This window comes from Nerophis lumbriciformis, linkage group LG12, assembly GCF_033978685.3.
Source record: "Nerophis lumbriciformis linkage group LG12, RoL_Nlum_v2.1, whole genome shotgun sequence".
NCBI classification, from domain to species: domain Eukaryota; kingdom Metazoa; phylum Chordata; class Actinopteri; order Syngnathiformes; family Syngnathidae; genus Nerophis; species Nerophis lumbriciformis.
Window position 1 is genome coordinate 40,451,364 of NC_084559.2, and position 144,179 is coordinate 40,595,542.

Below are 144,179 nucleotides of genomic sequence, written 5' to 3' on the forward strand. Positions count from 1 at the left end.
AATACATTAGATATCTATATATTTTAGGGACACAGTGTGTCTCTGTTGCTGCGGCAGCAGAGAGTTTGTTCTGTCTTGACACTTTGTATTGATATTTTGTATTACATTCTTCCCTTAAATGATAATGTTTACATCAGTGGTTCTTAACCTGGGTTCGATCGAAACCCTAGGGGTTCGGTGAGTCGGCCTCAGGGGTTCGGCGAAGCCTGCGCCACGGAGGTCAAGACACACCCAACTCATCGTGTAAATAAAAACTTCTATCGGCGTATTATGGATACCCCCAAACAACGTTACGTCTAATTTGATGTGTAATTTGTTGTGAGTTCATGTGTTGGTTTTGTTCTTTGAATGTTCATGCACGGTTCATTTTGTGCACCAGTAAAAAAAACATATAACTTTGTCTTGAATTAGAATTTTTTATTTACAAACCCCGTTTCCATATGAGTTGGGAAATTGTGTTAGATGTAAATACAAACGTAATACAATGATTTGCAAATCCTTTTCAACCCATATTAAATTGAATGCACTACAAAGACAAGATATTTAATGTTCAAACTCATAAACTTTTTTTTTTTTTTGCAAATAATAGTTAACTTAGAATTTCATGGCTGCAACACGTGCCAAAGTAGTTGGGAAAGAGCATGTTCACCACTGTGTTACATGGCCTTTCCTTTTAACAACACTCAGTAAACGTTTGGGAACTGAGGAGACACATTTTTTAAGCTTCTCAGGTGGAATTCTTTCCCATTCTTGCTTGATGTACAGCTTAAGTTGTTCAACAGTCCGGGGGTCTCCGTTGTGGTATTTTAGGCTCCATAATGCGCCACACATTTTCAATGGGAGACAGGTCTGGCCAGTCTAGTGCCCGCACTCTTTTACTATGAAGCCACGTTGATGTAACACGTGGCTTGGCATTGTCTTACTGAAATAAGCATTGTAACGTTGCTTGGATGGCAACATATGTTGTGTTATGGTTTGCAGGGGAGGTGACGGCAACAGACACTAGATGGCAGTAATGTTCAATGATTTATTATATATATATATATATATATATATATATATATATATATAGTAATATATATATAATAATAAACAACACTAAATATACGAACTAAGGAAATGGAGTGTGGCAAAATCCAAGAGTGTGTATGGTGTAAGACTATGTGTAGTATTTAACTGAGGTGTGCGTTACCAAATGTTGTCAAGAGACAAGGAAGTCCAGGGGAAGAGGGGAATCCGTGTCCAATGCGAGGGAAGTCAAGGATCGAGGGAGGCAGTCAGAGTCCAGAGGGAGATCCGGGGAAAAGTGAGACGCACAGCTCACTTTCAAGACGACGGAGGGTATGTACAGGAGACTATATTCCGGCCGCGGCATGCCAGGTTGTCCAAGCTTATGAAGGCAGCTACTTCATTAACGACAGGTGTGCTGATAGATGATTGCCGCCAGCTGTGGAGGTGTGTGGCCGCGGTCTGCGCGGTGCGTGTGGGGGCGTGTCCTGCGGTGCTTGCAGCGCGCAAGGATGAGGACGCATTCCAATGCGCCCTGGCCGTGACAGTATTCCCCTCCTTATGGACAGCTCCCAGATGTCCTCTAGCTGGAACCACAAGAAACATGGGAACAAAAGTCAAGGGAGGCCGGAGGGGCGAACTGGAGGTGGGTCGCCAGCCCAAGTATCCCCGAATCCACCGGGGACGAGTCTGGTGGCGGCGGCGAGTAGAACGCCGCTGAGGCCGGCGAGGTGGGTGACCAAGGAATGGCCACCATCTTGGCCGTCGGGAAGGCGGACGCGAGTGGCGCCATGGTGCGTCTCGCCGGAAACGAGGAGGTGACATCGGAGGCAAAGAGGATGAGGTCATCGGCGGCGTGGAAGCGGCGGACGTCATCGGCGGCGTGGAAGTGGCGGACGTCATTGGCGGCGTGGAAGCGGCGGACGTCATCAGAGCCGAGGAGGGCAGCTGAGGAGCCGGCCGAGGGGCAGGGGTCGGCGCTGCCAGCCGAGGGCCAGAGGTCGGCGCTGCCGGCCAAGGTGCAGAGGTCGGTGCTGCCGGCCGAGGTGCAGAGGTTGGCGCTTCCGGCCGAGGTGGAGACACGGGGGCCAGCCTGGGAGCTGGTGGAGGCGAGAGGGCCAGCCTGGGGACTGGTGCTAGCTCAGGGGCTAGCCGGGGGACTGACGCTAGCTCGGACACTAGCAGAGGGACTGGCGCTAGCTCGGACGCTAGCCGGGGGGCTGGCGCTAGCTCGGACGCTAGCCGGGGGATCGGCGCTAGCTCGGACGCTAGCCGGGGGGCTGGCGCTAGCTCGGACGCTAGCCGGGGGGCTGGCGCTAGCTCGGACGCGCGCCGGGGGGCTGGCGCTAGCTCGGACGCTAGCCGGGGGGTGGCGCTAGCTCGGAGGCTAGCCGGGTGGCTGGTGCTAGCTCGGAGGCTAGCCAGGGGACTGGTCGCTGTGGCTGGGAAAAGCAGAAGACAGGGGGTATTTGTCTGGCAGGTGGTAGCCTGTCTGGGTGCAGCTGTGTTACCACATCAGCACAGCCACCAGTGCTAAAATGGAAGAGACTAGTACTACCCCCCCCCCCTCCGAACGCGGATGCCAGATGCTACCAGCTGACTGAGGGACAGTCACTAAGGGTGGGAGGTGGGTGGCCAGGCAGCAGGTAAATTCTTCCATCCCTACAGCACTGCTAAACAGTTCAAGATTTTACTGAAGTGGGCTAGAAAAATTGTCCAGGGTGGATTGAAAAGAAAAAGAAATATACATAGTGAGAGGGGCAAAAAGAAAAGAAAATTGAGAAAGAAAAAAAAAGTCACTGGGACGGGGCTAAAGTCACTGGGGGCGGGGCTAAGGAACTGTGTCAGGTCCCTAATCAATTGACCGGAATATACTGTTATAGTTGGACTAAGGGGAGGTGACGGCAACAGACACTAGATGGCAGTAATGTTCAATGATTTATTATATATATATATATATATATATATATATATATATATATATATATATATATATATATATACACACAGTGTTGGGTTAGTTACTGAAAACCAGTAACTAGTTACAGTTACTAGTTACTTTATTTCAAAAGTAACTCAGTTACTAACTCAGTTACTTAAACCAAAAAGTAATGCGTTACTGTGAAAAGTAACTATTTAGTTACTTATATATATTTATTTTTTATTTTTTTAAGGCCCCATTTAATACCCTTTTAGCCTTCATTTCAGTACTGTTATTGCACTGGAGAATAATACAATCTGTTGATCAACTTGACATGCATTTGCATCACTGAACTCTGCTAAGCAATGTGCTCTACATACAACACACAAAGACAAAGATATGTTTTAAAGGGCCAATTTGTTTCAGACCAGAACAAATTGACAAAACTATTTTAAATAGCTGCAACTTAACATACATAAGAAACAAACAGCATAATAACAACATAGCTGTAAAACAAGAAAGGCACACACTACATACATAAAGCCTAACCAGGCGTTTTCTCAAGGAATTCTGAAATAAAATCATGTCTGAAGCCCAGAACACTCTACACATTTCCCCACTTAGTTTAGAGAAAAGGAAATATTAGCCTGGCCCACTAGTATCCCTCTTTAGGTTTGTGAACTTTATAGTCTAAACATTTAGAGTGATGTGATAATCAAACACTCTAAAAGTTTAAAATGAAAGAGTATATAAGAGAATTGACAGAGTGTGTGTACCTTCAGTGTGCAGTGCCTCATTAAAATCCAGCCGCTGTTGGAGGTGGAGGTGAGTGTGTGTCTCTTTACTAGCTTCGTCGAAGCATGTTGTTTTTGTCGCTGTTTCAGCATATTTGAAACTTACATTCAGCTAAAATGTTCTTTTCTTTGTGGTCGATAAAAGAAACGTACTGAAAATATCTCCATTTTAAGAAACTCGGCTTCGGGGTTCGCCATGACGTCTTGATAGTAGACACAGACACGCCCCCTCCCACACACACACACACACGTACACACAGACAGCGTGCGGCGCGCCTCTTTTTTGTCGCCTCTTCAGCAGCGCTGCAACACTCAGATCTTCTCAGTTTCTAGCCGATACTACCGTATTTTCCGCACTATTAGCCGCACCTAAAAACCACAAATTTACTCAAAAGCTGACAGTGCGGCTTTTAACCCGGTGCGCTTTATATATGGATTAATATTAAGATTCATTTTCATAAAGTTTCGGTCTCGCAACTACGGTAAACAGCCGCCATCTTTTTTCCCCGTAGAAGAGGAAGTGCTTCTTCTTCTACGCAAGCAACCGCCAAGGTAAGCACCCGCCCCCATAGAACAGGAAGCGCTTCTTCTTCTACTGTAAGCAACCACCCGCCCGCGTAGAAGAAGAAAAAGCGCGCGGATATTACCGTACGTTTCATTTCCTTTGTGTGTTTACATCTGTAAAGACCACAAAATGGCTCTTACTAAGCGACAGGGATCCGGTTCATGAAAAGACGCAATCTCTCCATCCGCACACGGATTACTATTTCACAGCAACTGCCTAAAGACTTTCAAGAAAAGCTGGCTACTTTCCGTACATATTGTAAAAACAAGATAGCTGAAAAAAAGATCCGGCCAGAGAACATTATCAACATGGACGAGGTTCCACTGACTTTTGATATTCCTGTGAACCGCACTGTGGATACAACGGGAGCACGTACGGTGAATATTCGCACCACAGGGAATGAGAAGTCATCCTTCACTGTGGTTCTAGCTTGCCATGCTAATGGCCAGAAACTTCCACCCATGGTGATATTCAAAAGGAAGACCTTGCCAAAAGAGACCTTTCCAGCCGGCGTCATCATAAAAGCTAACTCGAAGGGATGGATGAAGAAAAGATGAGCGAGTGGTTAAGGTAAGTTTAAGTTTACGCGAAGAGGCCGGGTGGCTTTTTTCACGCAGCTCCGTCCATGTTGATATACGATTCCATGCGCGCCCACATCACGCTGGTTTTAATATATTATTAAAGTTTGACTGACCTATTTGACTGTTTTTTTGACATTCCTTTAGCGCAGTTAGATGCGGCTTACAACACGGGGCGGCTTATAGGTGGACAAAGTTTTGAAATATGCCGTTCATTGAAGGCGCGGCTTATAACCCAGGGCGCCTTATGGTGCGGAAAATACGGTACATAAAAAATAACGCAAAATAACGCAGTAACGCATCATGTAGTAACGGTAACGGAGTTACTGAATATAAAAAATAACGCGTTAGATTACTAGTTACCGCCGATAGTAACGGCGTTACAGTAACGCGTTACTTTGTAACGCGTTAGTCCCAACACTGTATATATATATATATATATATATATATATATATATATATATATATATATATATATATATATATATATATATATATATATATATATATAGTAATATATATAATAATAATAAACAACACTAAATATACGAACTAAGGAAATGGAGTGTGGCAAAATCCAAGAGTGTGTATGGTGTAAGACTATGTGTAGTATTTAACTGAGGTGTGCGTTACCAAATGTTGTCAAGAGACGAGGAAGTCCAGGGGAAGAGGGGAATCCGTGTCCAATGCGAGGGAAGTCAAGGATCGAGGGAGGCAGTCAGAGTCCAGAGGGAGATCCGGGGAAAAGTGAGACACACAGCTCACTTTCAAGACGACGGAGGGTATGTACAGGAGACTATAATCCGGCCGCGGCATGCCAGGTTGTCCAAGCTTATGAAGGCAGCTACTTCATTAACAGCAGGTGTGCTGATAGATGATTGCCGCCAGCTGTGGAGGTGCGTGGCCACGGTCTGCGCGGTGCGTGTGGGGGCGTGTCCTGCGGTGCTTGCAGCGCGCAAGGATGAGGACGCATTCCAATGCGCCCTGGCTGTGACATGTTGCTCCAAAACCTGTATGTACCTTTCAGCATTAATGGCGCCTTCACATATGTGTAAGTTACCCATGTCTTGGGCACTAATACACCCCCATACCATCACAGATGCTGGCTTTTCAACTTTGCACCTATAACAATCCGGATGGTTCTTTTCCTCTTTGGTCCGCAGGACACGACGTCCACAGTTTCCGAAAACAGAACACTTTTCCACTTTGTATCAGTCCATCTTAGATGAGCTCAGGCCCAGCGAAGCCGACTGCGTTTTTGGGTGTTGTTGATAAACGGTTTTCGCCTTGCATAGGAGAGTTTTAACTTGCACTTACAGATGTAGCGACCAACTGTAGTTACTGACAGTGGGTTTCTGAAGTGTTCCTGAGCCCATGTGGTAATATCCTTTACACACTGATGTCGCTTGTTGATGCAGTACAGCCTGAGGGATCGAAGGTCACAGGCTTAGCTGCTTACGTGCAGTGATTTCTCCAGATTGTCTGAACCCTTTGATGATATTACGGACCGTAGATGGTGAAATCCCTAAATTCCTTGCAATAGCTGGTTGAGAAAGGGTTTTCTTAAACTGTTCAACAATTTGCTCACGCATTTGTTGACAAAGTGGTGACCCTCGCCCCATCCTTGTTTGTGAATGACTGAGCATTTTATGGAAGCTGCTTTTGTACCCAATCATGGCACCCACCTGTTCCCAATTTGCCTGATCACCTGTGGGATGTTCCAAATAAGTGTTTGATGAGTATTCCTAAACTTTATCAGTATTTATTGCCACCTTTCCCAACTTCTTTGTCACGTGTTGCTGGCATCAGATTTTAAAGTTAATGATTATTTGCAAAAAAAAAATGCCCCGTTTCCATATGAGTTGGGAAATTGTGTTAGATGTAAATATAAACGGAATACAATGATTTGCAAATAATTTTCAACCCATGTTCAGTTGAATATGCTACAAAGACAACATATTTGATGTTCAAACTGATAAACTTTTTTTTTTTGCAAATAATCATTAACTTTAGAATTTGATGCCAGCAACACGTGACAAAGAAGTTGGGAAAGGTGGCAATAAATACTGATAAAGTTGAGGAATGCTCATCAAACACTTATTTGGAACATCCCACAGGTGTGCAGGCTAATTGGGAACAGGTGGGTGCCATGATTGGGTTCAAAAACAGCTTCCCAAAAAATGCTCAGTCTTTCACAAGAAAGGATGGGGCGAGGTACACAACTTTGTCCACAACTGCGTGAGCAAATAGTCAAACAGTTTAAGAACAACGTTTCTCAAAGTGCAATTGCAAGAAATTTAAGGATTTCAACATCTACGGTCTATAATATCATCAAAAGGTTCAGAGAATCTGGAGAAATCACTCCACATAAGCGGCATGGCCGGAAACCAACATTGAATGACCGTGACCTTCGATCCCTCACTGTATCAAAAACCGACATCAATCTCTAAAGGATATCACCACATGGGCTCAGGAACACTTCAGAAAACCACTGTCACTAAATACAGTTGGTCGCTACATCTGGGCCCGAGATCATCTAAGATGGACTCATGCAAAGTGAAAAAGTGTTCTGTGGTCTGACGAGTCCACATTTCAAATTGTTTTTGGAAATATTTGACATCGTGTCATCCGGACCAAAGGGGAAGCGAACCATCCAGACTGTTATCGACGCAAAGTTCAAAAGCCAGCATCTGTGATGGTATGGGGGTGCATTAGTGCCCAAGGCATGGGTAACTTACACATCTGTGAAGGCATCATTAATGCTGAAAGGTACATACAGGTTTTGGAACAACATATGCTGCCATCTAAGCGCCGTCTTTTTCATGGACGCCCCTGCTTATTTCAGCAAGACAATGCCAAGCCACATTCAGCACGTGTTACAACAGCGTGGCTTCGTAAAAAAAAGAGTGCGGGTACTTTCCTGGCCCACCTGCAGTCCAGACCTGTCTCCCATCGAAAATGTGTGGCACATTATGAAGCGTAAAATACGACAGCGGAGACCCCGGACTGTTGAACGACTGAAGCGCTACATAAAACAAGAATGGGAAAGAATTCCACTTTCAAAGCTTCATTAATTAGTTTCCTCAGTTCCCAATCGTGTTGTTAAAAGAAAAGGTGATGTAACACAGTGGTGAACATGCCCTTTCCCAACTACTTTGGCACGTGTTGCAGCCATGAAATTCTAATTTAATTATTATTTGCAAAAAAAAAAATAAAGTTTATGAGTTTGAACATCAAATATCTTGTCTTTGTAGTGCATTCAATTGAATATGGGTTGAAAAGGATTTGCAAATCATTGTATTCTGTTTATATTTACATCTAACACAATTTCCCAATTCATATGAAAATGGGGTTTGTATATACACTTAATATATATGTATGAATGAATACATCCTGAAAAAAGTTATGTAAAAAAACATTAAAAATGTAAATTGAAAGACTGAGCAATAAGGCGCTTTTGGTAGCCATCCACAAGCTTCTGCTTGAATTTTTGACCACTCCTCTTGACAAAATTGGTGCAGTTCAGCTAAATGTGTTGGTTTTCTGACATGGACTTGTTTCTTTAGCAAAACCTTAATTCTAGCCTGATTTAGCCATTCTTTAACCACTTTGTCCTGTTGGAACACCCAACTGCGCCCAAGACCCAACCTCCGGGCTGATGATTTTAGGTTGTCCTGAAGAATTTGGAAGTAATCCTCCTTTTTCATTCTCCCATTTACTCTCTGAAAAGCACCAGTTCTATTGGCAGCAAAAGAGGCCCAGAGCATAATACTACCACCACCATGCTTGACGGAGGGAATGGTGTTCCTGGGATTAAAAGCCTCACCTTTTCTCCGCCAAACATATTGCTGGGTATTGTGGCCAAACAGATAATTTTTTGTTTCATCTGACCACAGAACTTCCCTCCAGAAGGTCTTATCTTTGTCCATGTGATGACAGATGAAACAAAAATTGAGCTGTTTGGCCACAACTTGTTAACTATAAATTTCAATAACGATACAATTTTACAATTTTTTTTAACGGGCGATTAACACGAACACTTCCTTTTTGACCCTCGAGCCGTACCGTAGTGGGGGAACTTGGCTGCAGTTCACTTGTTATTCATGAGCCACAAGCGAGCAGAAATGGACGAAGGAAAGTCAATCTTATGGAAATGTCAGGTACAAACCTACCAACAAGAAAGGACGATTTTCCACCGTGAAAAGAGGCGACATCCCTGCAGCAAACACCTGCTGTGCGCGTCATTCAGCGGTGGGTGGTGCTTCACTTCCGTGTTCAGATTAGGGTTAAGGTGCAGTGATACCATAACATTTAGATTTTTACTGTGACTGATTTTGTAAGTAAGATGAAATAAAACCTCAACAGAAATGAAAGACAGTTGGCAGGGTGTCCAAAGGAGACTTTTTTTCATTGCAAACAGTCGATCCGACATCAAAACATGTCAAGACACTTTCTCAAAACAATCACAAACTTTTCCGGCTTCAAAATAAAAGCGCTCTACTATACATCTTGTTAAACTACATTTAGGGTTTCTCCTTAATTCATATTAGCCACCTCACGTAACAAAATAAAATAATATAATGGTAGCGTCCAGGAGAAAACAAGATGTCTGATGCTCTTTTTAGCTTTTATTGCCAATTTTATGCTAACAATGGGCCCACATCCAACAAGTATTTCCTACGTGCACACACATCTGTCTCCGTGCTTCACTCATAGACACACAACATTTGTTCATTCTCCGCCGACACGGTGTGTTCACAGACCATGGGAAAAATGGCCATCAGAACACACTAACATACACATTAACACCAGCAGGTTGTTACAGTATGAATCTATCGTTTATTATTTGCGCACTATTTGATGCACAAAAAATTTGGCCGGAAAAAGACATAAAATTCTGAAAATAATCTGACAAAAAATGCAAAGTATCGACATTTTTCAAGAAATGTATAAAGAAATTCAATGAATAATGTAATTATGTAAGTTGAAAAACTATTTTTTGATCTCTAAAAAAAACATAATAAATATAAATACCATTGAGAAATACACAATGTAAAAAAGAAAAAACTGGACTAAAATAAAACCTCTAGAAAATATAAAATATTAATTATTGACTCCATTTCACCAATCAAACGCCGCCTCGCAATCGCATGACCACACTCAAACTACACACTGTAAAAAGGCGTCACAATGTATGAAAAATAACATTTATGTCAGTAGAAATGTTGACATTCCAACACTTCCAACTAGAGAAAACATGCTGCAGTAAGTAGAAGATGTTTTTCATCTTTTAGCTGCACTTTTACAACATAAATGACTGTAAAATGTATGTATTATATCTTTCTCACACACACACACACACTCACAGACAGACAGACAGACAGACAGACAGACAGACAGACAGACAGACAGACAGACAGACAGACAGACAGACAGACACACACACACACACCAGTTACAGTAGTATAGTAAGTACAATTAAAGAAATAGTTGTTAATAAACTTACTTAGTACTTGAGCAGTTTTTTCTACTGAATACTTTATTTCCAGTAAATATTTGGATGAGTAAAATTACTTTTTTTTAATTAAATTACCAACAATTGTACTCAAGTAAGAGTACTCTTACTTGAGTACAATTGTTGGCTACTCTACCCACCTGTGTCCCAATACTTTTGTTGGTGTCGTGAAATTCGCTGATGCAATCAAATTTCATCAACAGTTGTTGGGTGTGTGTTTGTTGTGTGGATGTGACATCATTGAAGATTTTTTGGGCGTGTGTGTGTGTGTGTTCCTGCAGGTCTGAGCTGTAAAAGTCATTAAAGACTGATTGACCTTTAATGATTTCACCTTTGACCTGTATGCATTTAATATTCATATCATTGACTTGCAGGGCAACAGATATTAGCATGAAATGTTTGGACAATAGCAAGAAGTATGCCGATCCAATACTGATATTGAGTATTTGCCTGATATTAACAAAAAACAAGTATGGGATTACTGTATATTGGCTTGCATGTAAAATGTCCAAAACAATCAGTCCTCATAAATGTCCTCCAATAAACACACCAAGTTAGTCAAGTTAAACATACTAAGCTATAGGAGCAGCAGCTACTCAGCAGCTAAGCACACAATAGCACACAAGCTAGACGTACACAATAATTCAACATTGCAGTGGAATCATAGTTGCATATTACTTACACATACAAAGTCTCCAAGGCAGAAGTGTATCAGAAAATATCCAGTAACAAACGTGTCAGCATCGTCCAATTTACTGCGTCATGAGCTTAATTTAATTAATTGTTGTGGCCACTAGGTGTCACCAAAGACACAATTACCACTCACTCCACTTCAATTTAAAGACAGCTAAGGATGGTTGAAAAGAACTAGGTTAGTGTTTTTTATACATAGCATTGTTCTCTGTTGGACTCGTTTCACTTGATCAAACACTGCAAAAGAATATAAGATCAACATCGGTATGGGCCAATACTCGATATCAAACAGTTTATGAGGACACGGTGGACAATGAGTACACGAAAAAGTACAATTAGTGGAGTGAAAAGTACAAAATACTCAATGATGTGTAACTTGATCCAGGTTTTTGCTATGGAGGTTTTTATTGTCTCTCTAAAAGATCCAAGTTGTTTCGACTTTCACGTCAACTTTGTCCGAGGCCACCTGAACGCCTCGTGGTGTTTGTGTGAACCCCCAAACCCCCCATCACTCCTGTTGTTTGTCCTGCTGACCAGATCTGTTTCTCTTCCTGTCCCTGCAGTCTGGGTGCTGATGGAGACCCCCCCTCCATTCCCCCCACATCAAAACAAGAGGAGGGAGAGTGGCCCTCTTGGTTTTCAGACAAACATCACTCACTTTCTTTGTTGTCTGAGGGACACGCTCCCCCTCCTCCCTCCCAGCAGCATCAGTCAAAGGTGGTCTGGTGGTGAATCCACCTTCAGAAATAACGTGTGGCAAAAACATTTGTCCTCCATTTTGAGCCTGAAATGACGACGTGGAAACACCTGCACTTCGGACCCCTCCCAGTTAGAGTCGCTGCAGCCATTTTGCAGTCAGGTGACTCCATGACTTCAACATGGCCATCCTAAAGACTCCTGACTTTATTGGACTTACAGTCCTGCTGATGGCGCACATCAGACCGCCATCTTTTACAGACTCTTATCACAACTCAGTGAGGACAGACGGATATGACGCCTTCGCCTTCTTCTTCTTCTTCTTCTTCTTCTTCCTCAAAGTTAACTTGGGGAAAAATAGCCAAACTTGTTTCGTTCATTATCTAAACTGTCCTAATATGACCAACAATATCAGTGATAATAATAATCATTGAGACTCTTTATGATCTACTCAACTGCAGAGAGTATCATGACTGGAGTAGTAGAACACTAAATGATGCTCGTATATTTTTCTTACACGCAAATAACTATTACAGGACATTTGTTAGGAACTTTAAGGTTAATCACTATCACAGAGAAATACAAATATCTAAAAAAAAACAACAACAACAAAATCTATAAAGACAATATTCCAAAATATACAAATGTTATTCTGAAAAAAGTGCCTATAGAAAATAAATGCAAATATATGAATTAAAGACTAGTATAGAGACATTTATTTTTATTATTACAACCATGTGAAAGTAACATTTCTGATGAAAATTTCCTGGAAAAGATAAATGGAAAGTTGAGATTGAAAGACTAGTATAGAGATGTTTAAAATAAACATATATATATATATATATATATATATATGTGTGTGTGTGTGTGTATGTATGGGGATGGCGTGGCGCAGTTGGGAGAGTGAAGTGAAGTGAATTATATTTATATAGCGCTTTTCTCTAGTGACTCAAAGCGCTTTACATAGTGAAATGCAATATCTAAGTTACATTTAAACCAGTGTGGGTGGCACTGGGAGCAGGTGGGTAAAGTGTCTTGCCCAAGGACACAACAGCAGTGACTAGGATGGCGGAAGCGGGGATCGAACCTGCAACCCTCAAGTTGCTGGCACGGCCGCTATACCAACCGAGCTATACCGCCCAAGTGTGGCCGTCCCAGCAACCTGAGGGTTCCTGGTTCGATCCCCAGCTTCTACCAACCTAGTCACATCCGTTGTGTCCTTCAGCAAGACACTTCACCCTTGCTCCTGATGGGTCGTGGTTAGGGCCTTGCATGGCAGCTCCCGCCATCAGTGTGTGAATGGTGCTTTGAGTAGGTACTCAAAGCACCATTCACAAATGAAGGTAGTATAACCCATTTACCATATATATATGTGTATACACACATATAAATATATATATATATATATATATATATATATATATATAAATATATATATATATATATATATATATATATATATATATATATATATATATATATATATATATATTGCCAACAAGCAAACCGTCAACTTCCTTGACGTCACTTTCAACCTGAGAAATAACAGCTACCAACCATTCACGAAACCCAACACAACACTCCAATACGTGCACCATGACAGCAACCACCCACCCACCACCACGAAAAGAATACCTACCGGAATCAATAAAAGGCTATCGATGCTGTCATCTAGCAAAGCTGAATTTGACCAAGCAACCCCCCCGTACCAAAAAGCCCTTGATGAAAGCGGATACAATTTCACCCTCACCTATGAACCCACGCCAGGAAACCAGCCAAAAAAGAACAGAAAACGAAACGACATCATCTGGTACAACCCCCCATACAGCTAAAACGTTTCAACGAACATTGGACACAAATTCCTCAATCTGATTGACAAACACTTTCCCAAAGACAACACCCTAAGAAAAGTATTCAACAAGAACAACATTAAATTGAGCTACAGCTGCATGAACAATATACGACAAATCATCTCAAACCACAACAAAACAATTGCAAATGAGCCGTCGATCCCCAGACAGAGCGACTCCAAAACCAACAAAGGATGTAACTGTCGAAAGAAACCTGATTGCCCTCTCAACGGGGGGTGCTTACAAACATCAGTTGTCTACCAATCTAAGGTAATACGCAAGGACATTAACACATCCGACACATATGTAGGATTAACCGAGGGAGAATTCAAAACCAGATGGAACAATCACAAGGCTTCTTTCAGGAACAAAAACCTGCGAAATACCACAGAACTCAGCAAACACATTTGGGACCTCAAAGACAATAATGTTGAATATTCAATAACATGGCAAATTCTTGCATCCAGCACACCTTACAATAGTGGTAATAAAAGATGCAACCTATGCTTGAAAGAGAAACTGTTTATTATTTACCGTCCAGACCCGTCATCCCTCAACAAGCGCAGCGAAATTGTAACAACATGCCGCCATAGACGGAAACACCTCCTAGGTAACACATGAGCCAATCACCACGCCCCTAGGCCAGCCTGTACCCACCCACTCTGTGCCCTATATAAACCATGGTATGCGAATGCTCCCATTAAAATCTCCTGATGATTGAGGGTACCCCCCCTCATGAAACAGGCCTGTAGAGATGAAATAGTCTTGTGATTTTTTTCCCACACACACATATATATATATATATATATATGTATGTATCTGTATATATACAGTATGTGTATACGCACATATAAATATATATATGTATACACACACATATATATGTATGTATACACACTAGGGTTGTACGGTATACAGGTACTAATAAAGTACCGCAGTACTAATGTATCATAAACGGTACTACACTGCTTTTGAAAAATACCGGTTCATTTTTTTTTTATCACGTCGTGACATTGCTGGTTTTACGAGCAGAGGAGCATGTTCGGCAGCACACAGTGTGTCTGCATGTAAGGGAGAATGGACATGCGTCTAAAAACTAAAGATATAGGTGAAGTTACAACACTGAAACACCCTCAGGAGAGGTGCTTTAAGACAAAATAACTATAAAAATGTAAATTGGAAGAAACATTTTTTAATATATATATATTTAAAAAACTGCAAATAAATGTCTGTTAGAAAAATACAAACAGACATTTTTGAAAAAATATAAAAAAATTTAAATATATAGAAAAAATATTAAATTCTGAAAAAATCTGTAAACATATGTTTAAAAATTTAAATTGAAAGACGTTTGTGTGTGTGTGTATATACTGTATATCACATACTGAAAAAAATCTCAGACCAAAATAAATGTAATATATACATATAATATATACATATATATGTGTATGTATTTACATATATATATATATATATATATATATATACAGTATATACATGTGTGTGTGTTTGTATATATATATATATATATATATATATACTGTATATCACATACTGAAAAAAATCTCAGACAAAAATAAATGTAATATATACATATAATATGTACATATATATGTGTATGTATTTACATATATATATTTATATATGTGTGTGTGTATTGAAAGAGTATTTTAGAGATTTTCTTTATATCTAAAGCATTTTTTAAAAAACTACAATAAAAAATACAAATTGGAATTAAAATCTCTAGAAAACGATTGACACTTTTTTATTTCTAAGGAATTAAAGTATATAAATAATTAAAAAAATATAAAAAACATTTCTAAAAAAAAACGTCAAAATTTTAATGCTATATTACAGACGTTTTACTAAGAATAAAACAAATACAAAATGTGAAAAATTGAATGAAAGAAAGTGACCTATAATAGGAACTTTTAATTTCCATAGAATAAAACAATATAAGATAAAATTAAGTTCAAGCATAATTTATACGTTTTTAAGTATAATTCAATGACTAGAATACTTAAGTTTTTTACAATCTATTGCATCTGTATGCTATATTTTCCAGCATTGATACAACGATGAATATCAGTCAAATATTTCCAATGATGATGTCTCACTACAGAAATATTAGACTTGTGTTAAAACCCCATATTGTAATGAATAGTTATTCATTACAATATGGGGTTTTAACACAAGTCTAATAGACAAGTCTATACGTGTATGAACTAGAAGTTGTAGTTCATACAGCCATTAAAGATGGGGACAGTTTGAGCGTCGGAACAGATGCGTCTCTCTCTAGGTCGTCCTCAGACGAGCCTTCCATCGTTGCTTCCAGTCATTCCGATTCTCCATACATTTGGCCAGTTCCTTGGTACTCTGAGCTCCTGCATCCTTCTTGAGTATGTCCACGTATGTTAGTGTGGGACGTCCTCTTGACCGATACCCATGTGTTGGTTCCCACAGCACCAATTTGCTGGCTGGCAGCTCCGGATGCCTTTGGCAGTGTCCTGCTAGTCTCATTCTCCTTACAGCAATCTTCTCGCTCACCCTTGGTATTCCCCTGTAGAGGATTCTGTTGGTTACGTGCGCACTCTTGTTGATGTTATGCACTGCACGCAGCATCCTGGTGTAGCAACCATCCAGAGACTTCTCCAGGGTTGGCTTCAGGGTCCAGCATTCGCTGCCATAGAGGAGAACGGACTCAACTGTCGTGTAAAAGAAGCTGAGTTTGATTTGGCGGGGGAGGTTGGAGTTCCATACACTGGTCATGCCGTTCAGGGCCCTCTATGCAAGTGCCTTCCTCACTTTTAAATCTTGCTCAGTTGAGTTGACCCATCCGCCCAGGTATTTGAAGTCCTCAACTTCTTTCAGCACAGTGCCTCCTGCTGTTACCAGAGGTTGATGTTCTGGTGGAACGTTGTAGGTCATGACCTCAGTTTTCTTGGCATTTAGCCTAAGGCCAACCTTGGCGCACTCTAGCTCTACCCTGTGTAGGAGTTCTTGTGCTTGTTCCACGTTGTTGGAGAGCAGACTGATGTCATCCGCATAGTCAAGGTTTGTCAGGACCACTGCCGGTTGTCGACTCGACTTCCTTGGTGTCTGCGTGAAGCCAAGTTCCTGCTCTCGCCCATTTATTGCCTTCCTGAGCGCATGATCAAGGACTATGATGAAGAGGAAGGGGGCTAGTGTATCCCCTTGTATAACTCCAGCCAGGATGTCAAACTCCTCGCTGTTGCCATCTGGGGTCACCACCCTGGCCCTTGTTCCTGCGTACATGGACTCTATTGCTTGGAGTAGGTTCGTACTGCTGCTTTAAATCACAGGATGGTGGTGATTGGGACAAAAAGAACATGCCATTATTTCTTGGTGATGCTGGGAGCAGATCACAGTGTCTCTAAACAAGCACGCTGTCTCGTAAATATTAAATTGTTGCCTTTTTTCATGTCTCATTGAATCCAAGCAGGCCGCATGTGCGTCTCCGAAATAGAAATGCCCCCCTCCCCAAAAAGGGGGAATATTGTTAGTGAGGAGAAGAGACACAACACCTGCTTGTCCAGATGCAGAACGCCTCCACTCACGCAGGAAACTGCAAAGTCAGGCTGGCATGAGTCAGCGGCGCTCGCCACGCAAACATGGCGGGAATAAGCCACAAATAGTCTTTGTTGGGGATTAGGGTTAAATATCAAAGGTCAAGGAAGGGACCAGTTTAGTTTGGCTCTGTGATAAATCTGTTGATGGTCAAGGTGTGTTCCAGCTGTTGGTGCACACACACACACACACACACACACACACACACACACACACACACACACACACACACACACACACACACACACACACACACACACACACACACACACACACACACAGTCAAGTTATGTTTTGTTTGTTTGTTTTCTCCCCTAACTTGAAAAGGGTTTGACTTTTTGACCAGGGGTTACACTGGGACTTCACTCTTTGTTTTAATCCAATGATAAGACAAATCTCTGTTTATCCATTTATTTTGGACTTGATTGTCTCTTTTTTTCATTGAATAGTTTTAAGGTGAAAAACCTTTGGAAAAGGTGAACAAATACAAAAGCAATTAGGGACCAAATATAATCAAATTACAATAAACCATTTTTTAACATAAAAGTGTTTCCAAACGTACATATAGTGACCTTTAACAGCTTGGATTTGACATTTAAACATTTTAACAACCACTTGGCAAATAAAATAAATTCAACACATCAAATCAAAACATCCAAATAATATAAGTAATCTCACCGTCAGCCACCCTGGTCTCTTTGAACAGTTGTCTCTATTGTATTTGTCAAAATCTTCTCAAGCAGTGTTTGTTGGCCTGAAGTCTGAGCTGGAGCTGCAGACTTAAAAAAGAGTGGATTTGATTGCTTCAGGTGAGAGCCGTCCTGATTACTGATGGTCTTCAGCTGTTGTAAAATGTTGTCTGTAATTCCAGTGCTGTCCTCTGGGGGGAAATGGGAGTCAAACTGACATTTGGACATGAGGCCCTTCTGCTTGGGTGAAGGCTTTGGCCTTATGTAGAGTTTGCCAAAACACACACACACACACACACACACGCACGCACACACACACATGCACACACACACACAGAGAGAGAGATGTGTAGTGTTGTGTGTGTTTACTGCTCTTCTTAGACCTAAACATCAACACTAGGAACATCCTCCACTTTATTTTGGAGGGCTGTGTGACTCAGGTTATTAGGGAGGCTTCTTGTATGTTGAAATGTTGCACACCTGTTTTTGTTTGAGGCCTACTTAATGTTGCACACCTGTTTGTGTTTGAGGCCCACCTGCACCATTCTATATGTCCCAAAAGGAGGAGAAGGAAGCTGGGCGTATTTCATTTGACTTCCTTCCTTCTTGTTATTCAAGAATAATGCTGGCAATCATCATCTGTCATTAGTAATCATTAGATTATTAATTTAAAAAAAAACAAGATTAATTATCATCTCGTTTTTAATCTCAGCAACAAAAAAAGCCCTCAAGTGGAAGTATTTTCTTTTTTGTTGTGGGACATGAAAAGTTTGATGTTGTGGACAAAAACGTTTTTTTCAAATGTGTCTTTTTCTGCAACCTGACAGAAAATAGATTTGCAGCCCCAAACAATCTTTGCCAACAATAACATGGATATGACATTTCAAAAAAGATATTCCAATTAATCACAGCGTGGCTGTAGATTAATATTGATTAATCAGGATCAAATGTCATTCATTAATCGGTATTAATGATGTGTCATTTTACATAAGCAGAAAGAGTCTTAAAAAAAGGAATACATATTAAGGATCACATCAGAATCACGATTCTCATTCAGAATGATTTTGAATTGATTCAGTATTTTAAGAATCAATTTGAAAAAATAAATTTTTCAAGTCATTTCTGCGTTTATTGGCTGTGTGTACTTCATACTTTTGTAAACCTGTAATTTGTTTTATTATTATTTGTATACCAAATGAAATATTGCCAGAATCAGTTTGAATCCTGAATGGACTCTGAATCAGACATCACCCCAAGAATGGGAATCTAAATGAATCTTAAATTGTTGTAAGATTGACATCAATATTTACAAAGTAGTACGATTATTATTTTTTTTACCCAATTAATCACAGGGCTATGAACTTGAATGAATCACAACTAATTGAAGTATTACTGCTGTCTCATTTTGCAGGAGCAAAAAGAGTCAATTAAAGCAATTCTTCTCAAAAAGTGGGGCGGTGCCATGCCATGCTTTATCAGTATCATGTGCTCATTGTAAATAAATGGTAAATGGGTTATACTTGTATAGTGCTTCTCTACCTTCAAGGTAAACTGATTGCAGCAGCTGCCATGCAAGGCCCTAACCCTTAGGAGCAAGGGTGAAGTGTCTTGCTCAAAGACACAACGGACGTGACGAGGTTGGTAGAAGGTGGGGATTGAACAAGAACCCTCAGGTTGCTGGCACGGCAACTCTCCCAACTGCGCCACGCCGTCCCCATTAATATAGCCATTGTAGCCATTAATGCTCCTCATTTTGATAAAAATAGTCATTTTGTCTTGGGGGGTGAGTGTTTTATATATTGTGATCCTCGGTTAATGTTGCTGATCAACTGGAATTTATTGAAGTTTACTTTTCAGTATCAAGTGGTTTGTCTGTCAAAACAAATGTTTATAGTTTAAAAAAAGAAAAAAAACATATATATATGTATATAACAAGCACACCTGTTAAGTGAACCATTTCAGGTGACTACCTCTTGAAGCTCATCAAGAGGGCATTCTCTCGATGAGCAAAACAGTCATCAGAGCAAAGGGTGGCTATTTTGAAGAAACTAGAATATGAAACATGTTTTCAGGTTTTTCACCTTTTTTTGTTAAGTACATAACTCCACGTGTTCATTCATAGTTTCTACAATGTAAATAAAGTGTGTTCAAACTTTTTGCCTGTACTTAGAACAGAAACTCTTAGAAGACGTTTGGCCTCTTCATCAGATACTTTCTCCTGGTTGTGTTTTCCTGTTTGATCCACAATGTCTTCATTTTTACTTTCTCTTCTCAATTCATACAAAGAATCTACCGCCAGACCACAAGATGGCACAACCAAACTGATAGTTGATACTGTTACCTGATTGGCTGTTAGCGTGTCACTCCCACTGATCAGCGATCACTTCCTGCATTACCAGAGAGCGAGTGTCTTTGTTCATGCAACCAACCTTGCTTTGCAACTTCCTGACGAAGAAGGAAAATAAAAGTTTTATCGAACGTTTTATTTCCCAGCCCTAATATATAAAGCGTATAGAACATATATTTTAATGATTGTAATTGCAGGCGCGTGTGTAGAACCAGTAGAAAGTATCTGAGGCATGCTCCTCAATTTCAGCGTGGTGACCCTTCAAAGAGGCGCGACGTACCACCTCCCCCCCACCGTTGCGTGTTTTGCGGGTCTGGATCGGTGGTGATCTCGGGGTTAGGAAGGTCCTCTCCTGGGACTGAAGGCATCCGCTGCATACCACACCCCACGTTCTGCCATTTATCATCAATGTGTGTGTGTGTGTTGCTTTCCATTCACACACACACACACACACACACACACACACACACACACACACACACACACAAAGCAGTTATCCTTCTAAACGATGCTCTCAGTAGGCAAAGAAGAGTAGTGAGCGCACCGATGAAGTCTAAATGAGTGCTAACGAGGTGAACATCTCCTTAATGACACTCAGTGTCTTCATCCATCACTCCCAAGCGTGAGCGACTCTCGTCCCACGCTGGCCGAGTCTGGAAAAGCGGCGTGTTTGAAGCGGTGCGCAGGCACATGGCATCCCCCAAAGAGTGAGTTGAGGTTTGAAGGAGATGTGAGTTGGCAGAGCAGATGAATGTGGCCTTTCCGCTGCTTGGGTGGCCCCATTGGTCTTTTGCTACTTCATCTTGTGTATGTGAAGCAGGCACTGTGGGAGGGGCCAACTTAGGTTGGGGGGGGGGTCCGCTGAGACACGGCGAGGAGGGGAAGGCCTTTCTGTTTGTTTTGTGCGGAAGAGGAGGACTCTCTCCTCACCTTTGAATGTTTGCGCTGTTAAAATAACGCTTTAATGACCATCATTAATCGGATTAATCCACCTGTAGTGCACTCTTTAAATAGTGTCACTTGTCTATAAAATTGTTATAAGTACACCTATGCATTGTGTTGCTATGCAGAAGTGTACTCATAACAATGCTGTGTCCTTATTAACATTCAAGGAAGAAATATAGATAAAAAAAGAAGAACTTTAACATTGTCTTAGTCTGTTTTTTATACCAATTTATTTTTAACAACAGAATAAATGTTGTTAAAAAAGTCTGCATCATAGCAGTTCATATTTTAAATTTTTAGAGATGCTTTTCTTCATCTTTTTTCTTTAGAAAAATAAAAGTGTTTATATAATTTTACTTTTTCTAGTGATTTTATTTTAGCCACATTTTTCAAACTTTATTTTTCTATGTTAGGTTTTTATTTTTAATGTTGTACATATTTAAAAAAAAAAATCTATTATAGTCCTCCAAAATGTTTTTTGTTTACATATTTCTTTAAAAATGTCTGCACTTACCCTTATTAACGTTGAATAACTTTATTTACATTGTCTGCGATGAGGTGGCGACTTGTCCAGGGTGTACCTCGCCTTCCGCCCGATTGTAGCTGAGATAGGCTCCAGCGCCCCCCGCGACCCCAAAAGGGAATAAGCGGTAGTAAATGGATGGATGGATGGATGGATTTACATTGTTTTTAGTCTGTTATTTTAGGCTTGTTCTTCGTTTATTCTGTAGTTAAAAAGTGTATATCAGCAGTTAATTTGAGGTTTTTATAGATATTTTTCTTTGTTTTATTTTTAATTCTTTAGAAATAAAAGTGTCAATCGTTAATATTTTTTTTAATTTTCTGGATTTTTTGGGGCCCAAATTTTCACATTTTTGTATTTCTCTATTTTTTTTTTTTTTTACAGATTAAAAATAACCTTTATTTCAGTTTTTCATTTGACATGTTTAAATAATTTTTTTCAAAATTTATATTTTTTGTATATATATTTCCTTCAAATTGTCTATACCCATCATTATTAACATTAAAGAAAGAAATGTATAAAACAACTTACAACAAAGAATCACTATTGTTTTTTTAGACTTGTATTTATTTTATTCCGCAGCTAAAAGTCTGCATAATAGCAGTTAATGTTTTAAGTTTTTAGAGATGTTTTTCTCTCCTTTTCAAATTAAATTATTTAGAAGAAAAAAAAGTGTCAATCGTTAATATTTTTACATTTTCTAGACATTTTATTTCTTATTTTTGTATTTCTCTATGGTATTTTTTTTTAACAGATTAAAACCCGCAAGTATAGTCTTTCAATTAACATATTTACATAATTTTAATCCAAAAAATTTTTTTTTTAAACTTTTTTTAATATATTACTTTAAAATGTTATTAACATGAAAGAAAGACAAATTGATCAACTTACAACAAAGAACAACTTTATTAAAATGAGTTTTCAGTCTGTAACCAAAACTATTCAAAGTGCATTAATTTGCCTGAAATCTGTATATATGTGTATGTATGTATATATATATATATATATATATATATATATATATATATATATATATATATATATATATACAGTGGGGCAAAAAAGTATTTAGTCAGCCACCAATTGTGCAAGTTCTCCCACTTAAAGTGATGACAGAGGTCTGTAATTTTCATCACAGGTACACTTCAACTGTGAGAGACAGAATGTGAAAAAAAAATCCAGGAATTCACATTGTAGGATTTTTAAAGAATTTATTTGTAAATTATGGTGGAAAATAAGTATTTGGTCAATAACAAAAATTCAACTCAATACTTTGTAATATAACCTTTGTTGGCAATAACAGAGGTCAAACGATTACTATAGGTCTTTACCAGGTTTGCACACACAGTAGCTGGTATTTTGGCCCATTCCTCCATGCAGATCTTCTCGAGAGCAGTGATGTTTTGGGGCTGTCGCCGAGCAACACGGACTTTCAACTCCCTCCACAGATTTTCTATGGGATTGAGGTCTGGAGACTGGCTAGGCCACTCCAGGACTTTCAAATGCTTCTTACGGAGCCACTCCTTCGTTGCCCGGGCGGTGTGTTTGGGATCATTGTCATGCTGGAAGACCCAGCCACGTTTCATCTTCAAAGCTCTCACTGATGGAAGGAGGTTTTGGCTCAAAATCTCACAATACATGGCCCCATTCATTCTTTCCTTAACATGGATCAGTCGGCCTGTCCCCTGAGCAGAAAAACAGCCCCAAAGCATGATGTTTCCACCCCCATGCTTCACAGTAGGTATGGTGTTCTTGGGATGCAACTCAGTATTCTTCTTCCTCCAAACCGCCGAGTTGAGTTTCTACCAAAAAGTTCTATTTTGGTTTCATCTGACCACATGACATTCTCCCAATCCTCTGCTGTATCATCCATGTGCTCTCTGGCAAACTTCAGACGGGCCTGGACATGCACTGGCTTAAGCAAGGGGACACGTCTGGCACTGCAGGATTTGATTCCCTGTCGGCGTAGTGTGTTACTGATGGTAACCTTTGTTACTTTGGTTCCAGCTCTCTGCAGGTCATTCACCAGGTCCCCCGTGTGGTTCTGGGATTTTTGCTCACCGTTCTAATGATCATTTTGACCCTATGGGATGAGATCTTGCGTGGAGCCCCAGATCGAGGGAGATTATCGGTGGTCTTGTATGTCTTCCATTTTCTGATAATTGCTCCCACAGTTGATTTTTTCACACCAAGCTGCTTGCCTATTGTAGATTCACTCTTCACAGTCTGGTGCAGGTCTACAATTATTTTCCTGGTGTCCTTCGACAGCTCTTTGGTCTTGGTCATAGTGGAGTTTGGAGTCTGACTGTTTGAGGCTGTGGACAGGTGTCTTTTATACAGATAACAAGTTCAAACAGGTGCTATTAATACAGGTAACGAGTGGAGGACAGAAGAGCTTCTTAACGAAGAAGTTACAGGTCTGTGAGAGCCAGAGATCTTCCTTGTTTGAAGTGACCAAATACTTATTTTCCACCATGATTTACAAAGAAATTCTTTAAAATTCCTACAATGTGAATTCCTGGATTTTTTTTCCACATTCTGTCTCTCACAGTTGAAGTGTACCTATGATGAAAACTACAGACCTCTGTCATCATTCTAAGTGGGAGAACTTGCACAATCGGTGGCTGACTAAATACTTTTTTGCCCCACTGTATATATATATATATATATATATACTATGGTTATGAGCTTTGGGATATGACCGAAAGAACAAGATCACGGGTACAAGCGGCTGAAATGAGCTTCCTCCGCCGGGTGGCGGGGCTCTCCCTTAGAGACAGGGTGAGAAGCTCTGCCATCCGGGAGGAGCTCAAAGTAAAGCCGCTGCTCCTCCACATCGAGAGGAGCCAGATGAAGTGGTTTGGGCATCTGGTCAGGATGCCACCCGAACGCTTCCCCAGGGAGGTGTTTAGGGTACGTTTGACCGGTAGGAGGCCACGGGGAAGACCCAGGACACGTTGGGAAGACTGTCTCCCGGCTGGCCTGGGAACGCCTCGGGATCCCCCGGGAGGAGCTGGACGAAGTGGCTGGGGAGAGGGAAGTCTGGGCTTCCCTACTTAGGCTGCTGCCCCCGCGACCCGACCTCGGATAAGCGGAAGAAGATGGATATATATATATATATATATATATATATATATATATATATATACATATTGTCTGGCGGTTGATTTTTTGCATGGAGTGAAAAGAGAAAGTAAAAATGAAGACATTGTGGATCAAACAGGAAAAGTCACCACAACCAGTAGAAAGTATCTGATGAAGCCAACTCGGATGAGAGGCCAAACGTCTTTTAAGACAACTGTCACGTGGGGGTCGCATCTTTATGCGGGATCGTTCCTCCAATGCAACTCGGACACTCCGCACAAAAACATGAAGGTAAGAGATTATTTATTTACATAAATCATAGGCAAACAGAAAACAAGCAAAAGAAAAGCGTGCCGAACGCACGGGAAGCTAAGGCTAACACTTAGCACAGAACTGAGACAACTCGGCACAGAGTCTAGAACAGGATACATAAATGTAACTGTTGCTTAACAAGGAAACCAGGACGAATAAACAGAAAGACAGGCTTAAATAGTGTCCGTGATGGCAAACAGGTACGCGTCGGGAACACAAGCGGCAGGTGAAAATAATAAGTAACCATGGTAACAAACTCAAACAAGGAAATGCAACCAAGAACTAAGGAAGTCCAAAACTAACAGAACATAACTAAACTAAACATGATCCGGACCACGGATCATGACAGAGCCTCCCCCCTTAAGGACAGATTCTAGATGTCCCAAAAACAAAAACAAAACACAAGCAGGGTCAAAAGTCACGGGAGGGCGAAGGGCGGACTTGGCGGTGGGTCGCCAGGCCAAGTGTCTCCGAATCCACCGAGGACCAGTCAAGTGGCGGCGGCGAGTGGAACGCCGCTGCAGCAGGCGAGGCGGGCAACCAGGGAATGGCCACATTCGTGGCCGACGGGGAGGTGGGCGCACTTGGCGAAGCGGACGACCAGGGAGCGGCCACATCCGTGGTCGACGGCAAGGTGGACGCGTCGGCGTCGTGGCAGGCTTGGAAACAGACGACGAGTCAGGCGTGGACGCAGCAGCAGCAGCAGACGAGTCAGGCGTGGACGCAGCAGCAGCAGACGAGTCAAGCGTGGACGCAGCAGCAGCAGACGAGTCAAGCGTGGACGCAGCAGCAGCAGACGAGTCAGGCGAGGACGCAGCAGCAGCAGACGAGTCAGGCGTAGACGCAGCAGCAGCAGACGAGTCAGGCGTGGACGCAGCAGCAGCAGACGAGTCAGGCGTGGACGCAGCAGCAGCAGACGAGTCAGGCGTGGACGCAGCAGCAGCAGACGAGTCAGGCGTGGACGTAGCAGCAGCAGACGAGTCAGGCGTGGACGTAGCAGCAGCAGACGAGTCAGGCGTGGACGCAGCAGCAGCAGACGAGTCAGGCGTGGACGCAGCAGCAGCAGACGAGTCAGGCGTGGACGCAGCAGCAGCAGACGAGTCAGGCGTGGACGCAGCAGCAGCAGACGAGTCAGGCGTGGACGTAGCAGCAGCAGACGAGTCAGGCGTGGTATCAGGTACAGGTGGCAAAGCTTGGCGTGGTGCAGGTACAGGCGGTGAAGCTTGGCGTGGTGCAGGTACAGGCGGTGAAGCTTGGCGTGGTGCGGGTACAGGCTGAGAAGCTTGGCGTGGTGCGGGTACAGGCTGAGAAGCTTGGCGTGGTGCAGGTACAGGTGGCAAAGCTTGGCGTTGTGCAGGGAAAGGCGGCGAAGCTTGGCGTGGTACAGGTACAGGCGGCAAAGCTTGGCGTGGTGCAGGTACAGGCGGCGAAGCTTGGCGTGGTGCAGGTACAGGCGGAGAAGCTTGGCGTGGTGCAGGTACAGGAGGCGAAGCTTAGCGTGTCAGCCGAGGTGCAGGAACAGGTGTCAGCCAAGGTGCAGGAACAGGTGTCAGCCGAGGTGCAGGAACAGGTGTTGATGGTGGCGTTCGCAAGCCCACCGGAGATGATGGTGGCGTCCGCAAGCCCACCGAAGATGATGGTGGCGTCCGCAAGCCCACCGGAGATGATGGTGGCGTCCGCAAGCCCACCGGAGATGATGGTGGCGTCCGCAAGCCCACCGGAGATGCTGGTGGCGTCCGCAAGCCCACCGGAGATGCTGGTGGTGTCCGCAAGCCCACCGGAGATGATGGTGGCGTCCGCAAGCCCACCGGAGATGATGGTGGCGTCCGCAAGCCCACCGTAGATGATGGTGGCGTCCGCAAGTCCACCGGAGATGATGGTGGCGTCCGCAAGTCCACCGGAGATGATGGTGGCGTCCGCAAGCCCACCGGAGATGATGGTGGCGTCCGCAAGCCCACCGGAGATGATGGTGGCGTCTGCAAGCCCACCCGGGCTGAGGTTAGCCATGAGCATGGCGGAGGCGGTCTAGCTGGGGGTTGCGGCTTGGCATGCCAATAGACTGGTGGTGGTGGACGGGCTGGAGGTTGCGGCTTGGCAGGCTGAAAGACTGGTGGCGGCGGCCGGGATGGAGGTTCTTGCCTGGCTGGGCGCAGCCGAGCCACCCCATCAGTACAGATCCCGGCCCCAGACCCCCCCCCCCAAGGGGCAGATACCAGACGCGCTCCTTGCGGGCGGGTGGCGGGAGGTCAGGTTCCCCCCCCCCCCCCCCCCCCACCTGAGATTGTGTGGGAGGACAGAGGGAAAAAGTCTTTGACGTGGGCGGGGCTAGAGTCCTTAGGGGCGGAGGTGACTGAGGTTGACAAAATTTAACTTGTGAAAAAATGTCCTGATATTATCTTATTTTAGGAATTAAGTCTTTTGGAGGCGACTGACAGAAAGAGTTAACTGAATTTAAAAAAAAATCTTCGTCTCTGACGTCATCTGCGCGAGTCTCCAGCTGACTGACAGCCCAATCGGTGAACTGTTTGGCAAAATGTGTGATGGGATTACCAAACAATGGCGGTGAGGAAGACTGGGTTGCCCGTGGAGTCTTGCTGTCCGGAGGAGAAGTTTGGGGGAATGACGCATCTTGGCGGCGAAACGAAACCTTTTTGGCTGGCTTCCGTCCTCGCCAGCGCGTGTCCATCTCCTCGAAGTCCAGGGCGAAGGAACTGTAAGCTGGCTTCCTTCTGTCACGTGGGGGTCACATCTTTATGCGGGATCGTTCCTCCAATGCAACTCGGACACTCCGGACAAAAACGTGAAGGTAAGAGATGATTTATTTACATAAATCATAGGCAAACAGAAAACAAGCAAAAGAAAAGCGTGCCGAACGCACAGGAAGCTAAGGCTAACATTTACCACAGAACTGAGACAACTAGGCACAGAGTCTAGAACAGGATACATAAACGTAACTGTTGCTTACCACAAACAAGGAAGCCAGGACGAATGAACAGAAAGACAGGCTTAAATAGTGTTCGTGATGGCAAACAGGTGCGCGTCGGGAACACCAGCGGCAGGTGAAAATAATAAGTAACCATGGTAACAAACTCAAACAAGGAAGTGCAACCAAGAACTAAGGAAGTCCAAAACTAACAGAACATAACTAAACTAAACATGATCCGGACCACGGACCACATTAATATTTTTTTTTTCTGGTCCTTATTTTCGAGAGGTCATATAAATAATAATGATCAATATCAACCAGTGGTGTGCCGTCACGGCCAGCAAGGCCTTCTCTGCTGGCCTAACATAACCAGAAATCATGATCATAATTAAAGTCAAAAGTAATTTTGAATGTACTTTCCCTAAATATCTAAAAGTATTCATATTCTCTTCATGTTATAGCGCTGTTGTTTTTAGGTAATAGAGTTTTCATCCAATCCGAATTCAGCTAGCTTATGTTGCATGCTATACCAAATCTGCCCGAGGCCTTCAGAATCAACAACGTCGTGCACTGTAAGTGAACAGACACAAACATTTGACAGACAGTTGCAATAGCAAATCAGATCACGAGTTGTTGTCAGTAAGGCCTTCTAGGTGGCCTATGAGCTCCATTACCCATAAACTTTAATAACTCAGCCAACACACCTAGTCTGCACCTTTTATGATTAGACAAGACAACACATTTTCAAGAAGGATATTTAAAGAGAAACTACAGCATGTCGGCCAACCCCAGAAGTTCGAATGGATTTGTAGAAACAAATTGTGAGTTCAGATATTTTATTCATTTATTTTTTCACGAATATGTTTTTTGCAATTTTAATTTTGACAGTAATAAGATGTGTTTAAATTTTTAAATGCTGCAGAAAAAAACCCGTTTTGTACACTGTTGGTGGTGATTAAATGCTCAGAAGGGCGTAAATGTATAGTATTTCTCCAGGTGGTGACATAAATGATGGTATTTTGAGAGGTAATCATTAGACACGGGACATCACTGAAGGCCTAGGTGGGAAATCGTACGGCCTGCCACTGATAGACACTTATATACTTATATACAACACTTATATTCATACTTGCCAACCCTCCCGATTTTCCCGGGAGACTCCCGAATTTCAGCGCCCCTCCCGAAAATTTCCTGGGGCAACCATTCTCCCGAATTTCTCCCAATTTCCACCCGGACAACAATATTGGGGGCGTGCCTTAAAGACACGTCCTCTCTCACCTGAAACCTTCACCCCTTAACAGCCGCATGCTGTCCAGACGTCCGCTTTTCCTCCATTTAAACAGCGTACCGGCCCAGTTACAATATTAATTGTAGCGTTGGACAGGTTTAGCAATGGTCTTTACTCAAAGATGTCAAGAAATGCTGACACGTTGTATGATGTTTTAACTGGTTTAATGATAACGCAAGGCATACTTGGTGAACAGCCATACAGGTCACACTGAGGGTGGCTGTATAAACAACTTTAACACTGTTACAAATATGCGCCACACTGTGAACCCACACCAAACAAGAATGACAAACACATTTCGGGAGAACATCCGCACCATAACACAACATAAACACAACAGAACAAATACCCAGAATCCCTTGCAGCACTAACTCTTCCGGGATGCTACAATAACATCTACAGCTTTTGGAGCTCAGTGCACAACTGCACACACAACAAGAAGGAGACAAAGCAGAAGAACGAAGAAGAGACATGGCGACAACGAGTAAGAAGAAGAAATACGCTTGCAAGTTCCAAAATGATTGGAAAAAAGAATTTCATTTCATCTAGAAAATCTCAAACCCGCCCCCGCAACCAAGCCCCACCCCCAACCCCGCCCCCAACACCCCATCTCCCGAATTCGGAGGTCTTAAGGTTGGCAAGTATGCTTATATTGTGATACAGTTTACATATTATACGAAAACTCACATATTTTAAAGTTAAGACAATAATAACAAATAAAAATCAGGAGCATTCCAGCTGATGTTGAGTGACAGGAAAAAAGTGGACAAAGAAAAAAGTATATTGGTTGTCAAGATTATTAGCATCAAAGTAAGTCAGAGAGAAAAGTGATGTCCATCCACATGAGTTGAGTTATCACCGGAGTTCCTACAGAGGCTGCTAGCAACAACAGTGTTGCCAATTCCGCGTATTACACATGGTGCTTATTTGGGTAAATGAAGTCCGACAGCCCCAGTAGTTTGTCATTTTTCCTGGTTCTTGTACCCCTTGGTCGACTTGGCACGCCCCCAAATGTGCAGGAACCCAGACTGACAAACAAAAAGTGTCAGAATTGGTGGGGAAAACTTCATCAAAAATAACATCCATCTCAGGAGTTAGCAGGTAAATACAGCGAGAACTATTACAACTGTCAAATGATTCAGTTTTTTAATCTTTTTGCATTCTGCATGTGAATTACTTGCAGCATCATCATCACCTTGAAAAGATTCACGCACTAATGCAACTCTATTTTCATACGGGAACCTTTTCAAAACATTTGACTCAAATGCATGTCATTGATTAGTTCTAAACTTTTATCTAAAGCACCAACATGGTTTATTTTGGAGTCAACACCAGTCTGATGTGTAAGTCTCACTCATCTTCATTATGAAGGACATAAATAGCACCATTAATCTGCGTTTGTACTGCATCAAATAACAAAATATTTGACGCTGCAAAATTAGCAAAAGACTATGCTAACAATAGAATGCTAACCATTGTGCCGCTGGTCTTTGAAAAATTAGCTATGGACCGCAAATGGCCCCGGGGCCGCACTTTGGTCATCCCTGACATAAGTCTTCATTTTGTTGGAATGAGTGCAAACTGCTTCAAATTGTAGTCTAACAAAGTGTACTATTGTCATAGTAAGCATGGTGTTAGCATCTTGAGCGAAGTCACATCACATGTGCGCCATCTCCAAATCTTTTTTTTTTTTTTTGAAGAACACTTTTAACAGACCTTACAAAATATTTTCTCTCATGGTTTTATGCTCTTGCAGTTGCAAGTCTCAATTAAACTTGCAACTAGGGTTTAAAAATTCCTCATTTTCCCATAAATGTTCCTGGTGGACTCAAGAAAGAAAGCAGTTTCAACAAGAAAGCATTCATTCTCATTCAAGTTGTTTTGTTGTACAGAAACTGTGATTTTCTCTGGTCCAATTGTCTGGCTATGTTAAACGCATAAGCTGAGGTCAAAGGTCATATTAGTACATGTTTACCTTTTGATATAAGACATTTGTTTAGTACTAAACATTTTGAACAACTTCAGACAAAAGTATGATGAGAGTTTGGGGCGTCCACGTACAATTTTTTCACTCCCGATATTGGCGCTTTGAGTACTGGCCGATACAGATATTGATCTGATACCAAAACAGCAGGACTCATACCTACTTTTATTATTTTGGAAAAGGTTAGAAATGTTAGAAAAGTAGGGATATAATAATAATAAACAATATATACAATATTCATTTTTGTTTTGATGGTTCAAGTGTCTTGTACATTGTGCAACTGAGTTATTGTTGCTAATCAATTTGAATTGATTTAATTGTATTGTTTAGTATCAAATGGTTTGTCTGTCAAAACAAATGTTTATCGTTAAATAAAAGGCTTTAAATGTTTTTATTTTTTTGGGGATAAAAATAATGTAAACAAGTTAATTCAAAGACTATAATAGAGGGGTTGTTTTAATCTTTTTTTTAAAAAACTACCATAGAGAAATACAAATGTGAAAATATTTGACTGAAATGAAATCTCTGGAAAATGTAAAAATATTTTTATTTCTAAATAATTGAATTATATAAAATGAAGAAAAACATCTCTAAAAATATTAACTGCTATTATGCAGACGTTTTAGCTCCAGAATAAAATAAATACAAACCTAAAAAACAATGTTAATAAAGTGATTCTTTGTTGTAAGTTGATCTATATTTTCTTTATTTAATGTTAATAAAGAACTTCTCTGATGTAGTGTTGTTTTACAGATGAAAAATAACCTCATAGTCTTACAATTATTCAATGTAAAAAAAGTTTTTTAAATGTTATTTTTTTCGTACAATTTCTTAAAAAATGTCTGTTTTTTAAGAAATTGTAAGAAAAAAAATTTAAATAACATTTAAAAAACATTTTTTAAACGTTTGTTACTGTTACGTATGTCTAGCTTGTGTGCTTAGCTGTTGTGTAGCTGCTAGCTCCTCATTGCCTAAAGCCAAGCAGCATGTTTACCTTTTGTAAATGACTAAAATAGAAAAACAGACCAACCGTGTGTGTTTATTGAATTTATTAAGGACTGCTTATATCATGCTTTATATGGAAGATTTTAGATGCAAGCCGATATGATCTGATTCTGCTGATATTGGACCAAGATTGGTTGGATCAGGACCCACCCCCCCCCATGAATGATTTAAATTTACACTACGGATATAAATAGTGGCTGGTTGACGTTCTTCAACATGTCCTTGCACACCCATTGACTGCCTTAAGGTCTGTTTGTGTACTAATGAGGCCAATATAATAATTCAATATGAACTATGACCTCCTTTTGAGTATTGGTGAACACCATGGCATAGTTAATGAGGATTTTATACAAAGCCTCTCACCGCGCGTACATTCGTGCATGTATAGAACGCTTTCAACTTTTACGATACAAACTTGGGCTAAAAGTGTTTTTTTCCCTCTGCAGCTTATCGCCGAGTGCATTTCAAAGGCTGAACGCAACACATGCTGTCATTCACGGCCCGCTGACCCCATCGCACCATTACACTCACATCAGATCGGCGCCTTTGATGCGCCCGGCGATAGAACAAAATAAATACTGAGCACAAGATTTGCAATGCAGTGCGTTAATTAACGAAGGGCTATACCAATTAGGCACCCACGGCTGGTATGTGAACGTCAGTGCAGTCACGCAGAGTGAGACCGGGCGCAGAGTAACACCACTGTTTACTGAACACAAAGACCACAAACAAGACCTGGCAGCCAGATCCGCCGCAGAATGTGAGACCCCGTTTTAATCGTTCTCCGGCTTGACCACTTCCCCACATTAGCGAAACTAAGCGACCGCTTGGTTCATTCCTTTCCCGAAAAGACCAGTAAATGCTTCGATTAACATCATAGCTATCCTATTTTTAACATCTATTAAACATTGCACAACCTTCTAGCTCAGTACTATAAAAAAAATACTTTTTTCTTCTGGGTAACAAATGCACTGTTGGAAACATTTGGACATTCTTAACTGTCATGCAAGTATGAAGTTAACCACCGTATAAAAATGTGCAAAATTAAGCAAAAACAACTCGGTTGAATTGACACAGTGTGGGCTTTTCTAGTCATTTTCATGCTAGCATGTAGCCATTGTGTTTTCAGCGACATGCTCGCATCACCTTCTGAAAAATGCCACATAAAAAAGCTTTCCCCCATTTTTTATACTGTATATATTTTTATTTTGTAAAAAGGCTGAATAGTAAAAAATATATATAAACATGGTATAATGGTAAAACTTCCCATGGTTAGTATTACTGTTTTCAATTAAAATTATGTTAAAGCCCTGATTGATAACACTTTGATAAACTCACAGAGCGGTGACACTGGAGAACATCCATTTCATTTTCTGTGATTCAACTCACATACAGTGGCTAGGGAAAGTATTCAGAGCTATTTAAATGTTTCACTCTTTGTTTCATTGCAGCCCTTTGCTCAAAACAAAGAAGTTAATGTTATCTCTCATTCTGTACCCACTTGCACCCCATCTTGACAGAAAAAACAGACATGTAGAAATGTTTGCAAATGTATTCAAAAAAACAAAAAACAACTCAAAAATAATGTGTACATAGGTATTCAGACTCTTTGCTCGATACTTTGTTAATGCACCTTTGACAGCAATTACACTTTTTGAACACAATGCCACAAACATGGCACACCTATCTCCGGGCAGTTTGACCCATTACGGGATGGAAAATGTTGGTTTTCATCCAGGATGTCTCTGTACATTGCTGCATTCATCTTAGTCTAGTCAGGTAGGTGACCAAGAACCTGATGGTCACTCTGTCAGAGCTACAGCATTCCTCTGTGGAGAGAGGAGAACCTTCCAGAAGGATAACCATCTCTGCAGCAATCCACCAATCAGAACTGTATGGTGTCATGGCCAGACGGAAGCCATTTCTTAGAAAAACTTTGCCAAAATGCACCTGAAAGACCTTCAGACCGTGACCGCGAGTGGTCTGATGAGACAAAGATTGAAGTCTTTGGCGTAAATGCTAGTCATGTTTGGAGGAAACCAGGCACCGCTCATCACCAGGCCAATACCATCCCTACAGTGAAGCACGGTGGTGGCAGCATCATGCTGTGGGGATGTTTTTTTAGCACAGGAACTGGGAGACTAGTCAGCAGAGAGCAGTCCTTCTCAAATAGTAGGCCAGGCTCCCTTGGGGGGGGGGGTGCGGTGCAATGCCAGGGGGGACACGTGTGACCTCGGGTACCCTGCTTTTTTTTGCCGTACCAGAATATGATGAAGTGTATGTAGCACTTGGCTTCACTGTAACCACGGTGGGAGACAAGGAAAGACCGGTGTGTTGTTTCCTTTTTGTTAATAAGCAGAGTTATAGTTATAACAATTTTATAGACAAATTATACTATTTATAGTCACAGTGAAGAGTGGGCGGAGCACAAAATATTTTCTTTTTCCTAGGGGGAGCATAACAGAAAATATTTGAGAACCACTTGGAGAGAGGGAAAGATAAATGCAGCAATGTATAAATACATTGCTGTATTTATACTTTAATTCATCTAGTTTGAGTTCTACAATAACAAACTGTGTGATACACTTTGGACTCCCCCTTTTTAGAGGCTCCCTGAGCTGAAGTCTAGCAAAATATCTTGCATGAAATATAAGCAAAAAAAAATGTTTCTAGAAAATTGCTGTTGAACTGCAACTTTTAGGATACAGTGTATAATTCCTTTGAGCATATCTGACAATATACAGGTAAAAGCCAGTAAATTAGAATATTTTGAAAAACTTGATTTATTTCAGTAATTGCATTCAAAAGGTGTAACTTGTACATTATATTTATTCATTGCACACAGACTGATGCATTCAAATGTTTATTTCATTTAATTTTGATGATTTGAAGTGGCAACAAATGAAAATCCAAAATTCCGTGTGTCACAAAATTAGAATATTACTTAAGGCTAATACAAAAAAGGGATTTTTAGAAATGTTGGCCAACTGAAAAGTATGAAAATGAAAAATATGAGCATGTACAATACTCAATACTTGGTTGGAGCTCCTTTTGCCTCAATTACTGCGTTAATGCGGCGTGGCATGGAGTCGATGAGTTTCTGGCACTGCTCAGGTGTTATGAGAGCCCAGGTTGCTCTGATAGTGGCCTTCAACTCTTCTGCGTTTTTGGGTCTGGCATTCTGCATCTTCCTTTTCACAATACCCAACAGATTTTCTATGGGGCTAAGGTCAGGGGAGTTGGCGGGCCAATTTAGAACAGAAATACCATGGTCCCTAAACCAGGCACGGGTAGATTTTGCGCTGTGTGCAGGCGCCAAGTCCTGTTGGAACTTGAAATCTCCATCTCCATAGAGCAGGTCAGCAGCAGGAAGCATGAAGTGCTCTAGAACTTGCTGGTAGACGGCTGCGTTGACCCTGGGATCTCAGGAAACAGAGTGGAACGACACCAGCAGATGACATGGCACCCCAAACCATCACTGATGGTGGAAACTTTACACTAGACTTCAGACAAATCAAATCAAATCAACATGGATCCTGTGCCTCTCCTGTCTTCCTCCAGACTCTGGGACCTCGATTTCCAAAGGAAATGCAAAGTTTGCATGGTTGGGTGATGGTTTGGGGTACCATGTCATCTGCTGGTGTCGGTCCACTCTGTTTCCTGAGATCCAGGGTCAACGCAGCCGTCTACCAGCAAGTTCTAGAGCACTTCATGCTTCCTGCTGCTGACCTGCTCTATGGAGATGGAGATTTCAAGTTCCAACAGGACTTGGCGCCTGCACACAGCGCAAAATCTACCCGTGCCTGGTTTACGGACCATGGTATTTCTGTTCTAAATTGGCCCGCCAACTCCCCTGACCTTAGCCCCATAGAAAATCTGTGGGGTATTGTGAAAAGGAAGATGCAGAATGCCAGACCCAAAAACGCAGAAGAGTTGAAGGCCACTATCAGAGCAACCTGGGCTCTCATAACACCTGAGCAGTGCCAGAAACTCATCGACTCCATGCCACGCCGCATTAACGCAGTAATTGAGGCAAAAGGAGCTCCAACCAAGTTTTGAGTATTGTACATGTTCATATTTTTCATTTTCATACTTTTCAGTTGGCCAACATTTCTAAAAATCCCTTTTTTGTATTAGCCTTAAGTAATATTCTAATTTTGTGACACACGGAATTTTGGATTTTCATTTGTTGCCACTTCAAATCATCAAAATTAAATGAAATAAACATTTGAATGCATCAGTCTGTGTGCAATGAATAAATATAATGTACAAGTTACACCTTTTGAATGCAATTACTGAAATAAATCAAGTTTTTCAAAATATTCTAATTTACTGGCTTTTACCTGTATGATGCTGGTTGAAAACCAACACTTCCCATCCGACCTGATGGAGGTGCTGCTGCAAAGAGGTATGGGCCAAACTGTCCAAAGATAGGTGTGCCAAGTTTGTGGCTGCGTATTCAACTAAGTATTGAGCAGAGGCTGTGAATACTTATGTACACATGATTTTTTTATTTTTAATACATTTGCAAAAGTTCTACATTTCTGTTTGGGTGCTGAGTGTACATTAATGAGAAATAAAATGAACTTTTTTGATTTTAGCAAATGGCTGCAATGAAACCAAGAGTGAAACATTTAAAGGGGTCTGAATTGAATTGTAAATATATTACCTGTGTTGAATACACATAATTTATTGGTGTCCATGGGTTTGTTTTACTGCACATTATTTCCATTTCAGTGTTAAAATGGAGGTAATAGTTGTTAACTGGTTATTGTAATTCCTTACAATATTTTGTAACAGTTCTTCAAGTTGAAAGTCTACACTTGAATCGCACGCTGATTGATTAATTTCTAATTAATTGGGAATGGTGTATAGTGTAAAGACAAACTAATAAAAAAAACTGTCACTGTCCAAATATTTGTGGAGCCTACAGTATAGCTGAGTTTACAAAACAAGATTTGACAGCCAGAGATGTTCATAAATGGCAACAAATTTGAAGTACCAGAGAAATGTTGGGGGGTACTTTAATTCATCTAGTTTGAGTTCTACAATAACAAACTGTGTGTTACACTTTGGACTCCCATTTTTAGAGGCTCACTGAGCTGAAGTCTAGCAAAAATATCTTGCATGAAAGATCAGCAAAAACATTTTTCTAGAAAATTGCTGTTGAACTGCAACTTTTAGGATACAGTGTATAATTCCTTCGAGCATATCTGACAATATATGATGTCGTCTCCACGCATTTTTGCTCGAATATCACGTATATTAGTTGTCATTGTATAGATTACTCTGTTGCGCAATGTAAATGGTTTATACTTATATAGCGCTTTTCTACCTTCAAGGTACTCAAAACACTTTGACACTATTTCCACATTCACCCATTCACACACACTTTCACACACTGATGGCGGGAGCTGCCATGCAAGGCCCTAAGCAAAACCCATCAGGAGCAAGGGTGAAGTGTCTTGCTCAAGGACACAGCGGACGTGACGAGGTTGGTAGTAGGTGGGGATCGAACCAGAAACCCTCAAGTTGCTAACACGGCTTCCCAACCACGCCACGCCGTCCCCATGTTATATTCAAAGGGACCACAAGAAGCTGTGAAATAACAAACTCGCCATGTGGTCACCAAGTTTTAACCATCCTCAAAGGAAGGAAAGTTCCAGATGGAAAAACACCTCTGGGTTTGTCCAACACATATTTATCCCAGCAGGTTGTGATTGTAATATGTCCCTCTTTATTGCACAAGCATCCGCACACTGCAGACACTTCATGAATCAAGTGCACAGCATTAGGAAGTCGATAATGAGGTGCGTGTTTGAAAAATGAAAGCGATAATGACTGCAAAGTTTTGGTTTAAACGTGTGATTAAGCATTTATTGACAAGAATTGTACAGGTCCGCCGCGGCGACTAACAGATGAGTCTTGAGTTCACTTAGCGGACCTTCTGGTCCTCTTATTCCAGGAGAAGTTGGCTCCGTAGGATTTGACACGAGGCTTGGAGGTGCGTTTCTCTGTGATATCGTAGCTCCAACCTGGGGAGCAAACATCCGTGTAAGTGATGGCGGCGAGAGCGTGGCGTATGGACCACTTCCAAGGCGCTGGGTGGACGTCGGCAGGCTGTGTGTTGTCAGAGTCTCAGCAAGTGATAAACAGATGACGCCTTTCAACAAACCTTTCCCAGATGCTTTCAGGCCGTTTTAACTTGGATTTCATAATGAACTCTGTCACACTTAAAAGTAGGGATGCACCGAAAACATTTTGAGGCCGATAACTTATTTATGTCTATTATTTTTTAAATGTAGAATTAACTCATTAGTTTGTGCATACTTGGACAGTGTTGGCGCTAGGAATCTTCAAAATGGGGTCCCAGGGACCCCATCAAGTCATAAAAATGGGGTCCCACAGTAAATTTTGGGGGTCCCACTTTTTTGTAACCGTTTTGAAAACAAACAATAAATGTATGCATTATCCTGTTACATCTATATCTATATTGTGTTTTCAAAAAAGGTTGTCATAAACGTTATGACAAATTTAATTGATTATTCCCACCTGCACAGTATGTAGATCATCAGTCGTTTAAAAACCGCCACATCTACACTTTCATGGCAAATAATGAAACTTTGAATTTTGCAAGTTAGTTTCAATGTCATTTAATACAGTGGCACTCAATGCCTCTAGCATTTCATCTCTGGCTTCGTGATGGCCACAAGCGGTGTGTTCCCCTTTAAGAATGGCGGTATGTGGGGTGAGGGACGTGTGTGAGTGAGTGGGCAAGTTAGAAGAGGGAACACTAGCATGTTCAGGAGTGTTAATAGCATGGTGGATGTCCGGTTGGCTTTGTGGAAATAAAGAGTTGTAACAAATTGACGGCCTCGTCATTCCGACCAAAGAGCGGAACTGAAGGTACCCACTGCGGTAAAGTGTTACCCCCGACAATATAGCGGCCCCGGAGGGAACGTATCCCCCGCTGTCCTCGACCACGGTGTGGGAGCAGACAAGCAGGAAAGTTACACCTTTCCTGCTTGTCTGCTCCCAACATCATGTTACAACATGATGTTTCTTGGTGCCTGGTGAGGCTGGATCTTTGAAAATCAGTGCACCCAGTCGTAAATGTGTTCTTTCCATCGTTGTAAGTGAGCCATTTGCTGAAAAGTGGCTCCTGAAGCCACTTTTTATTTTCTTGGGTTTATTCCTCGCCATGACGAAAGCAATAACACGCGGAAGTCCTAATAACGGAAATGCAGTATTTGTGATGGATAAAACTTTCGGCGAATCAAAATGTAAGAAATTGTACCGGAAAATTAATTACTTTGAAGTCGACCAGTAATTAATAATTCGACCCGGCAAATATAAATAGAACAAAACACCGGCGGAAAGCAATAACTAATTAAAAAAAATTTTAAAAAGCAAACCGGGCGGTAAAATTTTTTCAAATAATCCGCGTCCAGGGACATGCGAGGACTTCCGGAAATTCGCATCCTTTCTGATTTTAATGCGTAAAAAGACACAAAAAGTGTGTTAACGCTTGGATGTAGGAAATACTCAAACAAAGGTGGATTTGACAACCTGTAGATCTATTTCCTTCCATCAGTATGTGCGGGATTGTGGCAATCACGTCGCAAACATGCATCCGGAAAATAGCAAGGGTTCGGAAGTTCCGTAAATTCTGGACTATTAGCTGCTACTTTTTTCTTACGCTTTAAACCCTGCGGCTAAGAATACGATGCTGCTAATTAATGGAGTTTTCTTCGCTGACGGCCATAATGCAAAGTTTTTTTTTTTTTAAACAAGCAAAGACACTGAAACTGTGTGTTATTGTTTGTGCCATCTTTTTGGACAGGTCTGCTCACTGCAGGTGCTGCAGTGCCCTTCTGTTTAGACTGAGCTTTCAACCAGAAGTACAAGTGCCGTCCATAGCGTTCATACTCGTATGGATTCTTCATCAATAACTCCAAGCAATGTTCCTACAGACATCCCACGTGGGATGTCTGTAGGAGTGTTTTCATGCATATTTGTACGCACTATCGTAATGTAATGAAGCTAGCGTTGTCTGCTTTAGCTAATATGCTAACACGATTGTTGTCTCTGTGTTAGTATTATTAATGTAAATTCACCAAAACGTCACTGTAGAGTTATTGAGTCTGTTTAGCTGATTGGATAGCTAGCTTCCACAGCTAGTGGGTCCATGATGATGACTTCTGTTTTATTTGATCAGATTAATGTGGCATCTGTGTCGAGGATGCCGTTGTGGCTTCTGCAGCCCTTTGAAACATTTGTGATTAAGGGCTATATAAGTTAACTTTGATTGATTGATTGATTGAAAAACCGATCATCTGTTTTAGACATCCGTTACAGATATCGTTTGGAAACAATTAAGGTATGTAAATAAACATTTACAAAATCCTTCTGTGTAAATAAGTATATTTGCGCGTCTTATAGTCCGGTGGGACTAATATATGGAAAAATATGTTTTTCTTCTAAAATTTAGTGAGTGCGGTTTATATTTGCGCTTTACAGTCTGGAAAACAACAGTAGTGTATTCAGCAATGGTGGGGGACTGGCCTTCCAGCACCATTCTTTCAATGAGGAAGTTGTAGATTTTTGACCATTGGGTCGTCTCTGTTGGGCTTTTTGCACTTTTCGGACTAAACGACCCACGGCCTTTCTTAGCGGCTGGCTTTAGGCAGCTTCTTTAGCGACGTAGATGTCTTCATGGGTGTTCGGGGGACCAGCGTGGCGAGGTTTGATGTGTTGAAGCTAGTTTTTTTTTCCTTCCTCGCGAAGTGTTTGCAAGGAATTTGGTGCTTGCGGCATGCAGATGTCGTCTTCTAAAGGAGTCCCACACGATCGACACCATGTTTGTTTACACCGTGGAACGTTTATGACCTCCTATGATTACGGTATGGGTAATCTTGCCTCACTGTAGTGTTGTGCGATATGGACAAAAATATATATACCGTTATAAGTAATAATATTATATTACGATAATATGTCACAATATAGTTTGGTTTTTTGGGGTTTTTTTTTTTAATAGGGCTATCAAACAATTATTTTTTTATCTGATTATTCACATTTTGGAATTTGGATTAATCATGATTTATCATAGATGATTAATTGCATAATTAAAATTTGCTGAAGAAAAGACCACAATATTTGTACACAAACACAATTTTATTGTCAGAATGTCACCCAGTAACAGTTTTAAACACCTTACTTGAATGCATGTCATTTATTTGCACAAAAGTAACAGTTTCATCTAAAGTTTAATCTTTCAGGATGTATTTTGGGAGAGACATTTGCCAGCAAGCACACCAGTCGGAGTCTTCTTACTCCTTTTTGTAGTGACGTATGCATTGATCGGATTACTGACTGTATAGTTGTTTAAGTAAAAGAGCTTGTACGGTCAAAATAAATTGCATGATTAATCAAAGTCTGTACATGATTAATACGATAATATTTTGTGAATAATCACATGAGTTAATTCATTAATTTTTACAGCCCTAATACACACATGAAATTAATGACAATTTCTCTTATCCATTCTTTTATTTATAAAACACAAACATTATTTTTAGTGGCAGCCCTTTTTTCCGACTGTATTCGAGGTCATGTCTAGACACATGAATTTAGAGATTACATCTATAATTTCTCGGTGTCTGCTGGACTGCTTGTAATAGACGATGCCTTGGGACAACAACTCTGTTAGGCTTGTGCGGTGTGTTTATATTTTCATCACCTTGTAGCTTAAAGGTAAGGTTGGTATTTTGACACAGTCTCTGTACTGTTCTTCATATCGTGTCTTCAAGTGATAGAAAAGAATGGACATGTTCAGGTCGATAGCAACGACTCGTTAGTGGCATGTTTTATAGATCATTGTTTGGTCAGTTTCATGACTTTCAAATTCAAACAAAAGAGGGCCACGTCCCTCTTTTTGGCACCAATTCCTCTTTGGGTTTTGATGGTTTATTGTGCTTTATGTCTGTGCAATGTTGACAAACATGCTAGCGCCAGCTCCCGTCGTAAGTTTTTCCTAGTGACGTAAAAATGCTACGACAAGGCAGCAGAGTTGCTACAGTTACATCAGCCGCAGCCCCTACGCAAATTTACAATATAAACAATAAATAATTATATTGTACAATGGGCATTTTTATGTTGTACAGTATATATTGTGATATCAGCTCTATGTCATTGTGGCGGTTTTTTTAATCAGGTTTTGGAGCTAGTTTTTAATGTTATTTGATTTATTGGTGTGACGTCAATATTCCTTATATCGGCCCGATATTGTTATTGGTTATTGGTCCAATAATTATCATGCACCCCTTCCTAAAAGTCTAACGTTTCACTGCACAATAAGATGTTGACCCAAACCAAACTTAAAGATCCTCCATTTCGTGAAACTGCCTTTCTAACGATGTTACAACAGTAATATGTGTCCTGACGGCCTGGTTATGAGCAACTAAGCTCGCATATGCGCTTTTAGAGTTATTCATCACGTCATGGAGGACAACCTCCTTTCTCATGGACCAAGCCCTGTGTATACAATATATATACCCACCACCACTTGACAGAGAAAAGCTTAAAAAATCACACATCTTGAAATAAAGCATTGGGGCTGTGACAACTATGCGTCAGTCAGCTACAACTGTCAATTGGATTTTTCTTGCTAATGTTTGTTCTTTGACTTCTTAGTGAAAAGGTTATTTTTAAAAACTGTATTTGCAATTAATATCTGTGACATAAATGTTTTAATGACATTTAAAAAAATGGTATTGGGGTTTTTTTCTTACCATTTTTCTCCGCAAAGGCAATGGCATCTTCTTTGGAAGAGAAACTGAGCAACATGTTGGATAGGGGATCGGCGCTGCAAAACAGATCGACAGCTGAAATAAGCTTCATTAGCATTTCAGACTGTGTACTGAAGTTGTTCAATAATAAAAGGAATACTCAAAAACCCTTCTGGTAATTGTGCACATGGTGTATGTTTGAAGAGGCTCTTACGTTGAGGCCCAGCCCATCAGCGGGTTCTCCCAACGCTCTCTGGTGTCAAAATCCATCTTCCACTTCTTGGTGGTGTTGACTCCGGACTGCATGGCGGTTTTGGCGGGCACAAAGATGTGAACTTTGCGTGTTTTTATATGCTCCTCTGGCACTCCAGTCACAGCACTGATGTCCTGGGAACACAGAAAGAATCAACTTTAAGATAAACTATGGAATTAATTAACGGTCCTTCTTCCTATATAGCTATCTGGATTTTTATATATGCAGACAACAAACACGTGACTGGTATTTGGTAGAGTTAACTAACATTTCGTAAGAGATGGGTACCAAAACATACTAGTAGTTATTCTGGTGCTAAATGAAGGCATTGCCACATTAATGCAGCAATACACATGGGATGGCATGAAATTTAGTCCAAAAAGTACCACAAGAACAATGGTATGTACATATTAATTGAAATAGAATAAAATATAGTTTATAGGAATAGGTTGTAAATTGAATAGAAGAAAAAAACGGACAAGATTGTGATGGTTTAGTGCAAATAGAATGTAAAAACAATGACAGGAAACCAAACGAAATAACAGGCCAGTTCAAGTGAGTTGGATGTTGTGTGCAAGTTAAGGGGAGAGATTGGCATGCATTGCAACAAAACACCATCAGCGTTCAGAAGTTTAACAGCTTCTAGACCAGACCTGGGCATTCCACGGCCCGCGGGCCACGTCCGGCCCTTTGTGCGTCCCTGTCCGGCCCGCGTGAGGCCAATCATAAATTACAAAATAAATTTTAAAAAGTATCTATGTCGAGTGTGCAAACAATGGTGCTGCTTTTGTTTTGAAAAGCGTTATTTGTATTACTTCCGTGTGGACTATGCTCGTGCGCGATTGTGAGTGAATGTGAACAGCGGCAATCGCAAATGACAAAATAAATTTAAAAAAACATCTGTCGTGCGTGCAATACAACTGTGCTGCTTTTATTTTGAAAAGTGTTATTTATGGGCGTATGTCCGTGTGTAACCTGTGAGTGAAGCTGCACAGCGACAATTGATGCACGGTTACCCCCGAGACGCTAAAAAGAGAAAAGTTGATGACGAATGCCGTGTTTTCAACAAGACATGGACTGCCAAGTATTTCTTTACAGAAATTAAAGGTAAAGCCGTGTGCTTAATTTGTGGTACACAGGTTGCTGTGTTTAAAGAATATAATTTGAATCGCTATTACACGACGAAGAACGAGGAAAAATACCAGAATCTGTCTGATGAAGTGCGCGCAAGGGAGGCTGATGCGTTGATGGTAAAACTACAAACCCAACAGGGACTTTTTGCCAAATTTCACACCCCCAGAGATGCAGCTGTCAGGACAAGTTTCGTCATTTCTCACAAAATCGCCAGAAAAGTATGGCGTTTTCTGACGAAGAGTTTATTAAGGAGTGCTTATTGGACTCTGTTGCGCTGATATGCCTGGAGAAGAGGGGCGCATTTGAGAACGTGTCACTCTCCTGACGCACTGTAACGAGGCGGGTTGAGACCATAGCTGGAAACTTGGAGCTTCAGCTGAAGAACAGAACGGCTAACTTTGACTGTTTTTCGCTGGCTTTGGATGAGAGTTGCGATGTGTATAAAATATAAAATTCGCAAAACTAATGGCAATGTTGGAGAGAAAAATTGCAATTAGTTTATTTCCCCAAAATCGCCCTAGTCTTGTCTCTGTTCAAAACACAAATACCGGAAAGACCCACTGAAGCGCACGCCCAGCCTTCACAATAAAAGTGCTGAGCTGTGATAATTATGACAATATTTTGTGGGTTTTATTCTATCTGGGTGAATTTATCAATTAACTTGTGAAAACCTTTAAAAATAAAAATGGATTGTTTTTAGACAAAATGTATGTTTTGTATATTTTGCAGTGCTACGGCACTACTGTATTACCATTTCAGAAGTACCGATTTGGTACTTGTGTCCATAAAAATGTAAAAAAAATACTCTTCAGATGCTGCTTCTACGTAAGCCTGCAGTTTTCTAGAATCTTACACTGAACTCGTTAGTTTCTTTTTTTTCCCCCTATCGCTAACATTTGAGTATGCAGGACTTGCATGGAGGGTCATGCGAAAAGGTTAGCCTGCAGGTGTTCCAAGAGGCCGCAGGAAACCACTACGTACTCGACATGCCAGAAACATACAACAGAGCAAATACCCACGTCGTAAATTATGCAATCTTTGCATCCATCAGCCAAGATTTATTTCTTATTTTACTTTTTATACAGGGGCCAAAAAAAAAAGGTTGGAGTAAAGTTTTATTGATTCTGATGTGACCATATATTTAAATGTAGCATGTAAATGTCCGTTTTTTAAGAGCGAGCATATATCTTTCCAACAACAGTTGAGCAATGTTAGTTGCTTTCCGTCCTTCAGGATGGGTTGAGTTCTTTTATGACAAAGCACAGTGCAGACCCCCACCAAGGTCATATAGTTTTTCTTGGATTTCAGGCTTTATAGACACAAATTACAAATCAAGTGGAACTACATACATAAATAATATTCCAGGATGCTTGTCACTGTCAGTCTAAAATGTGTTCAGAATTCTGAACTATTTTTCCAATGGAAGATAGAAATAATCTGTTTCTTGGTCAAACTGTTGCAAACATACTGTAACATTTCAATTTTACTGTAGAGACAAAGCTAGAAGTTAAGAGTAAAAATAGTAAAAACATTTAACAACATGCCTCACTTCTGGTTTTGCGACCTGTGTGTGCATTCTTCACTTCTTTTTTTTTTAAACACACACTTTAATTTAAAAAGATATGTCCCCAAACGTTTCAATAGCACCATTGTTAACTAATCAAAACAACTGCACGTTGTCAATAGCTATGACCAAATTAACTGTCAGCTTTGTCAACAAATAGAAATGAGACGTAGAGGTTGACAGAAATGAAATCCAATCATATCTCATTTCAAGCGCTGTTTGAAAAGTGTGGGAGTGAATTACGGAGGAGATCCAATCAGAACTAATGTCTTTGTTAAGTAGGGTTTCGATATTTGTAAGATGTGCTCTTGCTCACATCGTTTGGAATGAAACTACTAACAAAAACCGGAGTACGATCGTATACTGGTCATTGGTCACTGTTGTGTGATATGGTCCTCAAATAATTGAAGGGATTTTGTCAATGCAATTCAATGGGTAACGTAACGTTCTACAATTGCTGTGTGCAGATAAATGTCCACGAACAAAATGTGACATTAACAAAATGCAGTCATTAATCCAAACTAGGCCTGTGCGATAAATCGATTTCATCCATTAACTTGAGTTTTTTGTTGCAGACTATTTAAGATATTTAACAAATAGATGTTTTTCTCCTTTCGCTCTGGCACATTCGTTGACCACAGGAGCATACTTGCCAACCCTCCCGGATTTTCCGGGAGACTCCCGAAATTCAGCGCCTCTCCCGAAAACCTCCCGGGACAAATTTTCTCCCGAAAATCTCCCGAAATTCATGCGGACCTGAGTGACGTGTCGACAGCCTGTTTTCACGTCCGCTTTCCCACAATATAAACAGCGTGCCTGCCCAATCACGTTATAACTGTAGAATGATCGAGGGCGAGTTATTGGTTTCTTATGTGGGTTTATTGTTAGGCAGTTTCATTAACGTCCTCCCAGCATGGCAACAACACACAACAACAGCAGTCACGTTTTCGTCTGCCGTAAACAGCAATGTTGTGACACTCTTAAACAGGACAATACTGCCATCTACTGTACATGCATATGTGACAATAACATCTACTGCTTTTAGAGAGTGCAGTACACAACTGCGCACACAACCAGGAGACGAAGCAGAATGCATCATCAGAGAGGGTGTTCAGCATAGTTAGTAAAATAGTGACAGAGAATAGAACAAGGATGGGCAATTCAACCCTTAACTCAACAATGAGTAGATGAGTGTTATGTGTGTGTATAGGTGTAAATAAATGAACACTGAAATTCAAGTATTTCTCTTATTTATATATATATATATATATATATATATATATCACTGAAAGTCACGTATTTCTTATATATATATATATATATATATATATATATATATATATATATATATATATATATATATATATATATATATATGAAATACTTGACTTGGTGAATTCTAGCTGTAAATATACTCCTCCCCTCTTAACCACGCCCTCAACCACGCCCCCCCCCACCCCCCAAATCGGAGGTCTCAAGGTTGGCAAGTATGCACAGGAGCTTCTGTAGCTTCAATCCCCTCTGTCATTTTACCTTAGCCGAGATTTAAACACATAGCAAAAATATAGCTAATACTAACCGAATACTAACAGAAAACAAAGAACTTAGTTACAAAGAAAAGAATAGTGTTGTCAGTGATTTGGATTAGCGACAACAGTAACAGACTAAGTGACTGCACGCTGCAAGCCTGGATTAAAAAAAGACCTCAACTCAACAAATTTATAGCTGCATCTAGCCGAGTGGGGGGAAATGAAACTCTTTACGAGGCGAACAAGAACACAATGCGTACCATGTGCAATGCTGCATATTTGTTTTCCTAAGTATTTCATTCAAGACAGAAGATTTACGTTTGAGGGAATGTTGGTGTTTATTATTTATTTTCATAGTGTGCAATATTTTTTGGTTTACATAAGTGTTCCATTCAAGACAGAAGATTGACATTTGCTCTTCATTAATCTCTATTTCAGAGGTTATGAGTTATTTGCATACAATGCGACATTTTTGTTTACAAAAAATGTTTATTCATGGCTGAAGATTTAAGTTTTCACTCCCATTAATTGCAATGAGTTTATTATGTATTTGCATTCAATGTGCAATGCTACATTTTGTTTACAAAATGTTTTTATTCAGTGAACAATATTTAATTTTGTACTTCAATAATCTTTTGTTGGAGTTTATTATCTATTTTGTTTACAGAAGTATTTCATTCAAGACATTGTGCTTTTTGAAAATGATTCAATACAAAGTGCAATTTATATCTGTTCTAAAAAGAACAACATTAAACAAAAACTGCTAAGAGTAAGATGTGGTGTTGATGCCATGTTTCCTTTCAAACTACTAGTTTTAGGTTAAAAACAAAACTTTCTTTGAATTATCTCTGTCATTGTATTTTATTGGTTTAAAAAGTAGGGGGAAAAGGGTTATATCAAAAATCTAATTATTTGTGAAAACATTTGGGATGTCATTTTTAGGCCGAGGCCTAATCTACAGCAAGAGAAAGTAAGCCACAGTTGTGGTTTTGAGGGGTTATATTCCTAAGTAACTGGTGCCCCTTCAAGCTCCTACCAAGGATTGGGTACAATTCTTCAGGGAATTAGCAAACAAGCGATGGGAAGTGGGCGACAAAACCCAGACGAACCTCCCAGCACGCCGGCAGCAGCCACCCAAAGACTGAGGCCTTTCCTTTCAATTCAAGAATTTTACACGTTTCAATGGCCATTACAACTTCAAAGAATCAAATTTTCCTCATTGTCTGTCATCCGCCGGTTGATTTGTAGAGAAGAGAAGGAGGAGGGGGTCGCTTTGCATGAACTCCACACACAAAAGCCCGTCTATGCTGTGGCAAAGGAGCTTCCATCGCCATTTAAGACTTGTAAATTACAGGTCCAACTGCTAAACGTCTTTGGCCTGCTCCAAGGCGAGAGCCGACTCAATGTAATCATAAACAAGATCTGCACATTGAAAGGATTGTTGAGAGGAAAAGAGGGACAAAAGGGGGAGAAAAATTCACAAGTGCTTGGTAATTATTTCCGTCTGCCCCATCTACTTAACCTTAACAATTCCTGCGTGTCGCCGAGAAGAGAAAAACATGTTCTCTACACCCGAAGGGAGAGCGGCCGAAGGCTGATGGGCCATAAAACACATGAGAATTAAGACACCCATGTCTTTCTTTAAAATCTTTTTTCTTTTTTTAATCAAAAAAGCAGAAAAGCAAACCTAGTTTGAAATGCTGCCTTTGGCGGGATCCAAGTAATGTAGGTGGAAAACAGGACAGCCTTATTCCAAGCACCAAGAGACGTTTGCTGACAGTAAGGCTGCAAACAAATCTTTGTGCACTGACTTATATTGAACAAAATTGACAAGCAGACATGGTTTCCCTCAGAAGTTGCAAGTGCGTGATGAGAAACAGTCAAGGAGCTGGAGTGCCAACAAGAATAGGTCACAGCCTATCATAGCAAACCAAAGATACAATGCATATATAATACTATAAGACATGTTTGATCCCCTTAATGCTGCTATATTGTGATCTTTGATGGACAAAACACATTTTTTGGGATAAAAAGTGAATATTTGATGCTCAGCGTAGATGCAATAAGAAAAAAACATAGCTTTTTCATGCTGTAATAGGGCTGGGCGATATGGACGAAAAAGTATATCTTGATATATTTTTGCTTAAACTCGATATTCTATATATTTTTTGGTGAAAGTATAAATATAAAGATATTAATTTTTTAACAAGATTCACTGAAATTTAAGTGAATGACAACTGTACTGTAAACAGTCAGTGGCACTTTTATCAACCCAGTTAGTCAAGATGATCCCCTAATGCTGCTATATTGTGATCTTTGATGGACAAAACACATTTTTTGGGGATAAAAAGTGAATATTTGATGCTCAGTGTAGATGCAATAAGAAAAAAACATAGCTTTTTCATGCAGTAATAGAATAGTAGGGCTGGGCGCACAGCACAGAAAATAAACTGTTTAAGTAGCACAGAATTACAAAACAAATAAAATAGAAAAATATTATTTCTACATATAACAAATAACATAGCTGTGCAAATAATACAACATGTATCAAACTCAGATAAAATATACATTTGCAGGCAGGCAGGCACTTTTTTAATTCCCAGTCGACGATGTAATGGACACACACGTACGGTTCTGTGGACCTACTAGAAGTGGTCCGCGCAAAGTAAGTGACTTTACTTAATTGTGCGGCTATGATCCTCCTCACTTTGTTGCACATTTCGCTTGAAAATTCTCTTTTCTCTTCTCCGACTCTCGTCGTCATTTGGGATGTCTGTTGTGATTTCTCTTCCTGGTTCGATGACCTGCCCTATCTTGCCTCTGATTGGCCTGTCCGTAAGTTTTGCTCTAATCTTAACCAACCGTGACTCATCATAGTAAACCAACCAATCATGGATGTTCTTATACGTAAACCAACCACTTTCCCGTATATGTTGTCCCCTGTCCGTGGAGTCGCACTAGTCCAGTTCTCTTTCTCTTCTCCCTCTCGCTTCTTTTGTAGCATGTAGCTTAGCTAAACGCTACATTCATCATCATCATCATTTCTTTTTATTCCTTTCATGAAAATGCATATATACAAGCTATATACAGTTGACACTTTCATTGTTTTTTTGTTTCTTATACATTGGTCGAAAAATACCTAAGCTACGGAAATCACCACTTTCCCGAGCGAGACGCACGCTGCTACTCACTGCTCATGGGCATGAGTCAAATGCAGAGGACACATTTCAAATTTCACCACACCCAGTGTGTGTGTGACCATCGTTGGGACTTTAAAAAGTGGCAAAGCTACTGCCAATCTAATGGGAAATGTAGTTAAGCTATGTATCTGGTGGTGGCACAGTCAGGCTCCATATTTGCTTGTGTGTTGTTGTTGTGGGTCAGTGCAGTGGGGGGGGGGGGACGACAAGCACCGCTTTGAAGAGGGAAGGGGAGGGGTTTAATAGCCCACAGAGTATTGCGGGGGAGAACGAGGAACACAACAAATAAGCGGTGCTTGGTCATTTTAACATGAAAAAAATTAAATCAATATTACGATATTTTCTTAATTCATATCGTGCTTAAAATATATCGATATATCTTACAAACTCGATATATCGCCCAGCCCTATAGAATAGTAATATTTTTAGCACGCTTGATTCTCAGCATTCACACACCCGACACACAATTATCATCAGCATTTATATCACACCAAAAACAGAATTCACACAATAATTACGCAAATATGGAAGTAACGATATGAAGATTTTATATCACAGTTATTGTGACCAAAATATCATGGTTATCATTATCACCAAGTTGTTGTTAAATGTGCTCAAAAAGTACCCATATGCACACTGAAATACTAACCATTATTTTTGTTTAGATATGCTCATCGTCTTCTGTTTTAATTTGTAAAGGTTTTAAATTGTTCCATTAAGGCAAAATGAGGGTTGCGTGCTTCATAAAAGTGAGTTTGTAAACACCTCTGTGTATGGATCTACACATCCATTAGTCAGTACGTATCCAAGCACTAAATTAGTCCCATTTCTCAGATAGTTTGGCTAAATAAAAAAAAGCATTCTACAACCCATGAAAATTCCTTAATCCGATCGTGTTTAGTTTTTGAAAAATCCGACTAACACACCGTAATTGTGCATTTGAAAACCAGATCTCTCGCGTGGTTGTGTGCCACCGAGGGGGGACCCTTCGTACCGCGCATTCACCAGTCTAAACGCGCGGGATATAACCCAGAAGCAGATACTATTCAATAAAAACATAGTCAATCATTGGAATCAATTTGCTTTACAAATTAAAAGAACGCAAGATTTTGAAGTGCATGGAATGGAGAAAACCAATATTTATTTAAGAAGGTAGCTAAGGATATGGAGAATGTCTGCTTCATACGGACTCCGGAACAAAATATGAATGAGATGAAAGATACTGAAGCAGGTACTGTATATTATTACAAGGCAAAGAATAAAGCGTACACAATCCTCTTCACACTGCATTGGTGCACTCCAAACTGGTTAGCAATAACTCTATATTCCACACAATTTTTACAAAACAATAGCAACCCTCATCTGGAACCAAATCGGCCTGGGCACGAACAGTCTTTTCCTTCTGATTTAAAACTCCTTCCACAGAGCTTATTGAATGAACTCAGAGACATTCAAAAGTTTTGTTCCCATAATTCTCTGTCCGAATATTTGTATGTCGTTTCCTTTAATGTTAATAGGCTTACAATGTTATGCATTGTTATAACAATTTTATAGACAAATTATACATAAAATATTTTCTTCTTCCAAGGGGGGCATAACAGAAAATAATTGAGAAGCACTGGTTTAGTACAAGCTTAGATTGGGGTATGACATTTGTAATGAGGAAAGACGGGAATGTGTACTGTATTCACCGTAGCATTTAGGCTAGTTAATGATTAGCACCGTAGCTGCGCTTCTCGGCACAGCAGTATGAGCAGTATCACCATGAGTTTCCCAAAATGCGGTAATCAACCACAATTTTACGATAACTAAAATATGAAATGGTATTACAAACTGTCGGGAATTTTAGCGCGGTTTATCATTGTACCATTAATCTTTACATCCCCAGGTGCACACCATAAGTAGTGTGCATGTTTGATTTTCAACAAAAAGACCTGAAAACCTTCTGCCACACAACATCAGCAGTGTTTATGCTTGAATTTCAACATTGCACCAAATGTTCTGAAGTCCAACAGTTAAAATAATGTTTGATTTTTAGCATTCAGCTAACAACTCAAAATCTTTTTCAAAGGTCAGGACAGATTTAGGAGAAAGTCTACTATGTGTTTGAATCCAAAGGCGGTAGGATTTGTCAAAACACAAGCACTGCAAACACTCCTAGCTCACTATCCGCCACTGTTAGCATAAGTAGCAGTCTAGACTTAGACGATTCCTGCATACATGAGACTGAACGCTCACAGGGTTATCGGCCTGGCAGACCAGGCCACAATACCGGAATTCACAAAGGGAACGATTGTGGCTGGAATGCGGTGTGTTCCCAGGAGGACTAGGCAGTCCCCCTGACAAAAGGAAAACCAGCACGGTGGGCACTTTTCTCTTCTTCGCCACGTACAGGAAGCAAAATGAGAACTATCAAGTTTGACACTATTCACAAGGCCTTTAACGGACCCGACAATACCTGGCTGCGCAGACAGAATATAGGGCTTAAGAGAGAGGGGGGGGAGGTTACACGGGTGCTAAAGTCTCAGTCACGTGAAAGCGTGTCGGTATTTCTGACACCTCCGGGCTGCGTGCCAAATAAAGAGCACAGGGGGCCTGTCGCTGTGAGGCTGCTGGGTCCACCACAATACTAAAAGCTGGTACCCGAGTGTGACCTATAGGACCAGTTGCATAAACACTGCTCACACACAAAAACAAGCAGCAGTTTGCATCGGTGGAGTGACTTTTTAGCTGCAGGTTTACACAAAATAACACAAGTGGGATTTTTTTTTTTTTTATAATTTATTACATTCTATTAAGGTTCCATGAAATTCAAGATTTTGTTTATCTCATTTTACATCAAACTAACATTTTTTTATTTTGGACTTGGGTGACCTCACTGGCGACTTAATCCTGACTCGTTATGCCCGATCTGCCATTAATGTCTGACTTTTAGGCCTGCTTAAAACAAATGAAGGCTTAGATTAGAGGGCTGAACCAAGGCAAAGTAAATGTACAACAAGCCAACATCATGTCCACATTGTGTGACAGATTTACACAAGAATATTCATATTTCCTCTAGTGTATTTCCCACAGTTTATATACAGTGGAAATTTAAACCCACGTTTACCTCCTCTGTGATATCAAATCTGCTCTTAACATTCTTGCTGATATCATTTGCAGAAATACTTAAAAAAAAAAGGATGGGACATTTTAAGAATTTTTTAGGTGAGCGTAGATGGAAAGAAAAGTGGTTTAAAAGTATTTTTTAAGTCAAGACGTCCAAGAGAACGCACTAGACAATTCTTTTGAGATTTACGAGCAGCCAAGTTGGATGAAAGTAGAAAAATGCGTGGGGGGAACAAACTAGCAGCTAATACCGAAGGACCTCACTGAGTTTTGGCAGAGTGTCGCCAAGTACTAGGAGCGGCATACGTTACTGTTCATTCGCTTAGCTCTGTCTTTCTATCCCAACCACTCGATACTCCCACCGCGGCTATTTATGAGAAGAGGATTATTTTAGTCCTAAAACAAACCATAAAAAGAAAATTCACATCTGTTCTTGCGTTGCTCCTTGACGGCTCAATTATTACAAAATCATCTGCATACGATGGAGCCAAGTGGTGGACGTGCACAACGTTACTATTACTACTACACATTATAAAGAAATGTTTGGATCGACATTCATTCAGATACAGATGACTTCATTTATTAATGGAATTATATGAACACAATTATAGTGGGACCCAGGGCTAGGCGATATGGCCAAAAAGATTATTACGATTAATTTTATATTGTTTTTAACCTGCCAGTTTTCAACCATCAGTGGTAAAGGCCTACTGAAACCCACTACTACCGACCACGCAGTCTGATAGTTTATATATCAATGATGAAATCTTAACATTGCAACACATGCAAATACGGCCGGGTTAGCTTACTAAAGTGCAATTTTAAATTTCGAGCAAAATATCCTGCTGAAAACGTCTCGGTATGATGACGCCTGCGCGTGACGTCACGGATTGTAGAGGACATTTTGGGACAGCATGGTGGCCAGCTATTAAGTCGTCTGTTTTCATCGCAAAATTCCACAGTATTCTGGACATCTATGTTGGTGAATCTTTTGCAATTTGTTCAATGAACAATGGAGACAGCAAAGAAGAAAGCTGTAGGTAGGAAGCGGTGTATTGCGGCAGGTGTTTTGCTGGATAACGCACCCCCGCCGTGGAATGCACCCCCTGACTGTTGTGCCGGATAACACAGCCGGTGTTTCATTGTTTACATACCCGGAAGATGACAGTCAAGCTTTACCATTGGCCTGTGGAGAACGGGGACAACAGAGACTCTTACCAGGAGGACTTTGAGTAGGATACGCAGACGCGGTACCGTGAGTACGCATGCAGCTGCGGCTTCCAAACATTTGATCGTTTGTCCGTACGCGCGTGCCGCTATGTGGATGTCACGTTCGTAACTGTGGGGACTTTGGGGAAATATATGTGCTGTATGAACTTTGGGGAGGTGAACGGTACTTTGGGCTGTGGGATTGAGTGTGTTGTGTGGGTGTTTGAGTTGTATTGGCGGGTTATATGGACGGGAGGGGGGAGGTGTTTGTTATGCGGGATTAATTTGTGGCATATTAAATATAAGCCTGGTTGTGTTGTGGCTAATAGAGTATATATATCCATCCATCCATCTTCTTCCGCTTATCCGAGGTCGGCTCGCGGGGGCAGCAGCCTAAGCAGGGAAGCCCAGACTTCCCTCTCCCCAGCCACTTCGTCCAGCTCTTCCTGTGGGACCCCGAGGCGTTCCCAGGCCAGCCGGGAGATATAGTCTTCCCAACGTGTCCTGGGTCTTCCCCGTGGCCTCCTACCGGTCGGACGTGCCCTAAACACCTCCCTAGGGAGGCGTTCGGGTGGCATCCTGACCAGATGCCCGGACCACCTCATCTGGCTCCTCTCGATGTGGAGGAGCAGCGGCTTTACTTTGAGCTCCTCCCGGATGGCAGAGCTTCTCACCCTATCTCTAAGGGAGAGACCCGCCACCCGGCGGAGGAAACTCATTTCGGCCGCTTGTACCCGTGATCTTGTCCTTTCGGTCATAACCCAAAGCTTATGACCATAGGTGAGGATGGGAACGTAGATCGACCGGTAAATTGAGAGCTTTGCCTTCCGGCTCAGCTCCTTCTTCACCACAACGGATCGATACAGCATCCGCATTACTGAAGACGCCGCACCGACCCGCCTGTTGATCTCACGATCCACTCTTCCCTCACTCGTGAACAAGACTCCGAGGTACTTGAACTCCTCCACTTGGGGCAAGATCTCCTCCCCAACCCGGAGATGGCACTCCACCCTTTTCCGAGCAAGATCCATGGACTCGGACTTGGAGGTGCTGATTCTCATCCCAGTCGCTTCACACTCGGCTGCGAACCGATCCAGTGAGAGCTGAAGATCCTGGCCAGATGAAGCCATCAGGACCACATCATCTGCAAAAAGCAGAGACCTAATCCTGCAGCCACCAAACCAGATCCCCTCAATGCCTTGACTGCGCCTAGAAATTCTGTCCATAAAAGTTATGAACAGAATCGGTGACAAAGGGCAGCCTTGGCGGAGTCCAACCCTCACTGGAAACGTGTCCGACTTACTGCCGGAAATGCGGACCAAGCTCTGGCACTGAGCATACAGGGAGCGGACTGCCACAATCAGACAGTCCGATACCCCATACTCTCTGAGCACTCCCCACAGGACTTCCCGAGGGACACGGTCAAATGCCTTCTCCAAGTCCACAAAACACATGTAGACTGGTTGGGCAAACTCCCATGCACCCTCAAGGACCCTGCCGAGAGTATAGAGCTGGTCCACAGTTCCACAACCAAGACGGAAACCACACTGTTCCTCCTGAATCCGAGGTTCGACTATCCGGCGTAGCCTCCTCTCCAGTACACCTGAATAGACCTTACCGGGAAGGCTGAGGAGTGTGATCCCACGATAGTTAGAACACACCCTCCAGTTCCCCTTCTTAAAGAGAGGAACCACCACCCCAGTCTGCCAATACAGAGGTACCGCCCCCGATGTCCACGCATTGCTGCAGAGTCTTGTCAACCAAGACAGCCCCACAGCATCCAGAGCCCTAAGAAACTCCGGGCGGAACTCATCTACTCCCGAGGCCTTGCCACCGAGGAGCTTTTTAACTACCTCAGCAACCTCAGCCCCAGAAATAGGAGAGCCCACCACAGACTCCCCAGGCACTGCTTCCTCAAGGGAAGACGTGTTGGTGGGATTGAGGAGGTCTTCAAAGTATTCCCTCCACCGATCCACAACATCCGCAGTCGAGGTCAGCAGAACACCATCCTCACCATACACGGTGTTGATAGTGCACTGCTTCCCCTTCCTGAGGCGGTGGATGGTGGTCCAGAATTGCTTCGAAGCCGTCCGGAAGTCGTTTTCCATGGCTTCCCCGAACTCCTCCCATGTCCAAGTTTTTGCCTCCGCGACCGCTTGGCCTGTCGGTACCTGTCCGCTGCCTCAGGAGTCCTATGAGCCAAAAAAACCCGATAGGACTCCTTCTTTAGCTTGACGGCATCCCTCACCGCCGGTGTCCACCAACGGGTTCTAGGATTACCGCCACGACAAGCACCAACTACCTTGCGGCCACAGCTCCAATCAGCCGCCTCGACAATAGACAATAGAGACTCAATGTCCAGCACCTCCCTCATGACATGTTCAAAGTTCTTCCGGAGGTGGGAAGTGAAACTCTCTCTGACAGGAGACTCTGCCAGACGTTCCCAGCAAACCCTCACAAAGCGTTTGGGCCTGCCAGGTCTGTCCGGCATCCTCCCCCACCATCGCAGCCAACTCACCACCAGGTGGTGATCGGTAGAAAGCTCCGCTCCTCTCTTCACCCGAGTGTCCAAAACATGAGGCCGCAAATCCGATGACACAACTACAAAGTCGATCATGGAACTGCGGCCGAGGGTGTCCTGGTGCCAAGTGCACATATGGACACCCTTATGTTTGAACATGGTGTTCGTTATGGACAATCTGTGACGGGCACAAAAGTCCAATAACAAAACACCGCTCGGGTTCAGATCCGGGCAACCATTCTTCCCAATCACGCCTCTCCAGGTTTCACTGTCGCTGCCAACATGAGCATTGAAGTCCCCCACTAGAACGAGGGAATCACCCGGGGGAGTACTCTCAAGTACTCCCTCGAGTGAATCCAAAAAGGATGGGTACTCTGAGCTGTGGTTTGGCGCGTAAGCGCAAACCACAGTCAGAACCCGTTCCCCCACCCGAAGGCGGAGGGAAGCTACCCTCTCGTCCACCGGGTTGAACTCCAACGTGCTGGCTCTGAGCCGGGGTGGAAACAAGAATTGCCACCCCAGCCCGTCGCCTCTCACTGCCGGCAACGCCAGAGTGGAAGAGAGTCCAGCCCCTCTCGAGAGAACTGGTTCCAGAGCCCTTGCTGTGCGTCGAAGTGAGTCCGACTATATCTAGCCGGAACTTCTCCACCTCGCGCACTAGCTCAGGCTCCTTCCCCCCCAGCGAGGTGACGTTCCACGTCCCAAGAGCTAGCTTTTGTAGCCGAGGATCGGACCGCCAAGTGCCCTGCCTTTGGCTGCCGCCCAGCTCACCCGACCTCTATGACCCCTGCTATGGGTGGTGAGCCCATTGGAGGGGGGACCCACGTTGCCTCTTTGGGCTGTGCCCGGCCGGGCCCCATGGGGACAGGCCCGGCCACCAGGTCCGGGCGAGGGAAATCTGGGTCCTTGGTTTTTATTTTTCATGGAGGTCTTCGAGCTGCTCTTTGTCTGATCCCTCACCTCGGACCAGTTTGTCTTGGGAGACCCTACCAGGGGGCATAAAGCCCCCGGACAACATAGCTCCTAGGATCATTGGGACACGCAAACTCCTCTACCACATTAAGGTGGCAGCTCAGAGAGGAGGAGTATATATATGTCTTGTGTTTATATATGTCTTGTGTTTATTTACTGTTTTAGTCATTCCCAGCTGAATATCAGGTCCCACGCGCCTCTCACAGCATCTTCCCTATCTGAATCGCTCCCACTGCCCTCTAGTCCTTCACTCTCACTTTCCTCATCCACAAATCTTTCATCCTCGCTCAAATTAATGGGGAAATCGTCGCTTTCTCGGTCCGAATCGCTCTCGCTGCTGGTGGCCATGATTGTATACAATGTGCGGATGTGAGGAGCTCCACAACCTGTGACGTCACGCGCATATCGTCTGCTACTTCCGGTACAGGCAAGGCTTTTTTATCAGCGACCAAAAGTTGCGAACTATATCGTTGATGTTCTCTACTAAATCCTTTCAGCAAAAATATGGCAGTATCGCGAAATGATCAAGTATGACACATAGAATGGACCTGCTATCCCCGTTTAAATAAGAAAATCGCATTTCAGTAGGCCTTTAAAAACTTCATCTGTCCAGGATCTTCAGCTCTCACTGGATCGGTTCGCAGCTGAGTGTGAAGCGACTGGGATGAGAATCAGCACATCCAAGTCCGAGTCCATGGTTCTCGCCCGGAAAAGGGCGCCATCTCCGGGTTGGGGAGGAGATCTTGCCCCAAGTGGAGGAGTTCAAGTACCTTGGAGTCTTGTTCACGAGTGAGGGAAGAGTGGATCGTGAGATCGACAGGCGGATTGGTGCGGCGTCTTCAGTAATGCGGACGCTGTATCGATCCGTTGTGGTGAAGAAGGAGCTGAGCCGTAAGGCAAAGCTCTCAACTTACCGGTCGATCTGCGTTCCCATCCTCACCTATGGTCATGAGCTTTGGGTTATGACCGAAAGGACAAGATCACGGGTACAAGCGGCCGAAATGAGTTTCCTCCGCCGGGTGGCGGGTCTCTCCCTTAGAGATAAGGTGAAAAGCTCTGCCATCCGGGAGGAACTCAAAGTAAAGTCGCTGCTCCTCCACATCGAGAGGAGCCAGATGAAGTGGTTCGGGCATCTGGTCAGGATGCCACCCAAACGCCTCCCTAGGGAGGTGTTTAGGGCACGTCCGACCGCTAGGAGGCCACGGGGAAGACCCAGGACACGTTGGGAAGACTATGTCTCCCGGCTGGCCTGGGAACGCCTCGGGATCCCCTGGGAAGAGCTGGACGAAGTGGCTGGGGAGAGGGAAGTCTGGGCTTCCCTGCTTAGGCTGCTGCCCCCGCGACCCGACCTCAGATAAGCGGAAGAAGATGGATGGATGGATGGGTGTTAAAAACTAAAAAAAAAAGAAGAAAAAAAATAGAAATTACTTCAATTTTTTATTAACATACTGAGTAAAATAAAATAGGTTTTATAATTAAATAAGATCTGATTTTGTGATTTCGACCACGCAGAGCTATATTTATTCCGCTGCCCTCAGCTTAAAATTTAGCTCAGAGTTGAGTCATTCTGTTTATTTAATTCTGATTACTTTTGAGGTACATTACAACTGGAAAAGGTCGACTCTGATTGGCTGTTGTCACAGCAATTTTCGCCATGTTAGATATACAGTAGTTATGCTCACATCTGATCACTGAGATCGACTTAAAATTGATCACGATTATTGATGACAATTGGAGTGGAACCAATAACGTAGAGGTACAACTGGAATTTAACCAAATTATTCTAGAAAAAAACTTTTTTTTTTACTACAGTAACACATAAGGACTTCCCAGGAGACATGCGCAAAACTTGTAGGAACTTAGCTCTGCCAGTATTAAAGGCAAAATGCACTTTTTTTTTTAAATTTCCATTTACAATCCTTATGTAAGACAATAACACGTTTTTCTTTTTTTATGCATTCTAATTCTTGAATAAACGTTAGTAAAAGTCAGTTAACAATTAATGTAATGGGAGTCGCTCTATTTTACCTATAAAGCGCTCTAAAAACATCCAAAAACGTCTATCAACGTTTATAGGCTACTAATCATGACAGACTTCATGAGAGACATCAGAGACTACTTTGGGACAAATGATGACCTTATATTTTCCAGCCTGAACATAATCTGGATAGTTTTAGAAGCTGCTCAACACCAAGCATCATGTAGCACTATTGCTAAGTGCTAAACAAGAAATGCAAACATCAACGTAACAACACGATCACTTATTATACAAGGTCTGCTCTCACTGTGATATGGACTAATGGGATGTGCATGTCTTCCCATTTACATAATAAATTAATCATAAACCACCTGAAGGTAAAAAGAAAAAGAAAAGGTGGCCGCAAACGAGCATATAAAATGAATGTCAAAGTTGACCAACTTTTTTTTGACCACATCCAGGTGAGAGGCATGATTTATGATCGAGAATTAACTTTCACCAACTCAGGAGGTTGATGCAGCAACTCACTGGCTCAATATGTAAATATAGCAGCATATGCTAGATAACTCTCTGTGATTGTCTGCCTTAGGCTTATTATAACAATATCAATATTATTTGGTTAATATTTTTGTCACAAGATGTTAATGGAGTATTGTTGACGGTTTTTGGATGTTTTTTTAGATGGCTTTATAAGCGGAATAGTGTGCACCCAATAGCTGCATTGTTCGCCCCCTCGTAACTGCCGTATTTAACGATTTATGCATTAAAAAAATACGTGTTCTTGTCTTAGATAGTTATTGTGAATGATGGGCAAAATTCACAAAAAGTGCACTTTCTCTTTAAGAGATTTGTTTTTTCTTTGGTTATTTTCAAACTTTTTGTTGCGTAACCAACATAGGATTATCTCTTTGATATTGTTGTTTTGGAATGTTGAGTGCATGTATTGATTTACGTTTTACCTCGGTTGCCGCTTTCTACAATGACATGATATTAAAAATGTCAAAATAAAATGACACGCCTGACATGAGCCACTTGACATTACCTATAATTCAATAATATGTTTCAATGTTTAAAGTTGTAATATCAACTGTGGTTGACATATTTTTACAATTGTGCAACTGTTGAAATTCAAACTTTGTTTGTACAGTCAAAGAGGGTTTTATGACGGTGACAGTTTGACTGTGAAACAGATTATTGCTGTTTCCATTATGTCCTACTCCTAAGGGAAAAATAGTTATGAGCAAATGTATTAAAACCTGAACAATTTCCACCTCCCACCACAGACAAAAACATGCTATTTTTAAAGCTTGATCTGCATGGTTCTAAAACCAAGGAACCCTTGCTTGACAAAACTCATCTCACCTATTGGCAGACACCATGACAGCTTGTATGACACTAGTACGGTCAGGCTATCGTAGCAAAAACATCCGCACGACAAAGAAGCCCGGCAGCCAGGAGAGGTCGGGGGGTCAGTCGAACTGAATCATGTTGAGTCAGCATGTGTTGAAAGGCCAAACACATCACCCTTAACCCCCCCGGGTGTCTATGCTGCACCCAGACCTCGATCCTCACTCATCAACCTCCGCCGGTTCCCACCTTCGCGACATCTTTGAAGCGTAAAAAGCGTGCCGATTACTGATTGGACATAGGGGGGGGGGGGTTCTGATAGAAACAAATATTGGGTTGCTTGCCCATGCGTGGGAGTGGTCTGGCCTAATAGAACGAGAAGCAGCTGGCGCGAGGGTCATCTCGAATCTCACGTTACGCATACCGACGAGGATGGAGGAGCCGAACAGACGAGGTCCTTTGTGAATACCCTGTGTGCTGTGTAGCATCTCTTACACGCTTGGTTCAAATGTCCTTTGGGACAGTCTACGCCAAGACTACTTTGAAGCATCCGTCTTTACTAAAACAACACAGATCCAAATCTCTTCTTCAAAGTACAGAGATACATTTCAACAAGTTAACAGTGGACTCAAACCAATAAAAGGCACAGTGATGACGCATGATCATTAGCGCACAAATGTCTTTTAGAATGATGGCTTCATGAGTCTAAATACCTGAAACCCAACTCTAAATGGCGCCGGCTATTACGACTTTGTCCTCCATTAATCCTGTCTGTCCTTAGAACACAGTCCTCCAACAGATCTAGCAGTGATACATTTCATTACTCTTTGGTGGATTTTTCCTTTCCAAGAAGAGTCTTTTTATTCAATAATAGTCGACAAGGGGAAGAACACAAGGTTTCATGTTTAATCAGACAGACTATAACCAGTATTACCAGGAGCAAACAGAGCTACTATCCAGTGAATAATAAGTAAACAGAAGTAGCGCAAAAGCTTTTTATTCGCTCTGCAAACACAACACTTAGCAGCTTGAGACTTCCTAAAACTAGCCATCACTGACGGGGCTGAGGACTTCTCTAAGAGGCTTAGTCTCTATGGAAGAGAGTGTTAATGAATGAAATACTATTTAGCGGATGATGCATTATAAAGCCTCTTGTCTAACACTCTTCAAAGACAGCTGAGATTTTTTTCTTTTTCACGTCAGCCCGAGAGGGCGACCAGACAAAACACACTTCACTCGTCTCGGGTGGGAGCGAGGTTGGGTTGAGTCTGGTGTCGCGAACGTGCTCGATGTCTCAGGCTAGACAGGCTTAGAGAATATACACACCCCTGTACTGCAGACTTAAACTGCTGTGGCTAAATATAGACCACCTTCAGACAGCTTGTGTTTTATAGTAATTTCCATCAAGAAAGCACATTTTCTTTTAGTTTCATGTCGTATATGAAAGGGTGACACCAAACTCCTGTTTAAACTACTTGTTTTTACAATTGGTTTTATTGCCACAAGACCTAGGTCCACGGTATACTTACCGCCAAAAAACTGCATACATCTAACAAAACAACGTATAAAGATAACAATAATACGCCATTCTGACTAATAGTAATGATTATATTTGTTTTAGCCATAGAGTTTTGGTATTTCAGTGTTTTTTTAACGATAGGGCTGTGAAAAAATATTAGTTTTATCAGCTGTGGTCTATATGGACCTCAACTGTACTCAGTTGCAATGCACTTTTAAACCACTAGCTTCAGTAATGAGTCAGTAAGTTGATTAAGTGACGCAAATAAACTCAAAACAAGCGGAATAGGTCTGGAGCAAAAGTCATGGAGAAGTTTCTTGAGCGCAAAAATAAAGTTAAAATCTCTTTAAAGTTTTAATTTGGAATTTGTAAGGCTGTGTTTTCATTTGCAATGTAATTGTTTTGCTATTTTATTTCAGAGACATTAATAACATTTATTATTATTATTATTTCTTAACTTAATTATAATTTATTATAGCACTGCATATCCATCCATTCATTTTCTACCGCTTATTCCCTTTGGGGGCGCTGGAGCCTATCTCAGCTACAATCGGGCGGAAGGCGGGGTACACCCTGGACAAGTCGCCACCTCATCGCAGGGCCAACACAGATAGACAGACAACATTCACACTCACATTCACACACTAGGGCCAATTTAGTGCTGTCAATCAACCTATCCCCAGGTGCATGTCTTTGGAGGTGGGAGGAAGCCGGAGTACCCGAAGGGAACCCACGCAGTCACGGGGAGGACATGCAAACTCCACACAGAAAGATCCCGAGCCCGGGATTGAACCCAAGACTACTCAGGACCTTCGTATTGCGAGGCAGATGCACTAACCCCTCTTCCACCGTAGCACTGCATAATTGTGTGCAAATTTATTTTTCATAAAAATATTTAATGAGTCTCTTCTTTTGTAGTATATTTGATCAGTATTTACTTTTGTAATCAACCTGACCTGAGCCTTGTTCAGCATTTTGTTGTGCTGGTTTTAGGTTTATGTGTTAAACAAATAATTATCCTTGTGATTATTATATGGTTTCATATCGTTTGGCAAGGTTCACACCAGTTATGTTTAATAATTGAATATACGTAAAATAAGAGTATGTTTACTCATTCAATGTTAATATTTGAGTGGCCCTGGTCCCCTATGTACTGGAAAAGTTAAGCCCTGAGGTAAAAAAAAGGGTGAGAACCCTATGTGTACATGTTTTTGTTTAACAGGATGAGACATTTCCATTATTTCTAGTTCGAGTTTCAGAGGCCAAATAAAGGTGCATAATTTCTAAATCTAAATACCATGCATTTTAGGGTCAATTCAGGGGGTGGACATACACTGTAAACACTAGGAAGTCTGAGTCTCCTATAGTTGCCGGGTGTGTGGTAACACAAAATAACTACTCGGGTCTCCAATTAGTGCCAGGTACAAAAACATTAAAGGCATTAACAGCTGTAACTGTATGCAGCCTCTTGGTGTCGTTGTAATTAACTCTACAGAATGATTGTAGTGGAATCCAAATATTTAGAAGTGTTCGGCATCTATCTCTACATGCACCTTTAAAGTGTTAAAATGTGTGCCTTACTGTTGTTTACGTAGAAATTATCAGCTTGAGCAGTTTGCTCCTTATTGCTACCACATCGGTTCTATTCTGCTGTGTTAAGCAAATACTTATTAATAAATTATACATAACATTAAAAAAATAAGATAAAATAAATGTATCCTATGCACTCCAATATGTATTACAGTTGTCAAATATGAGTTTTCAAAATTCTGAATAAACAACTTCTTTCTTAAATGAACGTAACCCCAGATAAAATGTTGAGTGTTTATGGTCATTGCATTGGATACAATCAGATTGATCAAGTGCAGTGTTTCCCATACATTAATTTACTTGTAGTGGTCCGCCACTAGCAAGCTTAGAGCCGTTACAAGGAAAAAATATATATATTCATTTTTTTGCGAGACTGGAAGGTAACATTTTACCTTCAGGTGTACTATTTGTTACATTGTGGCAATATAATAAGCAACAACAATTGCAAAATACAGCTAAACAGTATAATGTGACAAGAAAAAGATATGGACCTCTGTGGGAAACACTGAAATGTCCCTAAGTTGTGATCTATGAAGTTACACAAACCACCACACGATATCGTTGCACTACATCTTGTCGAATGATCCTGATGTTTTTGAGTAGCTGCTGACAGCCAATCGAACAACGATGAGAACATAGCCTTGCTGGCAGAGGCAATAACGGCACCGTCCAAAACTTTCCAACTCCATACGAACTAAGCAAACGCGTGATTGATTGTGGCACAATTAGGACGGTGGTAATTGGATGCATCTTGGAGCTGTCATGTATTTCATAACAAGAAGGCATGGACTTGGCGCCAAGAAAGTTGTGTTTTTGAAAATGGTGTGCTTTGTCACAATCAGATCAGTTTAGTTTGATGCTATCTGCGAAGTTTGCTTGTCTAATATTGAATCTACCACAGAATGTTTCTTTAAAGAATTTATTTTGATTGACAACGCTGGGATGTGTCATTCTGATTTGGGTTGGGTAGACAACATCAACCTGCCTTTAGACTTCACCACCTACAGAGTAGAAACTCAACATCTTTAGTCCAGATGTGATGCTAAAAAATGTGCTCTAAATGTAGAAGAAACTAAATATTTCCCAATTAGAAGACTCACCGTGGTAAGCATCAAACAGGCTAACTAGTGTCATGCTTCAGTGTCTGTCTTCTTTGCTTCCCCTCTCAATTCCCTGTACGCCAATAACCCGTCTCCTCTGTCTTGTAAAACCCAAGTGCCTTTAGAGAACTCTATAACAAGGCTTCACAAGCACTTTAAGATTATGGTGTTGTCTTTATGTGGGGAGAGAGGGCGCACTTGCCACACATCTAAATCCGTCGTGGACGCTCAGACATATTTAGGTGTCGTTGAATTACTGCATAGTTTACGCATTTTCTGAGGCTAAAGCCGCAAAATATCTCTGCCAAGAGGTGCGAGAAAGGAAAGTGGAATACTGGGCTGCAAGTGAGGGAGGGAGGTCGCAGACATTCCGTGTAAAGCTGTGTATCAGTGGCCTGCCAGCCGGACGCTGGGAGCTGCCCAGCATGCTTAATCAAACAGTAATTACAAACAAAAGCAGGTCGGCATGGGCAGTCTAGGGAACAGCTCTGGGCAATGGGGCGCCATCACGCAGGTCTTTTTTTTTTGGCAACTTCTCAAATTGAGAAGTTGTGTGCTGAATGAAATGTTAACTTTTAGAATGCACTTTTACTATGAAAGTGTTGCGGGATTAAAGGTCATATTATGCTTGTGTCATTTAATGTGCTGAATATTTCCCTTGAACAAAAAATACATTACCTGACAAAACATAGCATTTATATTCATATCATTTCATACATTAAATAGGTCCCCTAATATGCAAAAGCAACTTTTTTTGTTTTCGTTTTTAATTTCAGTACTATTTCCAGTACAAAACATTTGTTTCACTTTTTTGCTTTTAAAGTTTCAAGTTTTTATGACATAATGCCACCTTTAACACACCCCTAGCAAGATGAGCCTGCCGCCCTATGTACACTATATTGCCAAAAGTATTTGGCCACCCATCCAAATGATCAGAATCAGGTGTTCTAATCGCTTGGCCCAGCCACAGGTGTATAAAATCAAGCACTTAGGCATGGAGACTGTTTCTACAAACATTTGTGAAAGAATGGGCCGCTCTCAGCAGCTCAGTGATTTCCAGTGTGGAACTGTCATAGGATGCCACCTGTACAGCAAATCCAGTCGTGAAATTTCCTCGCTCCTAAATATTCCAAAGTCAACTGACGGCTTTATTATAAGAAAATGGAAGAGTTTGGGACAACAGCAACTCAGCCACGAAGTGGTAGGCCACGTAAACTGACGGAGAGGGGTCAGCGGATGCTGAAAGCGCATAGTGCAAAGAGGTCGTCGACTTTCTGCACAGTCAGTTGCTACAGAGCTCCAAACTTTATGTGACCTTCCAATTAGCCCACGTACAGTACGCAGAGAGCTTCATGGAATGGGTTTCCATGGCCGAGCAGCCTTATCTAAGCCATACATCACCAAGCCCAATGCAAATCGTCGGATGCAGTGGTGTAAAGCACGTCGCCACTGGACTCTAGAGCTGTAGAGACATGTTCTCTGGAGGGATGAATCACGCTTTTCCATCTGGCAATCTGATGGACGAGTCTGGGTTTGGAGGTTGCCAGGAGAACGGTACATTTCGGACTGCATTGTGCCGAATGGGAAATTTGGTGGAGGAGGAATTATGGTGTGGGGTTGTTTTTCAGGAGTTGGGCTTGGCTCCTTAGTTTCAGTGAAAGGAACTTTGAATGATACAGGATACCAAAACATTTTGGACAATTCCATGCTCCCAACCTTGTGGGAACAGTTTGGAGCGGGCCCCTTCCTCTTCCATCATGACTGTGCACCAGTGCACAAAGCAAGGTCCATAAAAACATGGATGACAAGAGTCTGGTGTGGATGAACTTGACTGGCCTGCACAGAGTCCTGACCTGAACCCGATACAACACCTTTGGGATGAATTAGAACGGAGACCGAGAGCCAGGCCTTCTCGACCAACATCAGTGGGTGACCTTACCAATGCGCTTTTGGAAGAATGGTCGAAAATTCCTATAAACACACTCCGATACCTTGTGGACAGCTTTCCTAGAAGAGTTGAAGCTGTTGTCGCTGCAAAAGGTGGACCGACATCATATTGAACCCTACGGGTTAGGAATCGGATGGCACTTCAAGTTCATATGTGAGTCAAGGCAGGTGGCCAAATACTTTTGGCAATATAGTGTATATGCTCACAACTTCACGCAGGACAGCTTTGTATAAAAAAATTATATATTCATATACAGTATATTGGCTTTGCTACACATATTAAAATAAAGCCTAGAACCTATCTGTAAATCAGCTCCAGCTGTGGGACTTATAGGGTTTATAATTTTGTTTTTCTTAAGCAAATAGTCAAAGCTAGCATGAAGTTGCTGTTAAAATCTGACTGTAATGTTAGCATTGTAGCTAGCATTGGTAATGTCTCTCCCCCACACTCCTTTATGCATTGCTGGCTTGCAATAATGTAACCTAGGCACTTCCCGGTTTCAGGCGATGGTCCCATTAGCATACTTGCCAACCCTCCCGATTTTTCCGGGAGACTCACAAATTTCAGTGCCCCTTCCGAAAATCTCCCGGGACAACCATTCTCCCGATTTTCACCTGGACAACAATATTAAGGGCATGCCGTGATGGCACTGCCTTTAGCGTCCACTTTTTCACCATACAAACTGCGTGCCGGCCCAGTTACATGTTGTATGCGGCTTCTGCATACACACAAAAGTGACTGCAAGACATACTTGATCAACAGCCATACAGGTCACACAGAGTGGCCGTATAAACAACTTTAACACTGTTACAAATATGCGCCACACTGTGAACCTACACCAAACAAGAATGACAAACACATTTCGGGAGAACATCCGCACCGTAACACAACATAAACACAACAGAACAAATACCCAGAATCCTTTGCATCCCTAACTCTTCCAGGCTACAATATACACCCCCGCTACCACCAACCCCCAATCTCCCGAATTCGAATGTCTCAAGGTTGGCAAGTATGCCCATTGGGCTCCTGTTTATTTACCTGCATCAATGCAAATTTAGGCGTATTTTGAAAGGTTTAGAGGCAGATATACAAGCGATCTTGAAAAATTAATTAAAATGGGATGGAATGGATTTATACACTTAAGAAAAATATTTTTTTAAAGATTTAAACCATTCATTATCACTAAGACGTTACTGCTCGCCTCAAAATAATTTCCTTCGATACTTACATTCCAAGAATTTGGAGAAGAAAAGATTGAAGGCACATCATGACTTGACTTGACTTGACTTTATTAATTCATGCTTGCAGTGGAGCCAGCGCCCCACTGAAAAAACAGCTGTACTTTACAAAGAATATCAAACAAACAAAAATAAAAAAATGAAAAGAACAGACAGTATTTTATATAAAAAAACATTTTCAGGGCAACAGCAGCATGGAAACTATTAGCATTCTGGGTATATCTCATATAGGTATAGGTATATATCATGTCTTTACATCTGGAGGATTCCACAAATTAGACATTAATCTGTGAAAGACAATGTTGGACTTATTCGTGTATCGCTAAGTATTGTATTTGATTGACATAACGAGTACCGTGCTGCTGTGATCATGGCGCTAAAAGATTGAGAAAAAGGATATGTTTTTTGCAGTTGATTTTGCTACTAATATTACTCTCATCTACAATTCATGTCTGCAGTTGTTTTTATGGTGTGAAGTTCATAACTATTTAGCTATGGGTGTCCCTGTTGTTCAGCAATGTTTGCTAGTGGTATCAAGTTTCAGTAAATGCTGTTGAGATTTATTAATCTAATTTTTTAATACTATTTAGTATATTTTCTTGATGCTGAACAAATATCACCAAAGACGCCATCTGAGCTGGTCATCTGACCTTGTGGTTAGAGTGTCCGCCCTGAGACTGGAAGGTCCTGAGTTCAAACCCCGGCCGAGTCATACCAAAGACTATAAAAATGGGACCCATTGCCTCCCTGCTTGGCACTCAGCATCAAGGGTTGAAATTGGGGGTTAAATCACCAAATAATTCCCGAGCGCAGCGCACGCTGCTGCTCACTGTTCACTCCTCTGACCTCCCAGGGGGTGAACATGGGGATGGGTCAAATGCAGAGGACAAATTTCACCACACCCAGTGTGTGTGTGACAATCGTTGAGACTTTAACTAACTTTAACTTTAATCTGCTTAACTTTAACAACAACTATGCTTTTAGTTTCTGTTATTAAAAAATCGACAACGAAAATACGGTGAATTGGACCAACAATTACAATATTTAATACTAGGACTTGACGTTAGTTTACCGTAATTGCACAACCATATTTAGGCATAGCATCCACGAAAGAACACAAACTGCTGCGAACTATTGTCTTGTCTTTATGTTTAGTTGAGCTCTCAAACAATACAAATATAGTTAAGTTAAAGTTAAAGTACCAATGATTGTCACACACACTAGGTGTGGTGAAATTTGTCCTCTGCATTTGAACCATACCCTTGTTCACCCCCTGGGAGGTGAGCAGTGGGCCCGGGAATCATTTTTGGTGATTTAACCCCCAATTCCAACCCTTGATGCTGAGTGCCAAGCAAGGAGGTAATGGGTCCAATTTTTATAGTTTTTGGTATGACTCGGCCGGGGTTTGAACTCACAACCTACCAATCTCAGGGTGGAGACTCTAACCACTAGGCCACTGAGCAGGTGAGCAGTAGAGAAACACAAAGTTTCTCAAACAAATCACATTTTTACAATGTGATCGCTGCAGACATGAGCATGGTCCGATTGTATTTCACAAGATGATAAAAGTGATATTTTTAAGAGCCATTTCCTTCGACGCACTTTTGTTTTTTTTGACTAACTTTATTACCTTTATGAACCACTTCTTTAGGGACTCTATTAAAACGCTTTCCTATCCCTCTGTGTTGGCGATAGGAATTTTCAAAATGGGGTCCCAGGGACCACATCAAGTCATAAAAATGGGGTCTCACAGTACATTTTTGGGGTCCCACTTTTTTGTAAGCGTTTTGAAAACAAATGATACATGTATGCATTATCCTGTTATATCTCACATTCTATATTGTGTTTTGGAAAAAGGTTGTTATAAACGTTACTTAATTCATAAAAAAATAATACAAAATAAAACAAATGTTTATGCATATGTAAATGTATTCAGTTCTAAACATTCATTCACTTTCTTCTTTCCTTCATTGATCTAAACGTTACCGCTGCCGGTAGTTTTTTCTATATTTGTATTTAATAAGTTGTAGGTGTATTTATTTCAGTATAAAAGTGTACAAAGTTTTTTGCTTGGGTCATGAAATGATGATAATCAAGTGCCAGGGCATAGATACTTTATTAATTTAACGCTTAAATCTCTAGAGTCTACATCAACTTCAGCTCTATCCGTCAAGTTTTGTTGTTGTTGTTGTTTTGTTTGTTTGTTTTCTGCCCTTTTTGTCAAAGAAAACACTGTTTTAATGCAAACACACAAAATATGCAAAGTCTTCCACAAAAAATATTTTTCAAAGTGGAATATTTGATGTGAAGTAATGGGAGCCTTGATTTTGATTCAATATTATTTTTTGAGCAATAACAATTTTAAAGCAAAAAACAGCTTTGTTTTATTAGTCAACATTGCAACTTTTTCTAAATTACATTTCACCTATAAGCTTTTTTATTCCACTTTTGTTATGCTTTGTTTATTTTTAATAGTATTTTTAGAATGTGCCGTGGACCTTTAAAACTTTAGCTGTGGGCCGCAAATGGCCTCCAGGCGACATTTTTGACACCCCTGTTATAGATAATACAAAATTAAATCTGATAAGTCTATCGATAAAAAACAGAGCCTGGCGACACATGCGCATTTATCATAATGCACAGTTAGCATCTCTGCTTCAGTAAACAACGATGGTGATGATGTCACTGTCAGCGATGCGAGCGACACTTGCTAACTTGTCAGCCACTTCTCCAAGAGACTCTTTTTGAACACTGCTCGCACATTAACACTTCAAAAGGCACATATTCGCTCCGTTTGTTGACCTGCAAAGTATGTTTTTGGGGTGGAGGAGTCTGGTTGGGTGCTGGTTAGCTTGAAGCTAACAGCTAGCCTGTCTCCATCCTCGAACGATGTGGTTTCAGCGGGAGATAAAGGTTTCCATGGACTCACAAAGACTAAAACAAGTCATTTACTGGATACATGGCATAGGATGAAGTTAAAAAGGTTGACCTTAGTGTTTACCATGAAGTCTTTCTTTTGACAGCCCCTCGAGGTATAGTTGTCAGAGTGCAAACTGAGGCAATATCTTGAACTGAATTTACAATCTGAAGGCTTAAAAGAGCCCTTCAAAATGTGTACCCTTTATAATCCGATTAGTTGACTAATCGTTAAGATAGTCAATGATGAGTCAACTATCAACAGAGTCTTGAGTTGCAGCCCTACCTAATACTTTATGCTTTTTCTTATTGCAGCATGCAGAATAGAAACATATTTGGTATTAGTTTTTGTTCATTGAAAATTTCAAACTTAAATAGTCTTTTAGCTGTGGTAAATCTTAAGCACAGAACCCCCCACCACACCCAGTCTGTAATGGAGATGATCATTAGACAAAGTGCAGATGCAAGTTCCTGTAAGCTTTGCATTATTTGGGACAGACTAAATCAATGAGCAAGATACTGAATGTCACTCGTTCAGACGAGACTTTTGGCGTAAAATCAAAAAGATTGTTTACCCGGGCCAAAATGCAACCTCATCTAAATGAGGTTATTCAGAAATGTTGGCGACACACCACACTTTCTCCTCAGTCTGCTCAATTTGACATAACCTCTTGATATCAAATCAAACATCTTTGGTTTGATTGGTCTGACGAGGAAGCTATTTGCACGTATTAACACCGACATAGTGTGAATGCCCAAAAGGGAGAGTGCTCTCACTGGCCTCTTCCATGTGAAACAGGGACCGCTGTATGTCCTCTTTTCTGGGCCTGTCTGAGTGAGCGTTGGGAGTTCTCCACACTGTCGCCAGCAACAGCTGGTCCACAAAGAAACCTCTATGGCCGACAACACTGAAGTGGCCACTGTCTGTTTTTGTAAATCTCGTGGTGTCTCACAATCTTTTTTTTTTTCTTCTTTTCTTTTACCATCCTGCCCCCCTCTTCTTCATTTTTTTAGGCCCATTTTTTTCCTCCTCACGGCTGTTGCTCTCAGTAGCCCCTACTGAGAGGACAGAGACAGACACTTCACCCAGCCAAAGATTTGTCTGCCAGTACGGTCAGCTTTGCTGCGGGACAAAAGCACACTGACGCTGCCCACACACACAGCACCGCACCCCCCTTTTCTAGCCCTCCGTCCCAACAAACCCCAAAAAACAAGTCCACAGACTCCCACTCCAACCAAAGTCCCTAGTTCTCTGCTATCGCCCCTACAGCGCAACCGTAATGATGAACACAATCTGTTGCTGTTCTCCTGCTCTATTTTTACTGTCGGAAATCATCTGTTCCATGTTCAAACTTAAGTTACGGAGCGGTTTATGAAAAACATGTGATGCGTTCAGTTGACCTGACACAGTTTGGAGAGCGTGTATTGTTCGGGTAATGTAGTTTCTTTGTGTTAGTATGGCGGATGGAATCACGGAATTGGCCAAAAAACATCTACTATTAAATACGGAAAGTCACCAAAACTGACTTAATGTGATTGAAATGCAAAAAAAAACCGAACAATTGTCTCGTACTACAATGAACGGTTCCCAAATTACTTCTACATGTCAGGTGATATATGTCTTAACAAAACTGATGACTATCTGTTGTCCACAAGCCGAGTAAAAAGCACAGAAAAACACAGTACTAATGTTAGCCAGTATTGTTGTTGACGTGATATCAGGGATTGTAGCATCTTAAAAATCTTAATTTTTAAATTAATAATTAGGGCTGCAACTATTTTGATACTATCTTAATGATTAGTCGACTAATCGGATTATAAAGCTTACACATATTCAGCAGCTCTAATTCAGCCATTAACTTTTGAATTCAGCTTGAGTTATTTTTCAGCAAGTGCTAACTCACAACAAAGATGACTAATTAATTCAAGATTATTTATCTATACTGTAACTATGCGAACTAACTTGTGTCCATTTAAAAGCAAAGACAGGCAAAATGCTAAATAAAAATTTAAATCATGTGCTTGAGGATGGTGCCAAAAGCATGAATGCTAGCTACATCGACACCAAGTATGCTGGCGGTTTACCTGCATCGATGTTGTGAACAAAAGTACCGCAGTTAAGTTCAACATATGCCTTTACTAAACGGACAGCCACCGCATGTAAACCACTAAACATCTGTGGAGACCAAGTCCTGCAAGAAGATACCATTCATATCACCACTGCTGATACTTGATCTGATACCTTGGAGAGGGACAATTACAGCAAGGATAAACCAACTGTACTACACAAACAAGAGCGACTATGGGCTTAATGTAAAAATGTTTTGATTGCTGAAGAACATTGGACATCTGTAAGTAATCACAAGGAGCTGGGGTCGCATTGTACCAAAAAAAGAGATCAGCATTGTCATCTGAAAAAGGTCTACGAAGGTTCTCATTCATCCAGGTCATTGTCATCGCAGGGCGCTCAATCCATCACAACTGGACTGACTGGTTTGTTTTGGAAGACATTTCCCCAAAGTTTCCCAAAGTAATTTGTGGTTTTGGCACCAACCGCTGGACTAGATCTGACCAATCTAAGTCTATGAGCATGAACTGATGAAGCCTACTCGGATGAGCGGCGAAACCTCTTCCAAGACAAACCAAGCAGTCCAGTTGTGATTGATTGAAGATCGAGATCATCTGAAAAAGGTAAACAAGCTTGTTTGTTTCATCCATCCATCCATCCATCCATCCATCCATCCATCCATTTACTAAATGGTAAATGGGTTATAAGTTTGTACTTGTATAGCGCTTTTCTACCTTCAAGGTACTCAAAGCACTTTGACACTATTTCCACATTCACACACACATTCACACACTGATGGTGGGAGCTGCCATGCAAGGCGCTAGCCACAACCCATCAGGAGCAAGGCTGGAGTGTCTTGCTCAAGGACACAACGGACATGACGAGGTTGGTAGAAGGTGGGGATTGAACCAGGAACCCTCAGGTTGCTGGCACAGCCACTCTCCCAACTGCGCCACTTGTCCCTCTTTGGGTGACAGGGGTGCTGGAGCCTATCCCAGCTGCATTCGGGCAGAAGGCGGGGACAAGTCGCCTCCTCATCACAGGGCCAACACAGATAGACAGACAACATTCACATTCACACACTAGGGACCATTTGGTGTTGCCAATCACCCTATCCCCAGGTGCATGACTTTGGAGGTGGGAGGAAGCCGGAGTACAGAGAGGGAACCCACGCAGTCACGGGGAGACCATGCAAACGCCACACAGAAGGACCCCGAGCCCGGGGGATCGAACCCATGATCTTCTTATTGTGAGGCGCACGAACTAACCCCCTACCGTGCTGTCTTGCTTGTTTCAACAACTGTTTAAACTAAAGACCAGTAAATGAAAATATAAACGGTGCACTATGTTAAGCTGTTTATAAGTGTGTTTATTACAATATTGATTAGTAACTGTTAGGGGTGTAACAGTACGTGTAATTGTATTGAACCGTTTCGGTACGGGGGTTCCGGTTCGGTTTGGAGGTGTACCGAACGAGTTTCCACACGGACATATTAAGTAGCGTAACGCACATTGTGTAAACAATGCACACCGAGGCACAACACACGCCATGCTAGCAGCTAACGGGCTACGATAGACTGACCATACGTCCTCTTTTCACCGGACATGTCTTCTTTTGCGGAGCTGTCAGGGCGGAGTTTCTTAAATGCCTCTAATGTCCGGCATTTTGAGTTAGGGTTGCATGAATTTTCAATGTACGTTCAGGGTTAAGAAGGGGTTCAAAACAAAACAAATTGTGCGCGCAGCAGCATTCGTGAGGGAGGGGCAGAGACAGAGAGAGCGAGAGAGTTATGATAAACGCGCATGCGTTGCCAGGCTCTGCTTTTTATCCATAGATTTATCAGATTTAATTTTTTATTATCTATAGCAGGGGTGTCAAAAGTGTGCCCCGGAGGCCATTTGCGGCCCACAACTAATGTTTTAAAGGCCCACGGCACATTCTAAAAATACTATTAAAATAAACAAAAACATAACAAAAGTAAAATAAAAAAGCTTAAAGGTTAAATGTAATTTAGAAAAAGTTGCAATGTTGACTAATAAAACAAAGCTGTTTTTTTTTCTTTCAAACTTTCATTGCTCAAAACATATAGAATCAAAATCAATGTTATTATGAATTATTGACCAATCAAACGTTCAGATTACTTCACATCAAATATTCCACTAAGAAAAATATTTTTGGTGGAAGATTTTGCTTATTTGGTAAATAAATAACCCAAAAATTTATATTTTGTTGTTTTCTTACTGTACCGAAAATGAACCGAACCATGACCTCTAAACCGAGGTACGTACCGAACCGAAATTTTTGTGTACTGTTACACCCCTAGTAACTGTACCTTGTTTGCAAGATTATTGCAAAAACTTTCAGAATGCGCACTTAATTCTTACTATACTTACTGTCACCAAGTTTTGAGCAAATCAATGACTTGCAAATCAGTAAAACATTTGAAAGATGTTCCTGTATGACATTCTGACTACCAAAGTGCGTTTGTATCCAAATATCGGGGTCTTTTTTTTTAGCAAATTGTATTTATGCGAGCAAATAATAGTTTTAGAGTGTGATTAAAAAATGTATCACTTGACAGGCCTAGTTATTATATATAGTCAAAAGCTCACAATTGTCTGCACACACACACACACACACACACACACACACACACACACACACACACACACGCACACACAATTTGTAAGCATTTGACAATAATAATCTTGAATAGTTCACATGTCAATAATCAACATCGACATCTGGACATTTGTCCATTGATTGATTCGAATCATAATGCATCGGAGAATCGATCACTTTTCCCACCTCTATTATGGTATGTTTATTATAGGGCCAGATACAACGGAAGTCATTTACGGATAGCTTTTAAATGTTTTAAATGGTGCGCATGTTTGTGCCCACATGCCCTAAAAGATTTTGTTAGTCTTATAGCCAGACCTGTGTTTTTTCTGTACCTGTTGCCTTCCTCAGAGGAACATCACATGACAACCTCTGAGGAAGGCAACAGTTGTGGTCGAAACAGTCAGGTACGGAAATAAACACAGGTCTGGCTATAAAAATAACAAAATTGCATAATTTTTTGAAGACCTAATGAACCTCTTTGGATGACTGAGTATTGTCCCTTGAGAAAAAAAAATGGTAGCAAATGTGATGGGTGTATTTACAAAACCCCAAACCAGTAAAGTTGCCACGTTGTCCATCCATCCATTTTCTACCGCTTATTCCCTTTGGGGTCGCGGGGGGCGCTGAAGCCTATCTCAGCTACAATCGGGCGGAAGGCGGGGTACACCCTGGACAAGTCGCCACCTCATCGCAGGGCAGTTGCCACGTTGTGTAATTTGTAAATAAAAACAGAATACAAAGATTTGCAAATCCTTTTCAACTTATATTCAATTGAATAGACCGCAAAGACAAGATATTTAATGTTCGAACTGAGAAATGTATTTATTTTTGGCAAATAATAATTAATTTAGAATTTAATGGCACCATCACATTGCAAAAAAGTTGGCACAGGGGCATTTTTACCACAGTGTTACATGACCTTTCCTTTTAACAACACTCAGTAAACATTTGGGAACTGAGGAGACCGATTTTTGAAGCTTTTCCGGTGGAATTCTTTCCCATTCTTGTTTGATGTACAGCTTAAGTTGTTGAACAGTCCAGGGTCTCCATTGTGGTATTTTAGGCTTTATATTGCGCCACACATTTTCAATGGGAGACAGATCTGGACTACAGGCAGGCCAGTTTAGTACCCGCAGTTTTTTACTATGAAGCCACGCTGGCTTGGCATTGTCTTGCTTAAATAAGCGGGGGCGTCCATGATAATTTGGCTAGGATGGCAACATATGTTGCTCCAAAACCTGTATGTACCTTTCAACATTAATGGTGCCTTCAAAGATGTGTAAGTTACCCATGTCTTGGGCACTAATACACCCCCATACCATAACAGATGGTGGCTTTTGAACTTTTGGCTTTTAGATGAGCTCGGGCCAAGCGAAGCCGGCTGCATTTGTGGGTGTTGTTGATAAATGGCTTTTGCTTTGCATAGTAGAGTTTTAACTTGCACTTACAGATGTAGCGACAAACTGTAGTTACTGACAGTGGTTTTCAAAAGTGTTCCTGAGCCCATGTGGTGATATTCTTTACACACTGATGTCGCTTTTTGATGCAGTACCGCCTGAGGGATCCAAGGTCCGTAATATCAGGGCTTACATGCAGTGATTTCTCCAGATTCTCTGGATCTTTTGATGATATTACGGACCGTAGATGGTGAAATCTCTAAATTCCTTGCAATAGCTCGTTGAGAAATGTTGTTCTTAAACTGTTCGACAATTTGCTCAAACATTTGTTGAGAAAGTGGTGACCCTCGCCCCATCCTTGTTTGTGAATGACTGAGCATTTCATGGAAGCTGCTTTTATACCCAATCATGGCACTCACCTGTTCCCAATTAGCCTGTTCACCTGTGGGATGTTCTAAATAAGTGTTTGATGAGCATTCCTCAACTTTCTCAGTCTTTTTTGCCAGCTTTTTTTAAACATGTTGCAGGCAGAAATTTCCAAACTAGCTAGTATTTGCAAAAAATAAAGTTTTCCATTTCGAACATTAAGTATCTTGTCTTTGCAGTCTATTTAATTGAATATAGGTTGAAAAGGATTTGCATATTATTGTATTCTGTTTTTATTTACGATTTACACAACGTGCCAACTTCACTGGTTTTGGGTTTTGTACTTTTATGAAATACAGCACATCCTTGACTTGTTTTCAATTAAGGGTTATCATTTTTCCTGCATGTCCAGTAAAAAAAAACTATCTGCTAATGTGTTTAATACTGCAGTCATTGTTTAATTTTGCCTCACCTTGAGCATGCCGCATCAGCACAAATTAATTTGTCATCATTTCAGTTTCCAAATTGAGTGATTCCAAGGTCAATTTGGCAGCAGACTAGAAGAGGGTCCAACAATTTCTTCTTTCCACAAAAGCATAATTGCTTTGGCACCAAATAAAAGCCTTGTGGAGACGAGACAAACATCAAATTGTTTTGTCATGTTGTAACAGGGAGGAATCCTTACCAGTTTCTCATCAACCGTAATAAGCTGCGTGCCTTGTCCTGCTTTCTCTGCCAGCCTCAATGTTGATGTGCTGGTAGACCTAAAACCATTAGATATGCGTTACACACAAATCAGAAAGACGCGGCACACAAGCAGCAGAGGAGTCTCGGAGAAAGCGGTGGGTGGGAAAAGGCTGCAGAAAAAAAGAAAAAAAAACCCCACCTATTAGTTCTGTCTGGTGAATTTCTGGCAGAGTGCGGCTGTCATCCTAATGACAGGATGTGCTTCACGTTGGCTGTGGTCAACTGTCAGGCGAGGACTGACTGTGTGGGTCTTTGTCCTTGTGCATCGCGCCTTTATAGCTCTTACTCAATACTATTGGAAATAGCCAGTAAAGTGCATTAAGTGCATTTTGTTGGGTCTGCTCCTGTCTCTGGCCATGCTCCCTCCACCCCAGCAGACGATGGCGTGGAACACCGCAGAGGCCACCACAGTGTATATGTTTCTTTTACTTTTTATTCATAGCTGTATGTAGAAGTGGCTGGTTGCATCAGCTCTGCTCTTTTAATGTCTTTAATGTCCTTTGTGTTCTTTGATGTTCGATGTGTGCTATGGCTATGAGTTGTTTTTTTCCCTTGGCCTCAGTCTGGACCCCCTCTCCAGGGGCACAGGCTTAGACCCCCCCCCATTGTTTACCTGTATCTCACCTTTTTTGTAAGGGCGCCGGAAGTTGGCAGACCCGTCAGCGATCCTGTTGTCTCCCTGTAATGTTTGTCTGATCTTGAATGGGATTGTGCTGAAAATTTTAATTTCCCTTCGGGGATTAATAAAGTATATCTGATTCCGATTCTGACTGCTTAAGACCAAGGGTTTTAAGTATTTGGGAAATCATTTCTCACTATGGCAATAAAACGACTGATGTGCTACAGTACAATGTAGAAAACATATTTGATATAAAATATAGGGGAATTAACAGGAATTCATCGGAATACACTGGAAAATTACAAAACGTCATTTTGTCAATGCCAAAAGGCAATTTGAATGGGTTGTAGACACTTAATCTATCATAAAAGTTCAACATGCAACAGCAAGTCTGGGAGTGTGCGTGCGTGTGCGTGTGCGTGTGTGTGCGTGTGTGTGTGTGTGGTCTGGTTCTATGTGCACAGGACAACTAGAAAGCCACTTCTAAGTCAGTAAGCCTCGCCGCCATTGCAGAAAATAAACTAAGTTTCCTACAAGTACTGGATGACGAGGACTAGCTAAACATGCTACACTACACACCATAGGAAGATATGCTAATAGCTAACCGCAAGCACCAGCTTTGGAATGTAAACAAATGGGCAAATTGACACAAATACGACAGTAACAATACCAAGTGATATAAGGGGTTCCTCTACACATAATTGACACCTTGAAAATTTGGGTTTTTTACATTAAAACTAATTAAAGTAATGTAATGTGTGAATGGAGAAATATTGCCTATAACTTGCGCACTATTGATTCACCGAAAACTTGGTCGCCGGAGAAAACCTTTGAACAACGAAAGCACTGCCGAAACCGGATGTTGTGATGACGTAAGCAAGACGCACATGAATGTCTGAAGCAGAGGCAGTATGTCTACGATGTAGAAGTACTTTAATGCAGGATTAGAGAGAATTGCAAAACTTTAGCTAACTCTTTTTTTGTATTATGTATTTACTCTAATATAGTGTATACATTATGCACAATGTGTTTCAAATGACTAACTGTTAAAATAACTTATTCATTTTAATTTGTAAATGTTTGTACTTTTTTTTCTTTTTCTCTTTGTTGTTACTCGTTAATAAAGAGAAAGTCACTAAAACGATTGGCGAAGTCTCTAGAAACTTAAAAAATTCTCAACGAAGTACATTGCACAATAAGCAGCAATAATTGAAAAATAGAGCAAAACAATATAATCAGTAATAATAATAACAACAAAGATTTTATTTTAAATGTATACATTTTTTTTTAGCCTTTTAAAAAATGTATATGCATCAACGCTGATTATGGAAACTATATATTGATGATGTCATATTGACCACACCCCTACCACGCCCAGCCGCAGAGTAATGTGGACAATCTGTGGGATACCCCAAGTATAGTATACAGATTGATACCACCCAGGTTAGATCAATTTTTTTGCTATCAAAAAATATTTTGTCTTTTTTTATATTGTTTACAAACTCGGGAAATAAGTCCCTGCACACAGGGGAGCTTTTAAAGGCAAAACCCAAACAATTTAAATCAAAGCCAATAGTAGGTCATAATTGAAAAATGTAAAGGATATTTTTACATCGCCATCTTACGTTTTTGAATCATTCAATAATCTTAAAAAAAAACTTAGGCATCAGTATCTGCATTGGTATGACCTATAGATGTAACGATATGAAAGTTTCATAGCACGGTTGTTGTGACCAAAATGATTACAATTATCATTATTATCATAGTATTGTTGAATGTGCTAAAAAGCTGAAAACTTTAACGAGGTTTTATTTAATGTATTTTCGCAATGTACCTACATTGGCAGAATAAATATTAAATATCAGAGGTGTGGACTCGAGTCACATGACTTGGACTCGAGTCAGACTCGAGTCATGAATTTGATGACTTTAGACTCGACTTGACAAAATGTAAAAAGACTTGCAACTCGACTTAGACTTTAACATCAATGACTTGTGACTTCACTTGGACTTGAGCCTTTTGAATTGACATGACTTGCTACTTTCCCCAAAACCCAAAGATGAAAAAGTTATTCGGGAGCGCTCCGTATTTTTCATTGTGTACTTGTCTATCAGCGTTGCGTGTGTCAGCTGGTGTGGTCTCAGTACAACAGCCAATCAAATTAGATCTACTTTGTTTTCATCACACAGCATTCAACCAATCAAATTGCAGGACAACCAACGAAGAAGACATGTCCAAACCACACGCCAGTGAACAAAAAATGATACCTAAAATAATTTTGTTTGGGTATAAAAATTACGAGGTGGTCAACACAAAACGGTTTGCAGTATGCAACACATGCGGTTCGAAAATTACTGATGGAGAGGCAACAACTTCCAACTTCGTCCGGCATTTGAAGTTGCACAAAGAACGGTAAGTTTTGAATGTAAGATAACGTTTATTGGCTAAGTAACGTGACTTTTATTTGCTGTGTAGTTAAATCAGTGAGACTGTAAACTCACTGCTAACGTTATAACGTTATTGCAAACACGGGAATCTGTTGCAGTTCACTACCTTATTCATACTTTTTGTTCAGTGATTTTTTTTAAGCAGGGTTACGTTAGTCAATATATCACACGTAACGTTAGACGGCGGTCAGCAGCACCGCGTATTTTAGCCACCTAAAAAAAGACAAAAATAGTCAAATAGGTCAGTTAAAATGTATACTATATTATGAATATGTGTACCGTTTTAGCTAGCTTTCTGACATACTGTTGGTTGTTTACCTCAGTGGTCCCCAACCACCGGGCCGCGGCCCGGTACTGGTCCGTGGATCGATTGGTATCGGGCCGCACAAGAATTTATTTTATTTTTTTATTTTTTTTATTAAATCAACATAAAAAACACAAGATACACTAACAAGTAGTGCACCAACCCAAAACAACTCTCTCCCCCCTTTTGTTCTGGGCATTGAACATGAAGACTCTTCCTTCACTGTTCCCAGTGGCCATGAGAGTCTTGGCAGTGCCTGCCTCCAGTGCTCCAGTGGAGCGAGTTTTCAGCCATGGTGGCATCATACTACGCCCCCATCGTGCACAAATGACTGACAGACTCTTGGCTAATTTGGTCTTTTGCAAATGCAATGCAGCATAGGGCCCTAAAATATAAAAAGTACAACTTTTTTGTTATGTTCACGTATATGTCATGTTTTTTCAATGTTAACACTTTTGTACAAATAAGTACATTTGCACTTTATTTTTCAATGTGTTTGTTCTGTAAAGGAATGAGTTAATGTTTAAAATGACTGGTTAATAGTGCTATTATAAAGTGCAATGTCAGCACAATTTTCTTTCCTGCAATTTAAAATGCACTTGTTTTAATAAATAAATACAGCGTTTGAAAAGCATACACAGTCTGTGTTAATATATTAGTCTGTGGTTAAAAGGACTTGAAAGGACTCGAAACTCAAAATGCAGGACTTAGGACTTGACTTGAGACTTTCCAGTCTTGACTTTGGACTTGACTCGGGGCTTGCCTGTCTTGACTCGAGACTTGACTCGGACTTGAGGGCAAAGACTTGAGACTTACTTGTGACTTGCAAAACAATGACTTGGTCCCACCTCTGTTAAATATTGTTCTGGGATCATAAGAGCCATATTCTCTTTTATTTGAGTGCTTGTTTATTTTATTCATTTTCAATTTGCAAATGTTTTACAGTGTTTAATGATGATTAAAAAAAAGTGTTTTGGGTGCGTCATTTTGGCATATTCCTTTGAGTATAGATTGATTACTCCGTACTAAGAGAGCACAGCTTGTAGGTTCAATGTACGCTATTGAATAGTTTAGTTGCTCAGACAGCGATCTGGTTATATACCTTTGTATTAGGGTATGTCAATTCTTAATGAGGAAATTCGTTAAAGTCTCACTTTGTCGTGTTTGCATTTACGCTAGCTAATGAGCTAGCACTAACATGCTTCTCCATAAAATAAGCAGTATCACAGGTACGTGAGTTTAAGTGTTATCAATCACGGTTTTACAATAATTTTAATTAAAAAGGATAATAGGGGTTGTACTGCAATTTATCATTATACCGTTTATTGTTCCATCCCTAGTATGAGCAAACCGCCCCTGTCACTATTTTGTATTGGATCAAAACCCACATTTCTAGTATCACTAAAAATTACTGTAAAGTATCCAAACCAAAGAAGAATAAGTGTTTATTACATTTTAACAGAAATGTAGATAAACATGTTCCAGTAAAAAGTAACCAGATATTAACAGCAAATTAGCAAGTAGGTTAATAATAATAAGACGTAATATGTCACTGCATATGTCAGCAGCCAAATTAGGAGCCTTTGCAACCCATTTTGAAATGGTTCTATTATAATTTATATATCAAAATAATGTATTGTGATATACAGAAACTGTCTCAGAAAATTAGAATATTGTGATAAAGTTCTTTATTTTTATTTTCATCTCCATAGAGCTTTTCAACAGATGGAAGCATGTAGTGCTCTAAAATCTCTTGGTACACAGCTGCATTGACTCTGGACTTGATGAAACACAGTGGACCAACACCAGCAGCTGACATGGCTCCCCAAACCATTGCTGACTGTGGGAACTTCACACTGGATTTCACACAACTTGGATTTTGCTCCTCTCCAGCCTTTCTCCAGACTCTAGCGCCTTGACTTCCAAATGAAATACAAAACTTGCTTTCGTCTGAAAACAGGACTCTGGACCACTCTGCAACTGTCCAGTGCTTCTTTTCCATAGCCCAAGTCAGACGCTTCTCGAGATTTTAGAGCACTACATGCTTCCATCTGTTGAAAAGCTCTATGGAGATGATGATTTCATTTTCCAGCATGATCTGGCACCTGCCCACAGTGCCAAACCACCAGTAACTGGTGTACTGACCATGGCATTACTGTCCTCGATTGGCCTGCCAACTCCCCTGACCTGAACCCCATAGAGAATTTGTGGGGTATTGTGAAGAAGAAGCTGAAAGACACCAGACTCAATAATGCAAATGAGCTAAAGGCCGATATTGAAGCATCCTGGGCATCCATAACACCTCAGCAATGCCATAGGATGATTGCCTCCATGCCACGCCGCATTGATGCAGTAATCCGTGCAAAAAGATTCCCAACCAAGTACCGAGTGCATTAATTGACATTTTCAAATGTTTGATTTTGTTTTGCTGTTATAAATCTTTTTTTTTTACTTGGTCTGAGGAAATATTCTAAATTTTTTGAGATAGGATTTTTGAGTTTTCTTAAGCTGTATGCCATAATCAGCAATATTAAAATAATAAAAGGCTTGCAATATTTCAGTTTATGTGTAATGAATCCAGAATGTATGACATTTTTGTTTTTTTTAATTGCATTACAGAAAATAAAGAACTTTATCACAATATTCTAATTTTCTGAGACAGTCCTGTATATCGTTATCACAGGAGGCTGCAATACATATTGCAAGATAGATTTTTAAGCCATATTGCCTATCCTTAGTTCTATGTGGTGCGCTACACTATAAAGGGCCCTAAGGTTTTTGCGTAAATGGAATCATAGACACGATCACAAAACTGGCCAATAAAAACGGAATCTACTGTCCAACGGGGAAGATCATGGAAACTGACATAAATGTAACTGAAATGCTGTCATCATGAGAAGAAAGATCATTTGTTTGGGGAAATCATGTTTAGGTGGACCACTCATTTATTTGTCTCTGAAACACTCACCCAGTCAAACGAAACAATGTCGAAACGGAAATTTGAAACACTGGCTAAGTCTGTGGACAAACAACAAAGCCAACATGACAATGACAACCTGCAACACATCTAATCCGCTAGTATAGTTGTACACGACACCACCGATACCAGGGATTGTAGTGTCTTAAACATCGTCATTGGTAACTTAAACTTATAGTAAACCTGGTTAATTGTTGCATGCCTAGTTGTGCGCAACATCCGGTCTGACTGCGTTAACAAAATAAAGGTTTCAAAAAAGTATCTTACATGAACACTTTGTACTTAAAGCTAGGGATGATACTCGAAACCGATTTTCCCGGTTGTTCGATAAGAAAAGAACCGAGTCCTCGGACTCAAATCCCTTTTGGAGAACCGGTACTCGTTATCGAGACCACTATAGTAAAGAAAACGAGTTGGTTCTTTATTCGAATCCCTCGGAACGACTCCCGTTCCGACCAGAAATGCTCCGTGTGACATCACAAGAAATTACGTCACATAGCTCAGTCAATAGCCACAGATAGCGAAAGCAGAAAAAAAATGGACCGGAAAAAGCGCTCCAAGGTGTAATAAAGTTCAAAACAAAAGGTATAATCCAATGAATAACTTTACTGAGAGATTTGAGCAGGGTTCAAACACATGACAAACACTTTTACGACCAACCGGAAACATAGCAACCAGGCTAGCAACGCACCTCCTTTACGGCAGCTGTCGCAGCGTTCTTAAAGCAACCGCAGCACATACATATATGACATGATCTCCCTTTTTTAACTTTTGTTTTTCTTTCCTTGTAAACAAAACAAAATCACACTGTATATGTGTTGTCTGTCTAATTATGAATAATGCAGACGAGGTGTGTTGGCTGAGTTCTTGACGTTTACTTTCAGAGCGTCATCATAACCTCATTCTTAGCTGCCGGGTGACGAAATGCAACAACACTTTTCGGGGCTACCGCGCATGCTCGTCACCCTCATTGCATGCTGGGTAGTGTAGTTGTTGTATTCCCTAGCTCATAACATCTTTCCCCCTATAAAGAAATAATGTTAACTCAATAAAGTGTATTTCTTTTTTTAGCTTTAACTTTTCATTTTTTAGCATTGTAACCACATTTGCAAACAACTTTTCTCTTCATAGAATTTTCTTTCAATAAAAAAATAAAGTGCAAAAATGTCAAAGCATCATAACAAACAGTTATGTCAAATAGCAGCAGAATTGCACTTTTTGGAGAGCTGTATTATTTTCAGTTTTGTGCCCAAGGGACTGATTTTATTTAACACTATATTATTATTTATACACTTATAGTGATCACAGAGACAGGTTGTTTTTGTGTTACTGTATATACTGTATTTGTTTTTCTGAAAAATCCCATTTAATATACTTTGGGTAACAACAGTCAATATTTATTTATTTTATTTTTTAGGGGGGGTAACAGTCAATATTTATTTATTTATTAGATTAAATGTTTTTCTTATATAATAAAAGTGAGCTTTTGTTAAACCAAATATTGTGGGTTTTTTTCCATATACAACAACCTATCTGGACTCGATAAGAGAATCGATAAGGAATCGGTTCGATAAAAGGATTCGATAATAGGCTCGGACTCGATAATTTCTTATCAAACATCATCCCTACTTAAAGCTGTCATTGGCACATTTAAATTTCAAAAGTATTATGCTTTGACTTAAAATATCTTTTTTTAAAAACGTCTATGTATTGCACTAATAACGTATGGATTTTTTGCGTTCAATTTGGTAAATTTTTAAAAGTAAAACAGGAATTGGGAAAAAATTAAATTAAAAAAAAATTAAATACTGTTCAAAATGTCCAAAGATGTATTGCACTAATAAATAGACGGTATTTTTGCATTTAATTGATAACACAAAAGCACACTATGGTAGTAAAACGTAAAAAGTAAAACAGAAATTGGGGAAAAAATGGAATTAAAAAAAATCGGATTTCATAGGGCCCCATTGATATTTCAGTACAAAAGATTTATATCAAATTAAATGAACAAAAATATTTAATAACAAAACATTTCCAAATAGTTTGCATTCATGTCAAAACAAAAACAAATTATATTGTAATTTTAAATCTGAAAGTTTTGGCAGTGACCACCAATATTTCCATGAAATTGTCAGTACTTCCCAAAGAAAGTATCCAACTTGTCCAATTTCCCCAAGGAACAATATACAGTGTTCCTTTGATTATCTGTTTGTATACTTTTGTTACCACATAAAAATGTCTATCTTATGATATTATTCTCTATTGTTTATATTGTGATTTTAACATCTGTGGTACCCGTGACTGCGTGGGTTCCCTCCGGGTACTCCGGCTTCCTCCCACCTCCAAAGTCTTGCACCTGGGGATAGGTTGATTGGCAACAATAAAAAATTGGCCCTAGTGTGTGAATGTGAGTGTGAATGTTGTCTGTCTATCTATGTTGGCCCTGCGATGAGATGGCGACTTGTCCAGGGTGTACACCGCCTTCCGCCCGATTGTAGCTAAGATAGGCTCCAGCGCCCCCCGCGACCCCGAAGGGAATAAGCGGTAGAAAAAGGATGGATGGATGGGTTACGGCTAATGTAATAGCTTTACTGTAACATTTTTACGTCACTTGAAAGAACTTAAAGCGAGAACCGGCGGGATAACAGATGTAGACAATATAAAGAACGGAAAACACAACGAAAGCTAAACCAACAAAACCTAAAAGTCTTCATTCAGACAGCGATGTGTTCTACAAGTATAGATATGTATGTTGTTTGTTAATGGGGAAAGGCGGTAATGTCTGTTACATTGACGTTAGCATTTAAGGTTGCTGGCCATTAGGATGACAGCTTGCTTGTCCAGTAAATGAGGGAATAATATTTACGTATTAAGTGTATCTTCAAGATGTTGCATACCACCAGAAAGAACACTGCACACCAAAACCACTAGAGAGGTACTAATAGCTTCCAAAACATAAGTGTCGTTTAGCTTATAAACAGCTGACCACTATGTTGATAGCATGACCACTGTGACACATTGCTTTTCGCACATCGCATCTGCTCCAACAATATAGATGCTATAATTTTCCACACGCTCATGTTTTATCAGCATTACCTTTTTTTCTTTCTAATTGACGTTTTGTTTTCCCGTTCACATGTTTATATTGTGTTAGTTATATATATATATATATATATATATATATATATATATATATATTAGGGGTGTGGGAAAAAATCGATTCGAATTCAAATCGCGATTCTCACGTTGTACGATTCAATATCGATTCTCATTTTTCAAAAATCTATTTTTTTATTTTTTTTATTAATCAATCCAACAAAATAATACAAAGCAATACCATAACAATGCAATCCAATTTCAAAACCAAACCCGACCCAGCAACACTCAGAACAACAATAAACAGAGCAATTGAGAGGAGACACAAACACGACACAGAACAATCGAAAAGTAGTGAAATAAAAATGAATATTATCAACAACATTATCAATATGAGTAACAATTTCAACATAGCAGTGATTAAAAATCCCTCATTGACCTTATCATTAGACATTTATAAAAAAAAAAAAATTAAAAAAAATTAACAATAGTGTCACAGTGGCTTACACTTGCATTGCATCTCAGAAGCTTGACAACACATTGTGTCTAATATTTTCACAAAGATAAAATAAGTCATTTTTTGGTTCATTTGGTTCAAACAAACTTACATTATTGCAATCAATTGATAAAACATTGTCCTTTACAATTAAAAAAGCTTTTTACAAAAATCTACTACTCTGCTTGCATGTCAGCAGACTGGGGTAGATCCTGCTGAAATCCTATGTATTGAATGAAGAGAGAATTGTTTTGAATCGGAAAAATATCGTTTTTGAATCGAGAATTGCGTTGATTCGAAAAAAATCGATTTATAATTGAATCGTGACCCCAACAATCGATATTGAATCGAATCGTGGGACACCCAAAGATTCGTAGCCCTAATATATATATATATATATATATATATATATATACACATATATATATATATATATATATATATATATATATACATATATATATACACATACATATATATATATATATATATAAATATATATATATATATATATATATATATATACACATATATATATATATATATATATATATATATATATATATATATATATATATATACACATATATATATATATATACACACACACATAAATAAATAAATATATATATATATATATATATATATATATATATACATATATAGGTTGATTGGCAACACTAAATTGGCCCTAGTGTGTGAATGTGAGTGTGAATGTTGTCTGTCTATCTGTGTTGGCCCTGCGATGAGTTGGCGACTTGTCCAGGGTGTACACCGCCTTCCGCCCGATTGTAGCTGAGATAGGCTCCAGCGCCCCCCGCGACCCCGAAGGGACTAAGCGGTAGAAAATGGATGGATGGATGGATATACATATATATATATATACATATATATATATACACATATATATATACACCAGTGACGTGCAGTCACTAGAGGCAGGTGAGGCGGGGCCTCACCTGCCATCATGGAAAGAAAAAAAATGTAAAAAGAAAAAAATATATATTAAATTGTTAAATGTATCCAGTGATTATACTATAGTTATTTTCCATTTAACTTCACCAGTTTTAGATTATTTTTATTCAAAATCGCTGAATTTTCACATTTGCCGTTCAAATACTGAGAAGAGACGGTGCGGTGAACAGCAGCCAGTCGAGGCACGTCACTCAGTGCCTCAACATGGACGGACTCGGCTAACTGCTGGTCTGCTGTGCAGTGAGACCGTATTGCTATATGAATTATATTATACATTTCCATAGTTTAGTTAGCTGAGGTGTATAATGTACAGTGTATTTTGTCAACAACTGTATGTGTGTAACGTATTTCTTGTGCTGAGCGATCATAAAACGGCTGCAAAAGACGCACTGGCTGAGGCTCGCCTCCTGCACCCCCGCCGTAGAATGCACGACAACCCCTGACGGGAGTGTTATATCAACTAAAGCCCACACTTAAACTTTCCACGTGCAAGATTGAATCTATTTAAAAAAGTTATTTCATAAGAAGCCAAAAAGTGCAAAAACAATAATGTTCGTGTTGGAGGAGTTGTGAATGACTGCAGGGCCACAACATTAGGTACGCCTGCAGACTGCAGGTGTACCTAATTCACAACTCCTCCAACACGAACATTATTGTTTTTTCACTTTTTGGTTTCTTATTAAATAACTTTTGTAACCTATTTTTATGGGCTTTCCTCTGTGTGATGTTAAGTTCCTGTTATGCGCTGTTATACAGTATATGCCTTGAGCTCTTATTTTGAAGGCGCTAAGAGCGGAATTTTGACACGTTGCAGTGAGCGGAAGTTTTTGAAAGAAGGTAAATAAAGTGGTCCTCGTGTAAACTGGAGCCTCCGTGTTTGTTATTTTGTAGTTTCATACAGTATAGGCGACATTTATAAATCCCCGGTTACACTTTTTTAAATAGATTCAATCTTGCACGTGGAAAGTTGAAGTGAGGGCTTTAGTTGATATAACACTCCCATCAGGGGGTTCATTAATCCAGCACAACAGCGGCGCATTTATAAGTAAAGGTAAGACCATAACAACGTTTTTTTATTAAATGTGCTTTTTTGTGTGCTACAGTTTGTATGTGTAAAGTTAAAGTTAAGTTAAAGTACCAATGATTGTCACACACACACTAGGTGTGGTGAAATGTGTCCTCTGCATTTGACCCATCCCCTTGTTCACCCCCTGGGAGGTGAGGGGAGCAGTGGGCAGCAGCGGCACCGCGCCCGGGAATCATTTTTGGTGATTTAACCCCCAATTCCAACCCTTGATGCTGAGTGCCAAGCAGGGAAGAATGCTGGTATGAGCTTTTAAACATAACCCGTTAACTGCTGCCAATCAAATGGTGAATAAGAAAGATACTCTTTAGGGTTCATATGTTTGTAAATCTGACTGTGATGAAGTCAGTGCCTCACCAGCCATCAACCTCACCGCACGTCACTGATATACACATACATATACAGTCAAGAAAATAAGTATTTGAACACCCTGCTATTTTGCATGTTCTCCCACTTAGAAATCATGGAGGGGTCTGAAATTTTCACGGTAGGTGCATGTCCACTGTATGAGAGATAACCTAAAAAGAAAAATCCAGAAATCACAATCTATGATTTTTTAACAATTTATTCGTGTGATACAGCTGAAAATAAGTATTTGAACACCTGTCTATCAGCTAGAATTCTGACCCTCAAAGACCTGTTAGTCCGCCTTTAAAAGTCCTCCTCCACTCCACTGTATTATCCTGAATCAGATGCACCTGTGTGAGGTCGTTAGCTGCATAAATACACCTGTCCACCCCATACAATCAGTAAGACCCAATCATTCAGCATGGCTAAGAGCAAAGAGCTGTCCAAAGACACCAGAGACAAAATTGTACAACTCCACAAGGATGGAAAGGGCTACGGAGAAATTGCCAAGCAGCTTGGTGAAAAAAGGTCTACTGTTGGAGCAATCATTAGAAAATGGAAGAAGCTAAACATGACGGTCAATCTCAATCGGAGTGGAGCCCCATGCAAGATATCGCCTCGTGGGGTCTCAATGATGCTAATAAAGGTGAGGAATCAGCCCAGGACTACACGGCAGGACTTGGTCAATGACCTGAAAAGAGCTGGGACCACTGTTTCCATGGTCACTGTTGGTAATACACTAAGACGTCATGCTTTGAAATCATGCATGGCAAGGAAGGTTCCCCTGCTTAAACCAGCACATGTTAAGGCCCGTCTTAAGTTTGCCAATGACCATTTGGATGATCCAGAGGAGTCATGGGAGAAAGTTTTGTGGACAGATGAGACCAAAATTGACCTTTTTGGTCATAATTCCACTGTGCGTGTTTGGAGGAAGAAGAATGATGCGTAGCATCCCAAGAACACCATCCCTACTGTGAAGCATGGGGGTGGTAGCATCATGCTTTGGGGGTGTTTTTCTGCTCATGGGACAGGACGACTGTACTGTATTAAGGAGAGGATGACTGCAGCCATGTATTGTGAGATTTTGGCCAAAAACCTCCTTCCCTCAGTCAGATCATTGAAGATGAGTCATGGCTGGATCTTCCAACATGACAATGACCCAAAGCACACAGCCAGGAAAACTAAGAAGTGGCTTTGTAAGAACCATATCAAGGTTCTGGAGTGGCCTAGCCAGTCTCCAGACCTAAATCCAATTGAAAATCTTTGGAGGGAGCTGAAAGTCTGTGTTACTCAGCGACAGCCCAGAAACCTGACTGATCTAGAGAAGATCTGTGTGGCGGAGTGGGCCAAAATCCCTCCTGCAGTCTGTGCAAACCTGGTGAAGAACTACAGGAAACATTTGAACTCTGTAATTGCAAACAAAGGCTACTCTACCAAATATTAATGTTGGTGTTCAAATACTTATTTTCAGCTGTATCACACAAATAAATTGTTAAAAAATCATAGATTGAGATTTCTGGATTTTTCTTTTTAGGTTATCTCTCATACAGTGGACATGCACCTACCATGAAAATTTCAGACCCCTCCATGATTTCTAAGTGGGAGAACTTGCAAAATAGCAGGGTGTTCAAATACTTATTTTCTTGACTGTATATATATATATATATATATATATATATATATATATATATATATATATATATATGGTAAATGTTAAATGTGCTTTATAAATAAAGTTGATTTGATTTGATTTGATGTATCTTTTATGGACAGAATTTCTCGGCGCAGTCAGGGCGTTGAGGGGATCCGGTTTGGTGGCTGCAGGATTAGGTCTCTGCTTTTTGCAGATGATGTGGTCCTGATGGCTTCATCTGGCCAGGATCTTCAGCTCTCACTGGATCGGTTCGCAGCCGAGTGTGAAGCGACTGGGATGAGAATCAGCACCTCCAAGTCAGAGTCCATGGTTCTCGCCGGGGAAAGGGCGAGTGCCATCTCCGAGTTGGGGAGGAGACCCTGCCCCAAGTGGAGGAGTTCAAGTACCTCGGAGTCTTGTTCACGTGTGGGGGAAGAGTGGATCGTGAGATCGACAGGCGGATCGATGCGGCGTCTTCGGTAATGCGGACGCTGTATCGATCCGTTGTGGTGAAGAAGGAGCTGAGCCGGAAGGCAAAGCTCTTAATTTACCGGTCGATCTATGTTCCCATCCTCACCTATGGTCATGAGCTTTGGGTTGTGACCGAAAGGACAAGATCACGGGTACAAGCGGCCGAAATGAGTTTCCTCTGCCAGGTGGCGGGGCTCTCCCTTAGAGATAGAGTGAGAAGCTCTGTCATCAGGGGAAAGCTCAAAGTAAAGCTGCTGCTCCTCCTCATCGAGAAGAGCCAGATGAGGTGGTTCGGGCATCTGGTCAGGATGCCACCCGAACGCCTCCCTAGGCAGGTGTTTAGGGCACGTCCGACCAACAGGAGGCCACAGGGACACGTTGGGAAGACTATGTCTCCCGGCTGGCCTGGGAATGCCTCGGGATCCCCCGGGGGAGCTGGACGAAGTGGCTGGGGAGAGGAAAGTCTGGGCTTCTCTGCATAGGCTGCTGCCCCCGCGACCCGTCCTCGGATAAGCGGAAGAAAATGGATGGATGGATAGATGTTTATATTGTGTGTACAGTCTGTAAACAATTAAATGCAAGTATAGTATTCCGATACAGTACTACAGTAGTTTGGCACCAAATACATGCAACACATTCCTTGTTTTTATCATAGAGTACTTAGCCTATGAAGATAAATGTGATTCTATGTGTCTTAATGTAAATGTAAAACTGAAGAATATGCCAGTAAGGTTAGCTGCTGTACTGAAGCCGAGGTATGGGGAGGATCACTTTAAGTTACTGGCGATAACGTCATTTTTGTAATCTAAACATGATTTACGTTTTGCCAAATCAGTCATGATAGAAAACATTAAACTGTGCATGTTCGCAAATACATTTCGCTAGTCAAATGGTCTACAGCTACTTAGCTGACTCGCTCATAGCTTTTAAAGTACGTCGTGAAATGTGACGTATCCTTATCCTTGATACAATCATTTTAACTATTGCATACGCACGTTTAGTTTACACTCACAACATACATTCACCACATTTTGTTTGAAGGACTTGACCGTGTTTTGAGTCTGCCGTTAGCCGCTGACATGCTAGTCACACGGCCTGAGTGCTGCGTTCCCTGTCGTATAGACGTAACACGTCCAACAAAGCTACTCTTAAAAAAAGCACACATAAAATAAAATAAAACATCCAGTTTTCAGTTTCATATTACCTGAGAGGGTTCGGGAACATTTTAGAAGCCGCGTTGAGCACGGATAAACGTCCCAGTCCGAGAAGTGACATTGAGGACGCCATGTTTGTTGTCATCAGACATACGGCAGTCGCAAAAACGACATACGGCAGCCGCAAAAAGACAAACAGTGAGAGCGAATGACGTAATGACACGTTTATTAATGTCAGTTCAGTTTCAGTTTCAGTTTATTTCGAACATGCATACGATACAATGTAATGCATCATACAATTCCAGTTGTTTCATTACAGCACGTCCGAAAAGGAGTAGGAAGAAGCAGAGTTTATTTAATCATATCCCTTTTCATGTATTTATTTATACCATAGCAATTGTATCCCATTTCCTTGTTCTCTGTAACAGACCAGTGAATGAATAAATAACAAAAAAAATAATATACCATAGTAAGCATACGGATATTAAATACATAAATAATCTTTGTCTCAATAAAAAAAATTAAAAAAAGGGGGAAAAAAGGGTTCAAGATCTATCCATCCATTTTCTACCGCTTGTCCCTTTTGGGGTCGCGGGGGGTGCTGGAGCCTATCTCAGCTGCATTCGGGCGGAAGGCGGTGTACACCCTGGACAAGTCGCCACCTCATCACAGGACCAACACAGATAGAGAGACAACATTCACACTCACATTCACACACTAGGGCCAATTTAGAATTGCCAATCAACCGATCCCCAGGGTTCAAGATGTTCATCATAATTATTGTTCTGTGTACTTTGTGAACACTTGTAGTTTGAACAGTCTCTTAAACTGAATCATATTGGTGCTTTGTTTGATTTCTTTGGTTAATATTTTCCATAATTGAATTCCAATACTGATATGCTAAAGGTTTTAAAGGCCTACTGAAACCCACTACTACCGACCACGCAGTCTGATAGTTTATATATCAATAATGAAATCTTAACATTGCAACACATGCCAATACGGCCGGGTTAACTTATAAAGTGCAATTTTAAATTTCCCGGGAAACTTCCGACTGAAAACTTCTCGGTATGATGACGTTTGCGCGTGACGTCACGGGTTGAAGCGGAAGTATTCGGACACCATTGTGTCCCAATACAAACAGCTCTGTTTACATCGCAAAATTCCACAGTATTCTGGACATCTGTGTTGGTGAATCTTTTGCAATTTGTTCAATTAACAATGGAGACAGCAAAGAAAAAAGCTGTAGGTGGGATCGTGTATTAGCGGCGGCTGCAACAACACATCCAGGAGGACTTTGAGTTGGATAGCAGACGCGCTACCGTGACTACAGCTTTGCTGTCCTCACCTTGACTTCCTCCGTCTCCGGGCCGCAGACCGCATCGATGATCGGGTGAAGTCCTTCGTCGCGCCGTCGATCGCTGGAACGCAGGTGAGCTCCGGTGTTGATGAGCAGATGAGAGCTGGCTAGGTGGAGCGCTAATGTTTTTAGCATAGCTCTGTCGAGGTCCCGTAGCTAAGTTAGCTTCAATGGCGTCGTTAGCAACAGCGTTGCTAGGCTTTGTCAGGCGGTACATCATTAACCGTGTGGTTACAGGTCCAGGGTTTGGTAGTATTGTTGATATTCTGTCTATCCTTCCAGTCAGGGGCTTATTTCTTTTGTTTCTATCTGCATTTAAGCACGATGCTATCACGTTAGCTCCGTAGCTAAAGTGCTTCACCGATGTATTGTCGTGGGGATAAAAGTCACTGTGAATGTCCATTTCGCGTTCTCGACTCTCATTTTCAAGAGGATATGGTATCCGAGGTGGTTTAAAATACAAATCCGTGATCCACAATAGAAAAAGGAGAGAGTGTGGAATCCAATTGTTGCACCAAAGTATGCTTTTGAAGTGTGTAAATAACAATCATATATAACATGTTTGATGTGCAAATTCATGTTGGGTTCAATATTATCATGCATCTATCCATCCATTTTCTACCGCTTGTCCCATTCGCGGTCGTGGGGGGTGCTGGAGCCTATCTCATATTTGGGACAAATTGAATAGAATAATATACTTTCACAAATTTAATTCACATTGAGTTGCAAAACTCTAGCTAACTTTTTTTTTTGTATAATATATATTTACTCGAAGTGTGTAACCTCTGCACAATTTGTTTACATTTTCTTAGCTGTTAATAGAACTTATTTATTTTACTTCATACTTTCTGTACTCTTTTTTTCTCTTAATATTCCATTTTATATATAATTTCACTTTTTTTGTAAAAGCTGACTCAGTGAGAAACGCACAATAATTTAATTGTGCCAGTACTGTATAGTACCTGTGCAAATGGCAATAAACATCTACTCTATTCTATTTTTTATTAAGTAAAATTATCAATTTGATTGACTAATACATTTAGATGAATCTAAAATTATGAAATTTAATTAATTATTTAGCAAATTTACTTTAAAACAAATGAATTTAATTATATTTTAGACTAGTGTGATGTTTGTGTGACTGTGTGTGATACTTTAGAATTAAACCTGACCATTTACACTTCAGTATCAATACATATTAATTTTATCAAGTGTATGTACAACATATGTAGTTAGAAGGCAAACAATACAACTAATATAACTAGTATATTTTTCTTATAATTTAATAAATTAGCTTGAATTATACTTTGCCTGTGAAATTATAGGTATTTTAATGACATAAATATAATTGTATTGCCAAAGTGTGGGCATTTATTGTTGGCTATGTGAAGAAAATGCCTACATTAGGGCTGCAGCCTGCAGCCCTAATGTAGGCATTTTCGATACCTGCAACCTGCAGGTATCGATTATTTTAGTAATGTATTGATATATTTGTCAGTTTAATCGACTAATTGGATAAAACACACTTTATTGTTTAAATGCTTATTTTAGGGAAATTTTTTGAAAAAAAAAAAAAAAGAGTTATTTATTTTTAAGTAAATGCACATCATTAACTTATCTTAGACTAAATTGCACTTCTAACATGTGTACATTAGTAAAAAATTTAAAATAAAATAGAAAATATGTATACCCGCACACAAAACCACTCTCATGTGTGCTTTAAAGGTGCCGTGCGGAAACAATCACCATTTTCATTAAACAATTAATTGAAGCAACATAATATACAAACGTAAATCTAATATTTTTGTCCAATCAAATTACTTGATGTAATCGATTTAATCAATGAACCCCAACAAACATTAAAATATGCTGTATCTTTAATTACATGGTGTAATAATGGTTAGGCTGTAGTGAGACAGTCTAACCATTATTACTTCCATTTTCTAAAAACATGTCCAATTGTCCACATGGAGGTGAATGTCAGTGTGAGTATGTTTGTGTTGGGGCTGGACAATTCATCGAATTTTTGTTTCAATTTCGATAATGGCTTCTCACGATTGTGAAAATATAATCATCAAAAAAAAAGATTATGGGCCGCACAATGTGCATATAAATTGCAGAGCTTACGACGGTGAAACAGATTAGGAGCGAATGAGTGAAAAAAGAGCATGAATACGAGAAATTTGGGATCTCACCATGGTTGCTACTTTTTTGTTGACAAAGGGCTAGTATGCCTAATAGATATTCAGTAAACTCAAGAAAAACGTAAGTCAAAAGATTTCTGCGGACGGAGACACAAAAATGGCCAATAAAACGGAATCCGCTGATGAATGCAAAATGATATCAGGAAAATGTACTTAAATGTTGGTGAAATGTTGTCATTGTGAGGTGAATAAAGGTTTAAGAATTTACCATTTATCCCTGACACTAAACAATCAATGTCGAGATGGCCACTTAAAACAGTGACTGAACTACGAAGCTAAAGCTAGGGAGAACAATCCATACAAACACAACTCATCCCATCTATTGTGTTGTTGTGAACGACATCATTGATGTAACATCAATGTACAAACAATTATACACACACAACACATCTCATCTGTTGTGTTGTTATGAACGACATCATGGATGTAACATCAATGTACAAACAATCATACACACACAACACATGTCGTCTGTTGTGTTGTTGTGAACGACTTCAAGGATGTAACATCAATGTACAAACAATCATACACACACAACACATCTCGTCTGTTGTGTTGTTGTGAATGACATCATGGATGTAACATCATTGTACAAACAATCATACACACACAACACATCTAATCTGTTGTGATGTTGTAAACGACATCATGGATGTAACCTCAATGTACAAACAATCATACACACACAACGTGTCATCTGTTGTGTTGTTGTGAATGACATCATGGATGTAACATCAATGTACAAACAATCATACACACACAACACATCTCATCTGTTGTTGTTTTGTTGTGAACAACATCATGTATGCAACATCCAATGTACAAGCAATCATACACACACAACACATCTCATCTGTTGTGTTGTTGTGAACGGCATCATGGATGTAACATCAATGTACAAACAATCATAACACACAACACATCTCATCTATTGTGTTGTTATGAACGACATCATGGATGTAAAATCAATGTACAAACAATCATACACACACAACACATCTCATCTGTTGTGTTGTTGTGAACGACATAATTGATGTAACATCAACGTACAAACAATCATACACAAACAACACATCTCATCTGTTGTGTTGTTGTGAACGACATCATGGATGTTACATTAACGTACAAACAATCATACACACACAGCCATCTCATCTGTTGTGTTGTTGTGAACGACATCATGGATGTAACATCAATGTACAAACAATAATACACACACAACACATGTTGTCTGTTGTGTTGTTGTGAACGACTTCTAAGATGTAACATCAATGTACAAACAATCATACACACACAACACATGTCGTCTGTTGTGTTGTTGTGAAGGACTTCAAGGATGTAACATCAATGTATAAACAATCATACACACACAAAACATCTCATCTGTTGTGTTGTTGTGAACAACATCATGGATGTAACATCAATGTACAAACAATTATACACACACAACACATGTCGTCTGTTGTGTTGTTGTGAACGACTTCAGGGATGTAACATCAATGTACAAACAATCATACACACACAACACATCTCATCTGTTGTGTTGTTGTGAACGACATCATGGATGTAACATCAATGTACAAACAATCATACACACACAACACATCTCATCTGTTGTGTTATTATGAATGACATTATGGATGTAACATCAATGTACAAACAATCATACACACACAACTCATGTCGTCTGTTGTGTTGTTGTGAACGACATCATGGATGCAACATGATTTTAAAAACAATCATACACAACAACACATCTAATCTGTTGTGTTGTTGTAAACGACATAATGGATGTAACGTCAATGTACAAACAATCATACACACACAACACATCTCATCTGTTGTGTTGTTGTGAACAACATCATTGATGTAACATCAACGTACAATCATACACATACAACACATCTCATCTGTTGTGTTGTTGTGAACGACATCACGGATGTAACATCAATGTACAAATAATCATACACACACAACACATCTCATCTGTTGTGTTGTTGTGAACGACATCATTGATGTAACATCAATGTACAAATAATCATACACACCTAACACATAATCATCTGTTGTGTTGTTGTGAATGACGTCATGGATGTAACATCAATGTACAAACAATCATACACACACAACACATCTCATCTGTTGTGTTGTTGTGAACGACATCATGGATGTAACATCAATGTACAAACAGAGGTCGCAACTTGAGAGGCGCTCTCTTTTTTTATTAACAGCCTCAAGTGAGTCGCCGCTTTACTCGTCAAGCTAAGAACAACAGCACAGTACACCTCCCCCTTTCACAATAATAGCGCGGTGTGCCACATCCGGTCTGACTGCGCTAACAAAATAAAGATTTTAAAAACGTACCTTACACAACTTATTGATACATTTACATTTGTTATGCTTTGATTTAAAAATACTGGTCAAACTTGTCCAAAGTTGTATCGCACCAATAAATGAGAAGATTTTTGCATTTAATTAAAAAACACTTGATTACATTTTAGCGCAGTGGGAGAGTGGCCGTGCGCAACCCGAGGGTCACTGGTTCAATCCCCACCTAGTACCAACCTCGTCATGTCCGTTGTGTCCTGAGCAAGACACTTCACCCTTGCTCCTGATGGGTGCTGGTTAGCGCCTTGCATGGCAGCTCCCTCCATCAGTGTGTGAATGTGTGTGTGAATGGGTAAATGTGGAAGTAGCGTCAAAGCGCTTTGAGTACCTTGAAGGTAGAAAAGCGCTATACAAGTACAACCCATTTATCATTTATTTATTTATTTTACAGAAAAAGCACACAGTCATTGGTGATAAAATAAGTTGAAAAGGTAACAAAAATAAATAAATAAAAACAATTGATATAGGAAAACTGTGAGGAACTCGCATGGCTGCCGTTTGTGTGACCCCAAGATGCAAGAACCAGGATGAGGATGAGCAGGTAAGATGATTTTAATAATAAAACAACAGAGAAATGTAGCAGTCTTGCATACAACAGTTCCAAACATAGTCTATCGTCGAGCACTGAGGAGTGCTCGAGTGAAAACATAAATAGGCATCTGCTGATTGGCAGCAGGTGTGGACCGGCTGCCAATCACCGGCAGGTGAGGAGAAAACAGTGCTCAGCGGAACCAACAGGAAATATAACAAAATAAGAGCACTGACAGGAAGTAAATACAAAAACATGGAAACAAACCGAAATGAAGTGACAGATCGTCACAGGACCCCCCCCTCAAGGAACAGATTCCAGATGTTCCCTGGAAACAAGAACGGAAATAAGTCCAAAAATTACGGGAGGGAGGAGGGAGGACATGGCGGAGGGTCGCCAGGCCAAGTGTCCCCGCAGCCAGCGAGGGAAAGTCAGGTGGCGGCGACGCGTTGACTGCCGCTGGAACTGGCGAGGCGGGCGACCACGGAACGGCCACATTAGTGGCCGACAAGGAGGCGGAAGCGCGTGGTACCTGAGCACCAACAGCTGCGAAGGTCCACACGCAGGTTCTGCAGATCGCTGCCGACAGCGCGGATGAAGTCCATAACACCGCCACATATTTGGCGGATGAGGAGGAGGTCGCGCAGCCGGTGACGATGATGATGACCATGAAGATGGCGGCGCCCTGCGAAAGCCCGCCAGAGACGATGTGGTTGTGGGTGGATCCGCTGCCGACCAGGAAGATGGCGGTGTCATGCGGAGTCCCACCGGTGACGCGGAAGATGTCCGCGCAGTGCGAAGGCGCGCCAGAAAAGATGAAGGTGGCGGCGCCGTGGAAAGAGACGATGATGTCTCCTTGGGAGGAGACGATGGCGGGGATGACAGCGGCGTACGTGTGCTTGGCTGCACTGCTGCTGGTAGTAGCCCCCCTCCACTAGGCGGATGCCAGACGCCGTCCACCACTGGGAGAAGGAGTTCTAGGTTTTTTATGTCCCCCGGTGCGAAAACCAGGGACGGGCGGAAGGGGGCCAGGAGGAGGGAAAACGACACGTCCCTCGCCGAGTCCCAGCAGGAGGCCAGGAAGGACATCACGGTGGGCTCCACTGGAGCCTTCGCCGGACTGGCAGGATGAGCGGGTGCTGGAAGGGATAGCAGCCGTGGTGCAGCTGCTGGAAGCTGCCTTGGAGCAGGAACGGGTGCTGGGCACTCAGCCGGTGTTGGCCGTCGTGGCGCCGCGACCGGCGTAAGACGCGGGGCTGCGACTGGCGTGCGACGCGGTGTGGGAACCGGTGGTCGACGCGCTGGCACAGGCGATTGCCGTGGAGCCGGGACAGGATGCACAGCAGGCGACGGGGAAGATGGCGGCAGTGGCCGCGCCGGTCGGAGATCCGGAGCCGGCGGCCGAGCCGGGAAGAGCGAAGGCGGCGGTGGCCTAGCCGGTCGGAGAGCCGGAACCGGCGGCCGAGCCGGGAGGAGCGAAGGCGGCGGTGGCCTCGCCGGTCGGAGAGCCGGAACCGGCGGTCGAGGCGGAGAGGGAAGGTCCGAGCCTGCTGTGGGCTGGGACCGCACAAACCTGGCTTTTAAGTCCCCCAAAAATTGTGCGGTCCAGAAGGTCGGCTGTGCATCGCCGACAGGGGTTCTCGCGAAGACACAAACTTCTGGCTCGACGATTCTGTGAGGAACTCGCATGGCTGCCGTTTGTGTGACCCCAAGATGCAAGAACCAAGATGAGGATGAGCAGGTAAGATGATTTTAATAATAAAACAACAGAGAAATGTAGCAGTCTTGCATACAACAGTTCCAAACATAGTCTATCGTTGAGCACTGAGGAGTGCTCGAGTGAAAACATAAATAGGCATCTGCTGATTGGCAGCAGGTGTGGACCGGCTGCCAATCACCGGCAGGTGAGGAGAAAACAGTGCTCAGCGGAACCAACAGGAAATATAACAAAATAAGAGCACTGACAGGAAGTAAATACAAAAACATGGAAACAAACCGAAATGAAGTGACAGATCGTCACAAAAACTGAATTGTGTTGTTTTTTATATTGCTATTGTTATTTAAATGTATTGTTATTGCTATTATTATTTTACTTGTTGTGATTTATTTGTTACTAATATATACCCAGTTTTTTTTTAAACTATATTTAAAGTTAAGTTTTGGTGGTACAATAAATACTCATGTTTTCAAATTAATTAATAACAAATCAGGATTACAATATCAATCAAAATAATCGTGATTATCATTTTTGCCAGATTCATCCAGCCCTAGTTAGTGTGTCATGTGACCAGTCGATGCTATACCTAAGTCAGCTGGGATACTGTCGGCTCCATCTTACCTGAAACCTTCATCATTACTAATATTAATACCACCAGTCATCTTATATTCATTTGGAACATCATTTGTGTCCCCACACACTTGCTGCCGCTACTATAAATAGTATCGTTTGTTTGTATAATTGTTATAAGTGCACCTCTGCGTAGCATCCATCCATTTATCCATTTTCTACCGCTCGTCCCTTTCGGGGTCGCCTATCAGCGTAACAATGCATCCTTATTAACATTAAATAAAATAGAAATACAACAAATACTAACCACATTAACATTGTTTTTTAGTCTGTAACATAAAAGATGTATTTGCCTGAAATAAAAATAAAAAATCTATATTTAAACTATAAAAAATGTGATACTGAATTGTTTTAAGTCATTAAATAATAACACATTCAAATTGATCAGCAACATTATATAAATATATAAAACACATGAACCTACAAAAAAACAAACAAATAAAACAATTTGTGCTGATTTTCTTTTTTTTTTAATCAAAATGAGGAAGTCAATGAGCACGTTTTGTAGTGCACTGCTTTTTGAAGCATGATACTGATAAAGCACGTTCCCTGGGGTCACGAAAAAAAAATCCCTATTTTATTTAAAGTCATATTCTTGCATATTGTAAAAAAACGGAAACTTTTACTGGGATTTTATTATAGAAACAAGTCTTGCTTTTCTTTTACTGTGAAACAGAAATTGGTGGAAACAACCTTTTTACCTGTTATTGACTATGGAGATGTGTTGTACATGAATGCTACTGCTGGTTGTCTCCACAAGCTGGATAGTGTGTACCACGGTGCACTGAGATTCATCACCAATTGCGCTCCCCTTACTCACCATTGTGTGTTATACTCAATGGTTAACTGGACATCTTTATGGGCTTGACGCCTCACTCATTGGTATGTTTTCATCTACAAAACCATTCTGGGTATCACTCCATCTTATCTGTCTTGTCTTTTAACAAAGAAACAAGGAAGTCACAATCGTCGTCCAATGAATGTTCTGCAATTTGTCGTCCCCAAAGTAAGAACTGAACTGGGCAAGAAAGCATTTAGGTTTTCAGCACCGAAGGCTTGGAATAACCTACAATCGAACATTAAACTTCAAACCCTAGTTACGTTGAATGAGTTTAAAGCTTCTGTGAAAGGATTGCAGTCTACCTTGTCTGTATGCACATGTGTCATGTGAGCAAGTTTAAATGTTGTAAATGTGATGTTTTATGTATTTGTTTACTGTTTTTAATGTAACCTTGCTGCTGCCCTCTTGGCCAGGTCTCCCTTGGAAAAGAGATCTTTGATCTCAATGGGATTTTACCTGGTTAAATAAAGGCTAATAAATAATATCCACAAACGACAACAGTCAGCAGAAGTATAAGGAAAAAAACCTTTTATTGTTTTACTTTTCATATCTGTACAAATACCCTCAAACTTTGTTATGTACATATGACATTTACATAAAAAATACAAAACTATATATTCGTAAGAGAATTTGTGTATTTCTCTTGTGATGTTTGGACAATAAAACTGAGAGAGAGAAAGATAAAATATTATTGTCAAATACTGCAGTTCATCTTATTGGAGCTCTGAAGGAGCAATATTGGCAAATAATAACACACAGACACACACACACACACACACACACGCACACACACACACATACAAACACACACACAAGTTAAATGGCACAATGTTTCCATCAAGTATTATCGCCAAATGTACCTCTTTTGTGTTTACAACGTCTACAATCCTAAAAGGCCTAAAGGTGAACTGAAAACCAGGAAGGGAAAAACGTAATTACTGCTGCGTCCTTTTTTTCTTTTCTTTTTTTGTTGAAAAACCATTGAGAGAATCCCTTTGGTCAGTTATTGTGATCTGTAAACAAACCAGAAACTGTACATAAAAAAAGATATATTCCCAATAAATAAACACACAGCTTAAACATGCATTTGCGTAAGTGTGACATAAACACCTGTGATAGAGATTTGACGGCGACAAGCAACTTTTTTTGTTTGTTTTGTTTTCACAGCTGAATGAAAGCGGAATGCCATTTACAGCTTTTGTACTTGCACGGTCAAAAAATGACAAATAAATAACACTGTTTCTCTTTGGACAAATATATTTCTTCATGATATAAAAAAAAAAAGAGAACACACACAAAAAACAAAGGGAGAGTGGTAATAAAGATCGTAAGCCCGACATAGTAAATGTATAAATTAGAAAAGACAACAAAAGTATAAATAAACATCTAGCAGACTGAACTATATGTATACTTCCTTTTTGTTTCAAAAATAAATAAGCATACACATAATGTACAGTATGGACATACTGAAGGGGGGTGGTGTCATATGAGGGTGTGGGGGGAGGGGTCTATCCATCCAGTACAGATGATAAATGGACATAGGCCTTGTAGTCTTCATCTTCCTCATCATCCTCCACCGGGTCTTCTGTGATGGCTACATGAGGGAATATAACTGTTGTATGAATGTGGACCACAACACGGGGCATCCACTATTATGACATCAAAGATGAAAAAAAAAGTGGGATGGATGGGACGGGCCGGAGGAGGCGGGGTCAGGTCAAGTCGGGTGGGGGTTCGGGGGGAGAGGTGGGGGGGTGCTGTCCAGTGGATTTGTGAAAGAAACGCTGATTTCTCCTTGTTTAGCGGCGGAGGAGTCACAGCCCCGCCTTGACAAGCAGATCAATAACACAACTCTGAGGTATTTCCTTTACACTTTTTTTTTTTTTTTTTTTTTTTACATTCGGACACACAATTGGAAAATAAAAGAACAAGCAAAGCGACAACAATAAAATGTGGCGTGGGTTTTTGTTTGTTTTTGTTTTGTTTCGAATGAGGAAAAAGAGAAGGGCGTGGCTTACAAAAAACCCTCAAAATGCTGAGAAATATTTAGCCCATAAAGTGATCATGAAGTTGGTCCCTCGAGTGTAATAGCATACCTTAAGGTAGGCCACACACACACACACACACACGCACACACACACACACACACACACACACACACACACACACACACACACAGACACACACACACACACACACACACACACATTCTTGTATTTCTTACCTTCTTGAGACTTCTGAAAATTGCCTACCTGTTTAGGACCACCCTTTCTAGATATATAAAGATTTGTATTTACAACATTAATAATATATTCATACTATGTAAATTATAATAAGGTAAGCTTTTGATGAATTTTTTTAGTTTTTTGTTTGTAGTTGTATTTTAATCTTCATTATTTACTTCAAGTTATAACAGTATGTCTCTATATACATATTTTATTTTTTCTAAATAATTTTGGCCAAAGGGGGCGTGTTTCAATTTCTTACACAGACTTGTTATTACATATGTTGGCCAGAGGGGGAGCACTTTCAAATTTTACACACACTTGTTATTTCATATGTTGACTAGAGGGGGAGCACTTTCAATTTTTACACACACTTGTTATTTCATATGTTGACCAGAGGGGGAGCAATTTTAAAACCGACACACACTCAATTTGAAAAATCCCTCTTTTTGATAGATTTCACCACCAGGGGTGCAAATGAGACATTCTGTATTAGATGCAATGGTTTTCCGTATTGGGACCATGATTTATGTCCTAACTTGTTCACCGGTCCTCATATGGAAGGTACTTTTCCTTGTTGATGTCTCAAGAAGGGTAAAAGTACAAGAAGACACACACACACACACACACACACACACACACACACACACACACACACACACACACACACACACACACACACACACTCATCGAAGCTAACATTGTTTTTATGGAGCAACATGGAATGTAAATGTGAAACTTCCTTCAGGCTGTTGCTCAGTTTGACAGCCATACTCCCCACTCTCAAATCAAGTCTGCTCTCCAGATAGGTAGTCTACTCTAGGTGATGATCACCTTGTGGCACCAATCTTACGATCACCATCATGCCAATGACTCAGAGATGATCACAACATCAGAACAGATTGATTTACAGCCAAAGCAGGAAAAAGAAATGCAGCAGCAAAAAGGGGAATAGACAAGACGTTCAGGACTAGGGATGGGCAGAATGATGGATTGATACCATATTTCTCACACTTTTCACACCAAGTATCGCAGCAGAAATATTTTGCTTGGCAAGTACCGTCGTTTTTTTTTTTGCTTCCCTTGTAGAGTTGGGGGTGAACACGGGATATTGTACTCGCAGCTAATTCTGGCTAACTTTCCAAAGAACATTAAGCAGGATCACACTGTAAAAAGACGCACTTTACAGTAAAATGCTACCAACTCAGTCGCCGGAATTCTATGGTCAAAAATAACAGTGGTAGCGTTTTTGTATTTACAGTGAAAACAACGTCGAGATGGCCTAAAAAAAGTATTCTTGAAAACTGTGTACCAGTGTAGAATCGTCATTTAAAAAAATCGAAATTCAGAAGTGAATCGATATTTTTTTTCCGACAGCTGTAGAAAAAATATTTAATATTTTTTGGGGGGGGGGGGCTGGGAAATAGGCAGCTTGGTCAGCAGAAAAAAAATAACGGAGTTAATTTTTCTATTTACAGGAACGCACTGTAAAAACAACGCAGAGATGGCCTTAAAAAAAGTATTCTTAAAAATGATGAATCGATTCAAAGTAGTGATTTATAAGAATCAGGATTCAAATACATTAAGAAAATACTTGATCTTTTATTCAGTCGCCAGAATTGACTGTAAAATGTACGATGGTTTTTACACCAAATGACTGTAAATGGAAACACTGTTATTTTTACGCTACGGTCGTTGTTTTTACAGTGCGTTACTGTAAATGGAAACAACTTTTTTCTGGTGACCGAGCTGCCAGTTGTTTTTTTTACCGTCAAATCTTTTTTACAATGCTTGCAGGGCTTTGGAAAGCCAGCACACTTTTGGCAGCATTTCGGACGTGAATTGTCAACCCTTATCTGTAAAAAGAATGTTTGTGATATTACAGTAAAAAACTGGCAGCTCCTTTACCGTAAAGAATAACAGTAGAACCGTTTTTTCCATTTATGGTTATGTGGTGTAAAAAAATAAACGTACATTCTTTGGAAAGTTAACGCACTTTCAGCAGCATTTTTACAGCAACCCCCAACTGTAAACAATTTTTTGTGGATTTTACAGTAAAAACTAGCAGCTAAGTTATCGTAAAAAAATAACAGTAGAAACGTTTTTACAATTTATAGTAATGTGGTGTAAAAAAAAAAAAAAAACATAAATTTTTACGGTAAAACAAAAGTTTTTTTTTTCGTGAAATCTACAGAATTTTTTTCTTTAAGTTTAAGATTTCTGTAAAAAAAAGTATGAACATCCGAATCGCTGCCTCGAGTGTTTTAACTTACCAAGTTTTCCGAGTATTACACTTTAAAAAAAAAATTTTTTTGATTGACAATAATACACTGTAAAAATGATTTTACAGGAAAACAAAATAGCAGCTCATTTGCCAGAATTATTACGTAAAAAGTAACAGTGGAACTGTTTTTTAATTCATAGTAATGTGTGGTAAAAAAAAAAAAAAACACATTATATATTTGACGGTAAAATTCTGGCCAGTGAGCGGCATAACATTTACAATTTTTTTTTTTTTACATATAAGGGTTCCCAGGAAAAATGTATTTAAGCCTGAAACCGCACTGTAAGCATTGTTACTGTACACTGTCAAAAAGTCACAATGAAAAACTGGCAGCTCAGTTGTCAGAATCTTATTGTCAAAAGAAAAACAAAAAAGGGCAACTCAAACATTCCGTAAAAATAACAGTTCTCTATTTATAGTAATGTGGCGGGGTAAAGAAACATACATTTTATGGTAAAATTCCGGTGACTGAGCAGACACTCGTCTACTGTTTTTTTTTTTTTAAATTAGGGTTGCCGGAAAAAATTCATGAACATCCGAATCGCTGCCTAGCGGGTTTTAACTGTCAAAGTATGGTAGGCATTATTTCACTTCAAAAAAAGTGATTTTACAGTAAAATAATATCAGTTCAGTCACCACAATTTTAGTAAAAATAACAGTAAAAATAACCAACAGCTTTACTGTAAAATATAACAGTGGAACTGTTTTTCCATTTACAGTAATGCACTGTAAAAAAAAAACAAAAAAAACACCATACATAAAAACGTTGGTGGCGCAACTGACAGTTTTTTAAAAATATAAATCTACGGATTTTTTTTTTTTTTTTTACGGTTTAGGGTCGCCGGAAAAAAAACGATTCACATCCGAATCGCTGCCGAGAGGGCGTTAACGTTCCAGAATACTGTACGCGAGTCAGAGGATTTCACGGTTAAAAAAAACTGTCAGCTCAGTTGCCGGAATCTGACCATAAAAACAAAAGTGGTAGTGTTTTTACGTTTACAAAAATAAAGTGTAAAAACAACAACCTAAGGTTTTACGGTAAAAAGCCGGCAGCTCAGACGTGTCGTAAAAATATAATTTTTCCATTGATTGTAATTTGGTGTAAATAACAAAACATAAAAATAAAATCTACCGAATAATTTTTTTTTTACAGTTTTGGGTTGCCAGAAAAAAACTAGATAGATAGATAGTATTTTATTGATTCCTTCAGGAGAGTTCCCTCAGGAAAATTAAATTGATATCCAGGTGTTAACTTTAAATTATCACGCTGTAAAAAATCTCTGTTGATTTCCTTGTTACAAAATGTTTTTACATGTTTCTATCTATGTGGAATGAGTTTTATACTCAAACTTGAATTTAATTTGACTCATGCTTTGTACTAAAACAAATGAACCGTAAAGAGATTGTTCAATAATTTATGTTTTTAGTGCAAAATAACAGTATAACTTAAGTTTGCAAAGAAGTGTTAATACTGTAAGTATTGTACTTATTACACACCAGCTGTTTAATTGTAACGTGCATCTTTGTTGTAGTTTTTTTTAACAGATTTGAAGGCGCCATGTAAAACTGCTCATGCTAATCAGTAGCATGTCAATAGCAAAGCCAATGTATATCAGCATCAAGCTAGTGCATCATTTCTTCTGAGCTTTTTTTGAGTGACGAGCGGTAGAAAATGGATGGAGGCTTTGTAAATTGTAGCATTAACAAGGAGGTAGTTTGGTTCAGCCCGCTCTCAGTGCTGCTGGTGTGATCGCCACGTGCGAAGGGGCAACCCAGGCACCGTAACATGTCAGCGTTGGATTTAACGTGGTGGCACCGGCGGGATTTGGTGGGTGCCCAAAAAGTAGGGTCTTCAGTAGCCAACCCTAACTCTCATCATGCAAGTGAGGAATCCATGGAGGCAACCAGCAGGGCGCACTGTGGAGTTGTCTCACATTTGAAAGAAGAACAACACCATGTCAACTATGTGAACTATGACAGCCTCATTTTTCTGGCATGGAAAGAGGAGTTCAGAACTTTCAGGCGAGTGAATTTCACATCCCGTGACCTGTTTTTGTTGTTGTTTTTTTTCAGGAAAGCTAGTGGACTGCCCATCCCTGGTTACTTGACCAGCACGTCAGGACTAAGGCAACATGCACCGGTGGGAGTGCATGGAAGGACTGGAAAATCTTAAGTCAGGGGCGTCCAAACTTTGTCCTCTGAGGGCCGCACACCGACAAATGAAAGCATTTTGATTATTTTCATTTATTATAATATAATATATATTGTAGACTCTCCCTCAGTTTTGGTGAATGCTAAAAGTCCCGGGGACCCAAAAGGGTCTCAGTTATTAAAACAAATAAGTCATAGATTATTAATTTGTTATTGTTTTCACACCTAAATATCTATATATCAACTTCAGATCTCACTGTTGACATAAATGTTTTTTTTCTGTTTTATGACCTGTCAAACCTCGTTCTTTTTTTCAAGGAAAAACATCAAATATGCAATATTTTCCACCAAAAAATGTTCAAAATGGAATATTTGATGTGAAGTAATTGGAGCCTTAAATAGGTCCATAATTCATAACAGCTTTGCTTTTTGGTAAATTTTAGTTTTTTTGAGCAATGACATTTAAAAAAAAAAAAAATCAGTCTAAAGGTCTCGGGCACCCAAATGGCCCCCACTCATAAAAATGTTTTTAAAAAGTCATAAATCAATATATGATATGCTCTAGGTTTAAGGTCTAGGTTTAAGGTCTAGGTTTAAGGTCCCATGGGACCCACAAGGGTCTCAGTCATGAAATTGGTCCAAATAAGTCATATATATGTACAGTATAAATATATTTTATATTTTTACTTTCATTGCTTAAATCTCTAAATCAACTTCAGATCGATTCTAAGTTTTTAATATCTTTTGAGCACCAACATGGCAGCTTTGTGTCAACATTACACCTTTTATATTCCACTTTCTAATATTCCGTTTTGTATTTTTTTGTAATATTATTTATAAAAGGTGAAAAAAATTCCGCTCCAATGGCCCCCGGGCCGCACTTTGGACACCCCTGCTAAGAGACTCCGCCCACATTGAATGACAGTCTTTCTTCATGTTTGGCAGAGGAATCACAACAAAACAAAACAACAACATGCCAGTCCATTCCAAGTCCGTTTTGCTTGCTGTGGTGGTGTTTGGGGGCGGAACTTTGGGGAAAGTTAGGAAATAAAGGGGGGGTGGCACTTTTCAGCAAATATGGAATATAGTCTTGGGGAGTGGGGGGGGGGGGTCTTTCTTGTCATATTTACTTACAGTTGCAAGATCCCGAGTGTTTGACCTCCAGCAGCACCCCCACGGAGCAGGCGGCTTGCTTCATGGCGCACTCGCTGGGGTAGGTGGTGTTGTCGCTGGCGCACACCGCCTCCTCTGTCCGGCTCTCCGGACACGTCTCGTCGCACAGCGAGCACCGTCCTCGACTCATGCGGCCGTCCCACAGACACTTCTTGCCGGCGCTGCACTGGATGTCCTCGCATGACTTGGCCTCTGGGAGGACGGAGCAGAGGATCAGGGGAGATCTTTGATTGGCGGCCAAGCGCAGGATCAAATAACCGCCTGGGGGACTCGAACACATCCTGTTTTGTCAAGCTTTAATTAGATTTTTTTTCACACTCTCTCATAGAGAGAAATCCTCCGAGTGCTTTGCTGTTCCCGCACGCTGTCCAATACGGGCAAGCGCTGCCAACATCAGGAAGTAATCAAGTGCATGATAAACACCTTCGACGGACACTAGGGGCAGCATTGTAAACTAGTAGCCTTATTCACAGAATAGACCCCCTCGGTAGCTCAGGGAAGGGGTGTGGCCAACCCATGGCAAACGTGTTGTTTACCTGCCCAATGTTGTTACCCGTTTGGGAAGAGGACACAAATATGATGAGATCATGATTATGCTTTAAAGGGGACGTGCAAACAGAAGAAGTGCTATATACCAGCACACACACGCACACACACATACATATATATATATATATATATATATATATATATATATATATATATATATATATATATATATATAATATACTGATAATCAATGCAGTTAAACAGATAACAACGATTTGGAAAGACACCACAGCACCAAATATAACATCCTGGACAACAGTCCTGACACAGATAATAGAAATGGAAACATTAACATTTAGTATTAGAGATAAATGGACATATTTAATAAGTTATATCCAGAATATTTCTGTCATTTATATGTATATATATATATATATATATATATATATATATATATGACAAGCATAGGTAACCACCACACAGTCTCTATTTAAACTGCGAAATAATGAGTATGATAAGCTGTACAATTACAACAAGTATATCTAAGCATAAGAGTAGATATAATTTTTTTTGTGTGTTTTTTAAATTTATTTATAATTTACATATCATTGTTTTCTTTTTGTGCTACATTATTCAATTAATTGTTTTTTTTCTGCATGTATTTTTTTTTTTAAATAAATTACCTTCACTGCAATTATAATTTCTAAGATAAAGGGCAAAGTTGAAAGACAAGATGTTGAGTAATTTTTTTTGAAAACATTGCAACAAATGAATAATGAACAAATAAAAAAACAACTCTGTTCTCGGCATGTTGAATTGCAATTAATGTTTGGTCACATTAAATGAAACCAATAAGACTATCATTTTTGAAATATCAGGCTCAACGCCATGGCCACCCCTAGCTAAATTGGGGCCCAAAGCAGAATTTTACTTTAAGCCCCCCCTTACAAAAAAAATCAATTTGTAGACTTTTTTTTAAAATCAAACTTGAATATAATTTTAAAATGTTTTTTAAACAACAGCTTTAAGTTAAACAGGAGTTGAATTGTTACTGCAGTAAACAAAAATGGAGTAGAATCTAAATAGTTATTTTTATTAGCGTTCTTCCTGATAAAACCCTCATATTTATCAGCATTTGGCACGGTTATTTCATATTAACACACGCGGCCCCTGGCTAAATTTGGCCCCTCAGCAGGATTTGATTTTGGAACCCCCAAACCCCTCCATTACACAATTTTAGAATTTTTTTTATTTACTCCACTATTTTTAATCATTTTTTTTACTCAAACTTGAATTTCATTTGATGCACGTTTTGCACTGAAACAAAATTAATAGAACATAAATTGATAAATTAATCTTTTTTTTGTGTGCAAAATAACAAATTTGACAACCATTTGCATATTTTCCTCAGACGTCACTGGCCGGGGTTGTCAACAAGCCATCACTAACGCTATGCGTCACAGTCAACATTTGCCGTTATATTCTTATCAGTGGCAGAGCAGGAAGGGGCTAGGAATACATTTGCGGTTAAATTTGATACGAATGTCATTCATTAATTGACATTTTACATGTGCTTATTCAGGAAAAAGGGGGCCCCTGACAGATCACGGGGCCTTATGGCGACGTCACTTCAGAGCTAAGCCTGGTAAATAACGGAGCGTCCTTATTATTTGCCAAAACAAGATGTTTCTGGTCACACCATTATTACTTTCCTTGTGTGAATACATTAGTGCTTCCACTTGTGAGTATTTTGAGATAGGAGCTGGCTCATCGCCATGTTTTTAGTTCCGAGCCTCCCCCAGGCGAGAATATCACAGTGAACCCCGCTCATACTCGCTAGCATTAGCTTACAGCCAGAAATAGGCATAACTTTAGTTTTTCTAAGCATGGGAAGGAAGGAAGTGAGCGTGAAGGACAGTGCTGAGAAGAAGAAGTGATGACATTCTTTGAATTAAAGACAGAAATCATCAGGAACATGACAGAACGTGAAGCGGTTGGAGTGTAGAACTGCGAGTCGGCATCATACTGAAGCAGAACAAGCCCATAACGTCAAAGGCGATAAAATATATTTTTTAAACTGGGAACATGTATCTATTGAAATATGGAGAAGCTGCTAATGGACATTACTTCATAAAAATACTGTACTTTTTTGTGCTACATTCTATTGCGTTGTTTTTCACAGGCGTGTCTGTCCACTTCCGATGGAGCCCTATATGTTAGAAAAGGTTTGATCTAGCAAAGAACAATGCTAGATATGAAAAACACTCACCTATTTATTATTGCCATCTGGTATGCTGTCTTTAAGTTGAAGTGGAGTGGCATTTAAAAAAAATAATTTTTTACGACACTTAATAAGTCATTAAATTAAGCTCATGCCGCAGTAAGTTCAATGACGCGGACACGTTTGTTACTGGATACTTTCTAATATGCTCCTGCCTTTGTATGTGCAAGTAATATGCAAGTTTAATTATTTGATATTTGTTCATATTGACAAATGTATAGTTTTACACTGGTCAATTATTATTATGCATGTCTAGCTTGTGTGCTATAGTGTGCTTAGCTGTTGTGTAGCTGCTTTAAATGACTTGACTAAAACAGAAGGAAAGACCAACCTTGTGTGCTAATCGGAGGACATTTAGACGATAACTGTCTGACAAGTAGGACTGCTTGTATCGAGCCGATATCATACGATGTTTGTTTTTTGCTGATATCGGACTGATATCAATATCAACCCTACTAGTAACTTTTTTGCGTGTAATTAAACATAAGAAGGGAGTTATTTTAATACATTTTACATTACTAACGGAAATTGGCGCATTTAGTTATTAAAAATATATATTTTTTTTCTATTTGAATTAAATATTATGATGAACATAGTTAACTCATTGCTGGCATATTTGCAACATTATTCAAGGATTAGTATCGGTCACGATATCAGGATTGGCAATATTAGCACTGTATCGCCCACCGCTATACATTATTCCGACATTTAGGGCCCCCATCCCAGCTCTCCACCATGTTTCAACATCTCTGCCATTTTCTCCTGCCGTTCCATGACGTATTTAATTCCTCCTACCTTCCATGACGTATCAACTTCCTCCTACCTTTCCATGACGTATCAACTTCCTCCTACCTTTCCATTACACATTTACTTCCTCCTACCTTTCCATGACATATCTACTTATTTCTCCCTTTCCATGACGTATCTACATCCTCCTATCTACTTCCACCTGCCTTTCCATGACCTATCTACTTCCTCCTACCTTTCCATGACTTATCTACTTCCTCCTATCTACTTCCACCTGCCTTTCCATGATGCATCTACTTGCTCTCCTTATTGCTCTAACCTCCAAAATAAATTCATGCATGAAGTGGACTTACTGACGCATCTGCCCTCGTAGGCCACCCCGATGGAGCGGCCCAGCAGGCAGGTGGCGCGCCTCAGGTGGCACGCACTGGCGTACACGATCCCGTCGTTGCCGCACAGGTACTGCTCGGGTGACGTCACCTCGGGACAAATCCGATTACACGTCACACAATAGGCGTTGTTGGTCTGGTCCACCACGCAGGTGGAGCTGCCGGGGCACCGCACGTCACGGCACGTTTCTGCACGGGGGGGAAACAACTTTAGAAGGTGCGTTGGCGCGTGCGTGCGAGCGTGCGCGCGTGCACTTACTTTTGCATTTGCCTTGGTACTGCACGTCCAGGTCCGGCTGGGCTTTGCACTTGGCCTTGAGCAAGGCGCACTCGTCCTTGTAGGTCTTGCCGTCCGAGCCGCACACGGGTCCCTTCCACGTGACGTTGGAGCAGTCCGGCGCGCACACGCACCGCGGTTTACTCCTCCGGTTCATCTTGCACCTCTTGCCGGGGCCGCAGTCCACGTTGTCGCACGTTTCTGGAGGGGAGCGCACGCCACGTGAGTAAAACAAGGAAACAACAACGGGAGCAATTACGCACGTGACGCGCGGGGAAACGACAAAGAAAATGAGTGCACCTCCACCTTTGCAAGGTATGCAATTGGGGGCTCCGCCGTTGAAGATCATCCACCTGAACAAGGTGCTGTTGGGGACGTCCTCCTCGGTCCACGATGTGCCGAGTCTGCCGCTCCTGCAGCACTCTTCCCGGCTCATGCCCGGCATGTAGAGCACCTGGCAGCGGCCGTTCTTGCCCTGCTGCAGCCAGCAGTTGCCCGCTGGGACGAGAAAGCACAGGAAATAACCTCAAAATCACAATAAAACCTCGCAGAAGGGGGGGGAAAGTCCAAAAGAAAGCGTGACAAATGATGGAGTTGCACTAATCCCATTTTAAAAAATGGACACAGAAAGTGCAGAAAAGTTGTCCCGCGCAAAAAGCACCTGCATGCTTTTCACAGCAAATGAATACTAAAAAAAAAAAGTTGTTTGAAAAACGCACCAAAGTTGTGTGCAAAAAGCAATAAAAGCGTGCAAAAAAAAGTGCTGCTTACCTTGAACTTTGTGATGCTCCACGAGGAGGCAGAAGAAGACGAAGAAGAAGAAGAAGAAGCCCGGCCGAAGATGTCTCAGCATCCCAAACATGATGGCGCAGGAGCACAAGTTGCAGAAGTAACGTTCACGTCAAGAAGTGTCCGCGGGAGAACGCAGCCTCGTTTTAAGTCTATAAGGGTCTCGGCTTCACTGTCTCTGGTGGGCGGGAACCTGTGGGCGTGGGGAGACTTTTTCCCTTCTTCTCCTCCCCTCTTTTTTTTTTTTTTTTTTTTTTTTGTGCAAAGTTTTTCACTCGCAGTCAGGTGACAACTTTCTCCCCGCACAGAAATAAGATCTTTGGACGATAAAAGATGTCACTCACGTGCTTCCGGGTGGTCTTTTGTTGTCCGGCAGACAAAAGTGTCAATCTCGGGTCACGTGGCAGCGCGACGGCTGCGCGCGCGCGCGTACGCTTCTAATATTAGCGCAGACAGTTGTTTGGTTTCTCTCCGGGTCAAGCTGTTTTAAATATCAGCAAACCTGTTTCCCCAGCCGGGTGTTGCATTTCACGCGCGCACGCACACACACACACACACACACACACACACACACACACACACACACACACACACACACACACACACACACACACACACACACACACACACACACAGCGGTGTGTGTGCTTGTGCGTGTACCTTTCAGAAGTCCTTGTGCGACCTCTTCCGTGCGCAAGTTTTTGTTCCCGAGCAGACGCCGCCAAGAAGGTGACGATCGTGCTTGCAGACAACCGGCGGTGCGGTAATCCCGTCTTCTTTCCTTTGACACCGCGTCCTGTCAAGACGCACGCGCACGCGCACGCGCACGCGCACGCACACGCACTTCTGTTGGCAGCATCAGCACCATTCGTATGATTGTCAAGTCGGTGCATATGCATTCATAAAAAAGCAAAAAGTCACAGAAATCATAACATAGTGTTACTTTTTTTTTTACACAGAACACACAATATATTGTCAAATATCGTGCATTTTTAATAAAATACGATTTTAAAAAAAATGCCAGAATGTTACTATAAACATAACAGTGGTATTGTTTTTAAATTTGCAGTAATAACCTGCAAAAACTGGGAAATAAGGTAGATTATACTGTAAAAAAAACAAAAAAAAAACACTAGCAGCTAAGTCAGCAAAATTCTACCATAAAAATTGATTGTTACTGTTTTCCTATTCACATTGTAAAAAAAAAAACATTGTACATTTTACTTTAAAAAACCTGGCAGCTCAGTCCCTGGAATGTTATGTAAACATAACAATGGTGTCGTTTTTACATTTACAGTAACAAGCTGTAAAACAAATAAAATACAAAATAAGACAAACAAACAAAACAGATTCTACGGTACAAAAGAAACAAAAAAAACAATAGCTGCTTAGTGTAATACCAATGTGACCGTTTTCCCATTTACAGTAATAAACTGAAAAAAAATCCATCATATATTTTATGGTAAAAAAAAAAAAATGGCAGCCCAGTCACCAAATTGTTACGTAAAAATAACAGCGATATAGATTTTACATTTAATGAACTGTAAAATAAATAAATAAAACGTAGATTATACAGTAAAAAACAACAACTAAACACTAGCTGCTAAGTCTGCAAAATTCTACCTTAAAAAATACTAGTGTTACCATTTTTTCTTTTATAGTAATTAAGTGTAAAACAAACAAAAAAAACATCGTAGATGTTACGGTAAAAAAACAGGCAGCTCATTCGCCAAAAATAGCAGTGGTATCGTTTTTACATTTACAGGAATAAACTGTAAAAAAAAAACATTGTCAATGTTACAGTAAAAATCAAAATAAGAAAAGGTAGATTATACAATATCAAACACGAGCTTCTGAGTGGGCAAAACTTTGCTGTTAAAATAACAGCGTTATCATTTTTCCATACTCTGTAAAGAAAAACATTGTCAATTTTGCAGTTATAAAAAGCTGGTAGCTCAGTCAGCAGAATGTTCTTGTAAAAATGACATTGATGGGTTTTTTACATTTACAGAAATAAACTGTGAAAAAACAAAAATAAAACATGGATTCGTAGAAGAAAACGTTAGCTGCTAAGTGCAAAATTGTACCGCAAAAATACCAGTTACCATTTTTTCATTTACAACAATACACTGTAATAAAAACATCGTAAATGTTACAGCAAAAAAACTAAACCAGCGGCTCAGTCCCCAGAATGTTGCTATAAAAATAACAGTGGTATCATTTTTCAATCACTGTAATGGGGACGGCGTGGCGCCGTTGGGAGAGTGGCTGTGCCAGCAACCTGAGGGTTCCTGGTTCGAACCCCAGCTTCTACCAACTTCGTCGCGCCCGTTGTGTCCTTGAGCAAGACACTTCACCCTTGCTCCTGATGGGTCATGGTTAGCGCCTTGCATGGCAGCTCCCGCCATCAGTGTGTGAATGTGTGTGTGAATGGGTGAATGTGTCAAAGCGCTTAGAGTACCTTGAAGGTAGAAAAGCACTATACAAGTATAACCCATTTACCATTTAATGAGCTGTAAAAAAAAAAAAAAACGTAGATTCCACGGTACAAAAACCACAAACTGCTAAGTTGCCAAAATAGGACTATAAAAATAACAACGTTACCCTTTTTCCACTTATAGAAATACACTGGAAAAATAACAATGACGGTAAAATTCTGGTGACTGAGAGGTCAGGGGTTTTTTTGCATTAAATTTACAAATTGCTTTTTACAATGTACATTATTTATTTACATCCTTTTTTTAAACATTTACTTTTATTTTATTTTATTATTCAGGCATGTATTATGTTATTTATCTGTTATTGATTTAGTTATTTTAACAAATCTATCTGTTTTTAAAACAACCTTTCCACTTCCAATACGTTACCGATAATGGAGGCTTGCCTACTATTTGATACTGATGTTGATTAGATACATACCTGTATTATTTTGTAGTGTGTAATGTTTGACAAGGTTTGATGAAGTGAAATGAGTCAAACATAAATCAATGCTAGGTATAAAAACACTAACCTGTTTATTATTAACTGTCTGCAAAGGACTTATGCGGTCTTTAAGTTGAAGTGGAGCAGTGATTGTTTTTTCGGCGACACCTAGTAATACAATAATTCATTAAGTTCAGCTCATGACACAGTAAGTTGAATGATGCGGACACGTTTGTTACTCGATACTTCCTAATACACATGTGCCTTGGAGACTTTGTATGTGTAAGTAATATACAACTATAATTATGTTTATATTGACAAATGTGCTGTTTTACACTGCAATATTGTTACGTATGTCTAGCTTGTGTGCTATTGTGTGCTTAGCTGTTGTGTTGCTGCTAAAGCCCAGCATGTTTACCTTTTGTAAATTACTAAAACAGAAGAAAATAAATACCATGTGTGTTTATTGGAGGACATTTTGATCTTAACTGTCCATCTTTGCACAAGTCAACACGCTTGTATCGCACATGATATCACACACAAGTCAACACGCTGCAGTACCGCTTGTATCGCACATGATATCACACACAAGTAAACACTCTGCAGGACTGCTTGTATCGTACATGATATTACAAACAAGTAAACAAGCTGCAGGACTGCTTGTATCGCACATGATATCACACACAAGTCAACACGCTGCAGGAATGCTTGTATTGCACATGGTATCACACACAAGTCAACACGCTGCAGGACTGGTTGTATCGCACATGATATCACACACAAGTCAACACGTTGCAGGACTGCTTGTATCGCACATGATATTACAAACAAGTAAACAGGCTGCAGGACTGCTTGTATCGCACATGATATCACACACAAGTCAACACGGTGCAGGAATGCTTGTATCGCACATGGTATCACACACAAGTCAACACGCTGCAGGACTACTTGTATCGCACATGATATCACACACAACTAAACACACTGCAGGACTGCTTGTATCGCACATAATATCACACACAACTAAACACGCTGCAGGACTGCTTGTATCGCACATGGTATCCCACACAAGTTAACACGCTTCAGGACTGCTTGTATTGCACATGATATCACACACAAGTCAACACGCTGCAGGACTGTTTGTATCGCACATGATAACACACACAAGTCAACACACTGCAGTACTGCTTGTATCACACATGATATCACACACAAGTAAACACGCTGCAGGACTGCTTGTATCGCACATGATATCACACACAAGTCAACACGCTGCAGGACTGCTTGTATCGCACATGATATCACACACAAGTCAACACATTGCAGGACTGCTTGTATCGCACATGATATCACACACAAGTCAACAAGCTGCAAGACTGCTTGTATCGCACATGATATCATACACAAGTCAACACGCTGCAGGACTGCTTGTATCACACTCGATATCACACACAAGCCAACACGGTGCAGGACTGCTTGTATCGCACATGATATCACACACAAGTCAACACGCTGCAGGACTGCTTGTATCGCACATGATATCACACACAAGTCATCACGCTGCAGGACTGCTTGTATCGCACATGATATCACACACAAGTCAACACGCTGCAGGACTGCTTGTATTGCACATGATATCACACACAAGTCTACAAGCTGCAAGACTGCTTGTATCGCACATGATATCATACACAAGTCAACACGCTGCAGGACTGCTTGTATCACACTCGATATCACACACAAGTCAACACGCTGCAGGACTGCTTGTATCGCACATGATATCACACACAAGTCAACACGCTGCAGGACTGCTTGTATCGCACATGATATCACACACAAGTCAACACATTGCAGGACTGCTTGTATCGCACATGATATCACACACAAGTCAACAAGCTGCAAGACTGCTTGTATCGCACATGATATCATACACAAGTCAACACGCTGCAGGACTGCTTGTATCACACTCGATATCACACACAAGCCAACACGGTGCAGGACTGCTTGTATCGCACATGGTATCACACACAAGTCAACACGCTGCAGGACTGCTTGTATCGCACATGATATCACACACAAGTCATCACGCTGCAGGACTGCTTGTATCGCACATGATATCACACACAAGTCAACACGCTGCAGGACTGCTTGTATCCCACATGATATCACACACAAGTCAACACGCTGCAGGACTGCTTGTATTGCACATGATATCACACACAAGTCAACACGCTGCAGGACTGCTTGTATCGCACATGATATCACACACAAGTCAACACGCTGCAGGACTGCTTGTATCGCACATGATATCACACACAAGTCATCACGCTGCAGGACTGCTTGTATCGCACATGATAACACACACAAGTCAACACGCTGCAGTACTGCTTGTATCACACATGATATCACACACAAGTAAACACGCTGCAGGACTGCTTGTATCGCACATGATATCACACACAAGTCAACACGCTGCAGGACTGCTTGTATCGCACATGATATCACAGACAAGTCAACACATTGCAGGACTGCTTGTATCGCACATGATATCACACACAAGTCAACAAGCTGCAAGACTGCTTGTATCGCACATGATATCATACACAAGTCAACACGCTGCAGGACTGCTTGTATCACACTCGATATCACACACAAGCCAACACGGTGCAGGACTGCTTGTATCGCACATGATATCACACACAAGTCAACACGCTGCAGGACTGCTTGTATCGCACATGATATCACACACAAGTCATCACGCTGCAGGACTGCTTGTATCGCACATGATATCACACACAAGTCAACACGCTGCAGGACTGCTTGTATTGCACATGATATCACACACAAGTCAACAAGCTGCAAGACTGCTTGTATCGCACATGATATCATACACAAGTCAACACGCTGCAGGACTGCTTGTATCACACTCGATATCACACACAAGTCAACACGCTGCAGGACTGCTTGTATCACACTCGATATCACACACAAGTCAACACGCTGCAGGACTGCTTGTATCGCACATGATATCACACACAAGTCAACACGCTGCAGGACTGCTTGTATCGCACATGATATCACACACAAGTCATCACGCTGCAGGACTGCTTGTATCGCACATGATATCACACACAAGTCAACACGCTGCAGGACTGCTTGTATCCCACATGATATCACACACAAGTCAACACGCTGCAGGACTGCTTGTATCGCACATGATATCACACACAAGTCAACACGCTGCAGGACTGCTTGTATCCAGGTTTTACATGCAAACCAAAATCATCCGATACTTGTTTTTTTGCAGATATCGCGGCAATATCTGATATCAATATCGGATGGGGACACCCATGGTCTGTCTCCCTGTCAGAAGAAGAGTGACATTCTCACACAAGAACCGTCATGATTGTTGCAGCATGGAGAAGAAGCAGTTCGAATCCAATAAGCTCGGCTTCTTCCTACTCCTTTTCAGACATGTAAGGTTAAGTTTCTCTAAAATAATCCATACAAGCGTTATTATTTAAATTCAGGCAGACAACAATCACACAAAATTACAAAGTTGCAGGAATAATCCTTTGCTGAAAGATGATTATTGATCCTAATATTGTCTTTCTTCTATTGGGCTGTTTTACTAAGCGGGACATTCCAGTTGAAAAGGCAGTAAAACAACTAATATGTATGTAACACTGTCATTTGTCACATTGTCACATTGTGTGTCCGTGCGTGTGTGTGTCCGTGCATGTGTGTGCGTGTGTGTGTGTGTGTGTGTGTGTGTGTGTGTGTGTGTGTGTGTGTGTGTGTGTGTGTGTGTGTGTGTGTGTGTGTGTGTGATCAGCTGCACATGAAAGCAACATTTGGCCTCCAGATGAGAGAAGCCACACTTTAGAGGAAGAGATACCAAAAATTCTTAACAGAGTTTTGTTTGGATCTTTCATAGAACAATTATTTGTATTGTTATTCTTGTTATTGTTTGTTATCAGGTGATGGATGTATAAGATTTATTAGAGACGGCCCTCGCTGTAAACTTTACGCACAATAACAGTTATGTATTTAGGTACACAAAGCAAACGTTTATTTCAGTTTTTTTCCGAAATATTGCTGAATACGTTCAGTGCAAATTAAAAGTCCAACTGAATTTGCATCATTTCGTTTTGTGTCAATTCCGATGCTGCCACCTTGTGGCCAAACGCTTTCAATACACCCAGAATGTGGTTTCTCGTGTATTTGCTTGTTATTGCAGCTGAGATAGGCTCCAGCACCCCCCGCGACCCCGAAAGGGACAAGCGGTAGGAAATAGGTGGATGGATGGATAAATGTATATATATATTATGCGTGTGTGTGTGTGTGTGTGTGTGTGTGTGTGTGTGTGTGTGTGTGTGTGTGTGTGTGTGTGTGCGTGCACACTCAGATACATACATACATATATATATATATATATATATATATATATATATATATATATATATATATATATATATATATATATATATATATATACACACATATATATATACATACATACATACATGTGTATATACATATATATATATATATATATATATATATATATATATATATATATATATATATATATACACACACACACATCACATTTATATAGTCACCTTTTGTTTTAGTTTTCATGCGAACTAGGTCCAGATATGACATGCAGGAAATTATTTTAGTGTATATATATATATATATCCATCCATCCATCCATTTTCTACCGCTTAATCCCTTCGGGGTCGTGGGGGGCGCTGGAGCCTATCTCAGCTACAATCGGGAAGGCGGGGTACACCCTGGACAAGTCGCCACCTCATCACAGGGCCAACACAGATATACAGACAACATTCACACTCACACTCAGACACTAGGGCCAATTTAGTGTTGCCAATCAACCTATCCCCAGGTGCATGTTTTTGGAAGTGGGAGGAAGCCGGAGTACCCGGAGGGAACCCACGCAGTCACGGGGAGAACATGCAAACTCCACACAGAAAGATCCCGAGCCCGGGATTGAACCCAGGACTGCTCAGGACCTTCGTATTGTGAGGCAGACGCACTAACCCCTCTTCCACCGTGCAGAGGGGTTATATATATATATATATATATATATATATATATATATATATATATATATATGGTAACACTTTAGTATGGGTAACACATATGGGTAACACATAACAACAATAATTAGTTGCTTATTAACATGCAAATTAGTAACATATTGGCTCTTAATTAGTCATTATTAAGTACTTATTAATGCCTTATTCTGCATGGCCTTATTATACAACCAGTATGCCAATAACTATGAGTTTTCCCTCAATAACCTCAGAATTATTGCTTATTAGTAACTCTAAACCTAACCCTAAACCTAACCCTTATATGTTCCCCGGGTGTCCAAATAACTTTAAATTCTTAATTTTATATACATACAAAGTCGTTGTTACTTTTATAAGCAACTAATTAATGGTGAATATGTTCCCCATACTAAAGTGCTACCATACATACATATACATATAAACACTTTTTTATATATATATTATAATGTATATAATAAATATATGCATGTATTCTGATATATGAGATGTAATAGTTATTAATATTAAATATAAAACACAGCACACATCTCAGAGTTGTTCAAACAAACCTTTTGTTTTAGTTTTCATGCGAACTCGGTCGAGATATGACATGCTGGAAATTATTTTAGTAATTCAAACATATATATATATATATATATATATATATATATATATATGTATATATATATATATATATGACTAAAATAATTTCCTGCATGTCATATCTCGACCGAGTTCGCATGAAAACTAAAACAAAAGGTTAGTTTGAACAACTCTGATAAAACTAACAAGAAAATACATTACATTTGTGCTGTGTTTTAAAATATATAATTATTAAATGTATAATATATTAGAATATTTAAATACATATATATTTCTATATATATTGTATATTTTATAAATTTATATTTTTTAATATATTCCAATTTTACGTGAACATAAAAATGAAAGTTAAACTGTTTAAAAAAAATGTTTTTATTGCTCTTTGACACTGAAAAAGAAATACACAGTTAGATTTTTTTCCCTCCAAAATACAGTAAAGCAAAAACGTTAGTTTATTAATTTCCATGCATGAAAACAACATTCACACTGAGCAAAAAGTGTGTCGCCACAATTATGACCCTCATATTCCTTCAGTCCCTCCAGGATTTCCTCATGTCGCAAACGTGCCAATTCATGCAAATTCAACCAATCCCTGTAAATTACGCGTCACTTCGCAACTTTTCCCCACACATTTTGGCGAATCAAATGAGTCTCTGAGCAGCACTCAGACGCACACATCGGCTGTCTCAGCAAAATGTGTGTTTGTTTATTGTGTAGACCAAGCAGGAACAACAACGTGGAACAATATTTCAACTTTATTGATCAAATGGCACAATTGTTGTTCTCCCGCCTGGCTCAGACCTACTTCCTGTTCCTGTCTACAGTGTTAAGCTTTCTGGGTAATGTAGTATATTAACATTTAGTTCCTAGTTTACATGTATTTATTTATCTATTTAACCTTTATTTATCCAGGGTAAGACAATTAAGACATTTCTTTTTGCAACGCTGACCTAGCAAAGAGGCAGCATTTACATGTTAGAGATGTTGAAGTGTGATGATAATCTTCCATCATCTGTCATTTACCAACAAAAAATAGCGCCAAAGGTCGCTCTCAACAGTTCACAAATGCGCAGATAAACGTGTTGGAACATAAAAATGAATGTTTAAGATGGACAAACACGTGTAAAACATACACAGAGAATGTCTGCAACCTGGTGTTTCTTTGAATAATTATTACTATTCCATTCATTTTCTACCGCTTGTCCCTTTCGGGGTTCGCGGGGGGTGATGGAGCCTATCTCAGCTGCATTCGGGCAGAAGGCGGTGTACACCCTGGACAAGTCGCCACCTCATCGCAGGGCCAACACAGATAGGCAGACAACATTCACACTCACATTCACACACTAGGAGTTATAATTCAAACAATACAGTAATTTGACAATGAGCTCTTAAAATGTGCCCTTACTGCCATCTAGTGTCTTCTTTTAAGTATGCGTGGTGTAAAGCGAGTAAGACATCAATACAGTATCTATTTTTTTCCCCCTTTTTTTGCTGAAATTGTGTACCTTTTGAGGTTTCGGTTACAAAGAACACTCACAACTTTGCTAACACACAAAATCACAACACATTCAATCTTATTGAAAAACAATCAGCCTCAAAACATGGCAAACACTGAAAAAGCTGCCGCCAAGGATCACAAAAACAGAAGGGACTTGTTATAGTGAATTATGATAGTGTTGTAAATATAGGACCTCTCACTCCATTTATATATGAATTTATTTCCGTCAAAACATATGCTACCAAAATATCCATACGATAATAAAAACTCCCCTTAAATTAAATGACACTATGTACAATAGAAATATCAATTCCACATCCCTGAGTGTCAGTAGTTTGTACGTGCAGATTACTGCATGCTAACTGAGCATTACTGCTATGATATTCATCATACTTGTTCTCTGTTCCAAGTCCTGGCAAAGAATCCACCAGCAGTTCCATCAGAAGTAGTCAGAGAGTACCAGGATGTAGACAATTGACAGGAATGAAAGGTTCCGTTACAACACTTCATCCTCGTGTGCGTGACTCTGCTCGTCCTCGTCTTTTAGCAGTTGCTGGTATTTTCTTTTGAAAAAGCCAAACTAGGGACAGAAAGAGAAATATTACAAAAATATAACAAAGTACACCTGAGATCTAATGAAAGAGTTTACAAAATGTCCATAAATATGACATATTTGCTCCTTCTCCAAGTACTATGATTTTTATTTTGTTGCGTAAAATAGTCTTAGAACTACAAACCCCAAAACCAGTGAAATTGGCACGTTGTGAAAATGGTAAATAAACACAGAATACAATGATTTGCAAATCCTTTTCAACCTATATTTAATTGAATAGACTGCAAAGACAATATATTTAATGTTCGAACTGAGAAACTTTGTTATTGTTTGCAAATATTAGCTCATTTGGAATTTTATGCCTGCAACATATTTCAAAAAAGCTGGCACAAGTGGCAAACAAGACTGAGAAAGTTGAGGAATGCTCATCAAACACTTATTTGGAACATCCCACAGGTGAGCAGGCTAATTGGGAACAGGTGGGTGCCATGATTGGGTATAAAAGCAGCTTCCATGAAATGCTCAGTCATTCACAAACAAGGATGGGGCGAGGGTCACCACTTTGTCAACAAACGCGTGAGCAAATTGCCCAACAGTTTAAGAACAACATTTCTCAATGTGCTATTGCAAGGAATTTAGGGATTTCACCATCTACGGTCCGTAATATCATCAAAAGGTTCAGAGAATCTAAAGAAATCACTGCATGTAAGCAGCAAGGCCGTGACCTTCGATCCCTCAGGCGGTACTGCATCAACAAGCGACATCAGTGTGTAAATGATATCACCACATGGGCTCAGGAACACTTCAGAAAACCACTGTCAGTAACTACAGTTTGTCACAACATCTGTAAGGGCAAGTTAAAACTCTACTATGCAAAGCCAATGCCATTTATCAACAACACCCAGAAACGGTGCCGGCTTGCTGGGCCCGAGCTCATCTAAGATCGACTGATGCAAAGTGGAAAAGTGCTCTGTGGTCTGACGAGTCCACATTTCAAATTGTTTTTGGAAACTGTGGACGTCGTGTCCTCCGGACCAAAGAAGAAAAGAACCATCCGGATTGTTCTAGGCGCAAAGTTCAAAAGCCAGCATCTGTGATGGTATGGGGGTGTATTAGTGCCCAAGGCATGGGTAACTTACACATTTGTGAAGGCACCATTAATGCTGAATGGTACATACAGGTTTTGGAGCAACATATGTTGCCATCCAAGAAACGTTATCATGGACGCCCCTGCTTATTTCAGCAAGACAATGCCAAGCCACGTGGTAACAACAGCGTGGCTTCATAGTAAAAGAGTGCGGGTACTAGACTGGCCTGCCTGCAGTCCAGACCTGTCTCCCATTGAAAATGTGTAACGCAATATGAAGCCTAAAATACCACAACGGAGGTATAATTGTTGAACAAATTAAGATGTACATCAAGCAAAAATGGGAAATAATTCCACCTGAAAAGCTTCAAAAATTGGTCTCCTCAGTTCCCAAACATTTACTGAGTGTTGTTAAAAGGAAAGGCCATGTAACACAGTGGTAAAAATGCCCCTGTGACGACTTTTTTGCAATGCGTTGCTGCCCATCCATCCATCCATTTTCTACCGCTTATCCCTTTTGGGGTCGCGGGGGGCGCTGAGCCATTAAATCCTAAATTAATGATTATTTGAAAAAAAAAAATCAAGTTTCTGAGTTCGAACAATAAATATCTTGTCTTTGCAGTCTATTCAATTGAATATACACTATATTGCCAAAAGTATTTGGCCACCTGTCTTGACTCACATATGAACTTAAAGTGCCATCCCATTCCTAACACAATAGGGTTCAATATGATGTCGGTCCACCTTTTGCAGCTATTACAGCTTCAACTCTTCTGGCAAGGCTGTCCACAAGGTTGCAGATTGTGTTTATAAGAATTTTCCACCATTCTTCCAAAAGCGCATTGGTGAGGTCACCCACTGATGTTGGTCGAGAAGGCCTGGCTCTCAGTCTCCGTTCTAATTAATCCCACACCATCCACACCAGACTCTGTCATCCATGTCTTTATGGACCTTGCTTTGTGCACTGGTGCACAGAAATGTTGGAAGAGTAAGGGGCCCACTCCAAACTGTTCCCACAAGGTTGGGAGCATGGAATTGTCTGAAATGTTTTGGTATATTGGAGCATTCAAAGTTCATTTAATTGGAATTAAGAGGCCAAGCCCAACTCCTGAAAAACAACCCCACACCATAACTCCTATTTCACCCAATTTCACACTCGGCACAATGCAGTCCGAAATGTACCGTTCTCCTGGCAACCTCCAAACCCAGACTCGTCCATCAGATTGCCAGATGGAAAAGCGTGATTCATCGATCCAGAGCACATGTCTCCACAGCTCTAGAGTCCAGTGGTGACGTGCTTTACACCACTGCCATACATCACTTGGTGATGTATGGCTTAGATGCAGCTGCTCGGCCATGGAAACCCATTCCATGAAGCTTTCTGTGTACTGTACGTGGGCTAATTGGAAGGTGACATGAAGTTTGGAGCTCTGTAGCAACTGACTGTGCAGAAAGTCTTTGCACTAGGCCAGGGGTCGGCAACCTTTATCACTTAAAGAGCCATTTTGACCAGTTTCACAAATTAAAGAAAACAATGGGAGCCACAAAAATCTTTTGAAATTTAAAATGAAATAACACTGCATTCAAAGTTTTTTTTTTGCTTTGTGCTATGTATAAACCAGGGGTCTCAGACACGCGGCCCTCATTTTAATAAGAAAATTGTATGTTAGTGCGGCCCGCGAGTTTAAATGAATGGTACTTTAAAGCGTCATACTTGTCAAACCTCCCGATTTTTCCGGCGGATTCCGAATTTCAGGGCAAGTATCCTCTCGAACGTGCTGTGATGGTACGGCATTTAGCGCCCACTACAACCAGCGTGCCGGCACAGTCACACGTTGAATGGGGCTTCTGCTTGCTCACATAAGTGACAGCAAGGCATACTTGGTCAACAGCCACACAGGTTACACTGACGGTGGCGGTATAAAACAACTTTAACACTCTTACTAATAATGCGCCACACTGTGAACCCACACCAAACAAGAATGACAAACACATTTCGGGAGAACATCTGCACCGTAACACAACATAAACACAACAGAACAAATACCCAGAATCCCATGCAGCCCTAACTCTTCCGGGCTACATTATACACCCCCGCTACTAAACCCCGCCAACCTCAACCGATGCACAGGGGGGGGGGGATGTGTGAGGGAACAGGATTGGGGTGGGGGCGGGGTTTGGTGGTAGCAGGGGTGTATAATGTAGCCCGGAAGAGTCAGGGCTGCATGGGATTCTGGGTATTTGTTCTGTTGTGTTAAGGTGCAGATGTTCTCCCAAAATGTGTTTGTCATTCTTGTTTGGTTTTGGTTCAAAGTGTGGCGCATTATTAGTAAGAGTGTTAAAGTTGTTTTATATGGCCACCGTCAGTGTGACCTGTGTGGCTGTTGAGCAAGTATGCCTTGCTGTCACTTACGTGTGCAAGCAGAAGATGCATACAACATGAGGCTGGACTGTCACGCTGTTTATACAGATTGTGGAGGGCGCCAAATGCTGTACCATCATGACACGCCCTTATTAGTATTGTAAGGGTGAAAATCGGAGAATATTGATCCCGGGAGTTTTCTATGAGAGGCACTGAAATCCGGAAGTCTACCGGGAAAATCGGAAATCGGGAGGGTCGGCAAGTACACAGCTGAACCGCTTCAGAGTGATCAAAGAGCCGCATGCGGCTCCGGAGCCGCGGGTTGCCGACCCCTGCACTAGGCTGACCCCTCTCTGTCAGTTACGTGGCCTACCACTTGGTGGCTGACTTGCTGTTGTTCCCAAACTCTTCACTTTTCTTATAATAAAGCTCACAGTTGACTTTGGAATACTTAGGAGCGAGGAAATTTCACGACTGGATTTGTTGCACAGGTGGCATCCTATGACAGTTCCACGCTGGAAATCACTCAGCTCCTGAGAGAGGCCCATTCTTTCACAAATGTTTGTAGAAACAGTCTCCATGCCTAAGTGCTTGATTTTATACACCAAGTGATTAGGACACCTGATTCTCATCATTTGGATGGGTGGCCAAATACTTTTGGCAATATAGTGTAAGTTGAAAAGGAATGGCAAATCATTGAATTCTGTTTTTATTTACGAATTACACAACGTGCCAACTTCACTGGTTTTGGGTTTTGTAGTACTAGAACTATTTTATTTTATTGTGTGAACTAGCCCGAGTACTAGTACTATTTTATTTTATTTTATTGTGTGACCTACTCCCAGAACTGGTAATGTCTTATTTTATTGTGTAAAGTAGTTCTAGTACTAGTAGACTTAGTCTTGGACTTAGACAAACAAGGGAAATTGTTCCACACAGTAGCTCAGTTACAAAGGATGGAAAGGGTAAGGGTGGAAAGGATAATGCAGGTATAAAGTAGACTAAAAATGTACCATTGTAGCAATATAAAATATAGCATATATGTAATATTTACATATTATATATACAGTGTATAATATATACTGATATATTATATTAATATATTATATTATATAATACTGTTTTATTTAATTTTATTGTGTGAAATAGCCCTAGTACTAGTACTGTTTTATTTGATTTTATTGTGTGACCTAGTCCTAGTACTGTTTTATTTTATTGTGTGAAATAGTGCTAGTACTAGTACTGCTTTATTTTATTTTATTGTGTGAAATAGTCCTAGTACTAGTTATATTTTATTTCATTCTGTGAACTAGTCCTAGTACTAGTACTGTTTTATTTTATTGTGTGAAATAGCCCTAGTACTAGACTATTTTATTTTATTGTGGGAAATAGCCCTAATACTAGTACTGTTTTATTTTACTGTGGGAACTAGCCCTAGTACTAGCACTGTTATACATAGTCCTAGGACTATTTTGTTTTTGTGTGAACTAGTACTAGTACTGTTCTATTTTATTGTATGAAATAGTCCTAGCACTAGTACTGTTTTATTTTATTTTAATGTGTGAACTTAGACTTATACTTAGACTTCCTTTTATTGTCATTCAAATTTTAACTTTACAGTACAGATAAGAACGAAATTGTGTTGCATTAGCTCGTTGAAGTAAAGGACAGAACTAGTCCTAGTATTAATTTTATTATGATAACTAGTCCTAGTACTATTTATTACAGCCATAAAAATATGTATATATATTTTGTGTAAACTAGTCCTAGTACGAGTACTATTTTATTGTGTTGTGTTAACTGACTAGTACGATGACATTTTGTAATTTTTTTGCGTGAACTGGTCTTAGAACTATCCATCCATCCATTTTCTACCGCCTGTCCCGTTCGGGATCACGGGGGTGCTGGAGCCTATCTCAGCTGCATTCGGGCGGAAGGCGGCGTACACCCTGGACAAGTCCCCACCTCATCAGAGGGTCTTAGTACTTAGTACTATTATTTTATTGTGTGAACTGGTCTTAGTACGCGTACTATATTAATTCTATGGTGTGAACTGGTCTTAGTACTATATTATTCTATTGTGTGAACTGGTCTTAGTACTAGTACTGTATTATTCTATTGTGTGAACTGGTCTTAGTACTAGTACTATATTATTATATTGTGTGAACTGGTCTTAGTACTCATACTATATTGTTTTATTGTGTGAACTGGTCTTAGTACTAGTACTATATTATTTTATTGTGTGAACTGGCCTTAGTACTAGTACTATATTATTTTATTGTGTGAACTGGTCTTAGTACTCGTGCTGTATTATTCTATTGTGTGAACTGGTCTTAGTACACGTACTATATTATTCTATCGTGTGAACTGGTCTTAGTACCAGTACTGTATTATTCTATTGTGTGAACTGGTCTTAGAACTAGTACTATATTATTATATTGTGTGAACTGGTCTTAGTACTAGTACTATATTGTTTTATTGTGTAAACTGGTCTTCGTACTAGTACTATTATTCTATTGTGTCAACTGGTCTTAGTACTTGTGCTATAATATTCTATTGGGTGAACTGGTCTTAGTACTAGTACTATATTATTCTATTGTGTGAACTGGTCTTAGTACTATATTGTTTGAATTGGTCTTAATACTCGTGCTATATTATTTTATTGTGTGAACTGGTCTTAGTACTAGTACTGTATTATTTTATTGTGTGAACTGGTCTTCATACACGTACTATATTAATTATATGGTGTGAACTGGTCTTAGTACTATATTATTCTATTGTGTGAACTGGTCTTAGTACTAGTACTGTATTATTATATTGTGTGAACTGGTCTTAGTACTAGTACTATATTATTCTATTGTGTGAACTGGTCTTAGTACTCATACTATATTGTTTTATTGTGTGAACTGGTCTTAGTACTAGTACTATATTATTTTATTGTGTGAACTGGTCTTAGTACTAGTACTATATTATTTTATTGTGTGAACTGGTCTTAGTACTCGTGCTGTATTATTCTATTGTGTGAACTGGTCTTAGTACACGTACTATATTATTCTATCGTGTGAACTGGTCTTAGTACTAGTACTATATTATTCTATTGTGTGAACTGGTCTTAGTACTAGTACTATATTATTCTATGGTGTGAACTGGTCTTAGTACTCATACTATATTATTCTATTGTGTGAACTGGTCTTAGTACCAGTACTGTATTATTCTATTGTGTGAACTGGTCTTAGAACTAGTACTATATTATTATATTGTGTGAACTGGTCTTAGTACTAGTACTATATTGTTTTATTGTGTAAACTGGTCTTCGTACTAGTACTATTATTCTATTGTGTCAACTGGTCTTAGTACTTGTGCTATAATATTCTATTGGGTGAACTGGTCTTAGTACTAGTACTATATTATTCTATTGTGTGAACTGGTCTTAGTACTATATTGTTTGAATTGGTCTTAATACTCGTGCTATATTATTTTATTGTGTGAACTGGTCTTAGTACTAGTACTGTATTATTTTATTGTGTGAACTGGTCTTCATACACGTACTATATTAATTATATGGTGTGAACTGGTCTTAGTACTATATTATTCTATTGTGTGAACTGGTCTTAGTACTAGTACTGTATTATTCTATTGTGTGAACTGGTCTTAGTACTAGTACTATATTATTCTATTGTGTGAACTGGTCTTAGTACTCGTGCTGTATTATTCTATTGTGTGAACTGGTCTTAGTACACATACTATATTATTCTGTTGTGTGAACTGGTCTTAGTACTAGTACTATATTATTCTATCGTGTGAACTGGTCTTAGTACTTCCATCCATCCATCCATTTTCTACCGCTTATTCCCTTTGGGGTCGCGGGGGGGCGCTGGAGCCTATCTCAGCTACAATCGGGCGGAAGGCGGGGTACACCCTGGACAAGTCGCCACCTCATCGCAGGGCCAACACAGATAGACAGACAACATTTACACTCACATCCACACACTAGGGCCAATTTAGTGTTGCCAATCAACTTATCCCCAGGTGCATGTCTTTGGAGGTGGGAGGAAGCCGGAGTACCCGGAGGGAACCCACGCAGTCACGGGGAGGACATGCAAACTCCACACAGAAAGATCCCGAGCCCGGGATTGAACCCAAGACTACTCAGGACCTTTGTATTGTGAGGCAGATGCACTAACCCCTCTGCCACCGTGAAGCCCGGTCTTAGTACTTGTACTATATTATTATATTGTGTGAACTGGTCTTAGTACTAGTACTATATTATTTTATTGTGTGAACTGGTCTTAGTACTAGTACTATATTATTCTATTGTGTGAACTGGTCTTAGTACTCGTGCTATAATATTCTATTGTGTGAACTGGTCTTAGTACTAGTACTATATTGTTTGAACTGGTCTTAATACTTGTGCTATATTATTCTATTGTGTGAACTGGTCTTAGTACTAGTTACTACTTGTTAAAAATGTAGCTAAGCAACTGCCAAGCTACTGGAAAATGTAGTTAAGCTACAAAGCTTAGCTGCATGTAGCTATTTACTGACCATCGCTGCTAACTAACTGATTAATTACGTGGCTAATCAATAAAGTGACTGTTTGTCTGAGGGACTCATCAAATGACTGACTAATAACTCAATTAATAAAAAATAATTTATTAAAACGAATAACACTAACTATTAAACTGTCTGAATGACTAGCTAACTGGCTAACAAAGCAAATAACAGGCTAGCTAAGAAGTGGCTAACTGAGTGATCTTACTGAACTTAAATAGGGTTTCTGTTCTGCAGATAAGATAAGCTACAGTACTATGAACAACAAAGTTGGGAGGTGATACGAAAGATTTCTGAGCTAACCTTCCACAGCAGAGCGACAGCAAGGCCCAGGAGTATTAGACCAGCGATCACACTGCCAACAATCACGCCTACGGGAACGACTCCTTTCTCTCCTGGTTTACTCACTGTCACCACCACCTGTTGGCAAGCACACATTCAAACATGGCCGTCATTCCTTCATGAAGCCTTAAATATGCTAAATTCTTCAAGAGCTCAAAAATACGTTCATTTCTTCAAGAGGAATTAATATGTGACAATACCGGCAGCTCTTTCAGGCCGATGATGAGTAAATCAGGGTTGGAGGTCTCCACATCAACCGTGGAGATGAGCTCAGTGGTCTGATAGACAGCCTGCACGCACACGCACACGCACACGCACACGCACACGCACACGCACACGTACACACACACACACACACACACACACACACACAAATTGTCACATTAAAATCCGGCATTTGGTATGAAACATAACGGAGAGATAAGTGTCATCAATACCTTAATAAACGTGCCGCTCCAGATCCTTGTTTTGACTTTGACGTAGTAGTCGCTGGTGACGTCCATGTCTTTAAGGAGACATTTGATGTCCTCACACTTGGCGCGCTGGCAATCCTGTCAGCAAACACAGCAAGTGCTCAGTGATGCAACTATGGAATGACATACATCTTTAAATAATTATTGAAATGTGTCATTCATTCATCAAAATTAAATACTTAGATGTGTGACTAAATAATTTAACATAAAATTATACATTTAAATATTTGTTATATCCTATTTACCGGTAATTATTTTACCATTTAATCAATTATTTCACAAGTTAAGATTTGAAGCATCTCTTGTTTTTAATAATTATTTCACAATTTTTTTATTATAATTTATTTAATTATTTGTGTGAACCCGTGAGGCAACTTCATGAAATGTATTCGTCAAAATTATTTAATTATTCACATTTTAATGGTTTATTTCATGATTTGATTTTTCACATTTTGATTCATTAATATCATGATTAATTATTTATTCATTATTAATGTATTATTGAGTTATATCAAATCTAATTGATTCTCTCTCATGAATTTAAATTTAATTAAATACAATTTATTTAATTTAGTTAATTTAAACACTGAAATAATTCAACACATATTTTCATTAAATCATTTGATGACACATTTAATTACACATTTTTGTAATAAATTCCAACTTTAAATAGTTAATGACATATTTATAGTAATTACTTAAATATGTTCCAATTTCAATGAATTACTGACATATATAAATGTATTACTTAAACGTGTCACTAATTCATCATGGAATTAAATACTCAAACGTTTGATTGGGACGGTGTGGCGCCGTTGGGAGAGTGGCCGTGCCAGCAACCTGAGGGTTCCTGGTTCAATCCCCACCTTCTACCAACCTCGTCACGTCCGTTGTGTCCTTGAGCAAGACACTTCACCCTTGCTCCTGATTGTTCGTGGTTAGCGCCTTGCATGGCAGCTACCGCCATCAGTGTGTGAATGTGTGAATGTGAAAATAGTGTCAAAGCGTTTTGAGTACCTTGAAGGTAGAAAAGCGCTATACAAGTATAACCCATTTACCATTAAACAATTTAACATCAAATTATACATTTAACTATTTAATTGTCCCATGTATTATTTTAACATTTAATCAGTCATTAACCATTAATGATTGGTTTCCAAGTTTGAATGATCCCATGTTTTGGTTATTTCATGATTTAAATATTTCATGAATTATTTATTGAATTAGTTGTTTATGTCATGAAATTGTGGAAGCTTCATTAATTTGATCTGTCAAAATTATTTAATTAGTTCACAATTTAATGATTTATTTCACAATTTGAAATATGTTATGTTTTGATGAAGTAGTTCAGGATTTAATTATTTGTTTCTTTATGAACCTGTGTGGCACCTTCATAAACTGCATCTGTCAAAATTATTTAATTCATTATTTCACAATTTAATGGTTTATTTCATGTTTTGATTAATTATTTTATAATTTAATTATCTTGTTATGTACTTGATTCATTACTTATTCATTCCATGAACCCTGTGTGGCAGTTTCATGAAATTATATTTCAATTACATTTAACTTAAATACTGAAATAGTTAAATGACTCAGTAAATATTTTTGATAAAAATAATATTAAATATTATTAATTAAAATAACAAATTCATGTATTAAATTCAAATTTTAATAAATGAATGACATATATTAAATCATTATTTAAGGATGTGTTTATTAGTTTCATTCTGGGCCATTTGACACTCCATCACACTATGTGAGGCTTCCCTATCTGACCAAACAAAAGGGGACCAACCAGCTTCTCGATGCCTCTGAGACTCTCTTCAGTGAAAGACACTTGCTGGTTCTTAACGCCGACCTTCAGCGGGTCCACCAGGCTGCTGGAATCACAGCTGATAGAACCTCCCTGCATATTAACAAGTAATATTCCATTTCTGAAGTATTGCAATAGATGCTCATATTATAGACAAGGGTGTTTATTGCCCGAAACTTAAAAGATGACAGAATGTTAATTGGAAGCAGGCAATAACATTTTAGAATTTGATAACTCAACTTTACCAATGTTTTGGAGTGCATGAGAAAGTGGAAGATCACATATTGTATATTGCGCAGCAATGTTGTAACATTGTTAACGAGCAAACGTCCTAGTGAGCATTATTACTGTCACTGAGTTTAATGCAAACAACAGTGTGAGCATACTTGCCAACCTTGAGACCTCCAATTTCGGGAGGTGGGGGGTGGGGGCGTGGTTAAGAGGGGAGGAGTATATTTACAGCTAGAATTCACCAAGTCAAGTATTTCATATATACAGGTAAAAGCCAGTAAATTAGAATATTTTGAAAAACTTGATTTATTTCAGTAATTGCTTTCAAAAGGCATAACTTGTACATTATATTTATTCATTGCACACAGACTGATGCATTCAAATGTTTATTTCATTTAATTTTGATGATTTGAAGTGGCAACAAATGAAAATCCAAAATTCCGTGTGTCACAAAATTAGAATATTACTTAAGGCTAATACAAAAAAGGGATTTTTAGAAATGTTGGCCAACTGAAAAGTATGAAAATGAAAAATATGAGCATGTACAATACTCAATACTTGGTTGGAGCTCCTTTTGCCTCAATTACTGCGTTAATGCGGCGTGGCATGGAGTCGATGAGTTTCTGGCACTGCTCAGGTGTTATGAGAGCCCAGGTTGCTCTGATAGTGGCCTTCAACTCTTCTGCGTTTTTGGGTCTGGCATTCTGCATCTTCCTTTTCACAATACCCCACAGATTTTCTATGGGGCTAAGGTCAGGGGAGTTGGCGGGCCAATTTAGAACAGAAATACCATGGTCCGTAAACCAGGCACGGGTAGATTTTGCGCTGTGTGCAGGCGCCAAGTCCTGTTGGAACTTGAAATCTCCATCTCCATAGAGCAGGTCAGCAGCAGGAAGCATGAAGTGCTCTAAAACTTGCTGGTAGACGGCTGCGTTGACCCTGGATCTCAGGAAACAGAGTGGACCGACACCAGCAGATGACATGGCACCCCAAACCATCACTGATGGTGGAAACTTTACACTAGACTTCAGGCAACGTGGATCCTGTGCCTCTCCTGTCTTCTTCCAGACTCTGGGACCTCGATTTCCAAAGGAAATGCAAAATTTGCATGGTTGGGTGATGGTTTGGGGTGCCATGTCATCTGCTGGTGTCGGTCCACTCTGTTTCCTGAGATCCAGGGTCAACGCAGCCGTCTACCAGCAAGTTTTAGAGCACTTCATGCTTCCTGCTGCTGACCTGCTCTATGGAGATGGAGATTTCAAGTTCCAACAGGACTTGGCGCCTGCACACAGCGCAAAATCTACCCGTGCCTGGTTTACGGACCATGGTATTTCTGTTCTAAATTGGCCCGCCAACTCCCCTGACCTTAGCCCCATAGAAAATCTGTGGGGTATTGTGAAAAGGAAGATGCAGAATGCCAGACCCAAAAACGCAGAAGAGTTGAAGGCCACTATCAGAGCAACCTGGGCTCTCATAACACCTGAGCAGTGCCAGAAACTCATCGACTCCATGCCACGCCGCATTAACGCAGTAATTGAGGCAAAAGGAGCTCCAACCAAGTATTGAGTATTGTACATGCTCATATTTTTCATTTTCATACTTTTCAGTTGGCCAACATTTCTAAAAATCCCTTTTTTGTATTAGCCTTAAGTAATATTCTAATTTTGTGACACACGGAATTTTGGATTTTCATTTGTTGCCACTTCAAATCATCAAAATTAAATGAAATAAACATTTGAATGCATCAGTCTGTGTGCAATGAATAAATATAATGTACAAGTTACACCTTTTGAATGCAATTACTGAAATAAATCAAGTTTTTCAAAATATTCTAATTTACTGGCTTTTACCTGTATATTGTGGTACCTGATTCTCACCAAGACACAGGATTGGTTTTGCAGCAAGCCGAAAAGGGCATTTATTGTACAAGTCTTTTTAGGAAGGGCGGGATGTGGAATTAGCAAACTTAAAGTGTCCATTAATAAACATAAATATCTCCCATCTGGGGCTCTCAGTCCTTCAAACAGCACACTTTTTTAAAGGTCAAAGGTCATTGCCGCCTGATGCACCTGCCTTGACACAGAGGAGAGCCAGACCTGAATGAGGCAGAGTTAAGAACAGTTTGTAGATGGGCCCCACCTGGCCGCACAGCTGGTGGCACTTCAGGCTGATTGAGCAGGTACAGGGGAATGTACCGCCCCTCGATGATGCGGCCAAGGCTGGGGCGTTGTCCTCTGCTTTCCACTCTGCCTCCATGCCCTGGCTCCTCCCCTGTGAGGTGCCTACCTGTCAGGCGGTGCTTGAGTGAGACTCCACATATCCCCCCCCTAAGCTCGCCGGTCGGTCCGGGAGCTTCTTTGTCCTCTTCATAGAGCCGGGACATGGCGTCTGCATGTGGGATCGCCTTCCCAGGCCGATATTCCACGGTGAAGTGGTAATTCTGTAGTTCCAGGAACCAGCGTGTGACGCGATCGTTTCGATCCTTATTTGTGGACATCCACTTCAAGGGGGCGTGGTCTGTTACCAAGGTGAAGGTCCTACCCCATAGGTAGTAGCGGAGGTGGTGTATTGCCCATTTGACTGCCAAGCACTCCTTAACCACTGTGGCATAGTTTCGCTCATGGCTCTGGAGCTTCAGACTAATAAATGTCACTGGGTGTTCCTCTCCATCCACGAGCTGGGCGAGCACGGCTCCAATTCCCGTGCCTGAGGCGTCAGTGTGGAGGATGAACGGCTGACTGAAGTCGGGGGCTTTCAACACCGGTTCTTCACATAGGGCTTTCTTCAACATCTTGAAGGCAGTCTCGGCCTCAGCCGTCCAGGTGACATGATGGGGCAATTTGTTCCGTGTCAGTTCATACATCGGTGTTGCAATCGTAGAGAAATTTTTAATAAACTTTTGATAATATGATACCAGGCCAATAAATGATTTTACTTGCTTTTTTGTCAAGGGTCGGGGCCATTCCCTGATGCGCTCCTCTTTGCGGGCCTGGGGTTTTACGCAGCCTCTTCCTATGGTGTAGCCAAGATAATCAGTCTCAGTCAGACCCACTCGGCACTTCTTAGCGTTGACAGTCAGTCCGGCACGTCTAAGGGCTCCTAGGACTGCGTCAAGATGCTGGAGATGGAGAGACCAGCTGGTGCTGTGAATCACAATATCGTCTCGGTAGGCGGCTGCGTATTCTTGGTGGGGCCGTAGAACTCGGTCCATCATCCTCTGGAATGTTGCCGGGGCCCCGTGGATCCCGAACGGCAAGACAGTATATTGGAATAGCCCCTCGGGTGTGGAGAAAGCCGTTTTAGGTTTCGCCCTTTCCGTCAATGGCACCTGCCAGTAGCCCTTGGTCAGGTCCAGGGTGCTGACGAAACGAGCATGTCCGAGCCGCTCTATCAGCTCATCTACTCTGGGCATGGGATAAGCGTCATACAGTGAAATCTCATTCAATTTGCGAAAGTCATTACAAAATCTCAGGGACCCGTCTGGTTTTGGCACAATAACAATCGGGCTGGACCATGGACTATGGGATTCCTCTATTACTCCAAGTTCTAACATTTTCTTTACCTTTTCTTTTATAGCCGCCCGCCTGGCTTCTGGGATTTGGTAGGGCCTTTGTCTTATCACCTTTCCGGGTTTGGTCTCAATGTCATGTTTGATCGCCTGGGTCCTTCCTGGCAGTTCCGAGAGGCGGTCCTGGTTCCGTCCCAGAAGTTCTTTCACCTCCTGCTTTTGGGACGGGGAGAGGTCCTCTCCTATAGGTACCGAGGGAGTGGTCTGGGGAGAGTGTGCAGTTAAAAATGCAGTAGATGGCAACGGCTCTGCCGCATGCCATTTTTTCAGAATATTTACATGGTAAATTTGGTGACCTTTCCGCCGGCCTGGCTGGTTTACTTTGTAGTTGACGGGGCCCATTCTCTCAATTACCTCATAAGGCCCCTGCCATCTGGCCAAGAACTTGCACTCGCTGGATGGAACTAATACCAGCACTTTTTCCCCAACTTGGAACTCTCGGAGTGTGGCACCTCTGTTATACGTTTTCGCCTGTTCTCTTTGGGCTTTTTCCATATGTTCTCTTACCATGGGCCAGATTTTGCGAGCCCGGGCTTGTAGTTGGGCGACATGGTCGATCACACTGCGGTGTGGTGAGGGTTGGTTCTCCCAGGTCTCTTTCGCAATGTCCAGCACGCCTCGGGGACGTCGGCCATAGACTAGCTCAAAGGGGGAGAAGCCAGTGGACGCTTGGGGCACCTCTCTGATGGCAAAGAGGACATATGGAATGAGGTGATCCCAGTCTTTCCCGTCTTCGTCGGCTACTTTTTTTAGCATCTTCTTCAACGTACTGTTGAAACGTTCCACCAGGCCATCTGTCTGAGGATGATGTATAGAGGTTCGTATGCGTTTCACTTTCAGCCATTTGTACAGCATGGTTAGCACTTGTGACATAAAACATGTGCCCTGGTCCGTTAAAATCTCATCGGCAATTCCCACACGGCTAATCATCATAAACAGTTAATGTGCTATCGCTTTGGCTGAGGCTGAGCGTAGTGGTACAGCCTCAGGATATCGGGTGGCATAGTCTAGTATTACCAGTATGTAGCGATGTCCTCTGGCTGACTTTGGGAGTGGTCCAACGATGTCCATTGCTTGACGTGAGAACGGGGTGCTGATGATGGGGAGCGGGACCAAGGGGTTTCGATAGGTGGGTCTTGGTGCATTCTTTTGGCATTCGGGACAGCCCTTGCAAAAGTCTTCTATGGCTCGTTTCACACCGGGCCAATAGAAGCGGATTATTATGCGGTCATACGTCTTTTGTACACCTAGGTGAGCTCCCAGCTGATGAGTGTGGGCAAGATAAAGCACTCGGGAAATATAAGACTTAGGCACCAGCAGTTGCTCAATTATGTCCCCGCCCTTAGTTAGCACCCCTCTATCCAGAAGGCCATTTTTTTATCAAAAAATACGGTGAATTAAGTGCACTCACCCCTTCACATTTCTGTCCGTCAATTTCCACGACTTGCTGTCGGGCCCAGCTGAGGTTCTGATCATTCCACTGGGCAGTGGCAAACTCGCCCGTTTTTTGGTTGATGCTCTCTTCTGGTACGGGGAACTCCACAAAGGGGTCCCCTTCCTCTTCTGCCTCCTCCTCCTCCTCCTTC

At 40.6% G+C, this 144,179-nt stretch overlaps 3 protein-coding genes across 4 annotated transcripts in view; all 3 read right to left on the minus strand.

Moving 5' to 3' along the window:
* Nucleotides 1–38,160: 38,160 nt before the first annotated feature.
* Nucleotides 38,161–95,220, minus strand: ndufs4 (NADH:ubiquinone oxidoreductase subunit S4). Its single transcript, XM_061986577.1, has 5 exons — nucleotides 95,086–95,220; nucleotides 79,370–79,448; nucleotides 43,313–43,485; nucleotides 43,102–43,175; nucleotides 38,161–38,346 (listed from the first exon to the last, which is right to left on the minus strand). Exons 1-5 carry the CDS (start codon nucleotides 95,178–95,180, stop codon nucleotides 38,243–38,245), a joined length of 525 nt encoding a protein of 174 aa, XP_061842561.1. The 5' UTR covers nucleotides 95,181–95,220; the 3' UTR covers nucleotides 38,161–38,242.
* Nucleotides 95,221–105,215: 9,995 nt separating this feature from the next.
* Nucleotides 105,216–118,192, minus strand: fsta (follistatin a). Of its 2 annotated transcripts, none has more exons than XM_061986578.2 (6): nucleotides 117,492–118,192; nucleotides 117,021–117,218; nucleotides 116,703–116,921; nucleotides 116,408–116,632; nucleotides 112,499–112,729; nucleotides 105,216–106,298 (listed from the first exon to the last, which is right to left on the minus strand). In XM_061986578.2, exons 1-6 carry the CDS (start codon nucleotides 117,580–117,582, stop codon nucleotides 106,213–106,215), a joined length of 1,050 nt encoding a protein of 349 aa, XP_061842562.1. In that variant the 5' UTR covers nucleotides 117,583–118,192; the 3' UTR covers nucleotides 105,216–106,212. The 2 variants fall into 2 exon arrangements, with proteins under 2 accessions (XP_061842562.1, XP_061842563.1); XM_061986579.1 differs by having other exon boundaries at nucleotides 117,027–117,218; nucleotides 117,492–118,190.
* Nucleotides 118,193–127,810: 9,618 nt separating this feature from the next.
* itga2.2 (integrin, alpha 2 (CD49B, alpha 2 subunit of VLA-2 receptor), tandem duplicate 2) overlaps nucleotides 127,811–144,179 on the minus strand; it is a 99,203-nt gene continuing 82,834 nt past the window's right edge. The window contains exons 26-30 of the mRNA XM_061986580.1: nucleotides 138,777–138,887; nucleotides 136,943–137,056; nucleotides 136,706–136,795; nucleotides 136,467–136,583; nucleotides 127,811–128,190 (exon numbers count right to left, since the gene is read on the minus strand). Coding sequence (XP_061842564.1) covers nucleotides 128,107–128,190; nucleotides 136,467–136,583; nucleotides 136,706–136,795; nucleotides 136,943–137,056; nucleotides 138,777–138,887 — 516 coding nt within the window. The 3' untranslated portion in view covers nucleotides 127,811–128,106. The remainder of the gene's footprint in view (nucleotides 128,191–136,466; nucleotides 136,584–136,705; nucleotides 136,796–136,942; nucleotides 137,057–138,776; nucleotides 138,888–144,179) is intronic.

Coding starts and splice junctions, on each gene's coding strand:
- ndufs4 (XM_061986577.1), bottom strand. CDS start 95,180: ATGACAACAAACATGGCGTCCTCAATGTCACTTCTCGGACTGGGACGT. Junction 43,486..79,369: donor TTACGGTTGATGAGAAACTG/GTAAGGATTCCT, acceptor CTGTGTTCCCAG/GACATCAGTGCTGTGACTGG. Junction 43,176..43,312: donor CTGATGGGCTGGGCCTCAAC/GTAAGAGCCTCT, acceptor TCTGTTTTGCAG/CGCCGATCCCCTATCCAACA.
- fsta (XM_061986578.2), bottom strand. CDS start 117,582: ATGTTTGGGATGCTGAGACATCTTCGGCCGGGCTTCTTCTTCTTCTTC. Junction 116,922..117,020: donor CATACCTTGCAAAGGTGGAG/GTGCACTCATTT, acceptor GCTCCCCTCCAG/AAACGTGCGACAACGTGGAC. Junction 106,299..112,498: donor ACACTCGGGATCTTGCAACT/GTAAGTAAATAT, acceptor TCCCTCATGTAG/CCATCACAGAAGACCCGGTG.